Raw genomic sequence first — 144,179 nt, 5'->3', positions numbered from 1 at the left:
ATAAATAAATAAATATATCACTCACTCCTTTCAACAATGTCATGTATCAAAAATCGTCGATTTTCAGTTGTGCGTATGTTTTTAGAATGCCCAGAAAATGTACTATATCTCACCAAAAGTGGCATATTTTTAACTTAATATTTACCCGCTACAGGGCAGAAAATGTTGTTTTTGTATTTTGAAGAAAAGGTATTATTATTTATTTTATAAATATATTTAATATTTTTCAAATGGCGAAAAAACCTTCAGGTTTTACCTTAAAAGATCTGTTGCACAATAAAAAGTTCAATAAGTCGCTTGATATTTATTTTTAATAAATTGTGTTATATTTTTAAACTTTAAAAACGTTCTCCTGAAAAATCAGGTTTTTTGATTTATGACGTTCTTGAAAGGAGTGAGCAATGTATATAATATGTTTTTAAAATAAATACATAAATTATTTTGTGTGCATCCTGTAGATAAATATCTATGTATTTCATAAACCCACACTGGCAAGCTCGATACACATATACACACACACCATACGGTGTTTCATAGTCAATAACACGACTGGGTTTTATCTCATGTCATAGACTTATGTCACACTAAAAACAATGTATCTCCATTATATTTTATTTTAATTATTTTTTTAATAATAAGACAATTATTTGTATTTTTATATTATCAAAAATACTTCAATTTCATACTATTTCTGTGAGGGAGGAGGTTAGATGGACAGTTCGGCTGTCCAAATTTAAAACACAGTAAGGGACATTTTTTGTAGTAGGTTTTTTTTTTGCATTTGTGGGCTAATTAGAGTCTACTTAGTCTATAAATGCAAAAAAAACCCATTACAAAAAAGTCCCTTACTGTGTTTTAAATTTGGACAGCCGAGTTAGGATTCTAATGATAGATAGTAATGTCTCAGACGTTTCTTGAAAGTTATTAGAGAAGGTGCATTGGTTTACGCGGAGAGGTAATTCATTCTATGGACTCTATTAGACTATGGTCTGGCCGCTTGGACAGAGAAGGAATTACTGAAGAATGATGTGTTATGGCGAGGAATGGCAAGTGTTCTTTCTTAGGAAGAATCAAGTGATAGACCATGATCTGAGTATGACAGTCTGGGCCTGTAAATACAGGGCTTACAACCGTCATAGGCTTAGTTAAGTGAACACTTTACTTCCGTATAACAGTCACAAATTCCACCCATGATTGCCAACCACACTACTCAATTTTTTGGAACTCTTACAAATATCATAAATCCCATGACGCTTTTTATCTGTGAGTTAACTAGAGCCATCTATAGTTGGTTTAAGAGAGCATTTTTTTTTCAGCAGAGACCATTTTGTGGAGATGTATGCAAGATCCTAACCGACTTATTTCGCATAGTGGGAGACGCCTGAAACTAGTTGAAATTTTTTTTTCATCTTTTAATTTGACCAGATTATTTTATTCACAACATGAATGGATATGTCTCATCGAATTTGTGTTCTCGTTGGGAATCCAAGAAGTGTCTTCATTACACATTTTTGTGCAATTTCCAACATTTGAAATGATACCATACTCCATCGATGACTGAAACAAAGAAAAATATACCATTTTTAAGGTTATGTTACTAAGTATGTTTCTAAGGGCCTTGAAAACGCGTACAATTACTTTCATCCTTCTTTTGAGAACTCCATGCTCCACTTAATGATAATAATTTTAATCTTAGATAGACATACATAGACATAGACAACATTTTGAGTGTTTCCAAATACTTGTTCACAAAATCTGGATTATCTCCAATTACAGGAGTTATTTTCATATTATTTTTTAACATCTCATCAAAGATGAAGAAGAATATGGAAGTCTGGGCATTTACGGGGCTGACGACCGTCATCGGCTGGTTTAAGTGATCACTTTACACACGTGTAACATTCACCAATTCTACCCATTATTGACAACCACCCTACTCAAATTCTTGGAAGTTCTATATATATGAACCAATTTAGAAACCTTGTCCTTGAATCACTAGAACTTCACTAGAGACATCTATTGGTGGGATGTAAAGAAGCTTTTTACTAAGCAGAAACTCTTTTATTAGTATGTGAGGTCCGAATCCTGGATTATAATCTTAGATGATTTATATAGCGCCATTTCCGTAAAATTCTACCTCAAGGACGCTTATACAAATATGGATTATAATAGAAAAATGATATTGAAATAAAAAACAAATATTCAAAGAAAAACGTTGTCAATGGGTTGAGCTTGAAGGAGGGAAAATGACGTCATTGTATTTTTGTGCCTTCTTAGGCTGGAGCATGGCCAAGATGTTGGGCAGGATGCCTCCCTGAGCGATGTCAGCTTGTCACTTCCAACCACTTACATACATTAGGGCTAGAACCAGGACTCGTCGTGTGTTCCTGTCTTAAAATAATCTTTATTTTTATTTATTTCAAAACATATTACATACATAAATCATATATACATATAATATTCCCGATGAGTAATTTCTGTTTCTCATTTTGGGACATGGGATTAAGGTCAACAAGACTGGAACACAAATAATAAAGTATCAAAAAAGATTACTTTTTAACTAACCAAAACTAATACTAATACATGGCAAAATATAAAAACAATAAACAGGTATAATAAATAGGCACAAAAAGCATATTTAAAATAAACAAATGAGAAAATAAAAAAAAAGATAAAATATAACAAATGAGAAAATATAAAAAACATAAGGTAAAAACAAAATAAGAAAATATGACTAATCACTACATATATCGCTCACTCCTTTCAAGAACGTCATAAATAAAAAAACTTGATTTTTCAGGAGAACGTTTTTAAAGTTTAAAAATTTAATACAATGTATTAAAAATAAATATCAAGCTACTTACTGAACTTTTTACTTTGCAACAGATCTTTTTAAGTAAAACCTGGAGGTTATTTCTCCATTTGACAAATATTTAGCATATTCAAAAAAATAATTAAACAATACCTTTTCTTCAAAATGCAAAAACGTCACTTTCTGCCCTGTAGCGGGTAAATATCAAGTTGAAAATATGCCTCTTTTGCTGGAATATAGTACATTTTCTGGGCATTACGAAAACATGCATAACTGAAAACTGACAGTTTTTGATTTATGACGTTCTTGAAAGGAGTGAGCGATATATCTTTTCATAAAGTACCCTCTCAGATCATTTATTTTGGATTACCGAATGCGTTTTATTTTATATGTGTCAAGCAGCTGGTTAATTTGGGTATTATAATTTAAGGACCTTACTCCAAATTTAGAAGTGTTTATCGGCTCCACATGTATTTTGTTATGTCCTCGTGTATTCTTATTTATTTATTGATTTTATGCACCAAATAGTGCATAAAATCGATAAATAATATGATGGGGCACGAAGCGTTTTTCAAATCGTCAATTGCACAGAGGTAAAATAAAGGCAAGGAAAAGCGTCTAAAACGATAAAAAAAGAAGAAATAAAAAATGGAGTTAGATGCTTCTGACTGTAAGGCGACAGTAAAATAATATCCTAAAATGTAGTTCGTATTTGCACTGAGTAAAATATGGTGTACTCGTTGCAAATTCTAAATATACATATATAAATATGTTTTAGAAAATTTTATATATTAAAACAGAAATCTTTATAGGGGAATAAATCGTTAAATTTAAAATTATTCGACCAATAGTTTTTGAATAGAAAAAAATAAATGGAACACAGAGAAACCATTTAAATAAATTATACAGAGACATCTCTGGGTGAAAAATAATTAAAAACTGTTTCCTAGACGCAAACCAAATTGCTAAACCAAATGATTTCTGGTTATTTCGCTAGATGTCAGTCATATGCTTGATGGGTATTTTTTATTATATTTGGGGGTCAATTCCACGCACTTTTTGACGTTCATGAAGATTGATTTTAACGTGTAATAATAATACTTAGTATTATGTTGCCAGAATTTAGTAATTCTTCTTTTTCAAACAATTATCCACACCCCTATGGTGCATAGGGCACTGCGTCATATAAACGCAGTGTTATCTTGATCGTTAACACACGAAGGAAAGGTGATCAGCTCTCCACTTCAAGTACCAGTCCAGGGTAATATTGAATATATATTACAGTGAAAAACCACCTTTTATTCAGTTTAGTTTAGTTTAATGACTAAGCATAATATTAATCACATGCGTTATAAGTCAGAACGACAAACATGTACTGTCTTGTAAGGTAACTAGATAGCAATATATCTTTCCACTGTATTTTTTAACATGCGACTAACAAGAAATTCGTGTCAAAACTCTACGTAACCGGAAGACACGTATGACTAGACGTGTAGATGTGAAGAAAGTTAGCAGTGTGTGTCAGGGTAGACGAGTGTGGCGCTCTACCGTCTTGTAATGGTAGTAGGAGCAGTAGTCTTTTTTCTTCTTCCTGGCTACATCGAAACATATCATCTTTGCAGACTGTTGGGGTCAGCTCTCCTCGTTCACAGGCCTTCTATCATATACAACGTTACCTAGGCCACGCCTTGGAATCATGTTATCTTTCTGCAGCATCCATGAATTCTTTGGTCTTCTTCTACATCTAGAGGAAGATCCACGGAGCAGTAGTATACTAATAAAGAAAATAGGTGAGATTTTATCACATAAAAAAAAGTAATATGTACCTACTTTAGATATATATTTTTTTAATTTTGCAACATTTTATTTGCGTTGGCAAGTTTTATTGAAATGTCATTATCAGTGTCAATGTCACATAGTACAAATTCGTCGTAAAATTGATTAAATAATTTATATATTGAAAAATTTCCGGTATGTCTAATTTTTTAGTATTAATTTTGTAAAATTTTCAAAATAATTCTCAACCGATTTTCAAAGGTTTGTTGAATGATTTTTCAGATCATGGGTTATGAGTGCCGGTATTTTTTTAGTACATTGTTCTGAGTGCCAGTATTTTTTTAGTACATGGGTTCTGAGCGCTGTTTTTTTTAGTACACGGGTTCTGAGTGTCGTTATTTTTTTATTACATGGGTTCTGAGTGCCGGTATTTTTTAGTACATGGATCCTGAGTGCCGGTAATTTATTAGTGGCGAGTGTTTTCGCCTAGAATTATCACTCATGAATTACATGAAATTATAGTAACTTTAAACATAAAGAGTAAATCCACTCACAAGTAGGCATAGGCTATGAAACTTAAAAAGTTCAAGCCTGAGTAGGGTCATGATAAGCGGTGTTGCATAAGCCGTAGCTAGATTTCAGAGTCACTTGGACGTTAGATAATTCAAAATAAAAAATATTAAATTATTAGTATATGGGCTCTGAGCGCCGGTATTTTTTTAGTACATGGATTCTGAGAGCCTGTATTTTTTTTATACATGGGTTCTGAGCGCCGGTATTTTCTAAAAAGAACTATCCTCATCCTACCATAGATGTCTCTAGTCCACGAAGTGTAGTGAAGTCAAGCACTGTGTTTTGAGGTTGATCAATATATTAAACTAACCATCACGCCGCTTCCCCACAAGGGTAGGCAGAGAGAATAGAACGCCACACCACTTTGTCCTTGCAAACATTCTTCGCCTCTTCCACGTTCATGCATCTCCTCATACATACCCGCCGATTGTTTGATGGACAGTTAGGATCCTAATGATAGATAGTAATGTCTCAGACGCTTCTTGAAAGTTATTAGAGAAGGTGCATTTGTTTACGCGGAGAGGTAATTCATTCCATAGTCTGGCCGCTTGGACAGAGAAGGAATTACTGAAGAATGATGTGTTATGGCGAGGAATGTAAATTGAAAAGAACGCTACGATTCTGTTATCTCTTTATTACGGTAATTTAATTTCAGAATTGATAAATTGTCAATTGAAGATAACCTTAACCTTCCCCTCGCGGTGATATGTATTTACTACAGCTCGACTGTAATAATGAGAATATCAATATAAAATATAATAGATACGGGCTCACAATTCTTGTATTCCTCCGTAATATAATCATGTATTACATGAAAGGATTATAGTATAAAGATATTCATTTGCAGCGACGGAAATAAATAATTTATGAAAAAATCAGGGATAAAATCACCGATACACAAACGTTTCTCAGTGTGTGCGTGCGTGCCGCGCTTTGCGTATACGCGCATGTCGTAGCATGTATACTGCGCCAGTAGTGCGCAGATCGTCTTACGCGGCGGTCGTGTCGCTACGCCAGCTATTGCGGCTACTTGCGATGTATTTTTTTCTTGTTTTCAGATACTTACCAGAGCTAACATTACAAATTTTTTACATTTTAACTTCGACTATGGTCAGTAATTGACCGCCTCCGTAGTGTAATGGTCAGCACTCTCGGCTACCGTTCTGGAGGTCCCGGGTTCGATTCCCAGGGGGAGTCAAATAAATATAAGTGATTTTTTCATTCTAATATTTATTCAATATTACCCTGGACTGGTACCTGAAGCGGAGGGCTGATCACCTTTCCTTCGTGTGTTAACGGTCAAGATGACACTGTGTCTATATAACGCAGTGCCCTATGCACCATTGGGGTGCGGATAAGGGTTTGAATTGAATTGAATGGTCAGTAAAAGCAATAGTTAGGAATATTCATATTTTCCCATTTTTAAATCACATTTTCATATGGTGTACAAAATACATATCCCCGGTGCACGCGGAAGTTTTTGTCACCGTAAGGGAAGGGTTATAAAGACTTAGATAAACACATCTTACTAAGAAATCTAATCACTCATTTACACAAGCCTTTTGACAAATTGTGACGTGAATTGTCGTAAGTACACACTGTTTTTCATAATACTTTTTGACATGTCAACACAGATGAAGAAGAATATGGATGAAAGGAAATGTAAGGGGCTTACGGCCGCCATAGGCTGGTTTGTCCCTTGAGATCACTTTACACACATTCTCATTCACCAATTCTACCCATGATTGACAGCCACACTATTCAAATTCTTGGATGTTCTATATGTCGCTCACTCCTTTCAACAACGTCATATATAAAAAAACTTGATTTTTAAGAAAATCGTTTTTATAGTTGAAGAATATTATGAAATGTATTAAAAATAAATATAAAGCCACTTATTGACCTTTTTACTGTGCAACAGATCTTTTTAGGTAAAACCTGAAGGTTTTTTCTCCATTTGAAAAATATTTAGTATATTTAAAAAAATAATTAAATAACACCTTTTCTTCAAAATGTAAAAATAACACTTTCTGCCCTGTAGCGGGTAAATATTATGCTAAAAGTATGCCTCTTTTGCTGGGATATAGTACATTTTCTGGGCATTCCGAAAACACACACAACTGGAAATTGACGATTTTTGATATATGACGTTGTTGAAAGGAGTGAGCGATGTATGATCTAATTTCGAAACATTCTACTTGGATCACTTAGAATTTCACTAGAGACATCTATTGATGAGATGACACTGCTTTTATTACTGCAAGATGGCTGCCAAATTGAATGAAGAATGTGTGTTTTTTATTTTTTATTTCTGATAATTTTTTCCAGAATCCAAAATGGCGAAATCGACAACGGTGAAACTGAACAACGGTGTGGACATTCCAGTCTTTGGTTTGGGAACATATGCGGTAAGAAATGAGATGAAATTTAATATTTATTTGCATGGTTAAGGCAACATGTGTGTGTATATAGGTGTGTATATATATATATATATATATATATATAGGTGTGTATAAATGTGTGTAAAGGTATGTATGTGTGTATAGGTATGTATAAGTTTGTATAGGTGTGCATAGGTGTATATAGGTGTATATGTGTGTATAGGTATGTATAAATGTATATAGGTGTGTATAGGTTTTTTATAAATGTGTATAGGTGTGTATAGGTATGTAAAGGTGTATAGGTATATGTAAAGGTGTATAGGTGTATAGGTGTATAGGTTTGTATAGGTATATATAGGTGTGTATAGGTGTAAAGGTGTGTATAGATATATAAGTGTATATGTGTGTGTATAGGTGTGTATATGTATGTAGTGTGTGTTTGTATGTGTGTATGTGTGTGTGTGTATGTGTATATAAGTATTAATTATTATACAGCGCAGAATAATAAAATGTTCATTTTTTAAATGAATCATACTTGAAAGCGACCTTGCTGTTGGAAATAGAAGCAAAAGAAGACCGCGGAAAACTTGACATGATCGAGTGCATCGAATACTCGGGCGCGGTCAGGTCAGGAGTGACAATAATCGGCGGGTGTGTGTGTTCGAGGATATGCATGAATGCGAAAGAGGCGATGATTGTTTGCGGGGACCGATTGGTGCGGCGTTCTATTCTCTCTGCCTACCCCCGCGGAGAGCGGCGTGACGGTCAGTTGATTAGTTAGTTGATGTACAATAACCCTGTGTCGGAGTAGAACGCTAGTACTAATATATTAATATATATTTGGTGTGCAGCTAAATTTTGATCTCTCGGAGAGTGGCAGTGTTGCCCTCCCCACCCTGGCTCAGCAGAAGGTCAGTTTCGGTCGTCTATCGCATGCCTGTCTAACTGTCATACAGCTGTCTAACTGTATGTCTCTTGTCTGATCACATAGCGTAATACAGTTGTCTAGCCCTATGCTTGTCTAACTGTCATACACCTGTGTAACTAAATGCCTATCTGAGTCATACAGCTGTCTAACTGTATGCCTCTTGTCTAATAGCATGGCTGTCACACAGTTGTCTGGCCGTATGCCTGTTTATGTATCTGTATTCCTCTCTAACTGAGTTATACAGCTGTCTAACTGTACGCCTCTTGTCTGATCACATGGCTGTCATACAATTGTCTGGCCTTATGTCTGTTTAACTGTCATACACCTGTGTAACTAAATGCCTGTCAGTCATACAGCTGTCTAACTCTATGCCTCTTGTCTAATCGCATAGCTGTAATACAGTTGTCTGGCCTTATGCCTGTCTAACTGTCATACACCTGTGTAACTAAATGCCTGTCAGTCATACAGCTGTCTAACTGTATGCCTCTTGTCCGATCACATAGCTGTAATACAGTTGTCTGGCCTTATGTCTGTTTAACTGTCATACACCTGTGTAACTAAATGCCTGTCAGTCATACAGCTGTCTAACTGTATGCCTCTTGTCTGATCACATGTCTGTAATACAGTTATCTGGCCTTATGCCTGTCTAACTGTCATACACCTGTGTAACTAAATGCCTGTCAGTCATACAGCTGTCTAACTGTATGCCTCTTGTCTGATCACATGTCTGTAATACAGTTATCTGGCCTTATGCCTGTCTAACTGTCATACACCTGTGTAACTAAATGCCTGTCAGTCATACAGCTGTCTAACTGTATGCCTCTTGTCCGATCACATAGCTGTAATACAGTTGTCTGGCCTTATGCCTGTCTAACTGTCATACACCTGTGTAACTAAATGCCTGTCAGTCATACAGCTGTCTAACTGTATGCCTCTTGTCCGATCACATAGCTGTAATACAGTTGTCTGGCCTTATGCCTGTCTAACTGTCATACACCTGTGTAACTAAATGCCTGTCAGTCATACAGCTGTCTAACTGTATGCCTCTTGTCCGATCACATAGCTGTAATACAGTTGTCTGGCCTTATGTCTGTTTAACTGTCATACACCTGTGTAACTAAATGCCTGTCAGTCATACAGCTGTCTAACTGTATGCCTCTTGTCTGATCACATGTCTGTAATACAGTTATCTGGCCTTATGCCTGTCTAACTGTCATACACCTGTGTAACTAAATGCCTGTCAGTCATACAGCTGTCTAACTGTATGCCTCTTGTCTGATCACATGTCTGTAATACAGTTATCTGGCCTTATGCCTGTCTAACTGTCATACACCTGTGTAACTAAATGCCTGTCAGTCATACAGCTGTCTAACTGTATGCCTCTTGTCCGATCACATAGCTGTAATACAGTTGTCTGGCCTTATGCCTGTCTAACTGTCATACACCTGTGTAACTAAATGCCTGTCAGTCATACAGCTGTCTAACTGTATGCCTCTTGTCCGATCACATAGCTGTAATACAGTTGTCTGGCCTTATGTCTGTTTAACTGTCATACACCTGTGTAACTAAATGCCTGTCAGTCATACAGCTGTCTAACTGTATGCCTCTTGTCCGATCACATAGCTGTAATACAGTTGTCTGGCCTTATGTCTGTTTAACTGTCATACACCTGTGTAACTAAATGCCTGTCAGTCATACAGCTGTCTAACTGTATGCCTCTTGTCCGATCACATAGCTGTAATACAGTTGTCTGGCCTTATGTCTGTTTAACTGTCATACACCTGTGTAACTAAATGCCTGTCAGTCATACAGCTGTCTAACTGTATGCCTCTTGTACGATCACATAGCTGTAATACAGTTATCTGGCCTTATGCCTGTCTAACTGTCATACACCTGTGTAACTAAATGCCTGTCAGTCATACAGCTGTCTAACTGTATGCCTCTTGTCTGATCACATAGCTGTAATACAGTTGTCTGGCCTTATGCCTTTCTAACTGTCATATATTAGAACACACTTCTAAAATGCAATTTAATTCACTACTATGCACTTTTCAAATTTTGTTGAATTTATTAGAACAAACTTCTCAAATGCAATTTAGATTCACAAGAACACACTTCTCAAATGAACATACTTCTCGGACACAGTTTAATTCACTAGAACAGGGGTTCCCAATCTTTTTCAGCTCGCGGCGCACCAACAAGTACGGTATTCTGTTACGGCCCCCCTCTTTACTATTTGGAATATATAATATGTATATAGTGACTATATATATATATATATATATATATATATATATATATATATATATATATATATATATATATATATTAATATGTCTATAGTGTAGTGGTTAGCGCGCTAGGCTACCATGCTGGTGGTCCCGGGTTTGATTCCCAAGAGGGTCAAAATAAATATTAGTGATTTTTCAGTCTAATATTTATTTAATATGACCCTGGACTGTATATATATATATATATATATATATATATATATATATATATATATATATATATATATATATATATATATATATATATATATATACGTATGTGTAAGGTGTTTCAATAAGGACTTTCAAACTTTCACAGTTAATTTTAGCGGCCATTTTACGGTCGCCATAAGCGTCCTACCGAGAGGACTTTTAGCAGTTTGAAATGAAAATGAGTTTTATTCTACTTATAATAATCCAGAAGTGAAAAAGAGAACAGCAAAAAAGAGAATATTTGTGGTTTCGGATAATGATAGAGGATCGTCTCACGGCCCCCCAGGGCGCCGCGGCGCACACTTTGGGAACCCCTGCACTAGAACATTGTTCCGCCGCGTGTGTTTCGCGGCGCACTGGTGTACCGCGGTGATTAGTTGGTGTGCCGCGGAACAAACGTCTAGTTTTGCGAAAATAACACAATCGCTCCAAATACAGATTGCCTGCGCTCAGCTGAGTAGGCTCACATTTGGCATTGAACATAATATGTTAAATATGTTACCATAATATGGTAAATATGCACCTCTGCAATTTCTTAATTTGGTACCTTGAATAGAACATCGACTCCCGGGCAGACCACCAAAGAGATGGGTCGATAACTGGGAATCGACATCGCCACAACGCCTACAACAAGATGAAGAAGAAGAAGAATGGAGAAAGTTTGCGGAACACTGCTCTAGAACTCACTTCTCAAATGCAGTTTACTCACTACAACACACTTCTCAAATTTTGTTCAATTCACTAGAACACACTTCACAAATTCAGTCCGATTCTTTATAACAAACTTCTCAAATGCAATTGAATCCACTAGAACACACTTCTCAAATGCAGTTTATTCACTACAACACACTTCTCAAATTTTGTTCAATTCACTAGAACACACTTCACAAATTCAGTCCGATTCTTTATAACAAACTTCTCAAATGCAATTGAATCCACTAGAACACAATTCTCAAATGCAGTTTATTCACTAGAACATACTCCTCAGTTTAGGCACTAGATACCTCTTTAAAGCAGCTTCTGTCACGATTCCAGCGCGGCGGCAGCAAGAACAAGCAGTGCGAGCTCGCCGTGGAGGCCGCCATCGCTTGTGGATACCGGCACATTGACACGGCGGCCTTCTATGACAACGAGGAGGAGGTAGGGAGCGGGATCCGGAGCAAGATAGCCGACGGAACTGTCACAAGGGAAGACATATTCCTGACTACCAAGGTATGTACAACCAGCAAGGGGGGTGGAACGATCAATGTAGTTATTTTATTAATTGTTTCGGCATTAACTTTGTGGTGAGACATCGCTCACTCCTTTCAAGAACATCATAAATCAAAAATTGTCAATTTTCAGTTGTGCATATTTTCGAAATGCCCAGAAAATGTACTATATCCCAGCAAAAGCGGCATATTTTTAACTTAATATTTACCCGCTACAGGGCAGAAAGTGTTGGTTTTTGCATTTTGAAGAAAAGGTATTTTTTGAATATACTTAATATTTTTCAAATGGAGAAAAAACCTTCAGGTTTTACCTAAAAAGATCTGTTGCATAGTAAGCTGTTCAATAAGTGGCTTGATATTTATTTTTAATAAATTGTGTTATATTTTTAAACTTTAAAAACATTCTCCTGAAAAATCAAGTTTTTTCATTTATGTCGTTCTTGAAAGGAGTGAGCGACATGTTACAATGATTAAAGAAAACACTTGTTTTTTACCACTTGAGTTTTATTAAAGACTACTAGTTTCAGAAGCTTAACTTCCATCATTCAGGTCTGAATAAAAACTCAACTTTTATTCAGACCAGAATGATGGAAGTTTAGCTTCTGAAACTAGTAGTCTTTAATAAAACTCAGGTGGTATTAAAACAAGTGTTTTCTTCAATCATCAATGTAGTTGTCAAGTGCCATGTAGTTTATAACTAACTAACTAACCATCACGCCGCTTCCCCGCAGGGGTAGGCAGAGAGAATAGAGCGCCACACCACTCTGTCCTTGCAAACATTCTTCGCCTCTTCCACGTTCATGCATCTCCTCATACATACCCGCCGATTGTCACGACTCCTAACCTGACCACTTTCAAGTATTTGGCATACCTGATCGTGCCATGCTTTTCTCGGTCTTCCTCTGCTTCTTTTCCCGCTAACATTTGCCTCATAAATTATTTATTATTTTGTATACAACATTTTGAGTGTGTCCAAATACTTGTTCACAAAATCTGGATTATCTCCAATTACAGGAGTTATTTTCATAAGATTATAATCTGGGATTCGGATCTCACATACTAATATAAGAGTTTCTGCTTAGTAAAAAGGTTCTTTACATCTCACCAATAGATGTCTCTAGTGAAGTTTTAGTGATTCATGAACAAGGTTTCTAAATTGGTTCATAAATATAGAACTTCCAAGAATTTGAGTAGTGTGGTTGTCAATAATGGGTAGAATTGGTGAATGTTACACGTGTGTAAAGTGATCACTTAAACCAGCCTATGACGGTCGTAAGCCCCGTGAATGCCCAGACTCCCATATTCTTCTTCATCTTTGATGAGATGTCAAAAAATAATATTATTTTGTAGTTTATTTTGTATATTAAAAGCATTGATGACTTTGTGGTATGGTAAAAAACAAAGTGAACAATGAATGATAAGGATATTGTTTTTTTGATGCTATATACCTATATAATACCCATTTATTTATATATTTTGAATTTAATTTGTAGAACTCTATTTTATATTATTTTTTGACATCTCATCAAAGGTAGAGACATCTATTGGTGGGATGAAAAGAAGCCATTTATTTTCATCTCACCAATAGGTGTGTTCATCTTTGATGAGATGTCAAAAAATAATATGAAAATAACTCCTGTAATTGGAGATAATCCAGATTTTGTGAACAAGTATTTGGACACACTCAAAATGTTGTAAACTCTAATTTAATTTATATATCAAACGGCCGCCTCCGTAGTGTAATGGTCAGCATGCTCAGCTACCGTTCTGGGGGTCCCGGGCTCGATTACCAGGGGGGTTTAATAAATATAAGTGATTTTTTCACTCTAATATTTATGCAATATTACACTGGACTGGTACCTGAAGCGGAGGGCTGATCACCTTTCCTTCATGTGTAAACGATCGAGATAACACTGCGTTTATATGAAGCAGTGCCCTATCCACCATTGGGGTGCGGTAAGGGTTTTTAAAAAAAATATATATATCTATCAAACGGTGATTTTTAGAGATTTTTGTCCTCCTCCGTAGTGTAATGGTCAGCACGCTTGGCTACCGTTCTGGAGGTCCCGGGTTCGATTCCCAAATAAATGTAACTGATTTTTCACTCTGATATAAAGTCCTGAAGAGGAGAAGGTGGACGTGGTTGGGACATGTCCTTAGAATGCCACCTGAGAGCATCAATCCCTCGTGACTCTTCTTCCAACCCCGAGGGTTCCGGTGCCCATTCACCGACTATACTCAGCGGGACTTGGGGACGCCGGACTGACCTGGGAGGAAGCCAAGGAGATGGCGCGTGACAGAGTGACTTGGAGACGTCTTGTGCTGGCCATATGCTCCACCTAGGGAGCGAACATGGAAAGAAGAAGAAGAAGAATAATATTTATTCAATATCACCCTGGACTGGTACCTGAAGCGGAGGGCTGATCACCTTTCCTTTGATGTGTCAACGATCAAGATAACACTGCGTTTATTGATGCAGTGCCCTATGCACCATCGGATAAGGGTTTAAAAAAAATAAAAATACAGGAAACATGTAAAAACCTTGATGTAAATAGCTTCCAACTGTTGTCAAACTCTGTTTCAGCTGTGGAACGATGGTCACGAGAAGGAAAAAGTCGCCCAGTCCCTGCGGAGGTCTCTCGACCGCTTCAAGCTGGACCATGTGGACCTGTACCTCATCCATTGGCCGATAGCCACCAAGGTACGTCCACGACTCCTCGTCTTCATGGCTCGGGCAGGCCGGCCTTCCGTGTCCTCAGCCTTCAATTTCAATTTTCAAATATTTGGCAATCAAACATTTCAATAAACTCCCTAAAGAAATAAAAAAATAGATGGTATAAAAGTCCTTAAGAATAAAATTAAAGCTCCGTACATTTAAATCTTAAAAAAAAATATATATAAAAAAAATATTATATCTTTTATTTATTACATTAAACCACGAGTGTAAGTCCCTCTCCAAGCACAAGAGCACATATGTATAAATAATTCATTAAATGATTCATCTCCATATGTATAAATGATTCAAATGTATTATGTTATAAATAAAAATGTAAATATATTAAATGAATAAAAAAAAAAAAATACAGTGAAACCTCTATCTATTGTTTTAAAAGGGACCTATTGAAATAAACTATGAATGCGGGAAAACAATGAATGCGGGATAAAGAAGTCAATACACAAGGAGATACGATAGAGTAAAGATACCGTCCCCCCAATCTGCACAACCATTAGTATGTGGAAATTTCAAGAATACAAGTTTTAGATGAAGAACCCAAAGATGACAGAACCCAAAGATCTTCAGACCTCTTCTGCTGTATCCATCACACAAGCTTTCCATAGTCTGTATCCCACACGTTGAAGTATTGTCGTCGAATGTAACAAAATTCAGAAAATGAAAAAAAAAAAGTAAAAAAACAGACAAATTATATCAAATATGTCGCTCACTCCTTTCAAGAACGTCATAAATCAAAAATCGTCAATTTTCAGTTGAGCATATTTTCGGAATGCCCAGAAAATGTGCTATATCCCAGAAAAAGAGGCATATTTTTAACTTAATATTTACCCGCTACAGGGCAGAAAGTGTTGTTTTTGCATTTTGAAGAAATGGCATGTTTTGATATTTTTTAAAAATATACTAAACATTTTACAAACGGAGAAAAAACCTTCAGGATTTACCTAAAAAGATCAGTTGCACAGTAAAAAGTTCAATAAGTGGCTTGATATTCATTTTTAATACATTGTATTATATTTTTAAACTTTAAAACGATCTCCTGAAAAATCAAGTTCCTTGATTCATGACGTTCTTGAAAGGAGTGAGCGATTTGTAAGACATGTTTTGGATCTATCCGGATTTGTTTGGAACAGGAGGATGGGTCGTATTCAGACGTGGACTACTTGGAGACCTGGCAGGGCATGGAGGAGTGCCTGAAGCTCGGCCTCACGAGGACCATCGGAGTCTCCAATTTCTCCATCCCGCAGCTGCAGAGGCTGCTGGAGAACTGCACCGTTCCACCGGCCGTCAACCAAGTCGAGGTACTTACTTTACTTATTGAAACTGCAGACAGTTGGTAGAATTCCATATCGAATTGTTGGGTAATATATCCAGAATTAAACGAGGTTTATTGCTATTCTCAATTTAATTAATATTTTTGTCCGCCTCCGTAGTGTAATGGTCAGCACGCTTGGCTACCATTCTGGAGGTCCCGGGTTCGATTCCCAGGGGAGGTAAAATAAAAATGAGTGATATATTTACTGTTATATTTATTCAATATTACCCTGGACTGGTACCTGAAGCGGAGGGCTGATCACCTTTCCTTCATGTGTAAACGATCAAGATAACACTGCTTTTATATGACGCAGTGCCCTATGCACCATTGGGGTGCATAGGGCACTGCGAATAAGGGTTTGATTATTATTTATTATTAATATTTAAAGCATTTACATTGTGGTTAGTCATTTTTACTTATTTATTTTCTTACAAAGATGTTAATAATATTAGTATATAACCACTCACCGAGATTTTTATGTCTACCGGTTTCGAGACGTGCCCGTCTCTTCGTCAGGACAATCACTACCACAGCATGCAAACAATACCACCCTTCACCACCACAGCACCAATTACACACTTAAAACTACATAAAATGTTTAACGCATGCGATTTTCGGTCGACCCGAAGACCAACATGCACTTAAGGTTTTAGCACAGACATGCGTTACGAGCCGAGGTTAAACATGCACTTAGTGCATATATATACTATTATTATTAACATTTTTGTAAAAAATAATAAGTAAAAAGGTTTATTGGATTGAATTCTACATTTATTTATGTATATGTTAATACTTGACGGGTTTCCTCTTATTAAGACATTATCAAACACTCTAATTCAATCCATAAACCTTGTTTAATTTTGGATATATTACCTAACAGTACTTACTTTATTATTTTCTTTTTTAAATTATAAGAGATCTTCCTCGAAAGTTATCTTAAGGAAGACCAAGGAATTCATGGATGCTGCAGGAATATAACATGATCCCAAGGCATGGCCTAGGTGACGTTGTCCATGACAGAAAGACCTACAGCCTGAGGACGAGGAGAGCTGACCCCAGCAGTCTACAGGGGCAATAAGCTGGGATATGACAGGAAGAAGAATAAGGCCAAGGGATCGTGTATTTCTTATGTCACTGCGACCATATTAGGTCTATTATGACCTCCCTCTGTGTCATAGCTAATAGAACGCTCGCAAGCGTCTCCTGCTCTCTACCAACAGTATGGAAAAGGACCCTAATTATACTCTGGCAGTCTGCCGCCCGACCCTCAGTATACTAATCACAAGTAGCCGCAACACCCAATTCCCATCTGTACAATGTTTGCAGGCGTCTCTCGCGCTCTACCTAAAGTAAGCAAATAGAACGCTCGCAAGCGTCTCCCGCTCTCTACCGACAGTATGGAAAAGGACCCTAATTATACTCTGACAGTCTGCCGCCCGACCCTCAGTATACTAATCACAAGTAGCCGCAACACCCAATTCCCATCTGTACAATGTTTGCAGGCGTCTCTCGCGCTCTACCCAAAGTAAGCTAATAGAACTCTTGCAATCATCTCCCGCTCTCTACCAACAGTGTGGAAAAGACGCTTTTAGCTTTTCCCGCAAACAATGTGTTAATGATAATAAATTGTATAATTATTTCCCTGGCAGATGAATCCCAATTTGACCCAAAAGGCGATGCTGAAGTACTGCAAGGAGCAGGGCATTCTGGTCACCGCGTATAGTCCTTTCGGCTCCATGCCGGAGATGAAGGCCAACAAGGACTCTCCGGCTCCCGGGCTGGAGGATCCCTTGCTCACGAGCATCGGGGAGAAGTACGGCAAGTCCACCACGCAGGTGGTCCTGCGATACTTGGTAAGCTGTTCTGTTATGGCAAGCGCGACTGACGCAACTCTGTACTAACATGGGCAACGATGCTTGTATGGACACGGGAGCCGTGATCGTTTAAGCAAGTCTGGGAACGCGGTGGGACAGCTTTCAATGTGTGTTACGTAGAGCGTATGTAAATTAAGGCCTCCAAGGCCTGTGCGTTAATTGTGACGCACTTGCTCGCAAACGAGGTCACATCCTTGGAAGACCACTACTGGACTCTTAGAAGGTGAAGCTCCTACCACCAAGACAGGTCGTGAGTTACATGACTCACGCAGGTCTTGGGAGTGAGCTATGATACAGAGGGAAGTCACAATAGATTTAATATGGCGGCAGTGACATAAGGGATGCATGATCCCTTGACCTCATTTTAAAAATTAAAAAAAAATAAGGCACACGCGTCGCCATTTTTATGTGAGGTCTGAATCCTGGATTATAATCACACACATGAGAAACACCAGAAAATATCATTTTAATTTTTATTATTTTCGTCCGCCTTCGTAGTGTAATGGTCAGCACGCTCGGCTACCGTTCTGGAGGTCCCGGGATCGATTCCCAAGGGGGGTAAAATAAAATATAAGTGATTTTTTCACTGTAATATTTATTCAATATTACCATGGACTGGTACCTGAAGCGGAGGGCTGATCACCTTTCCTTCATGTGTAAACGATCAAGATAACACTGCGTTTATATGACACAGTGCCCTATGCACCATTGGGGTGCGGATAAGGGTTTTATTATTATTATTTTATTATTATTATTATTTAAGCTTATAATTTGACTAGATAATTTATTTACATTTTGAGTGTGTCCATATTTTTTTTTGAACTAAGTTGCTCTACGTAACAGTTACTTTATGATGGAGAAGCTAAGAGTTGTATTTTTTCAGCTGGACTGCGGAGCGGCCGTCATCCCCAAGTCGGTGAATCCTCAGCGCATCGCCACCAACTTCGATGTCTTCGACTTCCACCTGTCGGAAGAGGAGATTGCGAAGATTGACAAATTCAACCAGGACTTCAGGGTCGTAGCAGTCGTGGCTTGGAGAGACCATCCGCTCTACCCGTTTTAAATTAAATATATTGTAACTTTCTCCTTATCATTAATCGTTCACTTTATGACAGGCGCCGTGGCATAGTTGGGTAGACGCTGAACTGGGAAACTGGCTTTGCGGGTTCGATTCCAGCCAAGTGCAAAATAAATTCATGAAACTTATTGTAACTGCAGACAGTTGGTAGAATTCCATATTAAATTGTTGGGTAATATATCCAAAATTAAACAAGGTTTATTGGATTGAATTCTACATTTATTTATGTATATGTTAATACGTGACGCGTTTCCTCTTATTAAGACATTATCAAACACTCTGAGTGTTTGATAATGTCTTAATAAGACGAAACCCGTCATGTATAAACATATACATGTAGAAATATACATGTCTTTTTCTCCGTCTTATTCCTCCTTGCTGAGGGTTGTGACCCTTGCAGAAACAATGACTCTTCTCCAGTTATCCCTTGACTGCGCAGCACGTAGCGCTCCAACCAGCGAGGTTCCTGCTGCTGCCTTAATTTGATCGGTCCATCGTGTGGGGGATCTTCCTCTCCCTCTCTTTCCCTCCAGGCTACCGATCACAACTAGTCGTTCCAGGCTATCCTCGTTGCCGTGCGCAACATCTCCAAAGAACTGGAGAATCCGTCGGGTACAGACATTGGCCAGAGTCAAGCCATCCAAGCGTAGTTCCTGGCGAATGGACTCATTGGTGCGTCTAGCTGTCCATTGAATTCGGAGCATGCGCCTCCAACACCACATTACATTCAATCCAATAAACCTTGTTTAATTTTGGATATATTACCCAAAAATTCATGAAAGATTTATTTTAAATTGGTCTGGGTGTTTGTGATGTATTTTTCACATTACCTTCCCTATCCTTACTATCCTACCTGCAGACAAGCCTCTAATAAAGGCTTTGCGGGTTATTCTTTTAAATATTTTTATTTTTATTAATGTATTACCACTTTTATAAACACTTATTTGTGACTACCAGTTTCAGTTTCGGAATACTCATTACATTCAGTAGTCAGAATAAGTGTTGATGATGATGATGAAAGTTTTTAAGTGGTATTGCGAAGGATGAATGGTAAGGAGAGAGTTATATTACCACATCGCTCACTCCTTTCAACAACGTCATATATGACAAATTGTCAATTTTCAGTTGTGCATGTTTTCGGAATGCCCAGAAAATGTACTATATCCCAGCAAAAGAGGCATATTTTTAACTTAATATTTACCCGCTACAGGGCAGAAAGTGTTGTTTTTGCATTTTGAAGAAAAGGTATTGTGTAATTATTTTTTTAAATATACTAAATATTTTTCAAATGAAGAAAAAACATTCAGGTTTTACCTAAAAAGATCTGTTGCACAGTAAAAAGTTCAATAAGTGGCTTGATATTTATTTTTAATACATTGTATTATTTATTATAACTGCAGACAGTTGGTGGAATTCCATATTGAATTGTTGGGTAATATATCCAAAATAAAACAAGGTTTTTGTTGGATTGAATTCTACATTTATTTATGTATATCTTAATACGTTCCGCGTTTCGTCTTCTTAGGACATTATCAAACACTCAAGTGTTTGATATTGTGTTTGATTTTTGATACATTTTATTATATTCTTAAACTTTTAAAACTATCTCTTGAAAAATAAAGTTTTTTGATATATGACGTTGTTGAAAGGAGTGAGCAATATCGCAAAGTCAACAATGCTTTTAATATACAAAAAAAGAAATATATTATTTTATGTAACTGCGTTATGATATTATAAAGTATGATATTATCTGTGTTGGAGGTTCGCAAGTATTGTGGGAACAAAATTATAATATTTATAACTTACATATGTGAGTTTCATTTGTTTTTAGAGTATAAGTGAATCATAGATTTCCATCTGGTGTGTATATATATATATATATATATATATATATATATATATATATATATATATATATAGTAGTGTAATGGTCAGCACGCTCGGCTACCGTTCTGGAGGTCCCGGGTTCGATTCCCAAGGGGGGTAAAATAAATATAAGTGATTTTTTCACTGTCATATTTATTCAATATTACCCTGGACTGGTACCTAAAGCGGAGGGCTGATCACCTTTCCTTCATGTGTAAACGATCAAGAAAACACTTCGTTTATATGACGCAGTGCCCTATGCACCATTGGGGTGCGAATAAGGGTTCATTATTATATATATATATATATATATTCTTCTAACCCTTATCCGCACCCCAATGGTGCATAGGGCACTGCATTTTATAGAAGCAGTGTTATCTTGATCGTTAAATACACGAAGAAAAGGCGATCAGCCTTCCGCTTCAGGTACCAGTCCAGGGTAATATTAAATAAATATTAGACTGAAAATTCACTAATATTTATTTTGACCCTCATGGGAATCGAACCCGGGATCTCCAGCATGGTAGTCTAGCGCGCTAACCACTACACTATGGAGGAGGACATATTACCATATATGTGTATATATATATATATATATATATATATATATATATATATATATATATATATATATATATATATAACCTTCTAGATTTTATTTCACCCCCCCCCTGGGAATCGATCTCGGGACTTCCAGCACGGTAGCTGAACACGGTAACCATTACACCACGGAGGCGGACAATAAATAAATAATCATATAAAAATTCTTATAATTTTTTTATTAACCATATATACAATACAAACCATACCATATTTACACAATTAAAAGTCTATTACATGAAAAAAATATAAAGAATTTAAAATTAGATGTATTTCTACTGTGCATTGATTTTTTTAAAGACTAGAACTAATATCATTGCATTGCTTTGCGATTCAAAATTAACAGTTCTTCTTTATTTATTGACTTGGCGTTTAATTTGTAGAACTCCATTTTAATTTATGTATTAATTTTAAATCAAATACAGATTTTTTATCGCCATCGCCAAAAGTGCCATGTCTAAGCTAGACAAAATTTGGAAAGACCGGGGTGTGAGTAACAACACCAAGATGAAGCTTGTCAGGAGCTTGGTCCACTCCATTTTTCTCTATGCTGCTGAAACATGGACTATAAAAGCAGCAGAAAGGAGAAAAATTGATGCCTTCGCAATGTGGTGTTGGAGGCGCATGCTCCGAATTCCATGGACAGCTAGACGCACCAATGAGTCCATTCGCCAGGAACTACGCTTGGATGGCTTGTCTCTGGCCAATATCTGTACCCGACGGATTCTCCAGTTCTTTGGACACGTTGCGCGTGGCAACGAGGATAGCCTGGAACGCCTAGTTGTGATCGGTAGCCTGGAGGGAAAGAGAGGGAGAGGAAGATCCCCCACACGATGGACCGATCAAATTAAGGCAGCAGCAGGCACCTCAGTGGTTGGAGCGCTACGTGCAGTGCAGTCAAGGGATAACTGGAGAAGAGTCATTGCTTCTGCAAGGGTCACAACCCTCAGCAATGAGGATTAAGACGGAGAAGAGAACAGATTTTTTGAGTCTACTAAGTTGTATTTTATTAACAAAAAACACATAAAAAATTATATTGTGACAATTGTTTCGCCTTGTTAGGGCATTATCAAACATTCGTTTGATAATGCCCTAACAAGGCGAAACAATTGTCAAAATATAATTTTTTATGTGTTTTTGTTAGTAAAATACAACTTAGTAGACTCAAAAAATCTGTGTTTAATAGATTTATATTATCCACTGACACTTGGTGATGGAATTGCATTTTTAATATATTATTAGATTAAAACCAATATTTTTAGCTTTTCCACTTTTTCATTTGACCAGCGACCGGGTTTCGTCGTTACCGACATCATCAGACTGGTGAGAGGCTATACAAATTGTTACGTTATATATAAAAGAAGGCAGGAGTTGGTAACTATGATTTCATATAATTTTATTGAGAAAAGTATATCATATTTTATTGAGAAAAGTATATAGTCATAGTTATCAACTCCTGCCTTCTTTTACATATAACATAACAATTTGTATAGCCTCTCACCAGTCTGATGATGTCGGTAACGACGAAACCCGGTCGCTGGTCAAATAAAAAAGTGGAAAAGCTAAAAATATTGGTTTTAATCTAATGATAAATTAAATCTGTGTTTGATTTAAAATTAATACATAAGTTCTTCTTTAAATCATATCGCTTCCGCTCAAGGCAGCCATCACAGGTCTATATCTACGCGGTTTACCTGTGAAATAAGCACGTACAACACTGTGAGTGTGTCCAAATACTTGTTCACAAATCTGGACTATGTATAGGAGTTATTTTTTGACATCTCATCAAAGATTTTGGAAAAAGAATTTGGAATTCTGGGCATTTACTTTTTAAGTAAAAAACTTCTTTTCATCACACCAACAGATCGGCTGTCCAAACTCAAAACACAGTAAGGGACATTTTTTTTGTAGTACGTTTTTTTTTTGCATTTTTGGACTAAGTAGATTCTGCTTTTTGTCCGCCTCCGTAGTGTAATGGTCAGCACGCTCGGCTACCGTTCTGGAGGTCCCGGGTTCGATTCCCAAGGGGGGTAAAATAAATATAAGTGATTTTTTCACTGTAATATTTATACAATATCACCATGGACTGGTACCTGAAGCGGAGGGCTGATCACCTTTCCTTCATGTGTAAACGATCAAGATAACACTGCGTTAATATGACACAGTGCCCTATGCACCATTGGGGTGCGGATAAGGGTTTTATTATTTTATTATTAGATTCTACTAAGTCCAAAAATGCAAAAAAAAACATACTACAAAAAAATGTCCCTTACTGTGTTTTGAGTTTGGACAGCCGAGATGTCTCTAGTGATTCAAGAACAATGTTTCTAGATTGGTTCATACATATAGAACTTCCAAGAATTTGAGTAGTGTGGTTGTCAACGATGGGTAGAATCGGTGAATGTTACACGTGTGTAAAGCGATCACTTAAACCCGCCTATGACGGTTGTCAGTGGATTATCTCCATTTAGTTATTTATTACACTCTTGACATCTCAACACGGATAAGGAAGAATATGGAAGTCTGGGCATTTACAGGGCTTACGACCGTCGTGGGATTGAATTCAATCCAAGTTTCGGACCTAACATACTAATATAAAGGGTCTTTGCTTAACAAAAGCTTTCCCTATTCCACATAGATGGCGGTAGTGAACTCACATGAACTGTGTCACGAGTTGATTAATATATTTAAACGGGGTTTCAAAATTATGCACAGTTACCCCAACAGTCTGCAAAGGCGATAAGTTGGTATGGAGCCAGGAAGAAGACATATCGCTCACTCCTTTCAAGAACGTCATAAATCAAAAATCGTCCATTTTCAGTTGTTCATGTTTTCAGAATGTCCAAAAAATGTACTATATCCCAGAAAAAAGGCATATTTTTAACTTAATATTTACCCGCTACAGCGCGGAAAATGTTGCTTTTGCATTTTGAAGAAAAGGCGTGTTTTAATATTTTTTTAAAATATACTAAATATTTTTCAAAGGGAGAAAAAACCTTCAGGTTTTACCTAAAAAGATCTGTTGCACAGTAAAAAGTTCAATAAGTGGCTTGATATTCATTTTTAATACATTGTATTATATTTTTAAACTTTAAAAACGTCCTGAAAAATCTAGTTTTTTGATTTATGACGTTCTTGAAAGGAGTGAGCGATATGTATATATATATATATATATATATATATATATATATATATATCTATCTATATATAATTACTCTTATCGCCCCGGAGATTTTGACGCATGACGTACGTAATCAATCACGCGCTCTTCAATGGGTGTCACGCGAAATAGTACAAGGGCCATATATGCCAGTAGCTCATTTCCTTAGTGTGCCCGTCGTAACCTTGCTCGTTCGTGCGTTCCGACGACACGTTCCTCGCCCGCGACCGTTCAAAGCCCTCCGCTTCGCACTCGGCCTTCCGCGGCGTCACCTCTTGCGGACTTTCGGCTAGACTTTCACTGGCGGCGTTGTGACGGGCTTCCGCGTCCGTTTTGGGGGCTGCTTCTTCGTTGCGGTGTCCGTTCAAAAGCCGCAGAAAGTCTTCCGTGTCGTTGTCTGACTTGTCTGCGTCGATTTTGGACGTTTCGAGGTAGGATTTCAGCGATATACCCTGGAGGATTTACACATACTATTAGAAAAATGTTTCGGCATTCATTTTATAGTAAGACATGATTGAATTATAAATAAAACACTTGATATTCCTCTTCATCTATGTCTAGATCTTGGAAGAGAAGAAGAAGAGAAAATCGGGAGTGTACTGTAATGGATGTGTGATTATTGGCCAATAAATTAAAATGAAAAATCACAATCCATCGGTAGCATTCTCATTGACATCTGTAGGGAACTAAGGGAGATATGAAGGTTCAAACTTTACATATTTTAATAAAACCAAAAACGTGCGTTCCCATATGTCATTAAATTTCCTTCATCGTACTTTGTAAACATTGTGCTATCCTTCTTCTTCAAATCACCGATAGTGCATAGGGCACTGCATTTTATAAACCCAGTGTTATCTTGAACATAAACACATGAAGGGAAGGTGGTCAGCCCTCCGCTTCAGGCACCAGTCCAGGGTAATATTGAATAAATATAAGAGTTTTTTAATTACCTAATAATACACTGGTTCCGTAGTGTAATGGTCAGCACGCTCACCCACTGCACTGGAGGTCCCGGGTTCGATTCCCAGAGGGGGAGGGGTTAAATAAATAAAAGTGATTTATATTTCACTCTAATATTAATGGAAGTGTTTTTGCCTAGAATTGTTCACTCATGAATTACATGAAATTATAGTAACTTTAAACATAAAGAGTAAATCCACTCACGAGTAGGCATAGGCTGTAGAACTTAAAAAATAGAAGCCTGAGTAGGGTCATGATAAGCGGTGTTGCATAAACCGTAGCTAGATTTCAGAGGACGATAGGTAATTAAAAAAACTCTTATATTTATTCAATATTACCCTGGACTGGTACCTGAAGCGGAGGGCTGACCACCTTCATGTGTTTATGTTCAAGATATGGGTTTATAAAATGCAGTGCCCTATGCACTATCGGTGATTTGAAGAAGAAGGATGGCACAATGTTTACAAAGTACGATGAAGGAAATTTAATGACGTATGGGAACGCACGTTTTACGTTTTATTAAAATATGTAAAGTTTAAACGTTCATATCTCCCTTAGTTCCCTACAGATGTCAATAAGACCGTTACCGATAGTCTTGTGATTTTTTCATTTTAATTTACTGGCCAATAATCACACATCCATTACAGTACACTCCCGATTTTCTCTTCTTCTTCTCTTCCAAGATCTAGACATAGTTGAAGAGGAATACGGAAGCCTTTGCGGGATTGAGTGATGTGACCATAGATTACCTCGGAACTTGGGCTTTCTTCGGCTTCAAAATTGGCAGAAGTGTCCATCTTGGTCTTGGAGACGGCCAGCGCCGTCTCTGCCTCGGCTCGAGGCATCTGAAAAATACAGATAGAAATATATACAATTTCTCTAATGTTTTTCGCGGATACTTGGTGGCACATTTTATAAACATTATAAAATAAAACAACTTTGTTTTAACCACTTTTTATTGGTACACTTTTTCCAACCGGTTTCGACAAGAACCTTGTCATCCTCAGGGTTTATGTACTCAATTCTAAAACATTGAAATATAATAATAATAAATCCCTTACCGCACCCCAATGGTGCATAGGGCACTGCTTCATATAAACGCAGTGTTCTCTCGATTGATTACATATGAAGGAAAGGTGATCAGCCCTCCACTTCAGGTACCAGTCCAGTGTAATATTAGAGTGAAAAAATCACTTATATTTATTAAACCCCCCTGGGAATCGAACCCGGGACCTCCAGAACGGTAGCCGAGCATGCTGACCATTACACTACGGAGGCGGACATTGAATACTCATAGTTAAATAAAGATTTTTTTTTAAATAACCAAAACTAATACATGGCAAAATATAGAAACAATAAACAGGTATGTAGCGGCCAATAAACCGCTAATATTAGTAAATTCTCAGAATGCAATCACTGCAACTATGCAGGACAAAGGAGGCACTGACCGGGAACAATGGATTGCACACGTCCCATTGCAATTTGTTTTGACTCACATGTCAACGGACTTTGATCATCAACCAAGACAAAGGAACAAAGAGTTCCCAAACCATATAAAAGGGAAACAGCCTCTGCCTCCAGATCTCATTCCTCCGCCAGGAACGCGGCTACGACGATCGCCATCTCATTCCTCCGCCAGTAGCGCGACTACGACGATCGACCTCTCACTCCTACACTGGGAACGTAGCCAGTACCATCATACAGTCGACACCCATCTACCGACGTCGCCACGAGAACACCGCATCAAGACCTCGCTACGATCTCCAGTCCAGCACCCTAGTCAACATCACGAAGATACTCCGCAGATACGTCATCGATTTGACTTCGTCACTTCATACTACGTCATCGCTACACCGTACCGTTTCGTGTAGCCTTTGTTGACCAATAAATACATATTCAATACGACCGTCTTCTTCCTCTTCACCACATCTCCAAAGTGGTGACCTTCTTCAACCCCAAAGGTATAATAAATAGGCACAAGAAGCATATTTAAAATAAACAAATGAGAAAATATAAAAAACATAAGGTAAAAACAATATAAGAAAATATGACTAATCACTTAATATATCGCTCACTCCTTTCAAGAACGTCATAAATCAAAAAACTTGATTTTTCAGGAGAACGTTTTTAAAGTTTAAAAATATAATACAATATATTAAAAATAAATATCAAGCCACGTATTGAACTTTTTACTGTGCAACAGATCTTTTTAGGTAAAACCTGAAGGTTATTTGTCCATTTGAAAAATATTTAGTATATTAAAAAAAATAATTAAACAATACCTTTTCTTCAAAATGCAACACAACGCTTTCTGCCCTGTAGCGGGTATATATTAAGTTAAAAATATGAATCTTTTGCTGGGATATAGTACGTTTTTTGGGCATTCCGACAACATGCACAACTGAAAATTGACAATTTTTGATTTATGACGTTCTTGAAAGGAGTGAGCGATATATCTTTCCATAAAGTACCTTCTCAGATAATTTATTTTGGATCCCCGAATGGGTTTTATTTTATACACGTCAGGCAGCTGGTTAATTTGGGTATTGGTTAAAAAGCCATGCGAACTTACGTCATTATGTAATCCGGAGTCATCCGATTCCGGAGAATTGACGATATTTTTAGCTTGGACATCGCTCTCCATGCCAGCAGGGTTCCCCTGGAAATTTTATGAATATGAAATTGTATGTATGTTATATAATGTAAAAAACTAACTAACTAACCATCACGCCGCTTCCCCGCAGGGGTAGGCAGAGAGAATAGAACGCCACACCACTCTGTCTTTGCAAACATTCTTTGCCTCTTCCACGTTTGTGCATCTCCTCATACATACCCGCCGACTGTTTCGACTCTTAACCTGAACGCTTTCAAGTATTTGGCATACCCGATCGTGCCAAGTTTTTCTCGGTCTTCCTCTGCTCCTTTTTCCTATTGCATTTTCCTCATAAATTTGTTTTACCGTTCTTTCCTCACTCATTCGTTCCACATGTCCAAACCATCTCAACGCACCTTTCTTAATTTGATGGATAATGCTTGTCTCAGCTTTGCATTCCTTCCTTATTTCACTATTCGAACATCTATCATACATTGCATTTCGACTGCATTCAGTCTACTTTCATCCTTCTTTTGCCAACTCCATGTTTCACTGTAATTGGAGATAATCCAGATTTTGTGGACAAGTATTTGGACACACTCAAAATGTTGTAAATAAATAACCATTTAAAATTATTTTGCTGTGAATTTAACGTTGATTTTTGTATTTTTTTTTAAGTAAAAGTTTTTAATTTCTACCTACAAAATGTCAAATTCGTCAAGCGGTGATGATAAAAAGCAGTTAGCAATTTATGCAAAATATGTGAAAATAAACTCTGCACTATAAGGGTTAAAATGGTTTATTTTAGAAAAATAAAGACAATTGATTAGTATTTTTAAATTTTATAGTCTCAATGTATGGTATCTAATAAAACAATCGTCCAAATGCCTCGTAGGCTGCCCGGGACAAGAAACCACAGTCTGTTTTTTATAACATAAGCAAAACATGTAGTTTGCTATCCAGGCGGACCTTATGTGTTTTTGTTAGTAAAATACAACTTAGTTGACTCAAAAAATCTGTGTTTGGTTTAAAAATCAAATCGTAAATTGGTGTACTTTTTGGTTGGGACCGACCTGGGCTTCCCCGTACTGCGCGGCCGCCTTCCGCATCTTGTCCAGGAAGTCCGGGCACGCGTGGCCCGCCACCCAGGCCTGGAGGGCCGACGGGATGGACGTCCCCGGATCGTCAAAGTACGTCAGGCTGAACTCGATCCCCGGCTGCGGAGAGACGACACAAACGTTCAATGCGAGGAATGTCGGTACGTTGCTGACACAGAGGTGAAAACAACTTCCCGCAATTGTGCTAATGTGCAAAGGCAAATAGCCGCAAGTTAAAAACAGTAGTTTTGAGATAAATGAGTTTACAGTCAACTTAAAATGATGCTTTTTGCCAACACATGTCGCACACTCCTTTCAACAACGTCATACATCAAAAATCTTCGATTTTCAGTTGTGCATGTTTTCGGAATGCCCAGAAAATGTACTATATCCCAGCAAAAGAGGCATATTTTTAACTTAATATTTACCCGCTACAGGGCAGAAAGAGTTATTTTTGTATTTTGAAGAAAAGGTATCGTTTAATTATTTTTTTAAATATACTAAATATTTTTCAAATGGAGAAAAAAACCTTCAGATTTTACCTAAAAAGATCTGTTGCACAGTAAAAAGTTCAATAAGTGACTTGATATTTATTTTTAATACATTGTATTATATTCTTAAACTTTAAAAACGAGCTCCTGAAAAATCAAGTTTTTTGATATATGACGTTGAAAGGAGAAACCGATGTATCAAATTAATACAATTTTGCGGTTATTTGGATAATGAATATCTAGGTAAATGCCTCATCAAATACACATTCCTGCTAGTCTCTACATTATTGTAGCCGAGCATACCCTGGAAGAACTGGTAGCTCTTCCTACAGGCATAACCATCGGCAGGTTGCTCCTGTATATAGGAATGGGAAACTATCTATGCCCACGCTGTCCTTAGCTAACTATCGGGAACATACAGACCGATGCTCCGGATAGTTTCAGGATTATCCATCATACCGCGCAACAATGGATACAAATGCCTCATCAAATATACACGTAGCTCTAGACCTGTCTTAGTGGTAGGAGCTTAAAGGCATACATTATAAAGTAAGCAAGAAGACTCTTGTTAAAGATGTAGAAAAATCCCTTATGGGAATACCCCCTCAGGCACATGGAACAGATATTGTTCAGCATATCTTCCTACAGGCATAACCATGTCTTGGTAGTAGGAGCTTCATCTTCTCGGAGTCCGGAGATGTTAATAGTATGCAAGTTACCTCGTGGAAGTCCGTGAAGGGCTTGATGACCAGATTGCTCCAGTAGCGCTTGACCCGGAAGGCCCTCTTGGTCTCGGGGGCGTCGGGATGATCGCAGGACTGCGACGTCATGACGATGACCTTGTCTGCCTTCCCGGGGGCCCTCGCCTCCTTCCTGCCGCGCCCGCTAGCCAGGTTCCTTATCGTCTCGTGCGGGGTAGCGGCGATTTCGCCCGCCGCAGGTCCGGCTCTGCTGATTCGCTCCGACGAGGGCGCGGCCAGGGGCGGATCGGGTTTGCCGGCGCCCATGTACGCGTAGCGGCGGACGTACACGTAGTCGCGATTTGCGAAAAATTTCTGCGATATAATGTATTTGAAAAAATGTTAGACGTGTGATTTTTAGGAATCAGACACTGGTTTATTCACCCTACGGATGGTGTAAAAATATAATAAGGTATGGAAGTGAACCATGGAGTTGGCGGATGAGACCAGACTGAATGCAGTCGGAATGCCATCAATAAAGTATAGCGACACTACAGTATATTGATAATACAGTATATTGACAATATAGTATATTGAAAATATAGTATATTGACAATACAGTCAATATTGACAATACAGTCAATATTGACAAAACAGTCAATATTGACAATACTGATAATATTGATAATAAAGTGAATATTGATAATACAGTCAATATTGACAACAGTCAATATTGACATACAGTCAATATTGACAATACAGTCAATATTGACAAAACAGTCAATATTGACAAAACAGTCAATATTGACAATACTGATAAATTGATAATAAAGTGAATATTGATAATACAGTCAATATTGACAACAGTCAATATTGACAATACAGTTGATATTGACAATACAATCAATATTGACAATACTGATAATATTGATAATAAAGTGAATATTGATAATACAGTCAATATTGACAACAGTCAATATTGACATACAGTCAATATTGACAATACAGTCAATATTGACAAAACAGTCAATATTGACAAAACAGTCAATATTGACAATACTGATAAATTGATAATAAAGTGAATATTGATAATACAGTCAATATTGACAACAGTCAATATTGAAAATACAGTCAATATTGACAATACAGTCAATATTGACAAAACAGTCAATATTGACAATACTGATAATATTGATAATAAAGTGAATATTGATAATACAGTCAATATTGACAACAGTCAATATTGACAATACAGTTAATATTAACAATACAGTCAATATTGACAATACTGATAATATTGATAATAAAGTGAATATTGATAATACAGTCAATATTGACAATACAGTCAATATTGACACTAAAGTGAGTATTGCTAAAAAGATATATTGACAATATAGTGAATATTGATAATATAGTCAATATTGATAATATAGTCAATATTGAAAATATAGTCAATATTGAAAATACAGCCAATATTGACAATACAGTCAATATTGACAATACAGTCTATATTGACAATACAGTCAATATTAGCAACACCGTCAATATTGACAATACAGTCAGTGTTGATACTACAGTGAGTATTGCTAAAACAGTATATTGACAATACAGTAAATATTGACAATACAGTCAATATTGATAAAACAATATATTGACAGTGTAACATATTGGCAATAGTTGTGAGCTCACCGGCCACATGGTCTCCCAGTAGATGACGTCCTGCTGGGCGCTGTGCGGCGCCGGCTGCGGCAGCGTGCGCAGCTCGAGCGCGGTGGCGTCCCAGCTGCGCCAGTAGCCCAGGTCCGTGTGCATGGCCAGGAAGTCCGAGGCGCGCACCTCCGGGTAGCGCCCATACACTGCGCACAAGCGTTAGTCATTACCTCACATGAAGAATAATGAAATGAATACTAGAGTGAAAAAACATTGTATTTAATACTTGTATTTTTTGTTTTCAGAACTTGTATTTTTTGTATTTAATACTTGTATTTTTTGTATGTAATGTATTTTTCTATAATGTTTGTACGTAATAATTGTATTTTTGTATGTATTACTTGTATTTTTTGTACATAGTACTTGTATTATTTGTATATAGTACTTGTATTTTTTGTATTTAGTACTTGTATTACCTTTAATACAAATATATTACAAATAGTGCGACAACAACTATATAAGAAATAATATGTAGACAAATTACAATAAATCAAATAAACTAATTAACCATTGCGCCGCTCTTCCGCAGGAGTAGGCAGAGAGAACAGAACATCACACCAATCTGTCTTTGCAAACAATCTTCGCCTCTTCCACATTCAAACATCTCATACATTCCCGCCGATCCCTGACTGAACCGTATTCAAGTATTTGAAATCATGCAAGTTTTTCTCGTTTTTGCTGCTTTTTTTGTATCTCAGTCTTTTATTTTTATTTTTTTAATATGAGGGCAAGGGATCTTGCATCCCTTATGTCACTGCGACCATATTAGGTCTATTGTGACCTCCCTCTGTATCACAGCTCACTCTCGAGACCTGCGTGAGTCATGTAACTCACGACCTGTCTTGGTGGTAGGAGCTTCACCTTCTCGGAGTCCAGTAGAGGTCCCCCAAGGATGTGACTTGGTTTGCGAGCGAGTGCGTTACAATTATAGAGAATGTGTATTGGCGTTTCGTTATCCTCCATGCAAAATCTGCATACTGGGGAGTCATGTAGTCCAGTTTTTGTCATGTGTTTCTTCAGTCTGCAGTGCCCTGTCAAGGTCCTGGTTAGGATTCTTATTTCGATCACTCCTCTTAATGTCATATATAAAAAAACTAGATTTTTCAGATTGTTTTTAAAGTTTAAAAATATAATAAAATGTATTAAAAATAAATATCAAGCCACTTTTTGAACTTTTTACTGTGCAACAGATCTTTTTTAGTAAAACCTGAATGTTTTTTTCTCCATTTCAAAAATATTTAGTATATTTAGAAAAATAATCGAACAATACCTTTTCTTCAAAATGCAAAAACAACACTTTCTGCCCTGTAGCGGGTAAATATTAAGTTAAAAACATGCCTCTTTTGCTGAGATTTAGTACATTTTCTGGGCATTCCGAAAACATGCACGACTGAAAATTGTCGATTTTTGATACATGACGTTGTTGAGAGGAGCGAGCGATTTGTTTCTTGCTAAGCTTTTCAGTACTTGTATTTTTGTGTGTAAAACTTGTATTTTTGTGTGTAAAACTTGTATTTTTTGTACGTAATACTTGTATTTTTGGTACATAGTACTCGTGTTTTTTGCAAGCGGTACTTGTATTATTTGTATACAGTACTTGTATTTTTGTATCTAGCACTTGTATTTTTTGTATATGGTACTTGTATTTTTTGTATTTAGTACTTGTATTACCTTAAATGCAAATATATTACAAATAGCGCGATAGCCAATATATTAGTAATAATATGTAGACAAATTACAATAAATCAAATAAACTAATTAACCATCGCGCTGCTTCTTCGCAGGAGTAGGCAGAGAGAACAGAACATCACACCAATCTGTCTTTGCAAACAATCTTCGCCTCTTCCACACTCATACATCTCATACATTCCCGCCGACTCCTGACTGAACCATATTCAAGTATTCGAAATCATGCAAAAAGTTTTTCTCGGTTTTGCTGCTTTTTTTTGCTTTTTTCGTATCTCAGTTTTTTATTATTAGCTTCTGTGGTGAATTTCCGCGAGTACCCCGAGATCAGTTCCTTTGTGTGTTTCATCCCTTATCTCAGCCTTAGATGTGCATTTATGCGTAAGGGAAAGTGCGTACCCTTGTAGGCGTACAGTCCGTTCCCGGGCGTCTCCTCCCGTCTCCAAATGATGATGTCCTCGGTTTCCAAGAACGGCTTCCAGTGGCTCTCCTCGTCTTCCACGGCCTTATTGTCCTCGCACCTGGTGACCAACGTTCAATATCAAACTTGACAATTTATAATATTCTAAATATTATTAATATTTAAAGCATTTAGTTTGTAGTTAGTCATTATTACTTTTTTATTTTTTTATTGTTAATCTTCTTGTTCATCTTGTTGTGGCCTTGTGGCCTGTTTTTAACCGGATCCACGCGGCTTGCATAACCGTATGTGTTTTCACTTAACATGCCCCATACGCGGCTGACATAAGCGTATGTGTTTTTACTTTGCTCCAAGTTTCGAACCTCAGTTCAACTTGGAGGGATTTTTTCATGGTGTGGAACTTTGGATAAAATGATACGTCAATCCTTGGCCTTATGACATCTGTTGAAATATCTGACTAATAATTTGTAACATCACAAGGATAAATAAAAGAACAGATCCCTGATTTTTCTTGCGGTCGGTAATTAGTCCGCGCCATAATCATGCCCTATATCTGCCTCACTATCGACGCTACGCATCGCCAGTGGGTAAGAGTGACACACGATGCGTGCTTTGATTTAGTTATGTTACGATCTAATTTGTTTGTATTACGATATATTTCAAGAATAATGTGACACAAGTGTATTATAGAGTACCAAAAAGGCACAATGAATCCCATTGAATGTTTTTGTTTAGGAAAATAAATCGTTTCTTAACTAAATACATGATAAAAGTAATCATTTAAAAAACGGCAAAATACCGCCGCGCACGGGCGTCTCTCAGGAACAAAGCTAACGCGGTTAAGAGGTTAAGAGTTAATTAGCCTCCTGCGATGTCCATTCCCAGCTATCGACCCATCTCTTTGGTGGTAGATGTCAAAACATAATCATGGTAATATTCAGTTATTTTTTGTAAACATTCTGTAGGCTACCAATAAAAAAATGAAAAAAATATGGCAAGCAAGGAGGAAACAAGGAGGCGCTGGCTACATATAGGAGGCGCTGGCTACACTAGGGGCGTCCGCAATACTCACTGGCAGTATTGCTTGGTCGGTATGGCCTTGTCTATGAGCAGCCTCTTGCGGCAGGCCTTGCAGACCAGCGTGGCGGCCTTCAGGGCCTCCAGCTCCGCCATTTCCTTCGCCAGCTCCTGCAAAGGGAACAGGATCAGCAAATGCGAGCTGATATAACTATACACAGTAGAACTCCTATTATCCGAATTATGAGTGCGAATTCGTGAAACCCCTCCCAACGAGCATAATTCGTTCCAGAATCTTACTTGTTAAGCAAAACATTTTTTGGTCGCGGAAGTCTCGGCTCACAAGTGAATGTCGTGAAAAAGAGACTTGCCCCTTCTCTGTAACATATTATGCGAAATTTCACTCATTATGCGAAATTTCACTCGCTATCCGAAATTTCACTCATTATGCGAAATTTCACTCGCTATGCGAAATTTTACTCGTTATATGAAATTTTACTGGTTATGCGAAATTTCACTCGCTATGCGAAATTTCACTCATTATGCGTTATGAGAGGTGCTCGTTAAAAGAGCTTCCACTGTAATAAAATGAATCGGCAAGAAGCTGTAATCACCGTGAGCTGCTTGTCCTGTATGTTGCAGTCGCTGAGGCCGCTGGCGTTGTAGACGGCCGTTAGGGAGAAGAGCAGCGTGCGAGGCACGTAGCGCTCCGGCGAGGAGGGCGGCAGGCGCGGGGGCGCGCGCGGCGGGCGGCGGCGCGGGAACGCGCGCCGCGCCTGGAACCAGCGCTGCCGGCCCAGCGCCTCCCACAGGATCCTGCGCAGACATAAGAAAACTAGGCATTTCTATCCATTGTTGCGCGGTATGATGGATAATCCTGAAACTATCCGGAGCATCGGTCTGTATGTTCCCGATAGTTAGCTAAGGACAGCGTGGGCATAGATAGTTTCCCATTCCTATATACAGGAGCAACCTGCCGATGGTTATGCCTGTAGGAAGATATGCTGAACAATACCTGTTCCATGTGCCTGAGGGGGTATTCCCATAACGGATTCTTCTACATCTTTAACAAGAGCGTTCTTGCTTACTTTTGAATTTATTTTTTTAATGTATACGCTTTAAATGTTAGTTTGTAATGTGTATTTTAATTACAACATTTTGAGTGTGTCCAAATACTTGTTCACAAAATCTGGATTATCTCCAATTACAAGAGTTATTTTCATATTATTTTTTGACATCTCATCAAAGATGATGAAGAATATGGATTCGGATCTCACATACTAATATAAGAGTTTCTGCTTAGTAAAAAGCTTCTTTACATCTCACCAATAGATGTCTCTAGTGAAGTTCTAGTGATTCAAGAACAAGGTTTCTAAATTGGTTCATATATATTGAACTTCTGAGAATTTGAGTAGTGTGGTTGTCAATAATGGGTGGAATTGGTGAATATTACACATGTGTAAAGTGATCACTTAAAAACCAGCCTATGACGGTCGTCAGCCCCGTAAATGCCCAGACTTCCATATTCTTCTTCATCTTTGATGAGATGTCAAAAAATAATAAATTTGAATTATTATTGAATAAATTTAAATTGAAAACAAAATACATGTGGAGCCGATAAACACAACTGAGTTTGGAGTAAGGTCCTTGCAATATATTGCCTATACCCAAATTAACCAGCTGCCTGACGTATATAAAATAGAACCCAGTCAGGTATCCAAAATGTATTGCATAGTTTCACGAGTAACCTGCTCCGCGCGTATTCACTGTATTGTAGTATTTAACGTTAGAAAAAGGTCCCTATTTTAGAGTAAAATTGGAGGACTTTAAATGATTATAATTCTGTTTCTACAATAGTTATAAGACATAGGAACACAGATAATATTGTACTCTAATTTATTGCATAGTTTCACGAGTAACCTGCTCCGCGCGTATTCACTGTATTGTAGTATTTAACGTTAGAAAAAAGTCCCTATTTTAGAGTGAAATTGGAGGACTTTAAATGATTATAATTCTGTTTCTACAATAGTTATAAGACATAGGAACACAGATAATATTGTACTCTAATTTATTGCATAGTTTCACGAGTAACCTGCTCCGCGCGTATTCACTGTATTGTAGTATTTAACATTAAAAAGGTCCATATTTTAGAGTGAAATGGGAGGATTTTCAATGATTATAATTCTGTTGCACACAGATAATATTGTACTCTAATTTATGCATAGTTTCACGACTAACCGGCGCGTATTCATAATTTTTCGCTACATATATTACATTTTGCTAAAAATAACCCAAGTAAAAAGAAATACGCGCAATTTCAAATATAAAAATTCATTTATTAAGCTGTCATTTAAATTCGAGCGAAAGTTACGAATTTATGGGTAGATATTTCAAATATTTTTGGTTTATCATTTGCTAAATTTTGAGTGAATATATAGGTTATGTTTAAAAGGGTGTAAATTGTATTTTTTTCATGGTTTTCGTTTGTTTTAAGTTATAAACACATCGGTTTGATATTGTACTAGACTTGGCATGACATATAAAGAACTAGGTCTTGTTGTGTAATAACTCACCTGAAATTCATTTTTAAGGCACTCTTAACGCTATAAACTATTTATATAATAATATTCGTCCTTTTCAGCCGGTTTTTTCAAACTATTTTATCAAGAAATTGAATTTAGGAAAATTTCCTAACCTGACGTGACCTCTCACATTTTACTTTGGTGAAAACTGATTGTTGCCAGATCTGCTGAATGAATTATTAATATTAATTTCAGTAAAAAAAATCACGTGACTTTTCCATCTATTATTGTACCTATTTTGTTTGGAGTGTTTTGTTGTATGGGTGTGAAACCTGGACCATCCAAAAGTACGAAAAAGACCGGCTTGAAGCATTTGAGATGTGGGTTTGGAGGAAGATGACCAAGACATCATGGGTCGTAAGGAAGTCCAACGAAAAGGTGTTGCAGGACGTAAAAGAAAGAAGAGAGCTTTTAAATCATATTTTGAAGAGGAAGGCCAAGCTAATAGGGCACTCAATTAGACATAGCACCTTTCTTAGCAACATCTTCGAAGGAAGAATCTTGGGAAAACGAACAAGAGGCCGCCCAAGAACTTCATACTTCCAGGATTTGAAGCGGCTCATGGACGTCTCCTCCTATTCGCAGCTCAAGAGGATGGCGACTGACAGAGACAAGTGGCTGACACTACAAGGCGCTGCCTTTAGAAGATGATGATGATGAATTTATATCGTCCAACTCTATATATGTATGAAAAAAAAAAAAAAAACTCAATTATGGACGATAAGCGAATCTGACCGTACGAGCGTAAGTATGCAATCCCGAATGCCGTTGTCATTGCTTTTATGCTTCTTTTCTTACCTAATATTTTCCATTCTCTTCATTTCTCATTTTCTTTAAACTATGCTCCTTATTTAACATAATCTATATCCTTTTAGTTCTATTTCGGAGAATTTAAAGTGCATGACTGAAAGCCCTGCCGTCATATAATTGAGTTGACGTTGTGTCGATTTGATGGTCGAATAGGGAGCCCTATGTAACAGGGGGAAAAATAGATATCACTCCAACATGAAATGTGAAATATTTTTTTTATGAATAAAGAAAAAAATAAATATTAATGTTGACCCTACCGGAATTCGAATCCAGAATTCATGGTGTGTAGCCAATATTTTACTTACCGCTACGCTCCAATGATAAATGTGAGGTACTTACTTACAAAAATATCACGCTTTAAAAGGACGACCTGGCAATCTAAACTTTCCATCTGGAACGATCGTACCAACATAACGGTAAACGTCAATTCGAATTCCTTAAAATGTTACCAGTATAAAATTTAATTCCATACTAATAAGGAATTTAAGAAACACGTATAAAAAAATTAATTCAGTTTCAGATAAAAAATTACACTAACAAAATATGTTTTACAGTACAATTTATTTTGAAGGTTTATTTAAGTAAATTTACTGGGAACAATTTAGAGTCTTTAGCTATTTACAGGGCTTACGACCCGCCATAGGTTGCCTTTATACGCTTGTGTAACATTCACTATGCTTTTTATATAAACGGCCATACTTTTAATTTATAAAATATTTAGGGGCACATTTGTTTTCGAGTTTGAGGGACATCTAGCGAGATTCTAGCAAAGTAAATATCTATCCTATTATTTACGAAATATTAAAACATATTATCTTATCACTCAATCATGCCGATGACACGTCTTTAGCCCTGTAAATATTAAGCCATTTGTGCGAGTGCTGGATACAGGGAGTAATCATCGGTGTTATTTTTCTTGTATGGACACTTATGGATGTTACAAAGTAAAATTTTATAGTTTTTTGTGTGAATTCGAGTACGTAAAACTCGTTAAGAAAACAAGCGAACGTACGCGATAGAATTTTCATGACTATATTTCTGGGATAAGTTAGATCCTATTTCATATATGTGGGTGGAAATATGTTCATCTACTATTTTTGCTACCTTTAACGATTCTTCTGTTTACATTCCTAATTACAGAATAGTGTTCTGGCGATGGAATTAGAATATTTCAATCATAAGAAATCTAACTTATAGAAAAAATCTGACTTGTTAAAGAAGTGTAGTGAGAAAAACTATCACCCCTCTGTACTTTCTCTCGTGAGCTTATTGTTCTGTGTATATAAATACGAGTGGACATCGACCAAATTATAAGAGCAAGATATTCATTTTGTTTTTTTCAATATAAAATTCAGCACTTGGCCAATTCAAAATAATTCAAGACATTAGGATCGGTCAAGAGTTGAAGTCGGTTTGGATTCAATCAAGCTTTGAGTGTTCCAGGATTCTGTATGAACTTTTCCAGAAAAGCTTCCGTTGTAAGGAAATTAATAATTAGTCATATATAGCAACACTAGACCGATCAATTTCCAATTTCCTTTTTCCGAGGGCGGCTTCGAAGTTGGCTGTATTCTAAAAACCGCGTATAAAAGTTGCAGGGCGAATATTTTGAGCTTTGTGGGCCGAAATCGCGCGAGAGTGAAATTTGGCAATCGATTTTGAGACCTTTTTAAAGCGTACCGCTTTTAGAGGTTCGAAGTTACCTTCTTTGAGGAAAATTCTTTCCGTATGATCCACATGATCAGCGGGCTGATTCGCTGCGCTAAAATAAAGATTTGTCGCGTAAGAAAAAAATCGACACCCTTAAAGGTTCGAATGCGGATAAAAGATTAAACAGAAATAAATCCGGTCGATCGTCATTGGAATTCAATTATATATATTTTTAACATATTGCGTCCTTTTTTAACTCCAAAAATCAATGTTTTAATTCGTGATTTTTATTTAAAATTTCACCCCGAAAATATCTGGGGGAATCGCGTGAATAGGGGGTGAAGTTATCGAGGAGTTTGTAAAGTCCTTAGCGACCGATGTGTGTAACCGCGACCTTGGAAAACACCGACTGATGTCACAAGAAAATTGCATCCAGACAGCTGAAATACCGAAAGTTTAAATTGGAATATCTCATTTATTAGTCAACGAAAAAAAAACAAGAGAGGCACAGAAAAGAAGATTAATTTTTAGTTAATTTAATTTAGTAATAATTTATTTTATATAGAAATAAGATAAATTGCACTTTGCGTTATTTTCCGCGCGGTCGGCAGTTGGCAGCAGTGTCCGCAGTGAAGGCAGTCGCGTTTCGTGGCCGCTCGTCCATTTTGACTCGCGGATCGGGTTTTTTCTGGTTTTTTCGGATTTTTTGAAACGATTTCCGACTAAAAACCGACAATGTCCAACGAGGAGACCTCCGCCGACCGGAATGTCGAGATCTGGAAGATCAAAAAGCTCATCAAGAGTCTGGAAATGGCCAGGGGGTGAGTAGCCTACATCGATGACTGTCCCACATTCTATCTTTACAACATCCAAATTCACAATTAAACGCACACCCCCGATACCCTCATCGCTTAGATAGAAAATAACGTGTCACGGTGAATCTTATTTCGATATTGAATCCAATTTCTCCCCGATCCCGTGATGGAATTTCGACGAAAAAATTATAACCTTAACCGATTTCCGATCATATGTCTGACCACGCGGCGTATTTAAACGCATATAAATTACACACATATGTTTATTTTCACCTTGAAAATGATTTCGCAGTCACTAAATGATAACGTCACAATAATATTTTATTATTATAGTCAATTTCTTTGTCGGAAAATGAAATGCATCTGTGCATATGACAACTTGCATATGCGTTGTGCTCAGTATGGCCATCGAAATTTACTATCTGTAACCATTCAGGGGACAATGCTTTCATTGTCTTTAAACTTTGTACCCAAAGCTATATTTATTTAATATTAATTTTTATTGCTTACTTAAGCTAGTCAAAACATTTTGAGTGTGTCCAAATACTTGTTCACAAATCTGGATTATTTCTAATTATAGGAGTTATTTTTCATATTATTTTTTGACATCTCATCAAAGATGAAGAAGGATATGGAAGTCTGGGCATTTACGGGGCTGACGACCGACATAGGTTGGTTTAAGTGATCACTTTACACACGTTTAACATTCACCAATTCCGCCCATTATTGACAATCACACTACTCAAATTCTTGGTTCTATATATGAACCAATCTTGAAACATTGTTCTTGAATCACTGGAACATCACTAGAGACATCTATTGTCAGCCCCGTAAATGCCCAGACTTCCATAGTCTTCTTCATCTTTGTTGAGATGTCAAAAAGTAATATGAAAGCTAGTCAATATCACTATGACTTGTATAATTTTTATTTTCTTACTTATTTTTTCACTCTAATATTTATTCAATATTACCCTGGGCTGGTAACTGAAGCGGAATTCTTTTTCGTCTATGTTTAGCTACCATGCTGAAGGTCCCGGGTTCGATTCCCAGGGGGGACAAATAAATATAAGTATTTTTTATGCTGATATTTATTCAATATAACCCTGGACTGGCACCTGAAGCGGAGGGCTGATCGCCTTTCCTTTGTGTGTTAACGATCAAGATGACACTGCGTTTATATAATGCAGTGCCCTATGCACCATTGGGGTGCGGATAAGGGTTTGATATGATTGTATATCAAAAGCATTGTTGACTTTGTGGTATGGTAATATAACACTCCTTTTCATTCATTGTGTGGGGTTGATGTACTGCACGGATTATGGTCTGCTCTCAGCCTCCACTTGTTTCTCCTCAGAAGATGCGTTTATAAAGAGATTGCATTTGAATTAAATGATTACCATGTGTATAAAATACAATTTATTCTACAATATTTAACTCTCCCATATATACTGCTCTAACCATTCTCTCCACATGCCCACACCATCTAATACACCCTCGATCTTCCCAACTATACCTGCCTCAGCTGCACATATATACCTTCTGATTCCTCCACTCCTGACCCTGGCATACAGTCCTAGCTTCTAGCCATACATGCTATGTAGACTCTCGGGCCTACTGCTCTACCCATTCTCTATACATGATCACACCATCTAATACACCCTCGATCTTCCCAACTATACCTGCCTCAGCTGCACATATATACCTTCTGATTCCTCCACTCCTGACCCTGGCATACAGTCCTAGCTTCTAGCCATACATGCTATGTAGACTCTCGGGCCTACTGCTCTACCCATTCTCTATACATGATCACACCATCTAATACACCCTCGATCTTCCCAACTATACCTGCCTCAGCTGCACATATATACCTTCTGATTCCTCCACTCCTGACCCTGGCATACAACCCTAGCTTCTAGCCACACATGCTATGTAGACTCTCGGGCCTACTCTCCCATATATACTGCTCTAACCATTCTCTATACATGATCACACCATCTAATACACGCTCGATCTTCCCAACTATACCTGCCTCAGCTGCACATATATACCTTCCGATTCCTCCACTCCTGACCCTGGCATACAGTCCTAGCTTCTAGCCATACATGCTATGTAGACTCTCGGGCCTACTCTCCCATATATACTGCTCTAACCATTCTCTATACATGATCACACCATCTAATACACGCTCGATCTTCCCAACTATACCTGCCTCAGCTGCACATATATACCTTCCGATTCCTCCACTCCTGACCCTGGCATACAGTCCTAGCTTCTAGCCGTACATGCTGTGTAGACTCTCAAGCCTACTCTCCCATATATAATGCTCCAACCACGCTCTTCACATGTGCAAATCATCTTGGAGACCTTTTCTATATGCAGCACCTCGATGGGTCCGCTGGCCTACATGCCGGACGGACCTTTGCAGTGCCTGCTAGAGCATACAGCGCCGGGCCAGCGAGTCTCTGAACCAATATTTCAGACACTTTTATGAACCTGGCGGACATTTTTAATCATAAAATCACCTTTTAAATTTTGAGGGCATATAGATGGATATTAACCCTCCCTTCTTGGTGTTGTGTACATTGTACACGTTGCTTCTAACAACCGTAACATCTCTATAAATATATAAGTCTGCGTAATCGGAGGGCATGTATGACTAGATGCATGAATGTGAAGGAGGCGAGGAGTGTATGTCAGGACAGAAGAGTGTGGCGTTCCATCCTCTCTGCCTACCTCTGCAGGGAAACGGCGTGATGGTAGTACTAGTAGTAGCAGTAGTAATAGTGAAAAAAAAGGCTGGCTATTTTTGAGCCACTTTTTTCCAAGAGTTTGACCGCAGAAGTGGTGTTAATATGTATCTTGTCCCCCCCCCAGCAACGGCACCTCCATGATCTCGCTCATCATCCCGCCCAAGGACCAGATCTCGCGGGTGTCCAAGATGCTGGCGGACGAGTTTGGCACGGCCTCCAACATCAAGTCGCGCGTGAACCGGCTCTCCGTGCTCGGGGCCATCACGTCGGTACAGCACCGGCTCAAGCTGTACACCAAAGGTCAGTGGACTGTACGACTCGCCGACTAGTCAAAATACAAGTGCTCAACGAGTACTTGTGTTTTCTGTATTGAGTACTAGTATTTTTGTTTTTGAGTACTTCTATATTTCGTATTTAGTACTTGTATTTTATGTATTTAGTACTTGTATTTTATGTATTTAGTACTTGTATTTTATATATTTAGTACTTGTATTTTATGTATTTAGTACTTGTATTTTATGTATTTAGTACTTGTATTTTATGTATTTAGTTCTTGTATTTTATGTATTAAGTACTTGTATTTTCTGTATTTAGTACTTGTATTTTCTGTACTAAAGTACAGTATACTTCCCTATACTATGAGATAGGAACCGCATTATCGGATGGAACTTTATATAGAGTTAATTAATGATTTTACATAGTATTCTACTTTTAAATGACTCACGTCAGTCTTTTCCACTGGTTAAAATGTATAAATTCAATTTACGAAATTAACCCCATATATAGTTCTCTCCGATAACGCGGTATTTTTTGTATTTAGTACTTGTATTTTCTGTATTAAGTACTTATATTTTTTGTATTAACTATTTACATTATATATATTTAGTGCTTGTTTTTTGTTGTTGGAGTATTTGTAATTGTATTTAGTAATTATATTTTCTGTATTTAGTACTTGTTTTTTGTTGTAGTATGTAGTACTTGTATTTTCTGTATTTAGAACTTGTATTTTTTGTATCAAGCACTTGTGTTTTCTGTATCCAGTCCCGCCCAACGGCCTGGTCATCTACTGCGGCACCATCGTCACCGAGGAGGGCAAGGAGAAGAAGGTGAACATCGACTTTGAGCCGTTCAAGCCCATCAACACGTCGCTGTACCTGTGCGACAACAAGTTCCACACGGAGGCGCTCACGGCGCTGCTCGCCGACGACAACAAGTTCGGCTTCATCGTCATGGACGGCAACGGCGCGCTCTTCGGCACGCTGCAGGGCAACACCAGAGAGGTGACGTGACAATCTTTTTCTTCTTTTTCTGCTTGTTGTATTCGTGATCGATTCCCAGGGGGGGGGATGAAAATAAATTTTAGTAATTTTACACTTTTTTTTTATTATTTTTATTTTTTATTTTTTATATACATTTATTTCAATCACAATTTATTCATATTTAGAGCATGTTTTTTTTTTGCAGAGACCCACCAAGCCACCTTGTGTGTCACTATATATATTTAACTTGTCCGCCTCCGTAGTTTAATGGTAAGGCAAGGGGGGTAAAATAAATATAAGTGATTCTTTCACTGTAATATTTATTCGATACTACCCTGGACTGGTGCCTGAAGCGGAGGGCTGATCACCTTTCCTTCATGTGTAAACGATCGAGATAACACTGCGTTCATATGACACAGTGCCCTATGCACCATTGGGGTACGGATAAGGGTTTTATTATTACCTTGTGTGTCTTGTCGGTGGAGTTCTTGTTTTTAACGATTTTAACCTAATATACACACAAAAAAGAGAGAAAAATTAAGAATATTAACATTTTACAATTTTCATACAATTAACTCTTGATCATTTCCCCATTCCTTTATTTTGCCTTTGTTCCATATTTTATTTTGACCTCTAACCTCCCTCGGCAACAAATTAAAAATGTTTGTAAGGATATATTGCAGTGTTGGACTCCCATATTTACTGGTAATTCTTGGGACTATCAAACCTTCGTTGTGGGTAAATCGTGTATCATGGCTGTGTACTAGAAGATTTCGATATGCTAGTGATTTTACACTATATTTATTTCATATTATCCTGGACTGGTCCCAGAAGCGCAGGAGAGATCACCATGCCTTCAATAGTAACAATCTGCATCAATACGATGCAGTGCCCTATGCACCATCGGGTGCGGATAAAAGTTAGAAAAAGAGGATAAGGGTTTATATATCTTCTTCTTCTTTTTCATTTTGGTGTAGTAGGCCTTGTGGTCTGTTTTTAAGAGGGATTAGCTTCCTGCGATGTCTACCTTGGGGCTGGCCGTTCAGTGCAATGTGGGGGAGTCTGGATGGTTCCATTCTCTTCACTCACGTATACCGTTGTCTCCTTCGTTGCCTTCCCCATCTAGCGACATCTTCCATCTCGCATATTTCCCTTATCCTGGCGTTCCGTAGACCCTTGCCAGATATGCTCCTTGATGGTCAAGATCACGCCGTGTCGATACAATGCAGTGCCTTATGCACCCTTGGGTGTGCATAAGGGGTTGTGAGTTATGCAGCATCGATCGATCCGTTGGCCTAAATGCTGAAAGGATCTTTGCAGTGCCTGCTAGAGCGTACAGCGCCGGGCCAGCGAGTCTCTGAACCAATATTTCAGACACTTTTTTGAACCCAGCGGACATTGATTCACCATTTTACTACTGTACGTTTGCATAAAACTATCTAGAAGCGCGATTGCGCTCTTCGGCCTACCGGAAGTCCTGATTTATATGTCGGGTGGTTTTGTTCGTCATTCATTTAAACCCTCATTCGCACCCGATGGTGCATAGAGCACTGCATCATATAAATGCAGTCTTATCTTGACTGTTTCTTACATGAAGGCAAGGTAATCACACCTGCGCTTCGGGGACCAGTCCAGGGTAATATTAAATAAATATTGGAGTGTAAAATCACTATTATTTATTTTCATCACACCCTCCTGGGAATCGAACCCGGGCCTCCAGAATGGTCATCTCCTCATACATACCCGCCGATTATACCCACTCCTAACCCGACCACGCCCGAGTATTCGAAATACTCAATTATGCCAAGTTTTCCTCAGACTTCCTCTGCTCCCATTTACCAACCGCATCCGCCTCATAAATTTATCATTCTTTCTTCGCTCATTCGCTCCACACGCTCAAACCATCCCAAGCCGCCTTCCTTAGTTTGCTGGATAGTGCTCATCTCAGCCTTGCACCCTTTCCTTATATCACCATTGGAACATCTACCATACATGGTCTTGCCGCACTGAGAGATGGCATCCCGACTGCATCCAGTCTACTCTCATCCTTCCCAAACCATCCCAAGCCGCCTTCCTTAGTTTGCTGGATAGTGCTCATCTCAGCCTTGCACCCTTTCCTTATATCACCATTGGAACATCTACCATACATGGTCTTGCCGCACTGAGAGATGGCATCCCGACTGCATCCAGTCTACTCTCATCCTTCCCAAACCATCCCAAGCCGCCTTCCTTAGTTTGCTGGATAGTGCTCATCTCAGCCTTGCACCCTTTCCTTATATCACCATTGGAACATCTACCATACATGGTCTTGCCGCACTGAGAGATGGCATCCCGACTGCATCCAGTCTACTCTCATCCTTCCCAAACCATCCCAAGCCGCCTTCCTTAGTTTGCTGGATAGTGCTCATCTCAGCCTTGCACCCTTTCCTTATATCACCATTGGAACATCTACCATACATGGTCTTGCCGCACTGAGAGATGGCATCCCGACTGCATCCAGTCTACTCTCATCCTTCCCAAACCATCCCAAGCCGCCTTCCTTAGTTTGCTGGATAGTGCTCATCTCAGCCTTGCACCCTTTCCTTATATCACCATTGGAACATCTACCATACATGGTCTTGCCGCACTGAGAGATGGCATCCCGACTGCATCCAGTCTACTCTCATCCTTCCCAAACCATCCCAAGCCGCCTTCCTTAGTTTGCTGGATAGTGCTCATCTCAGCCTTGCACCCTTTCCTTATATCACCATTGGAACATCTACCATACACGGTCTTGCCGCACTGAGAGATTGCATACTTGGTCTCTAACCACGCGTTCTTCCGCAGGTGCTGCACAAGTTCACGGTGGACCTGCCCAAGAAGCACGGGCGCGGAGGGCAGTCGGCGCTGAGATTCGCGCGCCTGCGCATGGAGAAGCGGCACAACTACGTGCGCAAGGTGGCCGAGGTGGCCGCGCAGCTCTTCATCGTGCAGGACCGCCCCAACGTGTGCGGCCTCATCCTCGCCGGCTCCGCCGACTTCAAGACGGAGCTGTCCCAGTCGGACATGTTCGATTCCGTACGTCCCCACTCCTTACACGACCGTAGGTGTATAGTAGAAGGAATGCACTCCCAAGAGGAGAGCAGTTATCCCTCACTTCACATGTGTGGCTAGTACGCGCTGCTCGTAATTGCTTGGATCTCTGCTAGATAAAGGCTTTCCCAACCCAAGAAGGGGATGATTCCTTACGTCCTCACTCGCTACATCTGGGTGACTGTTGATGACGTGTGGAATGAGTGAGTGAGGAGGCGATTCTGTACGTCTTGGATTGCTATATGACTGTTGTTGATGAGTGGAACGAATGAGTAAGGAGACGATTCCATACGTCCCCACTCGCTACATCTGGGTGACTGTTAATGACGTGTGGAATGAATGAGTGAGGAGACGATTCCGTACGTCCTCACTCGCCACATGACTGTTGGTGATGTGTGGAATGAATGAGTGGGTAGACGATTCCGTACGTCCCCACTCGCTGTATGTCTCTTGGTGACGTGTGGAACGAATGAGTGAGGAGATGATTCCGTATCTCACTCACTGCATGACTGTTGGCGACACATAGATTTTATGAGTCAGGGGAGAGCGGCTATCCCTCTTCTTCCTTTGATGTGTGACTATAGCTGACGCTTTCTCCTAAAGAATAAAACTTTGCCTAGACATCTGTGGTCGAACTAGGCAAGCTGCTTCTCGTTGGGGGAATATAGCGATTGAAATGTGTCTGTCTCTGGTCTTGTAGCGGTTGCAGACCAAAATCATCAAGCTGGTGGACGTCTCCTACGGCGGGGAGAACGGCTTCAACCAGGCCATCGAGCTGGCGGCGGAGTCGCTGCAGAACGTCAAGTTCATCCAGGAGAAGAAGCTCATCGGGAGGTACTTCGACGAGATCTCCCAGGTCGGTGTGTTCTCCTTCAAACCGCAACGCCCCATTCCCATCCGTACAATATACAACCATTCGTTGGGTAAAAGGGTGATTTTTTAACCGCGTTAATTTTGTTCCTAAGAGACGCCCGTGCACGGCGGTATTTTGCCATTTTTTAAATGATTACTTTTATCATGTATTTAGTTAAGAAACGATTTATTTTCCCAAACAAAAACGTTCAATGGGATTCATTGTGCCTTTTTGGTACTCTATAATACACGTGTGCCACATTATTCTTGAAATATATCGTAATATAAACAAATTAGATCGTAACATAAATAAATCAAAGCACGCATCGTGTGTCACTCTTACCCACTGGCGATGCGTAGCGTCGAGAGTGAGACAGATATAAGAAAAATCAGGGATCTGTTCTTTTATTTATCCTTGTGATGTTACAAATTATTAGTCAGATATTTCAACAGATGTCATAAGGCCGAGGATTGACGTATTATTTTATCCAAAGTTCCACACCATGAAAAAATCCCTCCAAGTTGAACTGAGGTTGGAAACTTGGAGCAATGTAAAAACACAAACGCTTATGTCAGCCGCGTATGGGGCATGTTTTGTTAAAACATATACGGCTATGCGAGCCGCGTGGATCCGGTTAAGCATTCCTTAACGATCAAGATAACGCTGTGTCTACACGACCCAGCGCCTTCTCTACCGTGGGGTGCGAATAAGAGTTTAGTAGCGGTTGTGAGTTATGCAGCATCGATCGATCCGTTGGCCTAAATGCCGAAAGGGTCTTTGCAGTGCCTGCTAGAGCGTACAGCGCCGGGCCAGCGAGTCTCTGAACCAATATTTCAGACACTTTTTTGAACCCAGCGGACATTGATTCAACATTTTACTACTGTACGTTTGCATAAAACTATCTAGAAGCGTGATCGCGATCAGATGGTTTTCCAAACCCTCTGATTTGTATGAAAAATAGCTATTTTTAATTTGAGTTTTGCTTGGTAAATACCACTATTTCTTTAAATCTATTGTGACATGTGTTTCGATGCGTTCCGCATCATTTTCAAACACCTTATGTTAAGCTTAAACCCATTGAACCTGGGACCTCCAGCACGGTACCTAAACACGCTAACCATTACACTATGGAGGCAGACAAAGAACTAAATATAGTATCTAGTTACTAGTATAGTATCTGGTCAGCATGCTTGGCTACCGTTCTGGAGGTCCCGGGTTCGATTCTAGAGAGGGGTCAAAAAAATATAAGTGATTTTCTCACTCTAATATTTATTTAACCCTACCCTGGACTGGTACCTGAAGCGGAGGGCTGATCACCTTTCCTTCATGTGTTTAACGCCTTTTTGTAACAATCAAGATTAAACTGCGTTTATATGATGCAGTGCCCTATGCACCATCGGTTGCAGATGAGGGTTTGAAGATGAAGATATTCATTTCTAATAAAATTGTGTAGTGTGGGTAGAACGGTGAATGTTTCAATGAAATTGATCACTTAAACCGGCTGATGTCTCATGCTGCTCCTCCTTTCAGGATACGGGGAAGTACTGCTTTGGAGTTGAAGACACACTCCGGGCGCTGGAGCTGGGATCCGTGGAGACCCTCATTTGCTGGGAGAACCTGGACATACAACGGTAACTATTCACTTCCCCGATGGTATTTATTTAACCGACTCCTATGTGGAGTGTGGCTCCACACAATATTTGCTACCCGACTCCTATGTGGATTATGGCTTTGCATGGTATTTAGTATGCTGACTCCTATGCGGAGTGTGGCTTCATGTGGTACTTGTTATCCCGTCTCCTATGTTGAGTGTAGCTCCACACGGTATTTACTACCCTGACTATGTAGAGTGTGGCTTCACATTACCCCAACTCCTATGCAAAGTGTGGCTTCACATAGTATTTATTACCTCGACTCCTATATTGAGTATGGCTCCACGCGGTAATTACTTCCCTGACTATGCAGAGTGTGGCTTCACATTACCCCAACTCCTATGCCAAGTGTGGCTTCACATAGTATTTATTACCCCGACTCCTATGTAGAGTGTGGCTTCACATTACCCCGACTCCTATGTTGAGTGTGGCTCCACACGGTATTTACTACCCTGACTCCTATGTAGAGTGTGGCTTCACATCACCCCGACTCCTATGTTGAGTGTGGCTTCACATGGTATTTATTACCTCAATCCTATCAATACTGGTATTTATTACCAATGCCATCTCGGCTGTCCAAACTCAAAACACAGTAAGGGAAATTTTTTTTCTAGTACGTTTTTTTGTGCATTTTTGGACTAAGTAGATTCTACTCAGTCCAAAAATGCAAAAAAACCTACAAAAAAAAAAATGTCCCTTACTGTGTTTTGAGTTTGGACAGCCGATCTGCCACACTGTGAAGGCGGACAGTTCAAAAATGGTCAGATATAACAAAAAATATTTTCAACATTTTGAGTGTGTCCAAATACTTGTTCACAAAATCTGGATTATCTCCAATTACAGGAGTTATTTTCATATTATTTTTTGACATCTCATCAAAGATGAAGAAGAATATGTAAGTCTGGGCATTTACGGGGCTGACGACTGTCATAGGCTGGTTTAAGAACAAGGTTTCTAAATTGGTTCATATATATATGGAAATTCCAAGAATTTGAGTAGTGTGGTTGTCAATAATGGGTAGAATTGGTGAATGTTATGTGTGTAAAGTGATCACTTAAACCAGCCTATGACGGTCTTCAGCCCCGTAAATGCCCAGACTTCCATATTCTTTTTCATCTTTGATGAGATGTCAAAAATAATATGATATACATCTATATGCCCTCAAAATTTAAAAGTCTATTTTACAATTAAAATGTCGGAAAAAGCGGAGGACTGTTCACTTTTTTTCATGTTTTAACCATCAAGATAACAATGCAGTGCCCTATGCACCATTGGGGTGCGGAAAAGGGTTTGAAGATGAGATGCACAAATGTGAAAGGGGCGAAGATTGTTCGCAAACTTCTTCTCCGTCTTAATCCTCATTGCTGAGGGTTGTGACCCTTGCAGAAGCAATGGTTCTTCTCCAGTTATCCCTTGACTGCGCTGCACGTAGCGCTCCAACCACCGAGGTGCCTGCTGCTGCCTTAATTTGATCGGTCCATCGTGTGGGGATCTTCCTCTCCCTCTCTTTCCCTCCAGGCTACCGCTACCCTGTTCGCAAACACAGATTGATTATTCAAATAAATATTAAATTAATTTTTTTTTAATTTGCAGATACGTATTGAAATCTCACTCCACAAGCATAGAGACTGTGCTGCACCTCACCCCCGAGCAGGAGAAGGACAAATCCCACTTCACAGACAAGGAGGTTTGTGCGACTCTGAATACGCCCTACTCCCATTCATCCCCCCCCCCCCAAGTGTCGCTTCCTCGTTCCGTTCAGTAAATAAATGAATGATCAAGGTAATATTCTCAAATTACATATTAATATTTAAAGAATTTACTTTGCGGTTGGTCATTTTTACTTACTTATTTTTTTTACAAAAATGCTAATATTACTTATACTTATAAACCCTTATCCGCACCCAATGGTGCATAGGGCACTGCGTCATATAAACGCAGTGTTATCTTGACCGTTTACACATGAAGGAAAGGTGATCAGCCTTCCGCTTCAGGTACCAGTCCAGAGTAATATTGAATAAATATTACAGTGAAAAAATCACTTATATTTATTTTACCCCCCTTGGGAATCGAACCCGGGACCTCCAGAACGGTAGCCGAGCGTGGTGACCATTACACTACGGAGGCGGACAATTACTTATACTTACTTACTTATAACCCTATCCGCATATATAAAACCCTTATCCTCTTCTTTTAACTTTGCTGAGATAAGCATTATGGATAAAATTAAGAAAGGTGTGTTGAGATGGTTTGGACATGTAGAACGAACGAGTGAGGAAAGAACGGTAAAACAAATTTTAGAGGGGAATGTTAGCGGGAAAAATAGCAGAGGAAGACCGAGAAAAACATGGCACGATCAGGTGTGCCAAATACTTGAAAGTGGTCAGGTTAGGAGTCGTAACAATGGGCGGGTATGTATGAGGAGATGCATGAACGTGGAAGAGGCGAAGAATGTTTGCAAGGACAGAGTGGTGTGGCGCTCTATTCTCTCTGCCTACCCCTGCGGGGAGAGGCGTGATGGCTAGTTAGTTAGTTAGTCAATAGTGCATAGGGCACTGCATCGTATTGATACAGATTGTTACTTTTGAAGGCATGGTGATTTCTCCTGCGCTTCAGGGACCAGTCCAGGATAATATTAAATATATAATAAAATAATAATAAAACCCTTATCCGCATCCAATGGTGCATAGGGCACTGAATCGAATTGACGCAGTGTTATCTTGATCAATACTTACATGAAGGCAAGGTGGTCACTCTTGCGCTTCAGTCCAGGGTAATATTTAATAAATATTACAGTGTAAAATCGCTAATATTTATTTTCACCCCCCCTGGGAATCGAACCCGGGACCCTAATATTAGGGGATGTTAATATTAGTGACTATATACTAATATATCCACTCACTCGGCGAGTGGTTATATCGTAGTCGTACAGGAGAATGCGACCAACTACCTAAACGTAAAATGTTCAGGAGGGCCATTTAAGTCACTTTTGCTTGGCAACAAAATAAACATCAATGCAGTTAGTCATTTTTAACAAGTCAATATATTATGCTTCCAAGTTTAAAAATCTTTTGGGATTTTTTCAAGGCAATATTAAGCTAGTAAGATATCAAATGCATTGTTCCTGTTCTCTTATACGGCTGTGAAACATGCCACCTTACAAGGGCCCAGAGCAGCCGTGTACTGAGCGCCGAGAATAGGTGTCTGCGGAGAATTTTTGCGTGCGGTGGTTTGACTTTGTGAGGAATGAAGAGATAAGGCGTAGGACGCAGCGAATCTCGGTCACAACTGTCGTCAAGAAGAGGCGATTCAGTTGGCTTGGCCATGCACTCCGCATGCCTCCCGAGAGCCGCCATCAAGCTCGCCTCCTTTACAAGGCATCAGGTTCCCGACCACTGCTGACAATCCGTCGGCAGTTCTCGTCAGAACTTCGGGACGCGGATCTGACTTGGGAGGATGCGAGGGAGCTGGCAGCCGACAGAAAAGCCTGGAGACAGTTTGTGGACTCCATATGGTCCACCTAGGGAGCGGATATGGTTTTAATTAAAAAATTTGTCCGCTTCCGTAGTGTAATGGTCAGCACGCTCGGCTACCGTTCTGGAGGTCCCGGGTTCGATTCCCAGGGGGGGTCAAATAAATTTAAGTGATTTTTTCACTCTAATATTTATTTCATATCACCCTGGACTGGTACCTGAAGCGGAGGCCTGATCACATTTCCTTCATGTGTCAATGATCAAGATAACACTCCGTTTATACGATGCAGTGCCCTATGCACCATTGGGGTGTGGATAAGGGTTTGAATGAATAATAATAGTATATAACCAGAGATTTTTATGTCTACCGGTTTCGAGACGTACCCGTCTCTTCGTCAGGACAATCACTACTACAGCATGCAAACAATACCACCCGTCACCACCATAGCACCATTTACACACTTAAAACTACAAGTTTACCATGTAGTTTTGAGTGTGAAAATGGTGCCATGATGAAGTGTGGTATTCTTTGCATGCAGTAGTAGTGATTGTCCTGACGAAGAGACGATTACGTCTCGAAACCGGTTGACATACATATCTCGGTGAGTGGTTATATACTAATATTATTATTTACAACATTTTGAGTGTGTCCAAATACTTGTCCACAAAATCTGGATTATCTCCAATTACAGGAGTTATTTTCATATTATTTTTTGATATCTCATCAAAGATGAAGAAGAATATGGAAGTCTGGGCATTTACGGGGCTTACGACCGTCATAGGCTGGTTTAAGTGATCACTTTACACACGTGTAACATTCACCAATTCTACCCATTATTGACAACCACACTACTCAATATCTCACCAATAGATGTCTCTAGTGAAGTTCTAGTGATTCATGAACAAGGTTTCTAAATTGGTTCATATATATAGAACTTCCAAGAATTTGAGTAGTGTGGTTGTCAATAATGGGTAGAATTGGTGAATGTTACACGTGTGTAAAGTGATCACTTAAACCAGCCTATGACGGTCGTAAGCCCCGTAAATGCCCAGACTTCCATATTCTTCTTCATCTTTGATGAGATATCAAAAAATAATATTATTATTCATTCAAACCCTTATCCACACCCCAATGGTGCATAGGGCACTGCATCATATAAACGGAGTGTTATCTTGAACATTTTTGTAAAAAAATAAATAAGTAAAAATGTCTAACCACAAAGTCAATGCTTTAAATATTAATAATATAGAGAATAAGATAACCCTGTGTCGATACGATGCAGTGCCTTCTGTACTAGTCGTTGCTGTGAGTTATGCAGCACCTCGATGGGTCCGCTGGCCTACATGCCGGACGGACCTTTGCAGTGCCTGCTAGAGCATACAGCGCCGGGCCAGCGAGTCTCTGAACCAATATTTCAGACACTTTTATGAACCCAGCGGACATTTTTAACCTAACCTATTTTTAATCTTGGCGGCTATGAATATTTTTTTCACTCGCATATCAGCCGCAGTTTAAGCCACGCCCCCATCCGTGGTAGTTCATATTATAAAGATACTTTAATGTGATATCTACTAATCAGTAATGAAAGCTTTTTGTAATGCATTATTTCCTATAATTTTTATACTCCTTTCAAGAACGTCATAAATCAAAAATCGTCATTTTTCAGTTATGCATGTTTTTGGAATGCCCAAAAAATGTACTATATCCCAGCAAAAGCGGCATATTTTTAACTTAATATTTACCCGCTACAGGGCAGAAAGTGTTGTTTTTGCATTTTGAAGAAATGGCATGGTTTAATTATTAAATCTATCAGAGGAAGCTAAACTGGCAGTACACAATGGAGTTCTGGTTCCAACCCTTATGTATGGAAGCGAAGCATGGAGTTGGCAAAAGAAGGATGAAAGCAGACTGAATGCAGTCGAAATGCGATCGCTCAGACGAATGTGTGGCAAAACGATGTTTGATAGATGTTTGAATGATGAAATAAGGAAAGAATGTAAGGCTGAGATAAGCATTATCGATAAAATTAAGAAAGGTGTGTTGAGATGGTTTGGACATGTGGAGCGTATGAGTGAAGAAAGAACGGTTAAACAAATTTATGAGGCGAATGTAGTTGGTAAAAGAAGCAGAGGACGACCGAGGAAAACTTGGCACAATCAGGTATGTCAAATACTTGAAAGCGGCCGGGTCAGGAGTCGTAATAATCGTCGGGTATGTATGAGGAGATGCATGAATGTAGAAGAGGCAAAGGATGTTTGCAAAGACCGAGTGGTGTGGCGTTCGATTCTCTCTGCCTACCCCTGCGGGGAAGCGGCGTGATGGTTAGTCAGTTAGTTAGTTAGCATGGTTTAATTATTTTTTTAAATATACTAAATATTTTCAAATGGAGAAAAAAAACTTCAGGTTTTACCTAAAAAGACCTGTTGCACAGTAAAAAGTTCAAACAGTGGCTTGATATTTATTTTTAATACATTGTGTTATATTTTTAAACTTTAACCGGATCCACGCGGCTCGCATAACCGTTTGTGTTTTTACAAGACATGCCCCATACGCGGCTGACATAAGCGTTTGTGTTTTCACTTTGCTCCAAGTTTCGAACCTCAGTTCAACTTGGAGGGATTTTTTCATGGTGTGGAACTTTGGATAAAATAATACGTCAATCTTCGGCCTTATGACATCTGTTGAAATATCTGACTAATAATTTGTAACATCACAAGGATAAATAAAACAACAGATCCCTGATTTTTCTTGCGGTCGGTAATTAGTCCGCGCCATAATCATGCCCTATATCTGTCTCACTCTCGACGCTACGCATCGCCAGTGGGTAAGAGTGACACACGATGCGTGCTTTGATTTATTTATGTTACGATCTAATTTGTTTATATTACGATATATTTCAAGAATAATGTGACACACGTGTATTATAGAGTACCAAAAAGGCACAATGAATCCCATTGAACGTTTTTGTTCAGGAAAATAAATCGTTTCATAGCTAAATACATGATAAAAGTAATAATTTAAAAAACGGCGAAATACAGCCGCGCACGAGCGTCTCTTAGGAACAAAGTTAACGCGTTTAAAAGGTTAAAAACGTTCTCTTGAAAAATCACGTTTTTTGATTTATGACGTTCTTGAAAGGAGTGAGCGATATGTTTAAATGTTTAGAAATTGTATTACATATGTTGTACTTGAAAATGTAACTATATTGAATAAATAATAGGAATAAAATAAAATAAAATGTACATGTGCTGTGTGCGATTGTGTCAACCCCGTGTCGGTGCTTGCAGAGCGGCGTGGAGCTGGAGCTGGTGGAGAGCCAGCCGCTGCTGGAGTGGCTCGCCAACAACTACAAGGCCTTCGGCACCACCCTCGAGATCATCTCCGACAAGAGCCAGGAGGGCAGCCAGTTCGTGCGGGGCTTCGGCGGCATCGGAGGTAACGCTTTCCCGCGCGCCGTCGCGCCCCGACCGAGCGCCGGTCTTGTGCACTTGCCCAAATCTGACATCGATCCTCTCACCCCCTAAGACGCAAACCATATGGGTGAAGAAAATTTATAACATTCACATTTTGAGTGTGTCCAAATACTTGTTCACAAAATCTGGATTATCTCCAATTACGGGAGTTATTTTCCATTATATTATTTTTTGACATCTCATCAAAGATGAAGAAGAATATCGAAGTCTGCGCTTTTACGGGGCTGACCACTGTCATAGGCTGGTTTAAGTGGTCACTTTACGCACGTGTAACACGTTCGCCAATTCTACCCATTATTGACAACCACACTACTCAAATTCTTGGAAGTTCTATATATATATATATATATATATATATATATATATATATATATATATATATATATATATATATATATATATACATATTTATATGAACCAATTTTGAATTGTTGTTCTTGAATCACTAGAACTTCACTAGAGACATCTATTGGCGAGATGAAAACCTTTCCCGTCCTATGGGCGTTTGTCCACATCACGGAACTACACGGAACGTTACCGTCCGGCACGTCAGTTAGCGTTTTAAAACGACGATTGGCTTGGATTGGCACGTGCAATTGTCCATCTTTCTTCGGATCGGTGCGTGAACTCGTTGCACGTACATTCCATCACGCTTAACTAGTCGCTTTTATTTTTCAAAACCGGACTGCCGGACGGTCAAATTCGGGGAGTGGACAATCGCCCTAAGTGTGTTTTTCTCGCTCAGTTAGTGCCTCACACTGTGTTCTCCACTGTAGCGCAGTGGTTATCGCGTTTTACTTTCGTGCCAGATGTCCTGGGTTGATTCCCTTCTTCGCCACCACTCCTGTCTGCGGATAGGTCCCTTAATTTAAGCCTATCCGGATGTTCCTTCTTTTCTAAACGTGCACAAGATTTTGCGCTCACGGTGTCGGTTTTACGTGATGGTATTTTCCATAACTTGAAGATTCAAGTAATTTTTTAACCTTTGTTCGGTCGCCAGCCGTCTACACTTGGTTGCTTTGAATGAGCAAATGAATCGTATGGGCATTATCCATGGTCCGGCCGATCGAACGAGGGTTAAAAATAATTGTATTTGTATGTTTGTCTATTTTTATATTACTAACAATTTTGTATCTTTTATTTTGTGCCGCTCTTGGACGACGTCTGGACTATGGGAATAAAAAAAATCGTATTTATGGAAAACCATATATTTAATAATTTATTATCATATTTCTGTGTTTTTTTTAAATATTTTTTAAACATTTTTCTTCCACAAACGCTTTAAAAATCCTATTTATTCAAAATGATATATTTATTCATTTATTTCATATTTCAATGTGTTGACATTTTATTTTTTTATTTTTCCATTTTGACAATTATTCATTATCACACAATTCTATCATGGATAATTTAAAAAAAAAAAATATATATATATATTTATTTAACACATTTTATTTTCAATTCAATTCCATGACTGTTTTGAAAAAAAAATGTTTTTTTTCTACAAATTTTATTTTAACATTGCTATAATTATTTTGATATTTAAAAAAATATATATTTAAATACATATATCACTAAAATTGTTTTCATAATTATTAAAATTTTTATTTTATTTCATCGTTTCTACAATTGTTTTGACGAAAATTCTTTTCTTTAATTTTTTAAAAAAAATTTTTGATAAAATTTTTAATTTATAATATTTTTTGGTTTCATCATTACGACAATTGTTTGAATGAAAATTCTAAATTAAAAAAAAAACCACTTAAATTTTTATGATGCATATTGGTTTTTTACAAATTTTTTTTATTTCATACCACAATTGTTTTGACGAAAATGTGTTTTCATCCAATCATCGTGACAATTGTCTGTCGGATAAAAATTGGTTTTTCTTAAATTTTTATTTCGTTACCACAATTGTTTTGACGAAAATGACTTTTCATCGTATCGTCGTGACAATTGTCCGGCGGGCGAAATCAGGCATTCTCCGCTACAAAGTGGACTTCCAGTCGTTCCAACTGGACGAGCCGCTGGACGACGTCGATCTGGACGACTATTAAACTGAGCAACATCGCCGTGCGTCATCCGCAACGTTTGCAACTAATGAATTGGCCTTTTTTACGCTTAGATCTATAAGGAACTACGAATAAGGATATCTAGTCTTAGGACGCGTTGTACCGTTTACTCAAGAAATAGTATAATGATTGCGTTTGGTCTTCTAGTATCACATACACATGCATATATATATATATATATATATATAAAAATAAAACCCTCATCCGCACCCAATGGTGCATAGGGCACTGCGTCATATAAACGTAGTGTTATCTTGATCGTTTACACACGAAGGAAAGGTGATCAGCCCTCCGCTTCAGATACCAGTCCAGGGTAATATTAAATCAATATTACAGTGAAAAAATCACTTATATTTATTTTACCCCCCTTGGGAATCGAACCCGGGACCTCCAGAACGGCAGCCGAGCGCGCTGACCATTACACTACGGAGGCGGACAAAAATAATTAATTACTTAATTTAATACTTAATTAATAATAACTTAGTTTTAATTTGTACCAGAAGATGAAAACATCTGTCGTTTTCAAAACTGGTCGTAAATAAAATAAAACTCATTAAAGTGGTTTATTCAAGTGTTTAATTTTAATAAAATAATCATGTCGTTCCACAAAGTTAATCAAAATCAATAAATAATATTTCCATTTTATAATTAAAATGTAACTTTGTTTCAAGATCACTGCAAATATTTTATTATAACTTAATTATAATGTCTACCGGTTAGCTTGGAATCCGGTAGACATTATAATTAAGTTATAATAAAATATATATAGTGATTTTAAAACAATGATGAAACAAGGATGAAAGCAGAGTGAACGCTGTTGAAATGCGCTCCCTCAGACGAATGTGTGGAAAATCATTGTATGACAGAATTAAAAACGACGATATAAGAAAGGAATGTAAGGCTGAACGAGGAATAATTGAAAAGATTAGGAAGAGCTCTTTGCGGTGGTATGGACATGTGGAGCGAATGGATAGCGAGAGAATGACTAAGAAAATATATGTGGCGAATGTGAGAGGGAAAACAGAACGTGGACGACCGAAAAAGACTCGGCACGATCAGATCAATCAGAACCTAAAATCTGGCGGTGTCAAAAGTCTGCGTAATCGGAGGGCATGTATGACTAGATGTATGGATGTGAAGGAGGCGAGGAGTGTATGTCAGGACAGAAGAGTGTGGCGTTCCATCCTCTCTGCCTACCCCTGCGGGGAAACGGCGTGATGGTAGCAGTAGTAGTAGTAGTTAAAACAAAGTTGCATTTTAATTATAAGATGGAAAATCACAAAGCTAGTGCTTCAAATATAAATTATTGTAAAGAACAACATTTTGAGTGTGTCCAAATACTTGTTCACTAAATCTTGATTATTTTAAAAGAAAGTCACATTTTAATTATAATTAATACATAAATTAAAATGGAGTTCTACAAATTAAACGCCAAATCAATAAATACATCTATGTAGTACTGTTTAGAGCCGGAAATACACTCACGAATCCGGTAATTGGTTTATAAATGCGTCGCTTTGATTCCGGTCGGGTTACACGGGATTTTTTCGAACCGTTGGCCGTCTCCTCTGCCATATATTGGTGGGGGTGTGAGGTCTATGACTGGTCACCTCTGTGTAGTGGTTTTAAACAAAGTAATCTCGATTTTAGTGATGGGAATTTTGCAGACGATGGCTCTCGGTGTTTCTCAACATTCGCATATGAACAGTGCGGGAACCGCGACACTGTATCGCATATTTGCACTGCGCAAGCGTGAGGAGCTCAAAGCTCAATGTTCTCTGGCTAGTGGCTAGCGGACTAGTGTTAATCGGCAGTCGCTTTTGAGCTTTCGACAAGAGCGGACCTATGCTTGTTCCGTGAGCGTTGCCAGATGTTTTTTTTTAAAATATTTTCAGCAAATAAATCTAAATTATTATAATTTTTGACGTCATTTATAATTGTGTAGCCTACTTTCAAAATCCGCCAGATCCATGTGTAAGTCAATTTTACAAAAAATGCAAAATTCTCCGGGTAACTTTTATGTTTAAAAGATTTGTCTATCTTTTGATAAAATATTATGAAATATAGAATTTTCCAATTTTTCAATTTTTTTTCAGTGTTTAAAAAAATACGAGACACAAACCGATAATGATTCATCTTGTTTATTGACCTATCCCCGCTCTCTGATTGGCCGATATGAGTCAGAAGGCAAGTTCCATGAATATAGCAGAATTTGAAATACAACGCTGTTTTTAAGTATTTTTTAGCAGGGTTTTCGTCCGCCTCCGTAGTGTAATGGTCAGCACGCTCGACTGCCATACTGGAGGTTCCGGGTTCGATTCCCAGGGGGGGTCAAATAAATATAAGTGATTTTTTTCACTGTAATATTTATTTAATTTTTTACCCTGGACTGGTACCTGAAGCGGAGGGCTGATCACCTTTCCTTCATGTGTTAATGATCAAGATAACACTGCGTTTATATGATGCAGTGCCCTATGCACCATGGTGTAATGGTCTGCGTGTTTAGCTACCGTGCCGGAGGTCTCGGGTTCGAATCCCAGGGGGGGGGTGAAAATAAATATTAATGATTTTACACTAATATTTATTTAATATTACCCTGGACTGGTTCCTGAAGCGCAAGAGTGATCACCTTGCCTTTGTGTAAGTAATGATCAAGAAAACACTGTGTCGATTCGATGCACTGCCCTATGCAGGTGCGGATAAGGTTAAAAAAAAAAAAAAAATGCCCCATAGGGTGCGGACAAGGGTTTGAATGAAAAATTGAATGAAATATTTTAAGCTATAAACCCACAATTGGCATTCCGATAGAGTATTTATTTTTAAATCTTATAAAATTGGATCTGGCGGATTTTGAAAGCAGGCGACACAATTGATTGAGGGGATTAGCTATGAATGTCCGTATTTTTCCGATTTAAAATTGGTAATTTTTTATTGTGGAGTGACTACACAACGCCGGGACGCGCGTTTTATTTTAGCACCGGAGGGGAAATGTCAATTAAAATTTTGATAGAATACAGTAGACAGAACAGATTTGCATTTACAATGATTAAAGAAAACACTTTGTTTTTTACCACTTGAGTTTTATTATAGACTACATGTTTCAGAAGTTAAACTTCCATCATTCAGGTCTGTATAATAACTAAAATATAAAACTGTTCTATAAATTCTATATTTTATATTTTAGTTATTAGGAAGGATGAAAGCAGAGTGAACGCTGTTGAAACGCGCTCCCTCAGACGAATGTGTGGAAAATCATTGTATGACAGAATTAAAAACGACGATATAAGAAAGGAATGTAAGGCTGAACGAGGAATAATTGAAAAGATTAGGAAGAGTTCTTTGCGGCGGTATGGACTTGTGGAGCGAATGGATAGCGAGAGAATGACTAAGAAAATATATGTGGCGAATGTGAGAGGGAAAACAGAACGTGGACGACCGAAAAAGACTTGGCACGATCAGATCAATCAGAACCTAAAATCTGGCGGTGTAAAAAGTCTGCGTAATCGGAGGGCATGTATGTCTAGATGTATGGATGTGAAGGAGGCGAGGAGTGTATGTCAGGACAGAAGAGTGTGGCGTTCCGTCCTCTCTGCCTACCCCTGCGGAGAAATGGCGTGATGGTAGTAGTAGTAGTAGTAGTTACTATACAGACCTGAATGATGGAAGTTTAACTTCTGAAACATGTAGTCTATAATATAACTCAAGTGGTAAAAAACGAAGTGTTTTCTTTAATCATTGTAACATGTCTTACCACAAAGTTAATGCCGAAACAATAAATAAGATTGGCATTTCATGGATTTTACATTTGTACAAAAAGTACATTTTTTGTACAATTGTCCATCTGAAATTTTGAATCCATTCAATTACATATTCATCTCATTATTCCCATCATTAAATGACATAGTATAATTTAAAATAAGACTGTTTTTTTAACATATCGCTCGATCCTTTCAAGAACGTCATAAATCAAAAAACTTGATTTTCCAGGAGAACGTTTTTAACTAACTAACTAACTAACCATCACGCCGCTTCCCCGCAGGGGCAGGCAGAGAGAATCGAACGCCACACCACTCTGTCTTTGCAAACATTCTTTGCCTCTTCTACATTCATGCATCTCCTCATACATACCTGACGATTATTACGACTCCTGACCCGGCCGCTTTCAAGTATTTGACATACCTGATTGTGCCAAGTTTTCCTCGGTCGTCCTCTGCTTCTTTTTCTAAGTACATTCGCCCCATAAATTTGTTTAACCGTTCTTTCTTCACTCATACGCTCCACATGTCCAAACCATCTCAACACACCTTTCTTAATTTTATCGATAATGCTTATCTCAGCCTTGCATTCTTTCCTTATTTCATCATTCGAACATCTATCAACATCGTTTTGCCACACACATTCGTCTGAGGGATCGCATTTTGACTGCATTCAGTCTGCTTTCATCCTTCTTTTGCCAACTCCATGCTTTGCTTCCATACATAAGGGTTGGAACCAGAACTCCATTGTGTACTGCCAGTTTAGCTTCCGCTGATAGATTTTTATTATATAATACAATGTGTTAAAAATAAATATCAAGCCACTTATTGAACTTTTCACTGTGCAACAGATCTTTTTAGGTAAAACCTGAAGGTTTTTTCTCCATTCGAAAAATATTTAGTATATTTAAAAAAATAATTAAACAATACCTTTTCTTCAAAATGCAAAAACAACACTTTCTGCCCTGTAGCGGGTAAATATTGAGTTAAAAATATGCCGCTTTTGCTGGGATATAGTACATTTTCTGGGCATTCCGAAAACATGCACAGCTGAAAATTGTCGATTTTTGATTTATGACGTTGTTGAAAGGAGTGAGCGACATGTGATTTGAGCACTGCGCTGTGTACGATATGTTGAAATAATACTAGAATACCAAACGCAATTGATTTTTTTTTCTCTTTTAATATTTGAAGATTGAAAGTCATAAAAAAAGTACCTAGGACTTTATTGAAGTACTAAATATAGTTTTGAAGGCTTGTCTATGCCCGGCGAAACTATTACGATGCTAATATGTAATAAACGCAGACGTTAAAAAAGTTTTTGTTGTCGTTCTTCTTCTTCTTTTTGTAGATCCTAGGGATCTGTTTGTGCCCCCGCATGTCGCTCTTGGGATGTTGACTCCCAGCTGTCTTTCCATCTTTTCGGAGGTCTGCCTGGGGGACTGCGTCCTTCAGGGTTGCCTCGGAGGGCGATACGTGGAAGTCTGTCTTCTGACATTCTGTTTACATGACCATTCCAGATAATTTATTTGGTCAAATTATAAGCTTAATAATAAAAATGAAAATGGTATTTTCTGGCGTTTCTCATGTGTGTGATTATAATCCAGGATTCGGACCTCACATACTAATATAAGAGTTTCTGCTTAATAAAAAGCTTCTTTACATCTCACCAATAGATGTCTCTAGTGAAGTTCTAGTGATTCATGAACAAGGTTTCTAAATTGGTTCATATATATAGAACTTCCAAGAATTTGAGTAGTGTGGTTGTCAATAATGGGTAGAATTGGTGAATGTTACACGTGTGTAAAGTGATCACTTAAACCAGCCTATGACGGTCGTAAGCCCCGTAAATGCCCAGACTTCCATATTCTTCTTCATCTTTGATGAGATGTCAAAAATAATATGATCATTCCAGTATCGCCTTCGTTGTCGTCCCCGCCTCACGATATCCTCCGTCTTACACATGCTCCGGATGTCGGTATTCCTTACTCGGTCTCGCAATGTGTTTCCGGTTACGGATCGGAGAGTCTTCATCTCGGAAGTTCCAAGTCCAGATTTTCTTCTACAAGTATCTGCTCTTGCCTCATTGTCGTTGTTTTGTTTTATTTATTGAATCATTGAAATAATCCAATTCTGGTCGCAAAAAAAACACAAATCTTAAGCGATATTTGTCTAACAGATGTCTGAATTGTTTGTTTGAGTTTTTTACAAAGTCGAATGGCAAGGCAATATTTTGAATGTGTTCAAATCATTGTTCACAATCTGGATCACGGAAAATTCACTAATTTATGTTTGTTTTTAATTTTATTAAAATCTTCTTATCCTCGATCAACTCGACACTGCGTCGATTCAATGCAGTGCCCCGCGCACCATAGGCCGATGATAAGGACTGGATAATACGATGGCGTGTTACTCAAACATTTAAAAGGAGATTTTTTCACGAAAACAATTTATTTATTTATCTACCCATATTCGTTACCTGTGTGGAGCATATGGAGTCTGCAGACTGCCTCCGGGCTCTTCTGTCGGCCATCAGCTCCTTCGCGTCCCCTCAAGTTAGGGCCTGATGCCTTGTGAAAGGGGCAAGCTTGATGAGTTAGGCGTGCGGTTACGTGACCTAGCCGATTGAATAGCCTCTTTTCGACAGTTGCTGTGAATTGGCCGTCGTTTTTATTGTATTTTTGCGACGGTTTGTACCGTTTGCACGCTTCATCGTTACATTTTAATATGGTCTAATCGTAAACTTGAAGCGTTTTCCGACTTGTGATTTGTTAACCTGCGACGTAAGGCGTTCCTGGGTCGTATGGCAGACGTCATGCTGCGATATTAACCTGTCTGGGAGTGAGTTTCTGCGGACAAAACTGTATCAGTCAGTTTTTTTTGGTATTTCTTTTTTTACTTTTTATAATTTTCGATTCATAGTAGTTGTTGCTATAATCAACATATTTTTTGTATGGGTAACATGAAATATGAAAAAAAAGAGACAAATGTCTGGCGGATACTAGTGTGAAGAGGACGGCGCGATGTTCGGTACGTCGTATACCTGAAAACATATCCGGCGCCGTGATTGGTCCTCTGGAACGATGAGAAGCATCGGGAGAATAATAGCATAAGTGGGAAAACGCGTCGAGTTTGGTATTGAATATTTTTCCAAATGTCTTTTTTTCGAGTTATACATATATGCCTGTACACACTGCCACCAAACAATACTGTCTGAAATGATGAAATTTTCAATTTGAATAAAACACATTGAATTTTGTACGTGTCTGTTTTTTCTTGTACATCCTGTAGGCCTATTGTAGTATATATTGTAGTATATATTGTAGTATATATGGTATATTATAACCTTAATGTATGGTTCTAACCCTAATGTATGGAAGTGAAGCATGGAGTTGGCAAAAGGAGGATGAGAGTAGACTGGATGCAGTCGGGATGCCATCTCTCAGTGCGGCAAGACCATGTATGGTAGATGTTCCAATGGTGATATAAGGAAAGGGTGCAAGGCTGAGATGAGCACTATCCAGCAAACTAAGGAAGGCGGCTTGGGATGGTTTGGGAAGGATGAGAGTAGACTGGATGCAGTCGGGATGCCATCTCTCAGTGCGGCAAGACCATGTATGGTAGATGTTCCAATGGTGATATAAGGAAAGGGTGCAAGGCTGAGATGAGCACTATCCAGCAAACTAAGGAAGGCGGCTTGGGATGGTTTGGGAAGGATGAGAGTAGACTGGATGCAGTCGGGATGCCATCTCTCAGTGCGGCAAGACCATGTATGGTAGATGTTCCAATGGTGATATAAGGAAAGGGTGCAAGGCTGAGATGAGCGCTATCCAGCAAACTAAGGAAGGCGGCTTGGGATGGTTTGGGAAGGATGAGAGTAGACTGGATGCAGTCGGGATGCCATCTCTCAGTGCGGCAAGACCATGTATGGTAGATGTTCCAATGGTGATATAAGGAAAGGGTGCAAGGCTGAGATGAGCACTATCCAGCAAACTAAGCAAGGTGTGTCGGGATGGTTTTGGGCATGTGGAGCGAATGAGCAAAGAAAGAACGGTAAAACAAATTTATGAGGCGAATGCGGTTGGAAATTGGAGCAGAGGAAGCCCAAGGAAAACTTGGCATAATTGAGTATTTCGATTACTTGGGCGTGGTCGGGTCAGGAGTGGGTTTAATCGGCAGGTACATATGAGGAGATGCGTGAATGTGGAAGAGGCGAAGATTGTTTGCTGAGACAGAGCGGTATGGCGCTCTGTTCTCTCTGCCTACCGCTGCAGGGTGTGGCGTGACGGTTACTTGGTTGGTTTATAATACTGCGTCGATTTGACAAGTGCCCACCGCACCATCGGGTGAAGATATCGGTAAGTAACAGCAGAGAGAGAGAAACTGGTCACTGATTTATTTAAACCCTGTATGATATATCGCTCACTCCTTTCAACAACGTCATATATCAAAAATCGTAAATTTTCATTTGTGCGTGTTTTCGGAATGCCCAGAAACTGTACTATATCCCAGCAAAAGCGCCATATTTTTAACTTAATATTTACCCGCTACAGGGCAGAAAGTGTTGTTTTTGCATTTTGAAGAAAAGGTATTGTTTAATTATTCTTTTGAATATACTTAATATTTTTCAAGTGGAGAAAAAATCTTCAGGTTTTATTAAAAAAGATCTGTTGCACAGTAAAAAGTTCAATAAGTAGCTTGATATTTATTTTTAATACATTGTATTATATTTTTAAACTTTAAAAACGTTCTCCTGAAAAATCAAATTTTTTATTTATGACGTTTTTGAAAGGAGTGAGCGATATGTATTATGCTAAAGGCACTATCCGTTCAATAAATATGTAAAATAGGTTTGTGCATTAATTTTAAATCAAACACAGATTTTTTGAGTCTACTAAGTTGTAAGTCCGCCTCCATAGTGTAATGGTCAGCACGCTCGGCTAACGTTCTGGAGGTCCCGGGTTCGATTCCCAGGGTAAGAAAAATAAATATAAGTGATTTTTTCACTATAACATTTATTCAATATATCACCCTGGACTGGTACCTGAAGCGGAGGGCTGATCACCTTTCCTTCATGTTTTAACGATCGAGATAACACTGCGTTTATATGCAGTGCCCTATGCACCATTAGGGTGCGGATAAGGGTTTGATGAAGACTAGGTTGTATTTTACTAACAAAAACACATAAAAAAATTATATATTGTGACAATTGTTTCGCCTTGTTGGGGCATTATCAAACGAATGTGTTTTTGTTAATAAAATACAACTTATAATAATAATAATAATAATAAAACCCTTATCCGCACCCCAATGGTGCATAGGGCACTGTGTCATATAAACGCAGTGTTATCTTGATCGTTTACACATGAAGGAAAGGTGATCAGCCCTCCGCTTCAGGCACCAGTCCATGGTAATATTGAATAAACATTACAGTGAAAGAATCACTTATATTTATTTTACCCCCCTTGGGAATCGAACCTGGGACCTCCAGAACGGTAGCCGAGCGTTATGACCACTACAGAGGTAGACAAAAAATCTCGGACTCAAAAAATCTGCGTTTGATTTAAAATTAAAATGTAAATCAAAATGGAGTTCTACAAATTAAACGCCATATCAATAAATAAATAAGTAAAATAGGGGTTTTACTTTGTATTACGGTTGTTTTTGGTGAGTTGGATGCGTTGTGAGGCGTCCGCCTCCATAGTGTAATGGTCAACACGCTCGGCTACCGTTATGGAGGTCCCGGGTTCGATTCCCAAGGGGGGTAAAATAAATATAAGTGATTTTTTCACTGTAATATTTATTTAATATTACCCTGGACTGGTACCTGAAGCGGAGGGCTGATCACCTTTCCTTCATGTGTAAAACGATCGAGATAACACTGCGTTTATATGACGCAGTGCCCTATGCACTATTGGGGTGCGGATAAGGGTTTTATTATATTATTATATTGTGACGCGTTGGCGTTGTGGCCGCGAATCCGGAATCCGGCTAATTCATTGTCTCCGCTTCCAGGGCTGCTCCGGTACAAGGTGGACTTCCAGTCGATGCAGCTGGACGAGGAGGACATCTACGACATCTACGACATTGACGACTACTGAGGCGGCCTCATTCCGATGCAACATTGATCGTCAAAACTAAACTATTAAAAAAAAAAAGCAACAAAAGTGCCTAGAACTCTTTAACTAAAGTATAAATCAGACTATACGCCGTCAACCCTCGCCGAGTCGCGCCGGGATTGGCGCCGGATTGAGATTGGCGCCGGATTCGAGTCGGGTCGAGATTGGTGCCGGATTGAGATTGTCGCCGGATTCGAGTCGGGTCGAGATTGGCGAGCTTTGAGACTGATTTAACCGTCCCTTTACCGCGCTTAAAAGTTAATACACTTGTAAAAATGAATGATTAAAACTAACCTTCACAGATAATTGCCTAAATTTATAATATTTGTAGTCAAAGGTGATGTTTTGAGAAGGATCTTTCACACATTTAAAGAGAAGGCAAAGACGTATCAGCGCGGCATTCTATTCTCTCTTCCTACCCCTGCATAGAAGCCGCGTGATGGTACTTTTAACATTTTGAGTGTGTCCAAATACTTGTTCACGAATCTGGATCATTTCCATTTGGGAGTTATTTTTACATTTTTGGCATCTTCATACAGATGATGGAGAATATGGAAGTCTGGGCATTTGCAGGGCTTACGACCGTTTCAATTTTTGAAACTCTTAGATATATTGATCAAACTCGTGACTCATAGTACATGCATCTATGTTGGAACAGAGAAAGCTTTTACTAAGCAAGATTCGGACCTTGCATATAAATAGAATAGAAGAAGAGAGTCTTTGGTTAGTAAAAGATTTCCCTATTCCAACATCGATGGCTGTTGTGAACTCACACGCGCTGTGCCACGAGTTTGATCAATGTATATGGGAGTACCAAAAAATCAGTAGTGTGGTTGTCAATCATGGGTAGAATTGGTGAATGTTACACGTGTGTAAAGTGACCGCTTGACCAGCCTATGAAGCCCCGTAATTGCCCAGACTTCCATATTATTCTTCTTCGTCTATGTTGAGATGTCAAACAATGTGTAATAGTTACATTTAGTGTTGGGAAGGGAAGGGTTAAGCCGAAACGGCATCACACGACGCTCGCGACTCATCGAGGGTTGACTGAAGTTAGGTAAATTAATCTTTGTTTTAAATTGTTGACACGTTGTTTGCGGTCGAGGGTTAAACGGTGCGATGCAAAGGGTACGTTGGAAGCTCAGAGCTCTGATCTTAGCTTCTAATTTTCCTTACGGTGCTAGGAAAATTCTACAGGCACCGGTGATATGTATTTTGTACATCATATGAAAATGCGGTTTAAAAATGGGAAAAATGTGAATTTTCCTCAATGTTGCTTTTATCGACCATAGTCGAAGTTTAATGTGACAATATTATAATGTTAGCTCTGGTAAGTATCTGAAAACGAGACAAAAATACATCGCAAGTAGTCGCAATAGCTGGCGTAGCGACACGACCGCCGCGCAAGACGATCTGCGCACTACTGGCGCAGTAAACGCGCTACGACATGCGCGTATACGCAAAGCGCGGCACGCACGCACACACTGAGAAACGTTTGTGTATTTGTGATTTTATCCCCGATTTTATTCACAAATTATTTATTTCCGTCGCTGCAAATGAATAACGTTATATTATAATCCTTTCATGTAATACATGATTATATTACGGAGGAATACAAAAATTGTGAGCCCGTATCTATTATATTTTATATTGATATTCTCATTTAAAAAGTGGAGTTGTAGTAAATACATATCACCGGGAGGGGAAGGTTAATGTACCGCGAAATACAGGTATGAATTGTGCGCAAGTTTAGCTTTGCAGAGTGTCCGAATAGACCCGCCGCCAGCGCTGATCTCTATGAAAACGTCTACGGTCCCCGCAAACAATGTGTTAATTTGTATAATTTGTTTTGCACCAGCTGAAATAATCAAAGTTCTTTGTTTATATTATGTATAACGTCAAGTTAGTTAATTTAATACGTTTAATTCCATAAGTTATTGATTAATATTCTATATACATATATATAACCAGTTGAAGCTGTGAAATTTCCTTGTTTTGCGACAGTTTACAACATTTAATTTGCGTTATCTGTTTTAATGATCAAAATTCTCCGTTTGATTCAAGTTAATTGAAAATCTTTGTTTGATACCACCAGTTAATTTTAAATCTTTGTTTGATACCGCAAGTTAATTTTAAATCTTTGTTTAACTCTTTGTACTGGAGTTGTTTTGGTATGTGCGTACCGCCGACTCAAAACGAGTTCTGTTAACTTATTACTGTTTAGTTGTACTAGTATGATTCTGTATAAATTATAATAAAAAATAAAACAATATATTTAAAATATTGAGAAATTAGACTTTATTTTCTTGCCGACGCTGGAGTAATACGGCAGACCATATGCACTCTAGTGCTAAGGGTTAAATTAATCTGAAATCTTTGTTTCATACCACAAGTTAATGTAAAATCTTTGTGTTATACCGCATGTTATTTTTAAATCTTTGCTAAACCATTTTAGTGCTGAACAATTTCACACATAAAAGCGTTTTTTCTTTGTTGACAAAAATGTGTTTTATTTGTAATTTTGTTACTACAATTGTGACACAACTTTCAAGGTCAACCGCTAAAAATACACTTAACGCCAGAGCTGAAATTTCGACCTTCTGCAATTCTGTAGTAGGATTATAAAGTCGAAAATTCGACTCTCAGCACTGTAATGGTTAATACCGCAGATTGATTTGAAATCTTTGTTTTATACCGCAAATTAATTTAAAATCTTTATTTTACACCACAAATTAATTTGTTTAAAAATTAAATAACATGGTTAAAAACATTTAACTTGTGTTACATGATAAAAATTCTCTGATACTGCAGGTTGATTTAAAATCTTTGTTTAATACCGAAAATTAATTTAAAATCTTATTTTCACACCACAAATTAATTGTTTAAAAATTAAATAACACGGTTAAAAACATTTAACTTGTGTTACATGATAAAAATTCTCTGATACTGCAGGTTGATTTAAAATCTTTGTTTTATACCGAAAATTAATTTAAAATCTTTATTTTACACCACAAATTAACTTGTTTAAAAATTAAATAACACGGTTAAAAACATTAAACTTGTGTTACATGATAAAAATTCTCTGATACTGCAGGTTGATTTAAAATCTTTGTTTTATACCGAAAATTAATTTAAAATCTTTATTTTACACCACAAATTAACTTGTTTAAAAATTAAATAACACGGTTAAAAACATTTAACTTGTGTTACATGATAAAAATTCTCTGATACTGCAGGTTGATTTAAAATCTTTGTTTTATACCGAAAATTAATTTAAAATCTTTATTTTACACCACAAATTAATTGTTTAAAAATTAAATAACACAGTTAAAAACATTTAATTTGTGTTACATGATAAAAATTCTCTGAAACTGCAGGTTGATTTAAAATCTTTGTTTTATACCGCAAATTAATTTAAAATCTTATTTTCACACCACAAATTAATTGTTTAAAAATTAAATAACACGGTTAAAAACATTTAACTTGTGTTACATGATAAAAATTCTCTGGTACTGCAGGTTGATTTAAAATCTTTGTTTTATACCGCATGTTCATTTTAAATCTTATTTTCACACCACAAATTAATTGTTTAAAAATTAAATAACACGGTTAAAAACATTTAACTTGTGTTACATGATAAAAATTCTCTGGTACTGCAGGTTGATTTAAAATCTTTGTTTTATACCGAAAATTAATTTAAAATCTTATTTTCACACCACAAATTAATTTGTTTAAAAATTAAATAACACGGTTAAAAACATTAAACTTGTGTTACATTATAAAAATTCTCTGATACTGCAGGTTGATTTAAAATCTTTGTTTTATACCGCAAATTAATTTAAAATCTTATTTTCACACCACAAATTAATTGTTTAAAAATTAAATAACACGGTTAAAAACATTTAACTTGTGTTACATGATAAAAATTCTCTGGTACTGCAGGTTGATTTGAAATCTTTGTTTTATACCGCATGTTCATTTTAAACCTTTGTTTTACACCGCAAATTAATTTAAAATCTTTGTTTCACACCGGTTAGTTAGTAAACGAATCTTGGTTTTGTATAATCTTACCTTTCAGGATAAATTGTTATTAGTACTATTATTATTATTTAAAAGAAAAATCAAGAATAGGGCTAGTTATAATTTTTCTTTAAGACGTTTGACCATGTGCTCGATTTCGGGGTTTTATATACAGGCGGATGTAAAAACGAAAAATGTAGTGATATTTTTTCATTGTTGGCTAATATATCCAAAATTAAACACGGTTATTGGATTGAATTCTACTTTAATTTACATATATCGCTCACTCCTTTCAAGAACGTCATGTATCAAAAAACTTGATTTTTCAGGAGAACGTTTTTAAAGTTTAAAAATATAATACAATGTATTAAAAATAAATATCAAGCCACTTATTGAACTTTTTACTGTGCAACAGATCTTTTTAGGTAGAAGCTGAATGCTTTTTCTCCATTTGAAAAATATTTAGTGTATTTAAATAACTTTGTCCGCCTCCGTAGTGTAATGGTCAGCATGCTCGCCTACCGTTCTGGAGGTCCCGGGTTCGATTCCCAGGGGGGTTTAATAAATATAAGTGATTTTTTCACTCTAATATTTATTCAATATTACCCTGGACTGGTACCTGAAGCGGAGGGCTGATCACCTTTCCTTCATGTGTAATCGATCGAGATAACACTGCGTTTATATGAAGCAGTGCCCTATGCACCATTGGGGTGCGGATAAGGGTTTTATTTATTATTATTATTATTTAAAAAAATAATTAATCAATACCTTTTCTCATAAAATGCAAAAACGACACTTTCTGCCCTGTAGCGGGTAAATATTAAGTTAAAAATATGCCTCTTTTGCTGGGATATAGTACATTTTCTGGGCATTCCGAAAACATGCTCAACTGAAAATTGACGATTTTTGATTTATGACGTTCTAGAAAGGAGTGGGCGATATATCATGATATGTGACGCGTTTTCTCTTATTAAGACATTATCAAATACTCGGAATGAAATGTGTTTATTGTTTCCGTTTTTGCTTTTAAATCCGCCTGCTTTTGGGGTGGTTTTTCGGCACAGAGAATCGACCATTGAATCCGTGCCGGATTGTGACCGGAAGATGGACGCTATCCCTTTTTGCGCTAGCGTCGCAAATGAGATAGGAATTTTTAAAAGTGCGTAAAAGTGATGCGAAAAAAGTATTTTTTTTAAAATTAGATATGAACGTGTTTTGATGGATAGCCTATATAAATAATATAACCCTTATCCGCACCCCAATGGTGCATAGGGCACTGTGTCTTATAAACGCAGTGTTATCATGATCGTTTTACACATGAAGGAAAGGTGATCAGCCCTCCGCTTCAGGTACCAGTCCAGGGTAATATTGAATAAATATTGCAGTGAAAAAATTACTTATATTTATTTTTACCCCTCCATGGGAATCGAACCCGGGACCTCCAGAACGGTAGCCGAGCGTGCTGACCATTGCACTACGGAGGCGGACAATACAGTGTCTATAAGTGGTCGGTATATAACATATGTGGTGCGTTTTGGACTGTTTTTTTAATTTTTAAAACAAATTTAAGCGCTATATACGTCGGTGCATCAACTTTTAATTTTATTTCCTTAACCGGATCCACGCCCCATACGCGGCTGACATAAGCGTTTGTGTTTTCACTTTACTCCAAGTTTCGAACCTCAGTTTAACTTGGAGGGATTTTTTCATGGTGTGGAACTTTGGATAAAATAATACGTCAATCCTTGGCCTTATGACATCTGTTGAAATATCTGACTAATAATTTGTAACATCACAAGGATAAATAAAAGAACGGATCCCCGATTTTTCTCGCGGTCGGTAATTAGTCCGCGCCATAATCATGCCCTATATCTGTCTCACTCTCGACGCTACGCATCGCCAGTGGGTAAGAGTGACACACGATGCGTGCTTTGATTTATTTATGTTACGATCTAATTTGTTTATATTACGATATATTTCAAGAATAATGTGACACACGTGTATTATAGAGTACCAAAAAGGCACAATGAATCCCATTGAACGTTTTTGTTTAGGAAAATAAATCGTTTCTTAACTAAATACATGATAAAAGTAATCATTTAAAAAACGGCGAAATACAGCCGCGCACGGGCGTCTCTTAGGAACAAAGTTAACGCGTTTAAAAGGTTAAGGAAGGAATGACTGACTGAATGAATGAATGAATGTCTTATAAGGTAGACGGATGAAAAAAGGTGTTCATTCCGTGGAGGGCCTGTTTTTAAGGGGGATTAGCTTCCTGCAATGTCGATCCATCTCTCTGGTGGTCTGCCCGGGAGTCGCCTACCTTGGGTTGGCCGTAAAGCGCAATGTGGGGGAGTCTGGATGGTTCCATCCTCCTCACACGCGCATACCATTGCCTCCTTCGTTGCCTTCCCCACCTAACCACATCTTCCATCTCGCATATTTCCCTGATCCTGGCGTTTCTCATTTTGTCTCGAAGACTCCTGCCTGATATGCTCCTTAGTCTTCATTTCTGACACTCTTATATATATATATATATATATATATATATATATATATATATATATATATATATATATATGTATATATATATATATATATATATATATATATATATATATATATATAAATATTTTGATTTTTCTGCTGATCTTCATGTCAGGGTTTTTCCATATAAAATTTTTCAGACATCCTGAGATGAGTTTTAAAATTGACAAATTTTAGTATCAGCATTTAGCATGTTGACCAAAACATGTCAAAATACCTAATTTCTGTTTCGCCAACTGCACTTATAAAAGTTGTATATATATATATATATATATATATATATATATATATATATATATATATATATTCATATTCATTCATTCAAACCCTTGTCTGCACCCCGATGGTGCATAGGGCACTGCACCATATAAACGCAGTGTTATCTTGATCGTTAACACATGAAGGAAAGGTGATCAGCACTCCGCTTCAGGTACCAGTCCAGGGTAATATTGAATAAATATAATAATAACCATATCCGCTCCCTAGGTGGAGCATATGGAGTCCACAAACTGTCTCCAGGCTTTTCTGTCGAATAAATATAAGAGTGAAAAAATCACTTTATTTATTTGATCCCCCCCCCCCGGGAATCATCGAACCCGGGACCTCCAGTACGGTAGCCGAGCGTGCTGACCATTAATACATATATATATATATATATATATATATATATTTATAATTTGCTGGGAATAAATTAAAATGTGAAACGCGTAGCAAAAAATACGAGGAAAAAGGTGCGTTTTTCAATGTATGAAATAAAACGCACAGGGTATGTTGATTTTTTTATTTTATCATGTATATTATGGAGAGAAGGTTTCTGTATTAAAAAATATACAAAGGAAAAAATTAAATAAATTATATATAAAATGTACATCATGTCTTTTATTTTTTGATATTTTATGACCTGATATTTTATGACAGTGTTCCGCAAACTTCTTCTGTTCAAGGTACAGCTACCAAATTAATAAATTTCACAGGTGCATATTTACTTAATTATGGTAACACATCGCTCACTCCTTTCAAGAACGTCATAAATCGTCAATTTTCAGTTGTGCGTGTTTTCTAGGGATGGAAAGATTGATAAAGACATAGAAAGGAGAGTGAATGCTGGGAACAGAGTGAATGGTGCACTGAAATCAGTTTTAGCAAATAAAAATCCATCAGCGGAAGCTAAACTGGCAGTACATAATGGAGTTCTGGTTCCAACCCTTATGTATGGAAGCGAAGCATGGAGTTGGCAAAAGAAGGATGAAAGCAGACTGAATGCAGTCGAAATGCGATCCCTCAGACGAATGTGTGGCAAAACGATGGTTGATAGATGTTCGAATGATGAAATAAGGAAAGAATGTAAGGCTGAGATAAGCATTATCAATAAAATTAAGAAAGGTGCGTTGAGATGGTTTGGACATGTGGAGCGTATGAGTGAAGAAAGAACGGTTAACCAAATTTATGAGGCGAATGTAGTTGGAAAAAGAAGCAGAAGACGACCGAGGAAAACTTGACACAATCAGGTATGTCAAATACTTGAAAGCGGCCGGGTCAGGAGTCGTAATAATCGTCGGGTATGTATGAGGAGATGCATGAATGTAGAAGAGGCAAAGAATGTTTGCAAAGACAGAGTGGTGTGGCGTTCGATTCTCTCTGCCTACCCCTGCGGGAAGCGGCGTGATGGTTAGTTAGTTAGCGTGTTTTCATAATGCCCAGAAAATGTACTATATCCCAGCAAAAGCGGCATATTTTTAACTTAATATTAACCCGCTGCAGGGCAGAAAGTGTTGTTTTAGCATTTTGAACAAAAGGTATTATTTGATTATTTTTTTAAATAGACTTAATATTTTTCAAATGGAGAAAAAAACATTCAGGTTTTACCTAAAAAGATCTGTTGCACAGTAAAAAGTTCAATAAGTGGCTTGATATTTATTTTTAACACATTGTATTATATTTTTAAACTTTAAAAACGTAAAAATCAAGTTTTTTGATTTATGACGTTCTTGAAAGGAGTGAGCGATATGTAACATATTGTGTTTAATGCCAAATGTGATCCTTCTCAACTGAGCGCAGGCAATCTGTATTTGGAGCGATTGTGTTATTTTCACAAAACTAGACTTTTTTCCGCGGCCACCAACTAATCACCGCGGTACGCCAGTGTGCCGCGGCACACACTCGGCGGGACAATGTCCTAAGAAAATGAAAGGGTGGGTGTCTGCTTAACAAAGAGCTTACTCAAATCAACCACAGATACTGCTGCAAATTCACACATGAATTGGAAAGTTACAACATTTTTAGTGTGTCCTAATAGTTGTTTACTAATCTGGATTATCTCAGGAGGCTTATGACCGTCAAGCCAATTATCCGTTTATCATGCTAACTGAAGTGCCGGATGGTAAAATTCTGTGTAGTGCACAAACGCCCTTAGTATCATGGGTAATATTATTCATATTATTTTTGACATCTCATCAAAGATGAAGAAGAATATGGAAGTCTGGGCATTTACAGGGCCGACGACCGTCATCGGCTGGTTTAAGTGATCACTTTACACACGTGTAACATTCACCAATTCTACCCATTATTGACAACCACACTACTCAAATTCTTGAAAATTTTATATATATGAACCAATTTAGAAACCTTGTTCTTGAATCACTAGAACTTCACTAGAGACATCTATTGGTGAGATGTAAAGAAGCTTTTTACTAAGCAGAAACTCTTATGTTAGTATGTGAGTAACTTTACATCTCACCAATAGATGTCTCTAGTGAAGTTCTAGTGATTCAAGAACAAGGTTTCTAAATTGGTTCATATATACAGAACTTCCAAGAATTTGAGTAGTGCGGTTGTCAATAATGGGTAGAATTGGTGAATGTTACACGTGTGTAAAGTGATCACTTAAACCAGCCTATGTCGGCTATGACACCGTCATGCTCTGGTTTATAATGATCAATTTCAAACAGTTTGAAATTATTAGAATTTCACTGGAACATCTATGAGGCGAGTGGACGCAGAGCGGTCACTCCTCCTCCCAGACCCACTGCACGACGACCGTGCTGCCCTCGGGCGTGTCCACCTTCTGCGTGAGTCCGCCGAGCCCGCCGTGCCCGGCGAGCGCGGGCTGCTCGGCGTCGGCGTGCTGGCGCAGGCGGTGCTTGAGCAGCTGGCGCGGCTCGAGGCAGGAGTAGTCGCAGCGCTCGCAGGCCAGCCGCGGGCCGGCGTGCGTGCGCTCGTGGCGGCGCAGCGCCTCCGCCGTCTTGCACGGACGGAACCCGCACGCGCCGCACACGTGCGGCTTGGCGTCCGAGTGCGTGACCGCGTGCCGCCGCAGCGTGTCGCGCTTCTTGAAGCGCATCGGGCACGCCGGGCACGGGAACGGCCGCAGGTCCGAGTGCTTGCGGAAGTGGATGCGCAGGTCGGCCGCGCGCACGCTGGCGAAGGAGCACAGGTGGCAGGCGAACGGCTTCTCCGCCGAGTGGATGAGCTTGTGCTTGTACACGTCCGTCTTGCGCTTGAAGGTCAGGCTGCAGAGATCGCAGCTATAGGGGCGTTCCTTCGAATGGGAGACTTTGTGCTTGGCGAGGTACCATTCGCTGCCAAAGGTGGCGCCGCACTCTTCGCAGGGGAAGCCTCCGGGGACGAGCAGGCGGCTTCGCTTGATGAGCGCGTCATGAGCGGTGACGCGATGGCGCGTGAGATCGCAGCGCTTGTCGAACACCTGGGAACAATACTTGCAAGTGAGTGTGCGGTCGTGATTGCGCAGATGCCTCTCCAAGGTAGCGGGGCTCTTGGTCTTGAAGTCGCAGCGCGGGCAGCGGTGCCTGTCGGGCCTGGCGTGCGTGGTCTGGTGCCCCCGCAGCCGTACGGAGCTGCGGAACCTCTTCCCGCAGACCTCGCAAGTGTACGGACGCGAATCGGAGTGCACCCTCTTGTGTAGGGCCAGGTCGCCCGCGAAGCGCGACGCGTACGGGCACTGGTCGCAGACGTACGGCTTGGCGGCGGAGTGCACGAGCTGGTGCAGGCGCAGCTGGTAGGACTTGCGGCTGGCGAAGCCGCACTCCTCGCACAGGAAGGGCTTGCCCTGGTCGTGCGTGGCCAGGTGGTGACGCAGGCAGCTGCGCTTGTACGTGGAGTAGTCGCAGTGGTCGCACATGTAGATGCCCTCCTCGCAGCGGTACTTCTTGCGGCTCCCGGACGCGACTCGGCCGTCTGAAAGCTCCGATATGTCGTCTTCCACCTCTGGCGGATCCTGAAATACAAGGGGTCATTAGACAACTGCAAGATGTTGGCAATCCTAGCTACAGGGCTTTTTGTTCCGTGCCACTTCATGATTATTATTTCATACCATACCCTTACCCTTTTGCTCCCACCCTCTCACACACCTACACACGCACACACACTCACACACACACATATGCTCACACGCGCCCACCCTCTCTTCTCTTCTTTTCTCTCTTAATGTCCAACAGTATTTACAACATTTTGAGTATGTCCAAATATGTCATTTCATTTTTTTCATTCGAGCCCTTATCCGCACCCCAATGGTGCATAGGGCACTGCATCATGTAAACGCAGTGTTATCTTGACCGTTAAAACACGAAGGGAAGGTGATCAGCCCTCCGCTTCAGGTAATATTGAATAAATATTATTATGAAAAAATCATTTAAATTTATTAGACCCCCTCTGGGAATCGAGCCCGGGACCTCCAGAACGGTAGTTGAGCGCGCTGACCATTACACTACGGAGGCGGACAAAAAATGCACTTGTTCACAAATCAGGATTATCTCCAACTAACCCGTAAGCTGCGGATCGTATCTATTGTCGTTTTTTATAAAAATACCGTTGACTGCGGATCGCATGCATAGCCATTTTTCAACTTTACGTACTTATATCAACACCTATGGATAATTTTTTGCACTTAAATTTGATTCGAGGCATGGATGAATTAGTTCCCTTTGATCTATAATAAAACCCTTATCCGCACCCAAATGGTGCATAGGGCACCGCGTCATATAAACGCAGTGTTATCTTGATCGTTAACACACGAAGGAAAGGTGATCAGCCCTCCGCTTCAGGTACCAGTCCATGGTAATATTGAATAAATATTACAGTGAAAAAATCACTTATATTTACTTTACCCCCCTTGGGAATCGAACCCGGGACCTCCAGAACGGTAGCCGAGCGTGCTGACCATTACACTACGGAGGCAGACCGTAAATACACTATAAAAAAATAATAAGTAAAGTGAATTGTGTACTGTGAACATCTATGATGGATTTCCGAAAGTTTCACTACAAAAAATAGGCAAAAATATGTTTTTGTCAAAAATATTGTAATGCAAAACAATCCAGCACGGGACGGAATGTTCGACACTCGAAATCGAGCAGCTTAGAGGTTCAAGGAGCTAGTTTACATATTCATAATCTCATCAAAGCTGAAGATAGGTCACCTCGGCGGCGTTGTCGGCCGCCTGCACGACGAGGATGATATCTCCGTCCTCGCAGATCAGCTCCGCCTCCTGCTTGATGCTCCGCACCAGGCTCTGCTCCTCGCTGCCGCTCCTGCAGGTCGAAATCCAGTATTAGTATGCGGGGTCCAAATCAAGATGACCAATTTCTCGAGGACATTGAAGCTTTTCAAACATTTTCACAACGCCACCTGAATTCTCATTTACAGACCGTCGGAGAGAGCGGGTTGAGATTACGATCATTGAAGGTTAAATAAGCGTCACACGTATATATTTTGTTTATTATTTTTTGACATTTCATCACAGATGAAGAAGAATATCTTTCGACTTTGTACCCAAAGCTATATATATATATATATATATATATATATATATATATATATATATATATATATATATATATTTATATTTATATATATATAACGTGGTAATATTTTTCTTTGTAAATTGGGTGTAAATAATATGTAAAGTGGGTGTATGATAATAAAATAAACAATGTGTTGCTTTGTAATTAAAGTTTATTCTTAATTAATCTTTACAATATTTTTCTATCTATCTATCTGATTCTGACAGTTCACAATATTATATTTTTTCTATCTGATGTCTTTTGTTTTATTCAGTGCGACGCATGCGACATCTGGTGGTAGATCTGTTTTACTATTGGTAGGTACTATTTGTAAGTACTTAATAAAATGTATAGGTAGGTACCTAGGTATTTTATTACATACATATATATATTTTTTATTCCTTACTAAAGCTAGTTAAAATATTTTGAGTGTGTCTGAAATGCTCTGCTCCTCGCTACCGCTCCTGCAGGTCAAAATCCAATAAAGCTAGCTGAATCTTTTATTAGTATGTGAGGTCCGAATCCTGGATTATAATCACACACATGGGAAACGCCAGAAAATATCAATTTTCATTTATATTATTTTAGCGTATTATTTGACCAGATAATTTATTTACAACATTTTGAGTGCATCCAAATACTTTTTGACCGATTGACTGACGATTTTTGATTTATGACGTTCTTGAAAGGAGTGAGCGATATGTGTCTTCTTTCTGGCTCCATACCAACTTATCCTCTTTGCAGACTGTTGGGGTAACTGTGCATAATTTTGAAACCCCGTTAAAATATATTAATCAACTCGTGACACAGTTCATGTGAGTTCACTACCACCATCTATGTTGGAATAGGAAAAGCTTTTATTAAGCAAATACCGTTCATATTTGTATGTAAGATCCAAAAGTTGGATTAAATTCAATCCTACGACGGTCGTAAGCCCTGTAAATGCCCAGACTTCCATATTCTTCCTTATCCGTGTTGAGATGTCAAGAATGTGATAAATAACTAAATGGAGATAATCCACTGACAACCGTCATAGGCGGGTTTAAGTGATCGCTTTACACACGTGTAACATTCACCGATTCTACCCATTGTTGGCAACCACACTACTCAAATCCTTGGAAGTTTTGTATATATGAACCAATTTAGAAACCTTGTTCTTGAATCACTAGAACTTCACTGGAGACATCTATTGGTGAGATGTAAAGAAGCTTTTTATTAAGCAGAAACTCTTATAGTATGTGAGGTCCAAATACTGGATTATAATCACACACATGAGAAACGCCAGAAAATAATAATAAATAGTTAATTCTTGGAAGTTCCATGAACCAATCTAGAAACATTGTTCTTGAATCACTAGAGACATCTGTTGGTGAGATGAAAAGAAGCTTTTTACTAAAAAATTAAAAGCCCAGAATTCCAAATTCTTTTTCATCTTTGATGAGATGTCAAAAAATATTATAAAAATAACTCCTATGATTGGAGATAATTCAGGTTTGTGAACAAGTATTTGGACACACTCAAAATGTTGTAGGTCATATTAGTCGTTGATTTGGGACCAACATTTTGTGGAACAACGATGATGGATTTAAATATCGCTCACTCCTTTCAAGAACGTCATAAATCAAAAAACTTGATTTTTCAGGAAAACGTTTTTAAAGTTTAAAAATATAATACAATGTATTAAAAATAAATATCAAGCCACTTTTTACTGTGCAACAGATCTTTTTAGGTAAAACCTGTATATTCAACCTTACTGGTATATTCAGGTGTTTAATTTCAATAAAATAATCATGTCGTTCCGCAAAGTTAATGCCGAATCAATAAATAATATGAAACCTGAAGGTTTTTTCTCCATTTGAAAAATATTTAGTATATTTAAAAAATTAATTTAACAATACCATTTCTTCAAAATGCAAAAACAACACTTTCCGCCCTGTAGCGGGTAAATATTAATTAAAAAAATACGCCGCTTTTGCTGGGATATAGTACATTTTTTGGGCATTCCGAAAACATGCACAACAGAAAATTGACGATTTTTGATTTATGACGTTCTTGAAAGGAGTGAGCGATATATAAAATAAAACACTTATTTTTTAACCACTTAAGTATTATATTTTGTAACGATTAGTTACAGAAACTACGGACGCTTTATCTATAGCAAGGGTAGCCAACCCGCGGCCCGCCGGGTGTCTACTTGCGGCCCGAGGAGCAAATCACACATTTTTTCCTTCAGTGTACACAAAACCACCAAAAGAACATTCCATCATGCTTAGTTCGTATCATATCCCATATATGGGAGTATTTCACTTTCCTGGCAATTTCAAGACCCATAATGGCGTCAAGTAGTAAAGACGTTGGCCTGAAGAAGAGAAGAGTAACAGGAGAACTGACAAGCTTTTAACCGAATCCACGCAGCTCGCATAACCGTATGTGTTTTAACAAAACATGCCCCATACGCGGCTGACATAAGCGTTTGTGTTTTTACATTGCTCCAAGTTTCCAACCTCATTTCAACTTGGAGGGATTTTTTCATGGTGCGGAACTTTGGATGAAATAATTTGTCAATCCTTGGCCTTATGACATCTGTTGAAATATCTGACTAATAATTTGTAACATCACAAGGATAAATAAAAGAACAGATCCCTGATTTTTCTTGCGGTCGGTAATTAGTCCGTGCCATAATCATGCCCTATATCTGTCTCACTCTCGACGCTACGCATCTCCAGTGGGTAAGAGTGACACACGATGCGCGCTTTGATTTATTTATGTTACGATCTAATTTGTTTATATTACGACATATTTCAAGAATAATGTGACACACGTGTATTATAGAGTACCAAAAAGGTACAATGAATCCCATTGAACGTTTTTGTTTAGGAAAATAAATCGTTTCTTAACTAAATACATGATAAAAGTAATCATTTAAAAAACGGTGAAATACCGCCGCGCACGGGCGTCTCTCAGGAACAAAGTTAACGCGGTTAAAAGGTTAAGACAGATGGACTATGAACTATTTTTTCATGGAATTTTAAACAAAGCCAACATGCCTGATATGCAATGATTCCGTTTCTATCTTGAGAGAGTAAACATCAAACGGCATTACGGGGCTAAACATGCAAATAAAATAAAATGAAATATAAATCTTGTTTGCTTTGAATAATAAAATCAATTTTGTTCTACGCCCCGGTAGGATATCTCATCTAAAATCTGTCCCGGCTACAGAAAATGTTGGCCACCCATGATCTGTAGGTTTTAATATAAATTAAAATATTGATAAGAATCGATACATAGTGACATTTTCAAAACTGCAAAATTCAAATTCAAGCAAAGTGACTGCCGAACCAATCCACAATTATTTGGCATATGAAAATTGAAGTCATCTTCTCGATCGGTCAGTGGCCGGAGTTCATCACTTCAACATCGGAAGTCTCCGAGTATTTCTGCAACGCCTCTCTGTACGAGTAATACAGCGGATGGTTGGACGCGTCGTCTTTCACACACATGCCGACTTTGTTGTTCATGACGAGGCACACGGGCTTCTTGCCCTCGAAGTACTGGGACCTCTCGTAGGCGACCTTCCTCTTCCGCAGCACAGCCAGGACCTGCTCCAGGCACGCGCAGACCCACGGGTTCTTGTGCAGGCGGAGCACCTTCAGCTGCCGCGGGATCTTCATAGCGATGCCCGTTCCCAGGTTCGTCAGTCGATTCCCGGAGATGTCCAGGTACCTCAGCGCCGGGAGGCTCAGCACGGGGAGGAAGGCGATCTTGTTGTTGGACACGTCCAGCGTCGCCAGCTCGCGCAGGCTCGAGGCCGGAGTCAAGTCTGTCAACACGTTCCAGGACATGTTTAGATACGCGAGTCTGGACTGCGCCGCGAACGTGTCTTCCAGCAGTTGCGAAATCATGTTTTTCGACACGTCCAACGTCCGCAGCTGCGTCAGATCATTGAGATGTTTATCGGGAATCGCCGTCAGGCCGTTGCCGCGCAGATGCAGCTCCGTCAGCGCTTTGTTCGCGTTGAATATCCCGGAAGGCATGTCGTTGAATTTCGACGACGAGAGGTCGATCGCGCTTATTTGCAGCGTCAGGTCGAAAATCCCCAGAGCCAGCGAGCTCATGTCGTTCCCGGACAGGTCGATCTCGTGGAGACTCCGCGCTTTATCGAAAATACCGAGCGGCAAGCCTCGAAGCGCGTTGTTCTCCAAGTAGAGCGACCGCAGATACACGACGGGATCGAAAATTCCCAGCAGCAGCTCGGGAATCTTGTTGTTGGACAGGTCCAGGTCGGTCAGAGACTGCATTTGATCAAATATCCCGAGCGGGAGCTCGTTGATGAAGTTGTGGGACAAGTTGAAGGTCTTGACGCTGTTCAGGTTCCCGAGGACACCGAGCGGCACGGCCTCCAAGCTGTTGAAGGACATGTCCAGCGTCTGCAGGTTGGGCAGGCCTTCGAAGGCCTGCTCTTGGATTTCGGATATCTTGCAGTTAGCGAGCGATATGTACTCGAGTTCCGCGTCATCGGACACGATCCCTCGCTGCAGGACGTTGGCGTCATTGCCCGAAGTGCATCCGAGGTAAGAAAGCGCCTTATCGCACGTTATTTGCGCCTCACACAAACCAACAACCAGTAACAACGCTAAAACTATCATTTTTAATGAAATATTTCAAAACCAACTCCTGAAAATTGGTTTATTTCAGCTATTTTCACCAGACACTGTATCCGCCTTATTAGTCTTTGACGGATTGTGAATTCTGATATTATATAACGTTTGTTTTTTTTTTAATCAGTGAGTTTATTTTAAAAGAAAAAGTATTTTTAATTGCGTGTTTTTAAAGATAACAGTCAGTCCGGCGTCTCCAAGTTACGCTGAGTATAATGATATATTAAATATTGACAAATCTAAGTGATTTTTCACTGTAATATTTATTCAATATTACCCTGGACTGGTACCTGAAGCGGTGGGCTGATCACCTTGCCTTCTTGTAAGTAACGATCAAGATAACATTGCATTAATACGATGCAGTGCCCTATGCACCATTAGGTACAGATAAGGGTTATATACATATATATATATATATATATATATATATATATATATATATATATATATAAAAACTAACTAACTAACTAACCATCACGCCGCTTTCCGCAGGGGTAGGCAGAGAGAATCGATTGCCACACCACTCTGTTTTTGCAATCATTCTTCGCCTCTTCCACGTTCGTGCATCTCCTCATACATACCCGCCGATTGTTTCGACTCCTAACCTGACTACTTTAAAGTATTTGGCATACCTGATTGTACCAAGTTTTTCTCGGTCTTCCTCTGTTTCTTTTCCCAACTACATTCGCCTCATAAATTGTCTTTACCAGTAAAATAAATACAAGTGATTTTTTCACTGTAATATTTATTCAATATTACCCTGGACTGGTACCTGAAGCGGAGGGCTGATCACCTTTCCTTCATGTGTAAAACGATCGAGATAACACTGCGTTTATATGACGCAGTTCCCTATGCACCATTGGGGTGCGGATAAGGGTTTTAATATTATTATTATATATATATATATATATATATATATATATATATATATATATATATATATATATATATATATATATATATATAATTATATTTTTTTTATAAAAAAGACTTAAAAAGGGGAATCCTAAAAAATAATAAATAAAAACACTGTTGTTTTGATTACAATTGGTTAGGTCACTATCGACCTTCTATCAAGAACATATTTCAATGACCCTTGACATCAGTTTCCCCAGAGCCTCTCAACATTTCACAGTTTCAGCGCCTTCGAAACTGTCGAGGCGCTATTTCAATTTCAATTTATTTGTTTCAAAATGTGTGTCCAAATACTTGTTCACAAAATCTGGATTATCTCCATGGTAATGGTATTTTCTGGCGTTTCTCATGTGTGCGATTATAATCCAGGATTCGGACCTCACATACTAATATAAGAGTTTCTGCTTAGTTAAAAGCTTCTTTACGTCTCACCAATAGATGTCTCTAGCGAAGTTCTAGTGATTCAAGAACAAGGTTTCTAAATTGGTTCATATATATATATAGAACTTCCGAGAATTTGAGTAGTATGGTTGTCAATAATGGGTAGAATTGGTGAATGTTACACATGTGTAAAGACGGTCGTCAGCCCCGTAAATACCCAGACTTCCATACTCTTCTTCATCTTTGATGAGATGTCAAAAAATAATATTTATTTTCAATTAACATATACATTACAAACTAAAAAATTTGAAGCGTATACATTGAAATCCAACATATCGTAGTCATACAGGAGAAAGTGACCATGTGTATTTACATACAATTACAAAAGTGTGATCATTGACCATTTGATATCTTACTAGCTTAATATTGCCCTGAAAAACATCCCAAGGGATTTTAAACTCGGAAGTATAATATATTGACTTGGTAAAAATGACTAACTGCATTGATGTTTATTTTGTTGCCAAGCAAAAGTGACTTAAATGGCCCCCCCGAACATTTTACCTTTTGTTAGTTGGTCACTTTCTCCTGTACTACTACGATATGCAAGAATTCTTGCTAAAGGTGTAGAAGAATCCCGCTTCGGAAAACTCCTTAAGACACATGGAACAGATCAATGTCCAATGAGATATTGTACAACATAGCGGTAGCTCTTCTAGTTATGCACCATTGGGGTGCGGATAAGGGTTTGATGAAGGAAGAAGATGAGATAAAAATAAGATTGGATCTTCCTCGAAAGGCATCTGGAGGTAGACCAAAGAATTCACGGATGCTGCAGAGGGATGACATGATCCCAAGGCATGGCCTAGGTGACGCTGTATATGACAGAAGGACCTACAGCCTGAGGACGAGGAGATCTGACCCCACATGATACATGATTCCAATTCTCCTCTATGGCTCCGAATGCTGGACGATGTACAACACCTACTCTAGGCAACTAGAAACTGCTGAAATGCGAATGCTTACATGGTCAGCTGAAGTGTCCCTTGGAGACCAGATAAACAGTTGACGCATTCGTGGAAGCCTGGCTGTAACAGGCATCAATAGTAAGGTAGGGGAAAGGCAATTGGAGGTGGTATGGGCACATAGGGCGCAGAGAACCTGATCATATTGTGAACCAGGCAATCGCCATAGAAAGGCATCTAAAGGAAGACCAAAGAATTCATGGATGCTGCAGAGAGATGACATGATCCCAAGGCATGGCCTAGGTGACGCTGTATATGACAGAAGGACCTACAGCCTGAGGACGAGGAGAGCTGACCCCAACAGTCTACAAGGACGATAAGCTGGGATGGAGCCAGGAAGAAGAAGATGAACATCTAGGCATTTACAGGTCTTATGTTTTTTTTTTTTACGACGTGAAAGTTTGACAATCTGTGGTTTGCTGAGATTAGTTTGAGGGTTAAGTGGACGTCATCGGTATATCCCAACTGGTTCTCAACCTGTGCAGACATCACAATATTTTAAAATTATTTTTGAACATCTCAACATAGATGAAGAAGAATACGGAAGTCTGGGCACTTACGGGTTTGGACATGTGGAACGAATGAGTGAGGAAAGAATGGGAAAACCAATTTGTGGGGTGAATGTGGTTGGCAATAGATGCAGAGGAAGACCGAGAAAAACTAGGCACGATCAGGTATATAAAATATTTGAAAGTGGTCAGGTTAGAAGTCGAAATAATCGGCGGGTATGTATGAGGAGATTCATGAACGTGGAAGAGGCGAAGAATGTTTGCAAGGACAGAGTGGTGTGGCGCTTTATTCTCTCTGCCTACCCCTGCGGATTAAACACTATTCAAACTATTTAACTTTGTAATTTTCCATTTTATAATTAAAATGTAACTTTGTTTTAAAATTACTATAAGTATATTATATTTCTAATTAAAATTTTACTTAGTAAATACCACTATTTCTTAAAATCTACCATGACACGTGATTCGATGCATTCCGCATACAGTGTTTGAAAATGATGCGGAATGCATGGAAACACGTGTAACAGTAGATTTTAAGAAATTATAATATTTACTATGTAAAATTTTAATTAAAAATGGATAGGTTTCACCACAAAGTGACTGCCGAATCAATTAATGAAAATATATTGTACTATTATTATTTAATATAATAAAATAATAAAACCCTTATCCGCACCCCAATGGTGCATAGGGCACTGTGCCATATTAACGCAGTGTTATCTCGATCGTTTACACATGAAGGAAAGGTGATCAGCTCTCCGCTTCAGGTACCAGACCATGGTAATATTGAATAAATATGACAGTGGAAAAATCACTCATATTTATTTTACCCCCCTTGGGAATCGAACCCGGGACGTCCAGAACGGTATCCGAGCGTGCTGACCATTACACTACGGAGGCGGACAAAATTATTATTTAAATCTTTAATTTAGTTAGTCAGTTAGACCCCGCTAAGTGGCATTTCAGGTGACGTCGTGAAAAAGTTTGAGAAACTCTGAAAATCGAGTGATCGAGAAACTGGTTATCTTTAAAAACTACAGAAACAGGTTTCGATGAGTGGTCTGCTTAACAGCCATACATTATTTTATTAAGCTTAATAAAGTTACGAAAAAAAACGCGAGTTACATACGGAACTATGGTCAGTACAATCCGTCAGTTTAAAGAATAATACGGGAGTCTGGGAAAAACAGGTGAAATAAACTAAATTTCAAGAGCTGGTTTTGAAATACGGTATTCAAAATGATAGTGTTAGCGTTGTTGCTGGTTTTCGGTTTGTGTGAGGCGCAAATAACGTGCGATAAGGCGCTTTCTTACCTCGGATGCACTTCGGGCAATGACGCCAACGTCCTGCAGCGAGGGATCGTGTCCGATGACGCGGAAATCGAGTACATATCGCTCGCGAACTGCAAGATATCCGAAATACAAGAGCAGGCCTTCGAAGGCCTGCCCAACCTACAGACGCTGGACATGTCCTTCAACAGCTTGGAGGCCGTACCGCTCGGAGTCCTCGAGAACCTGAACAGCGTCAAGACCTTCAATCTGTCCTATAACTCCATCAACGAGCTCCCGCTTGGGATATTTGATCAAATGCAGTCTCTGACCGACCTGGACCTGTCCAACAACAAGATTCCCGAGCTGCTGCTGGGAATTTTCGATCCGGTCGTGTATCTGCGGTCGCTCTACTTGGAGAACAACGCGCTTCAAGGCTTGCCGCTCGGGATTTTCGATAAAGCGCGGAGCCTCTACGAGATCGACCTGTCCGGGAACGACATGAGCTCGCTGGCTCTGGGGATTTTCGACTCGACGCCGCAAATAAGCGTTATAGACCTCTCGTCGACGAAATTCAACGACATGCCTTCCGGGATATTCGACGCGAACAAAGCGCTGACGGAGCTGCATCTGCACGGCAACGACCTGACGGCGATTCCAGATAAACATCTCAATGATCTGACGCAGCTGCGGACGTTGGACGTGTCGAAGAACATGATTTCGCAACTGCTGGAAGACACGTTCGCGGCGCAGTCCAGACTGACGTATCTAAACATGTCCTGGAACGTGTTGATAGACTTGACTCCGGCCTCGAGGCTGCGCGAGCTGGCGACGCTGGACGTGTCCAACAACAAGATCACCTTCCTCCCCGTACTGAGCCTCCCGGCGCTGAGGTATCTGGACATCTCCGGGAATCGTCTGACGAACTTCGGGACCAGCATCGGGATGAACATCCCGCGGCAGCTGAAGGTGCTCCGCCTGCACAAGAACCCGTGGGTCTGCGCGTGCCTGGAGCAGGTCCTGACGGTGCTGCGGAAGAGGAAGGTCGCCTACGAGACGTCGGTGTACTTCGAGGGCAAGAAGCCCGTGTGCCTCATCGCCAAAAACAAGATAGCCAGATGCGTGAAGGACGGCACGGTAGACCAGCAGCTGTACGCCACGTACAAGGAGGCTTTGAAAAAATACCCGGGTCCTTGAAATATTCACTTCCGACCGTTTCGCAAAACCGATTGCAAATTTCACCAAAAGACGACTTTCGTAAAAACTTACATACAAATAGAATTTTAATACTGCAAATGTCACATTTTTAATTAAAATTTTGCATATGAAAATATCACTTTTTTTTGTATATATCGCTCACTCCTTTCAAGAACGTCATAAATCAAAAAACTTGATTCTTCAGGAGAACGTTTTTAAAGTTTAAAAATATAATACAATGTTTTAAAAATAAATATCAAGCCACTTATTGAACTTTTTACTGTGCAACAGATTTTTTAGGAAAACCTGAATGTTTTTTCTCCATTTGAAAAATATTCAGTATATTTAAAAAAATAATTAAACAATACCTTTTCTTCAAAATGCAAAAACAACACTTTCTGGCCTGTAGGGGGTAAATATTAAGTTAAAAATATGCCGCTTTTGCTGGGATATAGCACGTTTTCTGGGCATTCCGAAAACATGCACAACTGAAAATTGAAGTTTTTTGATTTATGACGTTCTTGAAAGGAGTGAGCGATATATAATATATATATATATATATATATATATATATATATATATATATATATATATATATATATATATATATATATATATATATATATATATATATATATATATATATATATATATATATATATATATATATATATATATATATATATATATATATATATATATATATATATATATATATATATATATATATATATATATATATATATATATATATATATACAAATTTATATTTACACAAATATTCTAATTTTTATACTATTTCTGTGAGCCTAAGCAGCTCATTATTAGAAATAGGTATCAAATTGTGGTAGAGTGGGTTCCAACCGAGAAACTCTGGATTAAGAGTCCGCGACACTAACCACAGGACCACATATTACAAGCATTGTTAGCTTTGCAGTGTGGTAATATTAATTTCAATTCCTTTATTTACTCAATGATAATTAATATATACATCACAAACTAACATTTAAGGCGTATACATTAAAAACATAAATTAGAAGGATGAAAGTAGACTGAATGCAGTCGAAATGCGATCTCTCAGAAGAATGTGCGACAAAACCATGTATGATAGATGTGCAAATAGTGAAATAAGGAAGGAATGCAAAGCTGTGACAAACATTATCCATAAAATTAAGAAAGGTGTGTTGAGATGGTTTGGACATGTAGAACGAATGTGCGAGGAAAGAACGGTAAAACAAATTTATGAGGCGAATGTTAGCGGGAAAAGAAGCAGAGGAAGACCGAGAAAAACGTGGCACGATCAGGTATGCCAAATACTTGAAAGTGGTCAGGTTAGGAGTCGTAACAATCGGCGGGTATGTATGAGGAGATGCATGAACGTGGAAGAGGCGAAGAATGTTTGCAAGGACAGAGTGGTGTGGCGCTCTATTCTCTCTGCCTATCCCTGCGGAGAAGCGGCGTGATGGTTAGTTAGTTAGTTAGTTAACTTAAATTAAAAAGTAAGAAGACTCTTGTTAGAGACGTAGAAGAATCCCTTATGGGAATACCCCCTCAGGCACATGGAACAGGTATTGTTCAGCACATCTTCCTACAGGCATAACCATCGGCAGGTTGGTCCTGTGTATAGGAATGGGAAACTATCTATGCCCACGCTGTCCTTAGCTAACTATCGGGAACATACAGACCGATGCTCCGGATAGTTTCAGGATTATCCATCATACCGCGCAACAATGGATAGAAACGCCTCATCAAATACACATTCCTTCTACATAATATAGCACTCTCCTTATCATTCATCCTTGACTTTGTGTAATACCGTAATATGAAATCATACCTTTCAAGTGGTATTACACAACGTATCGGCTGTCCAAACTCAAAACACAGTAAGGGACATTTTTTTGTAGTACATTTTTTTTGCATTTTTGGACTAAGTACATTCTACTTATTATTTTTTAACATCTCATCAAAGATGAAGAAGAATATGGAAGTCTGGGCATTTACGGGGCTGACGACCATCATAGGCTGATTTAAGTGATCACTTTACACATGTGCAACATTCACCAATTCCACCCATTATTAAATTACCCAACCACACTACTTAAATTCTCAAAAGTTCTATATATATGAACCAATTTAGAAACCTTGTTCTTGAATCACTAGAACTTCACTAGAGACATCTATTGGTGAGATGTAAAGAAGCTTTTTACTAAGCAGAAACTCTTATATTAGTATGTGAAGTCCGAATCCTGGATTATAATCACACACATGAGAAACGCCAGAAAATACCATTTTCATTTTTATTATTAAGCTTATAATAAACCAGCCTATGACGGTCGTCAGCCCTGTAAATGCCCAGACTTCCATATTCTTCTTCATCTTTGATGAGATGTTAAAAAATGAGAAGCGGCGTCATGGTTAGTTAGTTAGTTAGTTAGTCTGCAGTTACTATAAATAAGTTAGTACTACTACTACAACTACTACTGCCATCACGCTGCTTTTCCCGCAGGTGTAGGCAGAAAGGATGGAATGCCACGCTCTTCTGTCCTGACATACACTCCTCGCCTCCTTCACATCCACACACTATTTATTCATTTATTGAACGGTTAAAGCCTATTTAGTACTGACTTGTTAGCGGCGAAGTCCGGGCCGTCGAAGTCCGGAAGGGGGTAGATGCTGGAGTCGTGGATCCGCATGTGCCGGATCAGGTCTTCCACGGAGAGGAAGCTCTCGTAGCAGAGGTCGCAGCGGGTCAGGATCTGCCTCACCTCCTCTGCGTCAGACCTGGAACCCAATTGCCAAATGTCTTCAATTCATATTTGAAGCGCTAACTTTGTGATTTTACATTTTATAATTAAAATGTAACTTTGTTTTAAAATCACTATAAATATTTTATTATAATAAATATTTAGAAGTGATTGTAAAACAAAGTTATATTTTAATTATGGATATATGGCACCGAGAACATTGAGTTTTGAGCTCCTCACACTGGCACAGTGATGTGAATATAGTGTCGCGGTTCCCGCACACTCTTTACGCGCATATAGCCAGAGAACATTGAGCTTTGAGCTCCTCACGCTGGCACAGTGCGAGTATGCAAGAGTGAGATGTGAATATAGTGTCGCGGTTCCCGCACACTCTTTACGCGCATATAGCCAGAGAACATTGAGCTTTGTGCTCCTCACGCTGGCACAGTGCGAGTATGCAAGAGTGATATGTGAATATACTGTCGCGGTTCCCGCACACTCTTTACGCGCATATAGCCAGAGAACATTGAGCTTTGTGCTCCTCACGCTGGCACAGTGCGAGTATGCAAGAGTGATATGTGAATATACTGTCGCGGTTCCCGCACACTCTTTACGCGCATATAGCCAGAGAACATTGAGCTTTGAGCTCCTCACGCTGGCACAGTGCGAGTATGCAAGAGTGAGATGTGAATATAGTGTCGCGGTTCCCGCACACTCTTTACGCGCATATAGCCAGAGAACATTGAGCTTTGTGCTCCTCACGCTGGCACAGTGCGAGTATGCAAGAGTGATATGTGAATATACTGTCGCGGTTCCCGCACACTCTTTACGCGCATATAGCCAGAGAACATTGAGCTTTGTGCTCCTCACGCTGGCACAGTGCGAGTATGCAAGAGTGATATGTGAATATACTGTCGCGGTTCCCGCACACTCTTTACGCGCATATAGCCAGAGAACATTGAGCTTTGAGCTCCTCACGCTGGCACAGTGCGAGTATGCAAGAGTGAGATGTGAATATAGTGTCGCGGTTCCCGCACACTCTTCACGCGCTGTTCATATATAAAATACCTCCGATGTACCCGATAAATTGTGATCATTATTAATATTATTTGTTTAAATGAATGCGTAAATATGTTATGGAGGAATACCTAAAATCTTAGCCTTGTATTTACTGTATTTATAGAGATATTATAGTTATTAGAAGCAATGTGTACAAGGTACACAACACCGCGAAGGGAGGGTTAAAAGTGCTAATATAAACTGCAAATCAAACAAAAAATCAAAAAGATGATAAAAAAAAAGTTAGCAAATATGTACTATATGGGTTATAACCTTTTAACCGCGTCAACTTTGTTCCTGAGAGACACCCGTGCGCGGCGGTATTTTGCCGTTTTTTAAATGATTACTTTTATCATGTATTTAATTAAGAAACGATTTATTTTCCTAAACAAAAACGTTCAATGGGATTCATTGTGCCTTTTCGGTACTCTATAATACACGTGTGTCACATTATTCTTGAAATATATCGTAATATAAACAAATTAGATCGTAACATAAATAAATCAAAGCGCGCATCGTGTGTCACTCTTACCCACTGGCGATGCGTAGCGTCGAGAGTGAGACAGATATAGGGCATGATTATGGCGCGGACTAATTACCGACCGCGAGAAAAATCAGGGATCTGTTCTTTTATTTATCCTTGTGATGTTACAAATTATTAGTCAGATATTTCAACAGATGTCATAAGGCCAAGGATTGACATATTATTTTATCCAAAGTTCCACACCATGAAAAAATTCCTCTAAGTTGAACTGAGGTTGGAAACTTGGAGCAATGTAAAAACACAAACGCTTATGTCAGCCGCGTATGGAGCATGTTTTGTTAAAACACATACGGTTATGCGAGCCGCGTGGATCCGGTTAAAAGAAGAAGGTACTTAGATCTGTTTTTTTCAAAAAATAATTTAAGCAAAATGGAAACAAACTTAGGTAATTAATGTCTGACATATAGTCGTTCTTCATAAAATCCTAATAATAATAAAATATACTCACTGATGTTCCCGTTTGTGTAATTTTGATGGTGACACTTTATTCGCATCCAATGCTGACTCTTTTCTGTAAAAAAATTATATATATATAAATATATATATATAAATATATATATATATATATATATACATATATATATATATATATATATATATATATATATATATATATATATATATATATATATATATATATATATAAATATATATATATATATATATATATATATATATATATATATATATATATATATATATATATATATATATATATATATATATATATGTATATATACTATGACTACGATATGTTTGATTTTAATGTATACGATTTTAATGTATATGTTAATTGAAAATAAATATTATTTTTTGACATCTCATCAAAGATGAAGAAGAATATGGAAGTCTTGGCATTTACGGGGCTGACGACCGTCATAGGCTGGTTTAAGTGATCACTTTACACACGTGTAACATTCACCAATTCTACCCATTGTTGGCAACCACACTACTCAAATTCTTGGAAGTTCTATATATATATGAACCAATTTAGAAGTAGTGTGGTTGTCAATAATGGGTAGAATTGGTGAATGTTACACGTGTGTAAAGTGATCACTTGAACCAGCCTATGACGGTCGCAAGCCCCGTAAATGCCCAGACTTCCATATTCTTCTTCATCTTTGATGATATGTCAAAAAATAATGTGAAAATAACTCCTGTAATTGGAGATAATCCAGATTTTGTGAACAAGTATTTGGACACACTCAAAATGTTGTAAACTTATTATTTATTACATTTATCGAGACATTCAAGTTATAACAGGCAATGTGTAATAGTTACACATCACAGCAAAGGAAGGGTTAATTAAGATTTGTGGCTTTGCTGGGAGGTGCTTTTTTATGATATCGCTAACTCCTTTCAACAACGTCATACGTCAAAAATTGACGATTTACAGTCGACACGGATTCAATGGTAGATTCTAACTAACTAACTAACCATCACGCCGCTTCCCCGCAGGGGTAGGCAGAGAGAATCGAACGCCACACCACTCTGTCCTTGCAAACATTCTTTGCCTCTTCTACATTCATGCATCTCCTCATACATACCCGACGATTATTACGACTCCTGAACCGGCCGCTTTCAAGTATTTGACATACCTGATTGTGCCAAGTTTTCCTCGGTCGTCCTCTGCTTCTTTTTCCAACTACATTCGCCTCATAAATTTGTTTAACCGTTCTTTCTTCACTCATACGCTCCACATGTCCAAACCATCTCAACACACCTTTCTTAATTTTATCGATAATGCTTATCTCAGCCTTACATTCTTTCCTTATTTCATCTTTCGAACATCTATCAAACATCGTTTTGCCACACATTCGTCTGAGGGATCGCATTTCGACTGCATTCAGTCTGCTTTCATCCTTCTTTTGCCAACTCCATGCTTCGTTTCCATACATAAGGGTTGGAACCAGAACTCCATTGTGTACTGGCAGTTTAGCTTCCGCTGATAGATTTTTATTAGATTCTCTGTGCCGAAAAACCATCCCAAAGGCGTATATAAAAGCAGAAACGGAAACAATAAATACATTTCATTCTGAGTGTTTGATAATGTCTTAATAAGAGAAAACGCGTCACATATTATGATATATCGCTCACTCCTTTCTAGAACGTCATAAATCAAAAATCGAAAATTTTCAGTTGTGCATGTTTTCGGAATGCCCAGAAAATGTACTATATCCCAGCAAAAGCAGCATATTTTTAACTTAATATTTACCCGCTACAGGGCAGAAAGTGTTGCTTTTGCATTTTGTAGAAAAGGTATTGTTTAATTATTTTTTAAATATACTAAATATTTTTCAAATGGAGAAAAAACATTCAGGTTTTACCTTAAAAGATCTGTTGCACAGTATAAAGTTCAATAAGTATCTTGATATTTATTTTTGATACATTTTATTATATTTTTAAACTTTAAAAACGATCTCCTGAAAAATCAAGTTTTTTTTATTATGACGTCGTTGAAAGGAGTGAGCGACATATCGCCGGGAGGGCAAGGTTAAGTGTGATTTGTGTGCTTTGCTGGAAGGTGCTTTCTTGTGTTATGTGAGAGTAATTCTCAAATGCACAAAGGTTGGCGTACTTGATTTTGACTCTTGGTCGCCGTGACTCTTCATCAGCCATCTCCTCGTGCTCCGCAGCCACTGGATCATTCTCCGAGTCAACGTCAGACAGGACATTCTGTTTTTCGGCTGCGGGATCGTAGATCAAAGAGAAGGAATCTATAACGGAATTTATAGTTACGTAACATCCTAAATACAAAGGAATTACAGTGGAACCTCTATCTATCGTTTTTAAAGGGGCCTATTCAAATAAGCTATGAATGCGGGATTAGGGAGTCAATACACAAGGAGATACCGTCCTCCCAGTCTGCATAACAGTTGCTAGGTTCAAATTCTAAAGGTGGGGACTGACCGGAGCATTTTGTCGTAACATAACGTCGTAACATCACTCTCTTTCTCTGTAACTCGTGCGAAATTTTGCTTGTTAAAGAAGCAACTTTTTCATTTTTTCCCTTGTTGTGCGAATAACAAACACGTTTTTTGTGCTCTACCTAAAGTAAGCAAATAGAATGCTTGCAAGCGTCTCCCGCTCTCTACTAACAGTATTGAAAAGACAGTTTTAAGCGTTTCCCGCAAACGATGTGTTGATACAATTTTCAATTCATGAATGAGATAATTCTGAACTTACGATAGAGTTGTTTGTATTTATTCTGTGTTATTTGAATTTGTTTACGAAACTCCGCGGCGCTCCGCAATTTAGTGATACATTTATCGCAGATATAGTAGACTTTTTCCTTGTCATTTCCTTTTGGGGCAAGCTGAAAATCAAAACAAAACAGTCAAAATCCAATGTACAAAGGCAAAAAGCCGCAAGTTAAAAACAGTAGTTTTGAGATAAAGGAGTTTATAGTTAACTTAAAATTATGCTTTTCACCCTTCTTCCTTTGCCTTCCTTATTATCATCAATTTGTAATTTATGTTTTTCTAAATGTTCAAGTACTATCTACCCTCTGATTGCAAACAGCTAAATATGGTATCAAACGTGTTAACCAATATCACTAGTCTGTTTTTGGTTGGTAGGAAGATATTGCTTTTTAGCAATAAGCCTGTCAATGTACTTATTTCTTTTCTGTATATAAAGTTTAAATAAATAAACATTACCTCACTAATGTGCAAAGGCAAATAGCCGCAAGTTAAAAACAGTAGTTTTGAGAGAAACGAGTTTATAGTTAACTTCAAATTATGCTTTTTGCCAACACATGTATCAAATTAATACAATTTTGCGGCTATTTGGATAATGAATATCTCGGTAAAGTAAAGAGATTGAGCAAAGTCTGTGATTGTATATGATAGAGGCCAGTTGTAAGAATGCTTTGAGCCGTGTTACGCCAAACAGCCGCTACTTAAGCTACTATGGCTAGAAGCCTTGTTTTCATATCACGAATCACGCAAAAAAAGTTCCTCCTATTACTACTACTACCACATTGCGACATTGGGTATTATCCTCGGCTCTACCCGACCGAGTTTCTCCAGGGTATGCTCGGCTACAACAGCCTAGAGACTAGAAGGAATGTGTATTTATTTGATGAGGCATTTCTATCCATTGCTGCGCGGTATGATGGATAATCCTGAAACTATCCGGAGCATCGGTCTGTATGTTCCCGATAGTTAGCTAAGGACAGCGTGGGCATAGATAGTTTCCCATTCCTATATACAGGAGCAACCTGCCGATGGTTATGCCTGTAGGAAGATATGCTGAACAATACCTGTTCCATGTGCCTGAGGGGGTATTCCCATAAGGGGTTCTTCTACATCTTTAACAAGAGTCTTCTTGCTTACTATTTAATTTAAATCTTTAATATATACTCTTTAAATGTTAGTAGCTTCAAGGGTTAAGTAAAATATTAACCGGATCCATGCGGCTCGCATAACCGTATGTGTTTTCACAAAACATTCCCCGTACGTGGCTGACATAACCGTATGTGTTTTTACTTTGCTCCAAGTTTCCAACCTCAGTTCAACTTGAAGGGATTTTTTCATGGTGTGGAACTTTGGATAAAATAATACGTCAATCCTTGGCCTTATGACATCTGTTGAAATATCTGACTAATAATTTGTAACATCACAAGGATAAATAAAAGAACAGATCCCTGATTTTTCTTGCGGTCGGTAATTAGTCCGCGCCATAATCATGCCCTATATCTGTCTCATTCTCGACGCTACGCATCGCCAGTGGGTAAGAGTGACACACGATGCGTGCTTTGATTTATTTATGTTACGATCTAATTTGTTTATATTACGATATATTTCAAGAATAATGTGACACACGTGTATTATAGGGTACCAAAAAGGCACAATGAATCCCATTGAACGTTTTTGTTTAGGAAAATAAATCGTTTCTTAACTAAATACATGATAAAAGTAATCATTTAAAAAACGGTGAAATACCGCCGCGCACGGGCGTCTCTCAGGAACAAAGTGAACGCGGTTAAAAGGTTAAATTAGCTTCCCTCATCTGAATTTTAACCAAACGGAGGGTAGATGCTTGAATCTTCTCAGTTTTAAGACCAATAAATGGACTGACTAATCACTCACTCCTTTCAACAACGTCACAAATCAAAACACTCGATTTTTCAGGCGATCGTTTTTAAAGTTTAAAAATATAATACAATATATTAAAAATAAATATCAAGCCACTTATTGAATTTTTTACTGTGCAACAGATCTTTTTAGGTAAAACCTGAAGGTTTTTTCTCCATTTGAAAAATATTTAGTATATTTAAAAATCCGCACGCCTCCGTAGTGTAATGGTCAGCACGCTCGGCTACCGTTCTGGAGGTCCCGGGTTCGATTCCCAAGGGGGGTAAAATAAATATAAGTGATTTTTTCGCTGTCATAATTATTCAATATTACCTTGGACTGGTACCTGAAGCGGAGGGCTGATCACCTTTCCTTCATGTGTAAACGATCAAGATAACACTGCGTTTATATGACGCAGTGCCCTATGCACCATTGGGGTGCGGATAAAGGTTTTATTATTATTTATTTTGTATTTAAAAAAATAATCAAACAATACCTTTTCTTCAAAATGCAAAAACAACACTTTCTGCCCTGTAGCGGGTTTAATATTAAGTTTAAAATATGCCGCTTTTGCTGGGATATAGTACATTTTCTGGGCATTCCGAAAACATGCATAACTGAAAATTTACGATTTTTGATTTATGACGTTCTTGAAAGGAGAAACACCATGACAGCAGTTAACCAAATTTCGGAGGGAAAATCTAAATTAACCTTTAAAATCATTCAAACTTACCTGTAAAGAGAAACAATATGATAACATCTCAGAATATATTTCTTGTTTCCCATAGTGGTGGTGGGTTTCGCTCAAATCCTTGAATTTTCCTTTTTTCAAGCAAGTAACACAAACACTGTATTTTTTTTTCAACTCCATATTTTGCCACGACTTTTTCTCGCATGCTTTCTGTGGCGGCATAATAAGAGTTATAAAGACTTTAAAAATATATTTAGTAAAAATATTAGTCCATTCGCGTTTTATTTCAAAAGTCAGGTGTCAAAATTTTATGTTCAAAAATATTATGTGTCAAACGTATGAAACCTAAAACTTTTACCAGCAAAATCAAACTATAAGTAAAAAGAGTAAAATCAAATCCACCACCACATTAAATTTTATTTCAATTTGTTGATTAAGTGCCATTAAACTAGGTACAAGACGTTGATTTGAAGAGATCTAAAAGCACGCCAGGTCATATATTTTTTTCAAGCCAATATAACATCTTACACAATGTAGTTAAGAGCTATTTTAGTATGGACTAAATAAACTCACACTTAAAAATTTCACAAAATGGCCGCTACGTTATACTTTTATTTTATTTGATTTATGGCTACGAGTGAGATGTTATTTAGATAGGAGTATTCATGAGTAGGTACTTCTATAAATCAAGTGTGTTTTTTTTAAAAATAAATTCCCTAACGTCCAAGTGACTGAAATCTAGTTACGGCTTATACAACCTTATTTGAACCTCACGAAGAGAAAAAAAATTTGGAAAAATGAAAAAAAAAATAGGGGTAAAATTCAGTTAAGTTATATTCTGCAACATTGTGTTACATTCATTTTAATTGACTTTTAAAACTTTACCTACCCTGGAACAGTTTCAACAGTTTTTTACTGGAACAGTTTATACCCTGGAATAGTTTCAGCCGTTACGTGAATGTTCTGTTTATGTGCACAGTAAAAAACAAATAAATGAATAAATGTAAAAACCATTTTTTATGTTTAGTTCTTGAAAAATACAGACTTCCACTACATTATCACATCACCAACACACTTGGACCTGCCACCCCCCCCCCGAGCTCGCCCATTCCAGCCGCCCGCACACAGACTCTACTTAATCGTAAGTTAGATAAGTGTATTATTAAGCTAAGCGTGTTGCCTTCCTAGGCGCACTGTAAGTATTTTAAAGAAATGTAAGTATGTACATAGATATAAGAATAAACAAGTAAATTCACTACCTGAGTAAAATCAAGAACTAAAATCATACACCTAAGTAACTTCACTGCCAACTTAGAATCAATGAAATGTACAAACTCATGCCTCTAGCGAGATAGCGAGTGTTTTTGCCTAGAATTTTCACTCCTGAATTACATGAAATTATAGCAACTTTAAACATAAAGAGTGAATCCACTCACGAGTAGGCATAGGCTATGAAACTTATAAAGTTGAAGCCTGAGTAGGGACATGATAAACGGTGTTGCATAAGCCGTAGCTAGATTTCAGAGTCACTTGGACATTAGGTAATTCAAAAAAAAAAAAAATCTTGAAAAATTTGAATCCCATCACTGCATATACATAACGCTGCGCCATTATGATCCAGTGCCCAATGCACCCTTGGATGAGGATAAGGGTTAGAAGAAGACTTCTCACTTTCATCAACTTTAGTATGGTCGCAGTGATGTGAGGGATGCAAAATCCCTTGACCTCATAAAAAAAATATATATTACAACTAAATGTATAATATAAATCATTTAATTCTAAATATCTATAATTTTTAATTTTTATTTTACATCTCACCAATAGATGTCTCTAGTGAAGTTCTAGTGATTCAAGAACAAGGTTTCTAAATTGGTTCATATATATATAGAACTTCCAAGAATTTGAGTAGCGTGGTTGTCAATAGTGGGTAGAATTGGTGAATGTTACACGTGTGTAAAGTGATCACTTAAACCAGTCTATGACGGTCGTCAGCCCCGTAAATGCCCAGACTTCCATATTCTTCTTCATCTTTGATGAGATGTCAAAAAATAACAATAAAACTCAATTAATTTTTATTCATATATATATATTTTTTTGTGTTATAATACAATAGCTATCCCTGAACAATTTTGTACACCACAATTTAAAAGAAAACTATACAAAACTACGTACAGTCTTTATGACTTTCTAGAAAAACTACATACATATATGTTCATATCACATTAAAAATTGGATACTAAATTTTAAGGTCGGGGTGTCAAATTCTAACCTAACTCTTTTTTTGACAGGTAGATTTTGACTAAAGTATGCTAGAAATACAAAAAAAACTATTGAAATATGTGCAGAGAAAAAATCATACAAATTACACCACTTTTCATGAAATTTGAATGGTTTAATGAAGCGTAGAAAAAGCGGCTTCAAAATTACAACAGCATTATTAACCGGATCCACGCGGCTCGCATAACCGTATGTGTTTTAATAAAACATGCCCCATACGCGGCTGACATAACCGTATGTGTTTTTACTTTGCTCCAAGTTTCCAACCTCAGTTCAACTTGGTGGGATTTTTTCATGGTGTGGAACTTTGGATAAAATAATACGTCAATCCTTGGCCTTATGACATCTGTTGAAATATCTGACTAATAATTTGTAACATCACAAGGATAAATAAAAGAACAGATCCCTGATTTTTCTTGCGGTCCGGTAATTAGTCCACGCCATAATCATGCCCTATATCTATCTCACTCTCGACGCTACGCATCGCCAGTGGGTAAGAGTGACACACGATGCGTGCTCTGATTTATTTATGTTACGATCTTATTTGTTTATATTACGATATATTTCAAGAATAATGTGACACAATTGTATTATGGAGTACCAAAAAGGCACAATGAATCCCATTGAACGTTTTTGTTTAGGAAAATAAATCGTTTCTTAACTAAATACATGATAAAAGTAATCATTTTAAAAACGGCAAAATACCGCCGCGTACGGGCTTCTCTCAGGAACAAAGTTGACGCGGTTAAAAGGTTAAAAACAGTAAAAAATGTTTTCATACATTATAAAGAAGAAAATAATATGTTCCTCTACCTCTTAAAATTTATTTGAATCTGAGGTTAGGTTTAAAAATTCAAGTGTTCACAATATAAAAACAAATACAATAATAACACCAGAGCAAGTAAATACGTTATAAAATTTGTATCAATTTATTAAAATATTAAATGTAAAATAAAAAAGTACTTAATACACAGTAAGATATTTGAGGCAAAGAGTGGAAAAGAGAGCAACACTGAATCCATTTGAACTGATGGAGTATATGGACTGATTTCAATTCCATTATGTAAATGGCCCCTAATAAAATGTAGAATACAGTAAAACCTCTATGAGCGGTCACTCCTGAACGGTGGCCATTTTGCTTTATAAAAAAACACACATTTAACTCTTAGCGAGTGTTTTTGCCAAGAATTTTCACTCGTGAATCACATGAAATTATAGTAACTTAAAAGAGTAAATTCCACTCACGAGTAGGCACGGGCATCTAGTAGTACTTCTAGCTCATAACTCCATTATAATCTACCACTATGGCCGTTATTATGGTGAAATCGGAAGTATAGAGTGATTGGGTTTGAGGAATCCCACCAAGCAAGGGCAAATCCGCAAAGGGCCATTTTTCGTATCCGTGTGTAGTAAAGAAGTTTAACTGTATATCATAATTGGGTGGAGAGGTGACGCTAGTCTTAAACACGGATGTTAAGTTGATAAGTGTTGAGTGATTGGGTGCGAGAAATCCCCGCAAAGCCGCCTGAAGTGTGTTTGAGTGGGTTGCTCTGTTCTCCGGCCGGGTGGAGTGATCCCGGCTCTTAGATTTCTCCGTTGAGCAGCTGCTTGTCAAACATGAACTCGCCGAGCTTCTTGTACGAGGTCATCAGCTTGCCCAGAGTGGACACGCGTCCGGCGATCTCCCGCTGCCCCTTGTACTGCTCCTCCAGGAACTCTCCCGTCAGATAATCCGAGAGCTGTAAAAAAAAGTCAATAAGCTTGATGTACATACAGTCTGTTCCCAGTTATTTTACCTCTAGTTTTTTTTTAATTTTTATTATTTATTTGGCAGTATAAATGATTTTGTCCGCCTCCGGGTAGTGGTCAGCACGCTCGGCTACCATTCTGGAGGTCCCGGGTTCGATTCCCAGTGGGGTCACATAAATATAAGTGATTTTTTCACTCTAATATTTATTCAATATTATCCTGGACTGGTACCTGAAGCAAAGGGCTGATCACCTTTCCTTCGTGTGTTAACAATCAAGATAACACTGCGTTTATATGACGCAGTGCCCTATGCACCATTGGGGTGCGGATAAGGGTTTTATTATTATATATACAAAAATAAATGAAGAATTCAATCCAACAAACCTTGTTTTATTTTGGATATATTACCCAACGATTCAAAATGGAATTCTACCAACTGTCTGCAGTTACAATGAAATAATGTGCAAGTTCATTCAATATGGAATTCTACTAACTGTCTGCAGTTACAATGAATTAATGTGCAAGTTAGAGTAGAGGTAGGACTTGCATGATAGTCGTTGAACTCCTTGCAATCGTCCTTGCACTCTCCGCTGACATCGTTGCACTTCCTGGTGCAGTGCTTGGTCTCCTCGCAGGCCCTGATGACTCCTCGGATGCTGTTGGTGACGTCGGCCTCCAGCACCAGGGCGTCGTTCAGCGCCGCCAGCCCCGTCCAGTGGGTCTGCTTCGGGGTCTAGGGACAGATCAACGATTTTACAATAGAAAAAAAATACTTATGACTGAATTGTAAATAAAATTTATTAAGTGCAGTAGTAGACTCACAATTAATCCTATGGCATATCAAAGCTATTAATAATAAAATAATAAGTCTTCAAATTCAAAGAATAATGAGAAAAAAAAATGCGACTTATAAATTAACTAACTAACCATCACGCCGCTTCCCCCCTCACTTAAACCAGCCTATGACGGTCGTCAGCCCCGTAAATGCCCAGACTTCCATATTCTTCTTCATCTTTGATGAGATGTCAAAAAATGATATGAAAATAACAGTAAACTAATTAGATTATTCTAGTGATAGATAAATTTTTGTTCGCCTCCTAAGTGTAATGGTCAACACGCTCGGTGACCGCACTGGCGTCCCGGGTTCGATTCCCAGGGAGGGTCAAATAAATATAAGTGATTTTTTCACCCTAATATTAATTCAATTTTACCCTGGACTGGTAACTGAAGCGAAGGGCTGATCACCTTTCCTTCATGTGTTAACGATCAAGATAACACTGCGTTTAAATTATGCAGTGCCCTATGCACCATCAGTTGCGGATATGGATTAGAAGAAGTAAGAAGGAGAATATCAAATAATATAATAACATTTTCATGTGGTAACGATCAAGATAACACTGCGTTTATATGATGCAGTGCCCTATGCACCATCGGGTGCGGATAAGGGTTTGAAGAAGAAAATTCTATCCATCGTAAAATTTACGATGATGACCTTGGGAAAACAAAAGAGGTGTAGGAAGACCCCAAAAGAGATGGTCGCTGTGGGGCTGAAATGTGTGATATGCTCAGTGGGTCACAAGAAGACACCCGGTGGGCCGCATGCGGCCCGCGGGCCGCAGGTTGGCCACCCTTGCGCTAGACAATATAATCAAGTTATAATAAAATATTTATCGTGATTTTAAAACAAAGTTACATTTCAATTATAAAATATTATAACTATCCGGAATGTTTGGCACTCACCGGAACGGAGATGAGGGAGGTCAGGTTGGAGGTGAGCCCCCCGCGCATGCTCAGGTATTCTATCAGCTTGATGGCGTGCTCCCGCTCCTCGGAGGCGGACTGGAAGAACAGCTTCGCGAATCCGGGCCGGTTGATCTGGATACAAAATTACAACAAAAAAATACATATTATTGTCTATATACATCTATATCGCTATATATATATATATATATATATATATATATATATATATATATATATATATATATATATATATATACATCTACATCTAATCTGCCTCTGTAGTGTAATGGTCGGCACACTCGGCTACCGTTCTGGAGGTCCCTGGTTCGAATCCCAAGCGGGGTAAAATAAATATATGATTTTTTCACTGTAATATTTATTCAATATTACCCTGGACTGGTACCTGAAGCGGAGGGTCTGATCACCTTTCCTTCATGTGTAAAAAGATCAAAATAACACTGTGTTTATATAGCGCAGTGCCCTATGCACCATTGGGGTGGAGATAAGGGTTTAAATAAAAATATTAAAAAAAAAATCTATATGCCATCAAAATTTAAAAGGCGATTTAACAATGTCCGCTGGGTTCATAAAAGTGTCTGAAATATTAGTTCAGAGACTCGCTGGCCCGGCGCTGTACGCTCTAGCAGGCACTGCAAAGGTCCCTCCGGCATGTAGGCCAGCGGACCTATCGAGGTGCTGCATAAAGGAAAGGTCTCCAAGATGATTAGCCAATGTGAAGAGCGTGGTTGGAGCAGTATATATGGGAGAGTAGGCCCGAGAGTCTGCATAGCACGTATGGCTAGAAGCTAGGACTGTATGCCAGGGTCAGGAGTGGAGGAATCAGAAGGTATATATGTGCAGCTGAGGCGGTATAGTTGGGAAGATCAAGGGTGTATTAGATGGTGTGATCATGTATAGAGAATGGTTGGAGCAGTATATATGGGAGAGTAGGCCCGAGAGTCTACATAGCATGTATGGCTAGAAGCTAGGACTGTATGCCAGGGTCAGGAGTGGAGGAATCAGAAGGTATATATGTGCAGCTGAGGCAGGTATAGTTGGGAAGATCGAGGGTGTATTAGATGGTGTGATCATGTATAGAGAATGGTTAGAGCAGTATATATGGGAGAGTAGGCCCGAGAGTCTACATAGCATGTATGGCTAGAAGCTAGGACTGTATGCCAGGGTCAGGAGTGGAGGAATCAGAAGGTATATATGTGCAGCTGAGGCAGGTATAGTTGGGAAGATCGAGGGTGTATTAGATGGTGTGATCATGTATACAGAATGGTCAGAGCAGTATATATGGGAGAGTAGGCCCGAGAGTCTACATAGCATGTATGGCTAGAAGCTAGGACTGTATGCCAGGGTCAGGAGTGGAGGAATCAGAAGGTATATATGTGCAGCTGAGGCAGGTATAGTTGGGAAGATCGAGGGTGTATTAGATGGTGTGATCATGTATAGAGAATGGTTAGAGCAGTATATATGGGAGAGTAGGCCCGAGAGTCTACATAGCATGTATGGCTAGAAGCTAGGACTGTATGCCAGGGTCAGGAGTGGAGGAATCAGAAGGTATATATGTGCAGCTGAGGCAAGTATAGTTGGGAAGATCAAGGGTCTATTAGATGGTGGCTAGAAGCTAGGACTCCCGCTCTATACCAACAGTACAGAAAAGACAATATGTTCAGACAAGCTAGCATTTGGACTCACCGTGTCCTTGGAGAAGTGTGCGGCCATGGCGAGGTACTGGAGAGAGGCGTGCAGCTCCTTCTGGACCTGGTGCCGCATTTCCCATACGCAGGGGTTCTCCATGGTGATCCACTTCTTGGACATGCTCACCGGCGGCTGCTCACCTGAAATAGGAAGCAATGAGCAATGATGGAATTGATTTTTTCTCGACCCTTTCAACTCTGACCATTTTTCTCATAACTGGTCAGCTATTCTGATCGAAAAAATGCGACGTTTTCCTACCATTAAAATAAATATTTTGGGACACTCTGTCTGGCGATTCGTATGACCGTTTTAATTAAGATTAACTGTATTTTTCTGAAATATTTGTTGGTAGAATATACTCGGGTGATAGATGATCTCAAATCCTTGGAAGTTCTATATATATGAACCAATTTTGAAACATTGTTCTTGAATCACTAGAACTTCACTAGAGACATCTATCGGTGAGATGTAAAGAAGATGTGTGATTGTCAATAATGGGTAGAATTGGTGAACGTTACACGTGTGTAAAGTGATCACTTAAACCAGCCTATGACGGTCGTCAGCCCCGTAAATGCCCAGACTTCCATATTCTTCTTCACTTTTGATGAGATGTCAAAATGTAGTATGAAGGTAACTCCTGTGATTGGAGATAATCCAGATTTTGTGAACAAGTATTTGGACACACTCAAAATGTTGTAAGTAAAACTTTGATTAAAAATGGACAGATTTTACCACAAAGTGACTGCCGAATCAATTGATGAAATTACATCTTATACTGTTAATATCATCAAATATAGTCAGCCCCGTGAATGCCCAGACTTCCATATCCTTCTTCATCTTTGATGAGATGTCAAAAAAATAATAAAAAATGAATTATTGATATTATCCAATACTTTATTTATTGTTTGGGCATTAACTTTGTGGTAAGACATGTTACAATGATTAAAAAAAACAATTCGTTTTTTACCACTTGAGTTTTATTATAGACTACATGTTTCAGAAGTTGAACTAAAAGAATTAAAGAACATCATAGCGGTCTTGTTAGTAATTATTTTTCGGAATTTGCAAATCACATAATAGATACTAATCACTCATTTCACTCTCATAAATTAAAATTATTACACCTTGTTCCATATAAAGGCCAAATTATGAATTATCTTGAAAATTTAGAAATCCAAAATAAACTGAATTCTAATAATAATTTATTAAATAATATATTGTTTCAAAATTCTTCACCATTGCTTTCCATTTTTCCTTTGTTTTCAAACTCCGTCCCTTGACTAACCACTTCCCCTTACTTTCCCCTCTCCTTATCTATAGAACAATTTTATATTTTATATTTTATTTATTATACAGACCTGAATGATGGAAGTTTAACTTCTGAAACATGTAGTCTATAATAAAACTCAAGTGGTAAAAAACGAAGTGTTTTCTTTAATCATTATCAAATACTGTTGTCACTAGGCAGTACCCGACCTACAAAATAAATCAATATTCCGACATATCAAAACAGCTTATCTAAATCCATTATGAACGAACAACCCGACTATCTGAAGATGCAGAGCACTTCATATCTGATACGGCCCTAATTGATCTACAATACGTGACACGAGTATCGCCTTAGGCTATCTGGGGTCTGTCGGATAAGGACAATGTCGGCACGGCGGATTAATCGGTCATCGCGCAAACGTGTCGATCTGGAACAGAGATTACGGATACGCTTCGAGTGGCACAATTCCGTGTTTACCCAAGTGATAAGGATAGCTTTAAAGATAGACTTTTGTATCGCTAGTTTGTCTACCTTTCTTGAACGCCCTATTAACGCGATATTTTTTTTCTTCTTCTTCTCCGTCTTAATCCTCATTGCTGAGGGTTGTGACCCTTGCAGAAGCAATGACTCTTCTCCAGTTATCCCTTGACTGCGCTGCACGTAGCGCTCCAACCACCGAGGTGCCTGCTGCTGCCTTAATTTGATCGGTCCATCGTGTGGGGGATCTTCCTCTCCCTCTCTTTCCCTCCAGGCTACCGATCACAACTAGTCGTTCCAGGCTATCCTCGTTGCCACGCGCAACGTGTCCAAAGAACTGGAGAATCCGTCGGGTACAGATATTGGCCAGAGCCATTTTTTCAAATTTTGTTTACATATAAAAAAAAAAAATCATATATACATATAATATTCCCGATGAGTAATTTCTATTTCTCATTTTGGGACATGGGATTAAGGTTAACAAGACTGGAACACAAATAATAAAGTAACTAACCATCACGCCGCTTCCCCGCCGGGGTAGGCAGAGAGAATAGAGCGCTACACCACTCTGTCCTTGCAAAAATTCTTCGCCTGTTCCACGTTCATGCATCTCCTCATACATACCCGCCGATTGTTACGACTCCTAACCTAACCACTTTCAAGTATTTGGCATACCTGATCGTGCCATGTTTTTTCTTGGTCTTCCTCTGCTTCTTTTCCCGCTAACATTCGCCTCATAATTTTTTTTTACCGTTCTTTCCTCACTCATTCGTTCTACATGTCCAAACCATCTCAACACACCTTTCTTAATTTTATCGATAATGCTTATCTCAGCTTTGCATTCCTTCCTTATTTAACTATTCGCACATCTATCATACATCGTTTTGTCGCACATTCTTCTGAGAGATCGCATGCATGCCCTATTGACGTCATATATATCGCTCACTCCTTTCAACAATGACATATATCAAAAATCAAAAATTTTCAGTTGTGCATGTTCTCGGAATGCCCAGAAAATGTACTATATCCCAGCAAAAGCGTCATATTTTTAACTTAATATTTACCCGCTACAGGGCAGAAAGTGTTGTTTTTGCATTTTGAAGAATAGGTTTTTTAATTACTTTTTTAAAATAAACTTAATATTTTTCAAATGGAGAAAAAACATGCAGGTTTTGATTAAAAAGATCTGTTGCACAGTAAAAAGTTCAATAAGTGGCTTGATATTTATTTTTAATACATTTTATTATATTTTTAAACTTTAAAAACAATCTCCTGATAAATTAAGTTTTTTGATACATGATGTTGTTGAAAGGAGTGAGCGAATTGACAGACACGCACTCCCCTATGGCTCCGAATGCTGGACGATGTACAACACCTACTCTAGGCAACTAGAAACTGCTGAAATGCGAATGATTGGATGGTCAGCTGAAGTGTCCCTCGGAGACCAGATAAAGAGGTGACGCATTCGTGGAAGCCTGGCTGTAACAGGCATCAATAGTAAGGTAGGGGAAAGGCAATTGGAGGTGGTATGGGCACATAGGGCGCAGAGAACCTGATCATATCGTGAACCAGGCAATAGAGGGTAATGGTCAGCACAATCGGCTACCGTACTGGAGGTCCCGGGTTCGATTCCCGGGAAGGGGAGGTCAAATAAATATAATTGTTTTTTCACTCTAATATTTATTCAATATTCCCCTGGACTGGTACCTGAAGTGCAGGGCTGATCACCTTTCTTTTAATTTATTATTAGATTAAAACCAATATTTTTAGCTTTTCCACTTTTTTATTTGACCAGCGACCGGGTTTCGACATTACCGACATCATCAGACTGGTACATCAGACGTTCGGTAACGACGGCGGTAGGACATCAGACGTTCGGTAACGACGAAACCCGGTCGCTGGTCAAATAAAAAAGTGGAAAAGCTAAAAATATTGGTTTTAATCTAATAATAAATTAAAAATGCAATTCCATCACCAAGTGTCAGTGGATAATATAAACCTTTCTTTTATGTTGTGGTTTCTAGTTGAATACAACTTTAATTTATCAGAAGGGAAGCAAGATGAAAGCGGATTACTTTTAACACAAATTTATTCAGTTCTATAAAATAACAATCAAGAAAATACTTAAGAATAATCGCGTGATTCTAATATGAGAACAGTTGAAATACGTGTCGATCTGAGGACGGGCGGCGGCGAAGTGTAACGGGCTCGTTTCCGTTCGTTGCGGGCTTCGTGTAGGGTGTTCGTTATTTCACTCGATTTGGGTTGCCATGGTAGAGTGGGTTGCCACAATGTGTTAACGATCAAGCTAACACTGCATTATTATATGATGCAGTGCCCTATGCACCATTGGGTGCGGATAAAGATTTGAATTAGAAAAATGATATAACAATCTATTTTATTTATTTAATTTATTTCATAGATTGAATTGATTTTTCAGGAGAACGTTTTTAAAGTTTAAAAATATAACACAATGTTTCAAAAATAAATATCAAGCCACTTACTGAACTTTTTACTGTGCAACAGATCATTTTAGGTAAAACCTTAAGGTTTTTTCTCTATTTGAAAAATATTTAGTATATTTAAAAAAATAATTAAACAATACTTTTTCCTCAAAATGCAAAAACAACACTTTCTGCCCTGTAGCGGGTAAATATTTAGTTAAAAATATGCCTCTTTTGCTGGGATATAGTACATTTCCTGGGCATTCCAAAAATAGGCAAAACTGAAAATTGACAATTTTTGATTTATGACGTTCTTGAAAGGAGTGAGCAATATAACGCAAATAAAATCAGTTGAAATTAGTGAAAGCTAAATTGGCAGTACGCAATGGAGTCCAAAGCCTATGAGTTGGCAAAAGCAGTATGAAAGTAGACTGAATGCAGTCGGAATGCCATCTCTCAGTGCGGCAAGACCATGTATGGTAGATGTTCCAATGGTGATATAAGGAAAGGGTGCAAGGCTGAGATGAGCACTATCCAGCAAACTAAGGAAGGCGGCTTGGGATGGTTTGGGAAGGATGAGAGTAGACTGGATGCAGTCGGGATGCCATCTCTCAGTGCGGCAAGACCATGTATGGTAGATGTTCCAATGGTGATATAAGGAAAGGATGCAAGGCTGAGATGAGCACTATCCAGCAAACTAAGGAAGGCGGCTCGGGATGGTTTGGGAAGGATGAGAGTAGACTGGATGCAGTCGGGATGCCATCTCTCGGTGCGGCAAGACCATGTATGGTAGATGTTCCAATGGTGATATAAGGAAAGGGTGCAAGGCTGAGATGAGCACTATCCAGCAAACTAAGGAAGGCGGCTCGGGATGGTTTGGGAAGGATGAGAGTAGACTGGATGCAGTCGGGATGCCATCTCTCGGTGCGGCAAGACCATGTATGGTAGATGTTCCAATGGTGATATAAGGAAAGGGTGCAAGGCTGAGATGAGCACTATCCAGCAAACTAAGGAAGGCGGCTTGGGATGGTTTGGGAAGGATGAGAGTAGACTGGATGCAGTCGGGATGCCATCTCTCAGTGCGGCAAGACCATGCATGGTAGATGTTCCAATGGTGATATAAGGAAAGGGTGCAAGGCTGAGATGAGCACTATCCAGCAAACTAAGGAAGGCGGCTTGGGATGGTTTGGGAAGGATGAGAGTAGACTGGATGCAGTCGGGATGCCATCTCTCAGTGCGGCAAGACCATGCATGGTAGATGTTCCAATGGTGGTTCCAGTCTACTTTCATACATCAGGGTAATACAATATTACATTTACCCCACATCATATCATGTTTATTAATATTTTTCTTTGTTCAGTGACTATTACTCATACAGTATGTGATGTTGCAACGTTGCCAACTCATATTTCTTTGTCTGGCTTTTCTGATGACGATCTGTTTTTGTTTATATAAATTATAATCAATTACTAACATTTGACATTAAAATATCTGCATTTCCGCAAAATAAGCAGTCATTGATGTTTATGCAAATTATTTACATCATTTTGAGTGTGTCCAAATACTTGTTCACAGATCTGGATTATCTCCAATTACAGGAGTTATTTTTCATATTATTTTTTTAATAATATGAAAAAATAACTCTTATAAGATAATCCAGATTTGTGAACAATTATTTGGACACACTCAAAATGTTATAAATAAAAAAACTAGTCAAATTATAAGCAAAAATAATGAAAATGAAAATGGTATTTTCTGGCGTTTCTCATGTGTGTGATTATAATCCAGGATTCGGACCTCACATACTAATATAAGAGTTTCTGCTCAATAAAAAGCTTCTTTTCATCTCACCAATAGACATCTCAACATAGATGAAGAAGAATACGGAATAATTTAAATGTAACTTTGTTTTAAAATCACCATAAATATTTTATTATAACTTAATTATAATGTCTACCGGTTTCCAAGCTAATAATTATAGTAATAAAACCCTTATCCGCACCCCAATGGTGCATAGGGCACTGTGTCATATTAACGCAGTGTTATCTTGATCGTTTACACATGAAGGAAAGGTGATCAGCCCTCCGCTTCAGGCACCAGTCCAGGGTAATATTGAATAAATATTACAGTGAAAAAATCACTTATATTCCTTCCAAGCTAACCGCTTCTTTATCAAGACTTGATAAAAAAGTGGTTAGTTTGGAATCCGGTAGACGTTATAATTAAGTTATAATAAAATATTTATAAAGTGATTTTAAAACAAGGTTACATTTTAATTAAAAAATGGAAAATCACATTTTTTTTTGTTTTGGACACACTCAAAATGTTGAAAATCACATAGTTAGTGCTTCAAATATAAATGAAAAGAATATGGAAGTCTGGGCAATTACATGGCTTACGACTGTCATAGGCTGATTTAAGTGATAACTTTACACACATGTAACATTCACCAATTCTACCCATGATTGACAACCACACTACTCAAATTCTTGGAAGTTCTATATATATATATATATATATATATATATATATTGTTAAGTTGTTATTTATTGTTCACAATTCACAGCTGGCGACAGGTCGCAAGCTGTGTAAATGTATACACTTCCGCATTCTCACGTCATAAAAAAGTTACTACGTCTGTTGAGATCGTCAAATTATTAATGTTTTTTATATAGCTGTTTATTTGTCCCATCCAACGACGCAAAAGCCTGATTTTCAATAGAAACGAAGAAAAAAATATGAATTTGTTGTTTTATACGCTTCCGAGAACAACTCGTCATTTGTCAAAACAAAAAATAACACGAGTCACGCTCGTCGTAAGCGCGGAAAGGTCGACAAAGAACATTGAAAAATAATTAAAATGAAACTTACATGTCTCGCACGAGGCGACGGCCACCAGGGCAGCAAAACACAGCAAGAACTTCATCTTTATTGCAGTTTGGCGGATTTAGGATACGAATAGCTCGAGATATAGACGTAGAATGTTTTCCCTTGACTTTCGTCGGCCTTTACACGCACTGATGTAGAAGGCGACTCGCGACAACGATGCTGCTGGATGAATTTAGATAACGCGCCGCTAAGGCGAGATCGATGCTAAATTGCACACTAACACTCAAACCGACAGTGATAATGACGAATAATGATAAATAATAAACCAATCGACTTTCGACTCGGCCAGTATTGTTGTCATCTAGAACGGTAATCTGAAACAACGAAGTTGCGCGCACGCCGCAAAAAATAGAGGTGGCGTCCGGAAAAAAATACCAAAATAAACTTAAAACCTCATCAAATTCACAAAATAATCAATCAATATTACAAAAAAATATCATAAAATATTTATAAAGGCAGAATTGAGTGTGTAGTTTTGATGTTCGGTTGTTATTTTTCGGTTTTTTAAAAACGTGCGCAATACGACACCTCTGAAAAGCAGCTGATCAAAGTCTATTGCGTTTCGCGCATGCGCGAATGGAATTTTCTCGTATGATGACAGCTACGGTTAGGGATGTAGAAAAAAGTCGATATTTTAAATGTCGATATTTCAATGAAGAAGCATTGAAGAAGAATGTTGATGGCCGTTTTTTTCTTTTAGATGTATCCCAACCTGCTCTAGACCAGGATCGAATTTACACAATGTTAGCTCGGTTATGCTTATACGTAGGCGGGTGATGTTGAATAATTTCCAGATTCATACTTTGTTAGAAAGGTAGAAACGTTATACTTTAAAATTTTTGTATATTTACCAACTATTTTGTAATTTTAAATATGTATTTTTAAAAAATACGCTTGGAGTGGAACATGATGAAAATGGAAGAACTCAGTGTGAAGGACATTAGTGTTGGATGTTTTATGGAAAAGAAAATGGAAGAGTAATATTACTATATACGAGGAAACAAAGAACATCAGCAATTTCTAGGGCACTCTACATACTGGAAGTCGTACTAGCTTATGTAAATTTTTAGATTGATAGCAGGATTCTCTTCCTCCTTAACCTCTTACTTGATTCAATTTCTGATCGGTCTTGTGTTCTGCTTTTTCTTAGAATTTATTTTTTATATTTTTAGATATAAAACACAGGATTATATTCATATGCATAAGCGAATAATTTAAGGTTAATATTTTTAAAAAAATTATCTAATGTCCAAGTGACTCTGAAATCTAGCTACGGCTTATGCAACACCGGTTATCATAACCCTACTCCAGCTTCAACTTTTTAAGTTTTATGGCCTATGCTTACTCGTGAGTGGATTTACTGCTTATGTTTAAAGGTACTACAATTTCATGTAATTCATGAGTGAAAATTCTAGTCAAAAACAGCTATATTTATCCTTCTCATCCCAAAAAACGCATTAAATGTATTTTTAATATTCAAGTCTGTTATACATATGTACAAGTGAACAGTGTTGGGTTGTGGTCCCGTGGTTAGTGTCGCGGACTCTTGAGTTTCTCGGTTGGAACCCACTCTACCACAATTTGATACCTATTTCTAATAATGAGCCGCTTGGGCTCACAGAAATAGTATGAAATTGAAATATTTATGGAAATAATAAAATCAATTTTTTTTTAAAAATAAAAATATTTTAATAATAATAATAATGAAAAGGAGGCGGATTTCGTGACGTCAAATCGACATTTCGTAAATATCGAAGTGTCATCGATTACGCACATCTCTAATAGCTGCCATATCCGAAGGCCTCTTGTCATTTATTTGTCATATCTATACAAAGGCTGCCCCGAACCATAGTTTCGACTGATTAACTCCACATTATCGCGTCGATCCATTTCGGGTCTTGAATTGAAGATATTAATCGTTTGAAAGTTATCTCCACGCTGTGAAGTATTGCCTTCTACGCCAGTGTGTGTAAAGGTTGGTTCGACGGCGCTCAACACCGATCCTCCGCTCTCAGTTCCCGATCGCATTTCGGCGACCAGATCAACCTGATTCTAGAGAAAAAAAGCACACAATAAGGTAACAATAATACCATCCAATAAATTCAGTTGAAATATATCGAAAAATATCTTCAAATCATCGCATATTATGGCTACAAAAGTCGCTTTGTTTTCTTGCGTTTTGATTACATTTTTTTGACGACTTTTACACAAAAACGATATTAAATATTCTAGATACAGCACGTAAATTATGATGACATATTAATAATTCAACAAATTTTATTATACTCGCAAAAAATATTTGAAATATCTCGTATTTTTATTACGTGTCTCGATATTTTTAATTCGGTTTTTTTCTTTGTTTTTATTGACGTATTGGATCATTTTTCAACAACAAAGGACAAAAAACCTACGTTAAATAAAATAAGAGTTCAAATATTTAACAAATCCGTGTAAAATGAATTGAAAAATAACTTAAAAACAACGTGTGTTTACGTTCTAAAAATATCGTATCTTTTGTCTCGATTCATATTTCTTATTGCGACTCATTTGACATTTTCGTGTCGTGTTCAAAATAGAATTTAAATTCTTATATTATAAATGCGCATATGCAATTAGTAACGTATTTTAATAACTAAAACGTAATTGTTTTTTTTTTTTTTTACTTTATGGTACCTATTTATATCATATATAATTTTTACATACATTTGACGCGCTGGGACTTTTTTTTTTTTCTATGGACTAATACAGTGGTGGCGGTTTGGTTTTTGATCCTCGTGAAAATAATTGCTTTAAAACTAACATACTTTTATTTAACAAATGTAAAATCAGTTTTGTAGGTGAATTAGTGTTTCTATTATTATTAATATAACATTTCTTAGATTAGTTTGTTTATTTCCCGTGTTTCCTCTACCCACAGTCAAGGTAACAATAATCTTTTCATACTTTATAATATTTTTTATTTAATTATTTTTAAATTTCAAACGTTTGGTTTCTTTCTCGCACTACTCACTTATAAAAAATGAGTGACAAAGAAAAACCTCCGGACCCTCCGGATGGAGAATCAGATTCGTCACAAGCAACGATGGAGTCTGTCCCGGATGCGGCAGATTTCATCACAATTCAATGCCAAAACAAACCTAAAAAACAAAGAATGACCAAACGTAGTGAGAGGAAATCGAGTTCCGACTCGGATCGTCTCGTTCATAAATGTCCAAGTCCACGTAATGTTGTTTCTAATATTGTTTCTGATTTACCTATTCAGCCAATTTCTAACCCAATACCGAACTTACCTACAAATACGCTCACAAATACACAAACAAAAGTCCCATTATCCCGCTTATACAATGGAATGGACCGTGCTCCATACATTGTACATGTATCAAAAATCCAGGCTGACAGCGAAACCGCAACCAACCTTTATGATATTGATTTCGGTCGCTTCCTTCACAGAAATAATATTCGGACGGCCTGGAACGGAATCAAGTCCGTCGGCCGCAACCGTCTTTCAGTGGAGTTTAAGACGGCGAACGAAGCCAATACATTTTTAAATTTAGATTTACTAAAAACGGCAAAATATAATGCATTTATTCCGTCTTACCAAATAACAAAACTAGGAGTTACCAAAGGCATCCCTTCACATTGGTCTGAACAGGACATTGTGGAGAATGCTGAGGTTCCTCGAGGATTCGGTAAGGTCCTTAAGGCTCGACGATTGAATTATCGATCGAGAACGGGGGAAACTGTCGAATGGAAACCTTCCAATACTGTCGTCTTGACTTTCGACTCCAAGTCACTGCCTTCGAATATTTCGATTTTCAACGTACTCCTTCCCGTGGAGCTTTATGTGTTTCCAACGATACAGTGCTACAAGTGCTGTAGATTTGGACACACAAAAACTCTATGTAGATCCCTCGCACGCTGCTATAAGTGCGGGTCCTCACACAATGGGGATACTTGCAATGTAGCAGCTGAAGTATACAAATGCCTCAACTGTTCAGGAATGCACTCTGCCATTAGCAAGTCATGCCCGGAACTTAGCAGGCAACAAAATATTAAACATACGATGGCGGACAAGAGCATTTCTTATATAGAAGCATCAAAAATGTTCAATAAATCCACAGTCTCTTATGCAGAAATGGCATCAAAAAATCCTACTTTTACATCCAAACCAAAAACGACCATACACCCCACTCCCTCTACATCCTTCAAAAAGACAGTGGAAAAGAAGTCAAAGTCAAGAGGCGTGCCTCCTAATCCTCAAACACATATCGACCCCTCACTTCTTTATTTCCCAAATGGACAGTCTCCATCGGGATCTAACGGAGGTGCTTTCCCCAACACAGTCCCCCCAAAACCAGACACAAACTCTACACTCATCACTACAGTCCTACACCTCATATTATCACTCTTACAAAAAAACACCAAAATACCGTCCAACGTTGCCCATCAACTAGTTCAATCGTTAAATTCCCTTTTAACAAAAAATGGCTCCTCCGATGAGGATTCTTCAGTGGAACTGCCATAGCCTTAGAAATAAGAAAGAAGACCTTCTTAATTCACTCCACGAAGAATCTATATCTGTTGCGGCCGTCTCGGAGACATGGATGATACCGGGATCCAATATTGGATTTCGGGGCTACCACTGTCTCCGAGACGATCGCGAAGATGGAAAGGGCGGTTCCGCCCTTCTCATCAAAAACTCCTTACCATTCTTCCCCATCAATGTTAGGCCTGAAGGTTGCCCTTTCCAAGTGACAGCCGTTAGGGTCTGCGAATTGACCATCCTATCTATATATATATCTCCATCCAACAAACCCTCAAAATCAATTCTTTTTTCTATTTTTCGGCAATTAGTCCCTCCTTTCCTAGTCCTCGGGGATTTTAATGCCCACCACAGTCTGTGGGGTGCTCCGACATGCGATAGATTAGGAAGAGATATTATTGATCTCTCGGATGAACTGAATATGTGCATCCTTAATGATGGTTCACCGACACGCCTCCAAATTCCAAACCAACGACCCAGTGCTGTAGACTTAACAATCTCCAGCGCTGAAATTGCACCAACGCTCCACTGGAAAATATTGAAAGACCCTCTCGGCAGTGATCACTATCCCATCATTATTGATTTCATGTCCAGTCACAAAAATTGTAATCTGAACCGCTCTCCTGGGGGCTTGCACCGACCGAGATATATCACTGCAAGCGCCAATTGGAAGGACTTCTCGAGATCAGTAGAAAATAAGGTAAAGGAAATGCCAACTCCAACAAGAGAAAGTGCGGTGGAATGTTACGAGACCCTAGCATCGCACATTATCTCTTCTGCTAACACATGTATTCCTTTAAAAACAAAAAGCAACCGAGCAAAACCTCCCCCAGCCCCATGGTGGGATAGAGAATGTACAGAGGCCATCCTGAAAAGAAAAAAACAGGCTGAAATTTACTCAAAAAACATGAGCCTCGAAAATTTCCTAATTTTCAAACAAGTGGAGGGAAAAACAAAACATCTCTTGAGATGTAAGAAGAGACAGGGATGGAAAAAGTTTTGTTGCTCTTTATCCCGAGATACACCTCTTTCGGAGGTTTGGAGCATGATCCGCCGATTTAGATGCTCTTTCAGTCCGCCAATCAGCCGACCTGAGACATCGGTTTGGGTGGAAGAGTTCGCCAACAAACTAGCCCCGTCAACCGCGAATAATTGGAATGAAACCTCTTACACATACAATTTTAGAGAGAGAAGCTGGTTGGACCAAAAATTCAGTCTAGAAGAAATGAAGTCTGTCCTCAGCCGCCTGAGTGACTCATCCCCAGGTATAGACGGTATACTATACAGTTTCATCAAACATAACAGTGACCCTTCCCTCTCCTATATCCTATCTATTATCAATCTTTTCTTTGAATCTGGTAATATCCCCATCTCCTGGAAAACCCAATCAATTATCCCAATCCTAAAACCCAACAAAAACCCCAATTCCGGATCATCCTACCGCCCTATAGCCCTCTCCTCCACACTGTTAAAAGTAGCTGAACATATGGTGAAATATCGTCTGGATTGGTTTGTGGAGAGCTCCAAAACTCTTCCCGAATCTCAATTTGGCTTCAGGAAAAGGAAGAGCACTATTGAAAGCGTTTCTGTCCTGACTTCCGATATAAGGGTGGCATTCTCAAAAAATGAGTTTTTAATAGGAGTGTGTCTAGATATTAGTGGAGCGTATGACAATGTCATAATACACATTCTGGAAAGTAAAATGTTACGTCTAGGCATTCCGCGTAAATTAACTTCATTTGTAGCAAACCTGATTCTTTCCAGGCAAGTGGAGATTCAGGTACGTGGTCAGGCAACGGTAGGAAGAGAGTTGAGCAGGGGCCTCCCTCAGGGGTCCGTCCTGAGCCCAATTCTCTTCAATATCTATACGCATGATATAAGCAATGTAATCCTTAGACCCTCAGCTTTATTGCAATACGCGGATGACTTCTTCCTTTATGTGTCTGGTCGAGACGTTAAGACTTTGGAAACTGTTTTAAATACTAGTATGAGAAACATAAGGAATTGGTTAGTGGAACACGGCCTTGAACTATCAGCGAACAAAAGTAATGCTATAGTTTTTTGCAGACAGCGAAAAATCCCAGCCTTAAAAATTCAGCACGGAGATGATGCAGTCCCAACTGTCACACAAATTAAGTTCTTAGGTGTAATAATGGACTCTCATCTTACATGGAACTCATACACAAATCACATAGTAAACAAGTGCCAAGCCGGATTGAACACGTTGAGAGCAGTCTCAAGGGTGTGGTGGGGAAGCCATCCGTTCACTCAGAGACTGTTCTACACTGCGTATATCCGCAGCCATCTCGACTATGCGTCAGTCATTCTGGAACCCTGTTCGAAAAAAAATCTTCAGAGACTTGACCGGATACAGTCACAGAGCCTGAGATTGATTGTCGGAGCGATGAAGTCCTCTCCAATTAACGCCTTGCAAGTGGAGGCCTCTGATCCCCCCCTCGGAATGAGAAGACAGTACTTGGCAGATAAATTTCTCTTAAAATGTTCAATTAAAAAAGATAATCTCCTTTTTAAAAAAATAGAAAATCTCTCCCAATATGTGAATTTCTCCTCTTTTTGGAGAAACAAAAACCCCCCATCATTAGTTAACAGTTTTAAAATCTACACTACCTTTAAAAATAATATAAACACTCAAGACCTTTTTCCCCTTTATCGCTATCCTTTCAGTGCCCATATATTTTCCCCAAGTGTTTTACTCTCGTTCGGAGTTCAGAGCCACCTCCAACCCAATAGAAATTTCCACCAAATCCGGGCTTCCAAGTGGACAGGTTGGAAAATCATCTTCACTGATGGATCTCGGTCGGACTCGTCGGCCCACACGGGAGCGGCCTTTTATTGCGAATACAATAAATTTCAAAAATTGTTTAAGCTTCACCGGGAAGCATCGATATTTACTGCAGAAAATATCGCTATTAGAGAGGCTGTAAAATATGCATTAAATTCTCAAGAGAACAAGTTCCTAATTCTGTCGGATTCTCTGAGTGTCCTACAGAAATTGAAGTCTCCTCCTTTCCTATACCCCGAAGATGAATGCTGCATCGAGACTCGATTCCTCTTACTACGGGCGGCCTCGTTAAATAAAAAAATTAGTATTGCCTGGATTCCCAGCCACTGTGGCATAGAGGGAAATGAGAAGGTGGATACCCTGGCAAAGGAGGCCGTCCTTAGCGGGGGCCCAGAATATGTGAATGAGCTTAGCATCGATGACCTCCTCGTTATTGTAAAGAAAAGACTTTTTCACTCATGGCAGGAACATTGGGATACCTCTGCCCAAATAAAGGGTAAAAATTTGTATAATATATGTCCTTTGGTAACGGAGAAACCCTGGTTCTCCCGGATAACTCTAAACAAGTTCGAGACAACATCCTTATGCAGAATGCGAATAAGCCACTGCTGTTGCAGTGCTCACTTGTTTAGAATACATGTCCGGGATACTGCCATGTGTGAATGCCGTCTTGAAGAGGAGGATCTAGATCACATGTTCTTTGGGTGCCCGTTGAATGACGGCTACCCGAGCTTCCTTTCAGACCTCTCCAGCATAAACGTCCCATTTCCTACCAACATCTCAACCTTACTAACCTCCCCTAACAAACTTGTTTATAAAATAATTTGTAAATATCTTAAAATTAATTGTATAAATTTGTAAAGGTGTATGATAACTTACTAAAATAACTCACTAAACAAACTAACATAACTAATAAAACTAACCCTACTAACAGGAATACTAACACTTATAAGTCAAATGTAAAAAGTGTAAATAAAGAATAACTCGACACTGGCTATAACACCCAAGAAGGGTGAAAAGCCATCAAAAAAAGAAGAAGAAGAAGACGCGCTGGGACGAGCGTGTCTCGCGCTATTACGAGCGGTTCGCGTAGGTACTCAACTGGTAGGTACTTTAAAAAAATGTCTTTCGGAGATCAAACGGTGGTGCATAGGGCACTGAGCTAGATTTAAACATTACATTTAGATAGTAATTGCAGAAAAATTACTGGTGTATGCTCATCAAAAGATTTAGGGTAGCAAAAATGTGTGATGTAATAAATGTAATTTTAACTTATATATCGCTCACTCCTTTCAACAGCGTCATATATCAAAAAACTTGATTTTTCAGGAGACCGTTTTTAGAGTTTAAGAATATAATGAAATGTATTAAAAATAAATATCAAGCCACTTATTGAACTTTTTACTGTGCAACAGATCTTTTTAGAAAACCTGAAGGTTTTTTCTCCATTTGAAAAATATTTAGTATATTTAAAAAAAAAACCTTTTCTTCAAAATGTAAAAACAACACTTTCTGCCCTGTAGCGGGTAAATATTAAGTTAAAAATATGCCGCTTTTGCTGGGATATAGTACAACATTTTGAGTGTGTCCAAATACTTGTTCACATCTCACCAATAGATGTCTCTAGTGATAGTGATTCAAGAACAAGGTTTCTAAATTGGTTCATATATATAGAACTTCCAAGATTTTGAGTAGTGTGGTTGTCAATAATGGGTAGAATTGGTGAATGTTACACGTGTGTAAAGTGACCACTTAAACCAGCCTATGACGGTCGTCAGCCCCGTAAATGCCCAGACTTCCGTATTCTTTTTCATCTTTGATGAGATGTTGAAAAATAATGGGATATAGTACATTTTCTGGGCATTCCGAAAACATGCACAGCTGAAAATTGACGATTTTTGATATGTGACGTTGTTGAAAGGAGTGAGCGATATTTGATGGGGCGTATTTCACTCCGAAATATAGAAGACATCTGTTTGTGTAAATTTAAATGGAGCTGATTATAATTTTCGGATTGAGTATTCATCTGGGAATATGTAATATGCAAGAAATGTGATAGTCGCTATCAGGAATATTGTTTTGATTTCAATTGTAATCACTGTTTGGATGTTTGCGTTGACGGAGAAACATGGCAACATTGTAAAAGTGACACTGCGATGACATCATCCCTCTGTGCCGCGTCAGCAAGTCTCGCGATGACACGTTACTCATCGTACTTGTATTTGAAATATAACTTGTAATATAACTAACTACATGTATAAGTGCCCTTGAGGTAGTTTTTTACGAAAATGGCGCTATATAAATCATCCAAAATTATTATTATTATTATAAATAACCATCACGCCGTAGGCAGAGAGAATAGAACGCCACACCACTCTGTCCTTGCAAACATTCTTCGCCTCTTCCACGTTCATGCATCTCCTCATACATACCCGCCGATTGTTACGACTCCTAACCTGACCACTTTCAAGTATTTGGCATACTTAATCGTGCCAAGTTTTTCTCGGTCTTCCTCTGCTTTTTTTTCCAATTACTTATTTTTCCAAAATTCTTCGCCTCTTCCACGTTCATGCATTTCCTCATACATACCTGCCGACTGTTTCAACTCCTAACCTGACCACTTTCAAGTATTTGGCATACTTAATCGTGCCAAGTTTTTCTACGGTCTTCCTCTGCTCCTTTTTCCAATTACATTCGCCTCATAATTTTGTTTTACCGTTCTTTCCTCACTCATTCGTTCCACATGTCTAAACCATTTTACAGTATCTACTCAATGAATTAGGGCCACCCATTATTTTTTTGAATACTCTGAAATCTTTTGGATTATTATATTTATTTTACATAAATACTTTAAGTTTTCTATTGACATCTAATATCATGTATATTACCTTCAATAATATGTAAAATATACCTGGATTATTTAAGCCTTTACAAAATTTCAAACCCTTTTTCTGAGAAAGGTCCCTAATTAGCACAGGTAGACAGATAGTTGAAAGTTCAAAAAATAGTCCTATCTCATTTATTAGTGAAGTTTCTTGAGTTCTGGTTGTTGTTTTGTTCAGAGAGGTTATATAGTTATCGTGTCTTGTGAAAAAAACTTAATTTTTAATTTTAGTTCATAAAGTATAATTTTTTTTTGTAAACACAAGTGTTTTTTTTTGAAAAGGACAAAATGGGAAAAAGTAAAGACATTTCTGAGGAAAAAAAGTCTAGTGTTATAGTGCTACTGAAATTAGGAATACTATCTAATAGAGAAATTTCAAAAAAAGAAAACGTTTCTCGTCAAACAGTGGACAGAATTTCAAAATCAGTCACCCGCCACCAGCAATCGGTGAAAGAACTGTCGTAGGATTAGAAAAACAACACCGAGGACTGATCGAAAAATCATTCAAAGTGCCTTAGAAAACCGTAGTGCATCAGCAAAAACATTAAAAATAAAATTGGAAGAAGAGGGTATAAATATATCGGTATCAACACTGAGGCGACGTCTTTACGAAGTAAATCTGAAATGCAGGCGCCCTGTAAAAGTACCAAAATTGACACCACAAATGAAAGCGGATCGATTAAAATGGGCCAGGCTACATCGAAATTACTCGGTAGATGATTGGAAAAAGGTATTCATTTAAATTGAATTTTCAACATATCATTTTAGTAAATAAACTTATATATTTTAATTAAACTTAAATTTTCATTATTTTTCAGGTCATCTTTAGTGATGAGTGCCGGTTAGAAGTCGTGACAGAGAGCCGTCAATTCGTCAGGAGAACACCAATGGAACGTTACAATGAGGCCTGTGTGGTAAAAGTTATCAAACACCCCCCTGCAACAATGATATGGTCATGTATTATTAACAATTTACCTGGGCCGTTGTTTTTCGTGGAAGGAACAATGAACCAAAATTCCTATAAGCAGGTCCTCGAACGAATTTTATTGCCCTTCTACCATACACTCGACCCAACAGAAGGTCCATACACCTTCATGCAGGATGGGGCACCTTGCCACCGGGCTAAATCAATAATAAAATTTTTGTCTAACAAAAATCTGCCTTTGCTCCCCTGGCCTGGAAATTCTCCGGACCTTAATCCTATAGAAAACGTATGGAGCTTGTTAAAAAATAAGGTATACTCATTTCCAAATCCGACAGTAGACTGTCTAAAAAAAATATTCAAAAAATTTGGTCAGAAGACGAAGAAATAAAAAACATGATAAAACAGTGCATTTTAAGTATGCCAAAAAGAATTGAGGCAGTTATTTCTGCCAAAGGTGGAAATACTAAATACTAACTATATTTATATGAAAATATATGCATAATTTAAGCGTAATAAAGTGTTCATGTGTAAATAAAATTCAATGTTGTTTTATTCAAGGTATTCTCTGAGTTATTCCTGTTTGAATTGAGAAATTGCGCGAAATTCTGCGTGGCCCTAATTCATTGAGTAGATACTGTAATACACCTTTCTTAATTTGATGGATAATGCTTGTCTCAGCTTTGCATTCCTTCCTTATTTCACTATTCGAACATCTATCATACATCGTTTTGTCGCACATTCTTCTGAGAGATGGCATTTCGACTGCATTTAGTCTACTTTCATCCTTCTTTTGCCAACTCCATGATCCACTTCCATACATTAGGGTAGGAACCAGGACTCCGTTGTGTACTGGCAGTTTAGCTTTCGCTGATAGGTTTTTATTTGCTATAACTAATAATATTTGCTATAACTTGTAATATGACTTACGAAAAAACTTTGTCTTGTAATATGACTTACGAAATAACTTTGTCTTGTAATATGACTTACTGAGCTTTGTCCTCAAGGCTGATGATAAGGAGCACATTAAAAGGCCAGATTATCAGAAAATACAGATGTGCATTAAAATAAACAATATCTTAACAAAAAAATTACTCTCTTTTGTTCTCTATCTAAGAAAAATTACAATAGCTACTACTACTACTACTACCATCACGCCGTTTCTCCGCAGGGGTAGGCATAGAGGATGGAACGCCACACTCTTCTCTCCTGACATACACTCCTCGCCTCCTTCACATCCATACATCTAGTCATACATGCCCTCCGATTACGCAGACTTTTGACACCGCCAGATTTTAGGTTCTGATTGATCGTATCGTGCCGAGTCTTTTTCGGTCGTCCTCGTTCTGTTTTCCCTCTCACATTCGCCACATGTATTTTCTTAGTCGTTCTCTCGCTATCCATTCGCTCCACATGTCCATACCGCCGTAAAGAACTCTTCCTAATCTTTTCGATTATTCCTCGTTCAGCCTTACATTCCTTTCTTATATCTTCGTTTTTAATTCCGTCATACAATGATTTTCCACATAATTGTCTGAGGGAGCGTATTTCAACAGCGTTCACTCTGCTTTCATCCTTCCTTTGCCAGTTTCATGTTTCGCTTCCATACATTAGTGTCGGTACCTGCACGCCGTTGTGAACCGCTAGCTTGGCTTCCATGAGAGATGATAATAGATTATCAATTTTAGTCAATTCTTTTTGAGATTACTTTAAAAGTATTTAAAAGCATTTTAGAGTGCGATAAGATACTTCAATATGTATCAAGATAACAGCGATCGTCGGATCCTGATAACGTTATCCTAAAATCTAGACAAGTGTCGTAAAAAGGATGTCTAAAGTTATCGTATTTAATCAGCGTGTCCATCAGATCCATATTTTCTTTTAATCGAAATACAATATATACAAATAATACATGCCCAATCCATATCAACACATCTTTCTTGACTTTGTTGTCGGGCGGTTTTATTCATCGACCCCGCCCCTAATTATACTCTGGCAGTCTGCCGCCCGACCCTCAGTATACTGATCACAAGTAGCCGCAACACCCAATTCCCATCTGTACAATGTTTGCAGGCGTCTCTCGCGCTCTACCTAAAGTAAGCAAATAGAACGCTCGCAAGCGTCTCCCGCTCTCTACCGACAGTATGGAAAAGGACCCTAATTATACTCTGGCAGTCTGCCGCCCGACCCTCAGTATACTAATCACAAGTAGCCGCAACACCCAATTCCCATCTGTACAATGTTTGCAGGCGTCTCTCGCGCTCTACCTAAAGTAAGCAAATAGAACGCTCGCAAGCGTCTCCCGCTCTCTACTGACAGTATGGAAAAGGACCCTAATCATACTCTGGCAGTCTGTCGCCCGACCCTCAGTATACTATCTTCCAACAGTATGAGAAAGGCGCTTTTAAGCATTTCCCGTAATTTTTTTTATTGGTAATGCTTATCTCAGCCTTGCAACCTTTCCTTATATCATCATTCCAATATCTATCATACATAGTTTTGCCGCACATATCGCTCACTCCTTTCAAGAACGTCATAAATCAAAAAAGTGATTTTTCAGGAGAACGTTTTTAATGTTTAAAAATATAATACAGTGTATTAAAAATTAATATCAAGCCACTTATTGAACTTTTTACTGTGCAACAGATCTTTTTAGGTAAAACCTGAAGGTTTTTTCTCCATTTGAAAAATATTTAGTATATTTAAAAAAATAATTAAACACACCTTTTTCTTAAAAATGCAAAAACAACACTTTCTGCCCTGTAGCGGGTAAATATTTAGTTAAAAATATGCTTCATTTGCTGGGATATAGTACATTTTCTGGGCACTCCGAAAACATGCACAACTGAAAATTGACAAATTTTGATTTATGACGTTCTTGAAAGGAGTGAGCGAAATGTATCTGAGAGATTGACTAAACCCACAATTCAATCTACTAATATTCATAATTCAGTTTTAATATCAGGAATTATTCATATAAAGAATTGTTGCCAGTAGAACGATTGCCAAATAATATGTTATATTTACAACCACCTGGTGGAGAAGGATGGATTGCACGGATTATGGCGCGCCGCAAACCTAGTAATACAGTACTATCTACATTTGTTCGCCTCCGTAGTGTAATGGTCAGCACGCTTGGCTACCGTTCTGGAGGTCCCGGGTTCCATTCCCAAGGGGGGTAAAATAAATATAAGTGATTTTTACACTGTAATATTTATTCAATATTACCCTGGACTGGTACCTGAAGCGGAGGGCTGATCACCTTTCCTTCATGTGTAAACGATTGAGATAACACTGCGTTTATATGAAGCAGTGCCCTATGCACCATTGGGGTGCGGATAAGGGTTTTTTACTATGTACATACTGTATTACTAATTCCCGAAACAAGCCACAGCCACGCTTAGTTCGGACTTCTGAACTTCACTATAGCTTGATTTGTACTTGGTACATGTTTATTTTTAATACATTGTATTATATTTTTAAACTTTAAAAACGATCTTCTGAAAAATTGAGTTTTTTGATTTATGACGTTGTTGAAAGGAGTGAGTGATTAGTCAGACCATTTATTGGTAGTAAAACTGAGAAGATTCAAGCATCTACCCTCCGTTTGGTTAAAATTCAGATGAGGGAAGCTAATTTAATTTATTACTCTAGAAGCTATTTTTCAATTTTATTTCAATTTATTCAACAAAAAAAAAAAATATATACATAACAAACAATATTCAAGGCGTATATATTAAAAGTAAGCAAGAAGACTTAAAGGTCTAGAAGAATCCCGCTTCAGAAAACTCCTTCAGACACACGGAACAGGTCAATATCCAGTGAGATATTGGTCAACATAGCGGTAGCTCTTCCCACAGGCATAACCATCGGCAGGTTGCTCCTGTATATAGGAATGGGAAACTATCTATGCCCACGCTGTCCTTAGCTAACTATCGGGAACATACAGACCGATGCTCCGGATAGTTTCAGGATTATCCATCATACCGCGCAACAATGGATAGAAATGCCTCATCAAATACACATTCCTTCTAGTCTGTAGACTGTTGTAGGCGAGCATACCCTGGAGGAACTGGGTCGGGTAGAGCCGAGGATAATAGCCGCACTCTCTCATGTAGAGATACCTCAGAAACTTCTTTTGGACTTTCTCTACCATAAGAGAGTACTTGATTATGACTATTTTTCTTTTACAGAATGAAGGTCTTCGTTGTTTTGGCGGCCGTTCTGGCGATGGTCAGCGCCGAGCACTGCTATAAGTCCGTCAACGACGCGTGTACCAGCACTGACACGAGTATGTATAAAAAACCCATTTCAAACGACCCCAAAAACTTTACTAAATCCACGATTTTTACTGACATTTTTTGGTGGAACTGCATTTTTATAGTAAAAAAAAACCAACAAAGCCTGAAGACAGTTTGTGGACTCCATCTGCTCCACCTAGGGAGCGGATATGGTTTAATAGTAAAAATAATTATTTTTATTGTATTCTAACCATTATCCGCACCCAATGGTGCATAGGGCACTGCATTGTATTGACACGAGTGTTATTTGAATGTTACTTGCATGAAGGCAAGGTGATCACTCCTGCGCTTCAGGGACCAGTCCAGGGTAATATTGAATAGATATTAGAGTGAAAAAATTACTTATATATATTTGACCCTCCCTGGGAATCCAATCCGGGACCTCCAGCACGGTAGCTAAACACGCTAACCATTACACCGCGGAAGAAGACTTTGACTTATACTTATTCTAAATATAAGTTACTAGTTTGTCTTGGAAGTTCTATATATCGCTCACTCCTTTCAAGAACGTCATAAATCAAAAATCGACAATTTTCAGTCGTGCATGTTTTCGGAATGCCCAGAAAATGTACTATATCCCAGCAAAAGTGGCATATTTTTAACTTAATATTTACCCGCTACAGGGCGAAAAATGTTGTTTTTGCATTTTGAAAAAAAGGTATTGTTTAATTATTTTTTTAAAGATACTAAATATTTTTTAAATGAAAAAAAACCTTCAGGTTTTACCTAAAAATAACTGTTGCACAGTAAAAAGTTCAATAGGTGGCTTGATATTTATTTTTAATACCTTGTGTTATATTTTTAAACTTTAAAAACGTTCTCCTGAAAAATCATGTTTTTTGATTTATGACGTTCTTGAAAGGAGTGAGCGATATATGAACCAGACTTCTACATCTTCTTACCATATTCTTCTTCATCTTTGATGAGATGTCAAAAAATAATATGAAAATAACTCCTGTAATTGGAGATAATCCAGATTTTGTGAACAAGTATTTGGACACACTCAAAATGTTGTAAGAAATAGCATGTTACATCCAGTGTTGCCGATGCCAATTTTCAGAACTCCCCGAAATTCAATGTCAATTTCCCCGAATCGGGGAAAAAAACAAAGTCCCGATTCCCCACAAATTCCCCACGTAATTCTGACAGTTGTAACTACCATTTTTTTCTTTCGCATCTTGCAGTCAAATATAACCGCTTGATTACGCATATCGTAGTCGTACAGGAGAAAGTGACCAACTGACAAAAGGTAAAATGTTCAGGAGGGCCATTTAAGTCACTTTTGCTCGGCAACAAAATAAACATCAATGCAGAGTTAGTCATTTTCAACATTCATTCAAACCCTTTTCCGCACCCCAATGGTGCATAGGGCACTGCATTATAAACACAGTGTTATATTGATCGTTAACTCACGAAGGAAAGGTGATCACCCTTCCGCTTCAGGTACCAGTCCAGGGTAATATTGAATAAATATTAGAGTGAAAAAATCACTTATATTTATTTGTACTTGTATTTATATACACACTTACGGGATGTTGTCACCAACATTTAAAAAAAATAATTAAATTACCTAACGTCCAAGTGACTGTGAAATCTAGCTACGGCTTATGCAACACCGTTTATCATGTCCCTACTCGGGCTTCAACTTTATAAGTTTCATAGCCTATGCCTACTTGTGAGTGGATTTACTCTTTATGTTTAAAGTTACCATAATTTCATGTATGTACGCCTCCGTAGTGTAATGGACAGCACGCTCGGCTACCGTTCTGGAGGTTCCGGGTTCGATTCCCAAGGGGAGTAAAATAAATATTAGTGATTTTTTCACTGTAATATTTATTCAAAATACCCTGGACTGGTACCTGAAGCGGAAGGCTGATCACCTTTCCTTCGTGTATAAACGATCAAGATAACACTGCTTTTATATGACAGTGCCCTATGCACCATTTGGGTGCGGATAAGGGTTTTATATAATATCATGTAATTCATGAGTGAAAATTCTAGGCAAAAACACTCGCTTGTTACCAACATACCCCATTCCTTACTCCTTGAGTACGCCCCGCACCTTCACCTACATCGGTGTAACCTTCGCATTGCTTCCCCCGCAGACACGCCGATAGTCCAGTGCTCCTCCAAGTACTCGGGCTTCCCGAACGTCAACACGCACCTGGAGAAGTACACCAACGACCACATCGCGCGCTCCTACCAGTACCTGCTCATGTCCACGCACTTCGGCAACTACGTCAAGAACCGGGAGGGCTTCGCCAAGCTCTTCCGCAAGCTCAGCGACGACACCTGGTCCAAGGCGCAGGAGCTCATCCAGTACATCACCAAGAGAGGTAGGGCAATCCTCGGATTATGCTCCAACCTCTCCTCCCCCCAACTCCGCTCTTTTAAAACTGTACACGACGCTTTTCATTGAGCAGAAACTCTATAGCTAGTTGCTATTTTTGAGTTTTTGGGCATATCGCTCACTCCTTTCAAGAACGTCATAAATCAAAAAATTTGATTTTTCAGGAGAACGTTTTTAAAGTTTAAAAATATAATACAATGTATTAAAAATAAATATCAAGCCACTTATTGAACTTTTTACTATGCAACAGATCTTTTTAGGTAAAACCTGAAGGTTTTTTCTCCATTTGAAAAATATTTAGTATATTTAAAAAAAATTATTAAACAATACCTTTTCTTCAAAATGCAAAAACAACACTTTCTGCCCTGTAGCGGGTAAATATTAAGTTAAAAATATGCCTCTTTTGCTGGGATATAGTACATTTTCTGAGCATTCCGAAAACATGCACAATTGAAAATTGACGATTTTCGATTTGTGACGTTCTTGAAAGGAGTGAGCGATATGTTGCCGTGTTTAGTGATCACGTGAAGAGATCACGTTTTTTAGTATAATAGGGAATGCCAGAATAAAATGTAATGAATGTTTTTACTCGCAGTTAGTTGTTTTATTTGTATAAGTGAAACATATATAATATATTTATTTATATAACTGAAATCAGAATAATCACAAAATACTTAATACTATATATTTATGAATTAAAGAAGCAAAATGAAAATCTGAATTAAAAAAGTCCGATGATATCAACGCTGTAGGTGGCTCCCCGCGTTTGAGCGCTCGCCCTTCCAGCGTTGGTTCCGCTCGGCAATCTCCGTTCTCCTTCGTCGTTACTCGTCCTCTCAGCGCTGTCCACTCGACGGTGTAGCTAGATCGCCTACAACTCTATCATTTGTATGCGAGTTCCGAATCCTGGATTATAATCACATACATCGCTCACTCACATCGGCATAGTAACCCCAAAAGCCCCGGTACCCAAAGGACTGGCAACCTTCACCGTCCCGATGTTTTGAATTTCCCGGAATCAATTAAAACATTGGGAAAGTTATACGGAATGGTAAAGTTGACGGACATATCGCTCACTCCTTTCAACAACGTCATAAATCAAAAAAATGTATTTTTCACGAGAACGTTTTTAAAGTTTAAAAATATAATACAATGTATTAAAAATAAATATCAAGCCACTTATTGAACTTTTTACTGTGCAACAGATCTTTTTAGGTAAAACCTGAAGGTTTTGTCTGTATATGAAAAATATTTAGTATATTTAAAAAAAAATTAAACAATACCTTTTATTCGAAATGCAAAAACGACACTTTCTGCCCTGTAGCGGGTAAATATTAAGTTAAAAATATGCCTCTTTTGCTGGGATATAGTACATTTTCTGGGCGTTCCGAAAACATGCACAACTGAAAATTGACGATTTTTGATTTATGACGTTAGCGTTCTAGCGAGAAACACTTTATTATTTTATTTTATCCTTTTCATTTTATTATTTTGGCTTATAATTTGACCAGTTCTAATGTGCAAAGGCAAATAGCCGCAAGTTAAAAACAGTAGTTTTGAGATAAACGAGTTTATAGTTAACTTAAAATGATGCTTTTCGCCAACACATGTATCAAATTAATACAATTTTGCGGCTATTTGGATAATGAATATCTCGGTAGAGGAAAAAGATAGAGCAGAATCTGTGATTGTATATGATAGAGGCCGGGTATAAGAATGCTTTGAGCCGTGTTACGCCAAACAGCCGCGACTTGAGTTACGGCTAGTTGCCTTTACGCATTACAGATAATTTATAGATGTCTCTAAAATACGCTTCCCGTGCTTAGGCATCAATCCACCCAACGGGTAGAAATACCTTTCCTGTCCCAAGTGCATTAAAGTAGGATGAAAGTAGACTGAATGCAGTCAAAATGCCATCCCTCAGAAGGACAAAACAATGTCTGATAGATGTGCGAATAGTGAAATAAGGAAGGAATGCAAAGCTGAGACAAGCATTATCCATCAAATTAAGAAAGGTGTGTTGAGATGGTTTGGACATGCAGAACGAACGAGCGAGGAAAGAACGGTAAAACAAATTTATGAGGCGAATGTAATTGGAAAAAGGAGTAGAGGAAGACCGAGAAAAACTTGGCACAAACAGGTATGCCAAATACTTGAAAGCGGTCAGGTTAAGAGTCGAAACAATCGGCGGGTATGTATGAGGAGATGCATGAACGTGGAAGAGGCGAGGAATGTTTGCAAAGACAGAGTGGTGTGGCGTTCTATTCTCTCTGCCTACCCCTGTGGAGAAGCGGCGTGATGGTTAGTTAGTTAATTAGAATATAATCAAATGTATACAATCTAGTGTGGGCCAATCGGGAACTTGTCAGCATTTGCTCATTGCTGGGAGGAAACCACGTAGAACTGCTCAGGAGAAGCCGCTCAGAGTCTGCTGACTGTCCTCAGCAGGCCTCCCGTTCCACTAGAAGAGGGTTGGGCATGTTGTGTCCTGCCAGAAATGTCCTTCACTGTTATGCATTATATGACGCCGCGAGTGGCGTGTCGTTGCAGGCGGCTCCATGGACTTTGCGATGAAGGGCGCCAACTCGGAGCTGGCCTCGAGCGAGACCTACGAGCTGTCCGAGTGGGCGGCCATGGCCAAGGCGCTGGACATCCACAAGTCGCTGGCGGACGAGGCGCACGTCATCCACAAGCAGGTCACCCGCATCGGGGAGAACTACCACGACCCCGAGGTAGGTCACTCTTGATACGAATAACTGACTGATGCCATTACCACATTTCACTTGGGTATTTTTTACGCCTGTGGACCGCTAGCGACAAGATTCATATTTATGTACGTATAGTCAAGACCTTAACTGAGAGATTCTTCTTCTCTTCATACCCTTATCCACACCCGATGGTGCATAGGGCACTGCATCGTATAAACGCAGTGTTACCTTGATCATTACTTACATGAAGGCAAGGTGATCACTCTTGCGCTTCAGGAACCAGTCCAGGGTAATATTAAATAAATATTACAGTGTAAAATCACTAATATTTGTTTTTACCTCCCCCCCCTGGGAATCGAACCCGGGACCTCCAGCCGGTACCTAAATACGCTGACAATTACACCACGGAGGCGGACAACACTTTTCAAATGGGTATTTTGTACGCCTGTGGACCGCTAGAGACCAGATTTGATATTATGTACATATAGTCAAGACCTTAACCGAGAGATTCTCCTTCTCTTCACACCCGATGGTGCATAGGGCACTGCATCGTATAAACGCAGTGTTACCTTGATCGTTAACACACGAAACAAAGGTGATCAGCCCTCCGCTTCAGGTACAAGTCCAGGGTAATATTGAATAAATATTACAGTGAAAAAATCACTTTTGTTCACCTGATGGTGCATAGGGCACCTAATTGACGCAATGTTATCTTGATCATTACTTACATGAAGGCAAGGTGATCACCTTTACGCTTCAGGAACCAGTCCAGTGTAAAATCACTAATATTTGTTTTCACCCCCCCCTGGGAATCGAACCCCGGATCTCCAAAACGGTAGCCGGGCGCGCTGACCATTACACTACGGAGGCGGAGGCGGCTGATAAGAGCTGCTTCATATTTTATTTTAATCTTAGCACATTTGGGACGGGTGTTATTAGTTTTGTCCGCTAGCGACCTATTATTTATTTTGTTCTAATAAATGTGGTATTACCGCGAGGAGAGAGCGACACAATCAGACTATTCTGCCTTCGTTTGATTGGTCAGATTCGTTGGAAGTGATTTTTTTTCACTGTAATATTTATTCAATATTATTACCCTGGACTGGTACCTGAAGCGGAGGCCTGATCGCCTTTCCATTGTGTGTTATCGATCAAGATTACTGAGTACTGTGTACTGAGCTTCGAGAATAGGTGTCTGCGGAGAATTTTAGGCGTGCGGTGGTTTGACTTTGTGAGGAATGAAGAGATAAGGCGTAGGACGCAGCAAATCTTGGTCACAACTGTCGGCAAGAAAAGGCGATTCAGTCGGCTTGGCCATGCACTCCGCATGCCTCCTGAGAGCCGCCATCAAGCTTGCCTCTTTTACAAGGCATCAGGTTCCCGACCACTGCTGACAATTCGTCGGCAGTTCTCGTCAGAACTTCGGGACGCGGATCTGACTTGGGAGGATGCGAGGCAGCTGGCAGCCGACAGAAAAGCCTGGAGACAGTTTGTGGACTCCATACGCTCCACCTAGGGAGCGGATATGGTTTAATTAATTATATAATGCAGTGCCCTATGCACCATTGGGGTGCGGATAAGGGTTTGAAATGAAAATGTGGTATTTACCACAAGGAGAGAGCGAGACATTTAGACTATTTTCCGCCTTTGTTTGATCTGATTTCCAGCCTCGCGCTCAGTCGACGCACGGCTGCGCGTTACAAAGGAAATGGAATCTGCGACTCGGCGCTACTACGATTAGTTGGTTTACTATTTTTTGTTTTTATTTTAAGGTCGGCTCGTACCTCGAGGAGGAGTTCATGCACGGGCATGCAGAGACCATCCGCAAGCTGGCCGGGTACACCAACGACCTCCAGAGCTTCATCCAGAAAGAGCCGGACAGCTCCCTGGCCATGTTTGTGTTCGACGAATATCTCTCTAAATCCATCTAAGAAACTTCTATAGTATTTCATTCCAAAGTATGCTTGAGCTCCCCTGATAATAACCCTCAGTAAAAATAATAATAAATTTGGATATTTTAATTTATCTAGCGCCATTTTTGTATCTAAAGGTGTAGACCAGAGATTCCCAAACTCTTTTATCTCGTAGACCCCTTGCCTTACCTGATATTGATTTTTATCAAATTCATTAACCTTTTAACCGCGTTAACTTTGTTCCTGAGAGACGCCCGTGCGCGGCGGTATTTTGCCGTTTTTTAAATGATTACTTTTATCATGTATTTAGCTAAGAAACTATTTATTTTCCTAAACAAAAATGTTCCATGGGATTCATTGTGCCTTTTTGGTACTCTATAATACACGTGTGTCACATTATTCTTGAAATATATATCGTAATATAAACAAATTAGATCGTAACATAAATAAATCAAAGCGCGCATCGTGTGTCACTCTTACCCACTGGCGATGCGTAGCATCGAGAGTGAGACAGATATAGGGCATGATTATGGCGCGGACTAATTACCGACCGCAAGAAAAATTAGGGATCTGTTCTTTTATTTATCCTTGTGATGTTACAAATTATTAGTCAGATATTTCAACAGATGTCATAAGGCCAAGGATTGACATATTATTTTATCCAAAGTTCCACACCATGAAAAAATCCCTCTAAGTTGAACTGAGGTTGGAAACTTGGAGCAATGTAAAAACACAAACGCTTATGTCAGCCGCGTATGGGGCATGTTTTGTTAAAACACATATGGTTATGCGAGCCGCGTGGATCCGGTTAACTTCAAATGTATTTTTAGTGAAGTGTAGTGAAAATTAAAAACCACACATGTTAGGTTTTATACATTTATATTTTAAATTCAAATTGAAACATAGACCCCTTGCAAGTTGTCATAGACCCCTGGGGGTCCATATAGACCACTTTGGGAATCACTGGTGTAGACTGACCTCCACATCTGGTCGCAATGTGTTATGTTAGGATGCGAGCATTCAGGCAGTCGGTACAGCGAGCTGAGCACTCCATCCATAGTTTCGGATGCTCGCCGCGAGCGATGTTACCACGTTATGTTACGACGAAATGCTCCGGTCAGTCTCCGCCTTTAGGTTTTTTTTTTCTTTAATAAGATCACATTCAAATCTCGGATTTGACTACTTTTGAAACTGTATACATTTCTTAATAAGATCACATTCAAATCTCGGATTTGGCTACTTTTGAAACTGTATACATTTCTTAATAAGATCACATTCAAATCTCGGATTTGGCTACTTTCGAAACTGTATACATTTCTTAATAAGATCACATTCAAATCTCGGATTTGGCTACTTTTGAAACTGTATACATTTCTTAATAAGATCACATTCAAATCTCGGATTTGGCTACTTTTGAAACTGTATACATTTCTTAATAAGATCACATTCAAATCTCGGATTTGGCTACTTTTGAAACTGTATACATTTCTTAATAAGATCACATTCAAATCTCGGATTTGGCTACTTTTGATGATTATAACACGTCACAATGTGTCCATTTTTTATTATCAGTATGTAATATTCTATTGTATAAATTTTCAATAAACTATTTTTTTGTCATATATAAAATATTTTTTGAACTTGAATATATAGATGGCACTGCACTAGGCATTCCTTTAAAATTAGAGTAGGTTCTCTTTCGATTTTATATGTTTAACTGTGAAATATATATTATTAGTGTTTTTTTTTAAATAAACCATATATAAATATTACTGTTTTTTATTATTTTTGAAGCCAAGATGTTTTATTTTCAGTAATTGCTTTGGATGTCACGTTATGGTAATATTTATCTAATTAACTAACCATCAAAACGGTAACTGACGTGCCAGACGGTGAAATTCCATATAATTTTACCATCCGGAACTTCAGTTAGCGTGATAAAACGATGATTGGCTTGTGGTTTTGTCCCTCTTTCATCGGATCGGAGCTCTAGATCGGTGCCTGAACACGTTGCGAGTAAATTCCATCACGCTAAACTGTCTTAGTCGCTTTTATGTTTCAAAACTGGGCTGCCGGACGGTCAAATTCTGTGCAGTGCACAAGCTCACTAAGGACGATTGTCCACTACCCGGAATCTGACCGTCCGTCAGTCTGGTTTTGAAAAATGAAAGCAACAAGACAGTTAAGCGTGATGGAATTAACGCGCAACGTGTTCACACACTGATCAAGAGTTCCGATCCGAAGAAAGATGGACAAAAGCACAAGCCAATCCGAGCTATTCGTCGTTTTAAAACGCTAACTGATGTGCTGTTTGTAAAATTCCGTGTAGTGCCCTTAGGGTTCAAAGAATAAATATTAACCTTTTAACCGCATTAACTTTGTTCCTAAGAGACGCCCGTGCGCGGCGGTATTTTGCCATTTTTTAAATGATTACTTTTATCATGTATTTAGTTAAGAAACGATTTATTTTCCTAAAACAAAAACGTTCAATGGGATTCATTGTGCCTTTTTGGTACTCTATAATACACTTGTGTCACATTATTCTTGAAATATATCGTAATATAAACAAATTAGATCGTAACATAAATAAATCAAAGCACGCATCGTGTGTCACTCTTACCCACTGGCGATGTGTAGCGTCGAGAGTGAGACAGATATAGGGCATGATTATGGCGCGGACTAATTACCGACCGCAAGAAAAATCAGGGATCTGTTCTTTTATTTATCCTTGTGATGTTACAAATTAGTCAGATATTTCAACAGATGTCATAAGGCCGAGGATTGACGTATTATTTTATCCAAAGTTCCACACCATGAAAAAATCCCTCCAAGTTGAACTGAGGTTGGAAACTTGGAGCAATGTAAAAACACATACGCTTATGTCAGCCGCGTATGGGGCATGTTTTCTTAAAACACATACGGTTATGTGAGCCGCGTGGATCTGGTTAATGTTTCAGCCACTTTAAGGTCTTGATCACCAATTTCATGAAATAAAAGACATTGTTTTGTCAATGATATATATTTTTTTAATTACCAACATTTATTACTAGTACTATTTCTTACGGCGACACTGTAAAATGTTAAAATGAGTACAAGAATAATCAAAATATTTCCTCATTTAAAAAATAAACTTTGTTATCGTGAAAAAATGCACAGGGGATATCTTCATTGAAGATGATGACTTACATATTGTCTAGCATTTGCCATTCTACACACGGTTGACAACCACACTACTCAAATTTTTAGAACTAGATTCGCATCATAAAAAATCGTAATACAATACTTTAAACGATGAATGCGGTGAACTTGTGATAGAGAAATGATTACTGTGATTCTATATTTGTATGTCCGCCTCCGTAGTGTAATGGTCAGCACGCTCGCCTACCGTTCTGGAGGTCCCGGGTTCGATTCCCAGGGGGGTTTAATAAATATAAGTGATTTTTACACTGTAATATTTATTCAATATTACCCTGGACTGGTACCTGAAGCGGAGGGCTGATCACCATTCCTTCATGTGTAATCGATTGAGATAACACTGCGTTTATATGAAGCAGTGCCCTATGCACCATTGGGGTGCGGATAAGGGTTTTATTATTATTATTATATATTTGTATGAAATGAATTTGGGGTAGAAGAATCAAACGATACATCCGGGAAACCGATTATTCGAGGAACGAGAGATAGAGGTTTCACTGTACTAATGTGCAAAGGCAAACAGCCGCAAGTTAAAAACAGTAGTTTTGAGATAAATGAGTTTCAAGTCAATAAAATGATGCTTTTCGCCAACACATGTATCAAATTAATACAATTTTGCGGCTATTTGGATAATGAATATCTCGGTAGAGGAAAGAGATGGAGCAGAATCTGTGATTGTATATGATAGAGGCCGGGTATAAGAATGCTTTGAGCCGTGTTACGCCAAACAGCCGCGACTTGAGTTACGGCTAGTTGCACATTAATAATAATATAATAATAAAACCCTTATCCGCACCCCAATGGTGCATAGGGCACTGCGTCATATAAACGCAGTGTTATCTTGATGGTTTACACATGAAGGAAAGGTGATCAGCCCTCTACTTCAGGTACCAGTCCATGGTAATATTGAATAAATATTACAGTGAAAAAATCACTTATATTTATTTTACCCCCCTTGGGAATCGAACCCGGGACCTCCAGAACGGTAGCCGAGCGTGCTGACCATTACACTACGGAGGCAGACAAAAGTTGCACATTAGTACAGTAATACCGTATAAAGAAAATGAATCAGCGCTGAGCATAGTCTTTTCTTCCTAGCTCCATCCCAACTTATCGTCTTTGTAGACTGCTGGGGTCAGCTCTCCTCGTCTTCAGGCTGTAGGTCCTTCTGTCATATACAACGTCACCTAGGCCATGCCTTGGGATCATGTTATCTTCCTGCAGCACCGATGAATTCTCTGGTCTTCCTCTAGATGCCTTTCTATGGCGACTGCCTGGTTCACAATATGATCAGGTTCTCTGCGCCCTATGTGCCCATACCACCTCCAATTGCCTTTCCCCTACCTTACTATTGATGCCTGTTACAGCCAGGCTGCCACGAATGCGTCAACTCTTTATCTGGTCTGATTTTGTCTGAGATGCATGAATGTGGAAGAGGCAAATCTGCAAAGACAGATAGTTATAGCGTTCTATTATCTCTGCTTATCCGTGCGGAAAAGCGGCGTGTTGGTTAGTTAGTTACTTTTTATTATAATATTAATTTTATATGATAGCGAAACGATCAGTTTCCCACACGCAATGAACTATCAATACAACGACGCATCAGTACGATGAAGTGCCCTATGCACCACTTGATTCCGATGAGGGTTAGACCAAGAAGAAGACATCTATAGTTGTCAATCGTGCGTAGAATGGTGAATGTTACAGTGTATGGAGTGATCACTTAATCCAGTCAAGTAAGTCCAGACTTCCCTCTTCACCTTTTGATTTAAAATAAAATTGTATTAAAA

The 144,179-nt window shown here is 38.5% G+C and overlaps 8 protein-coding genes across 9 annotated transcripts; 4 read left to right on the top strand and 4 right to left on the bottom strand.

Annotated features, from left to right (window-relative positions):
• The first annotated feature begins 4,696 nt into the window (after positions 1-4,696).
• Positions 4,697-20,967, top strand: LOC148311704 (aldo-keto reductase AKR2E4-like). 2 transcript variants are annotated; one of them, XM_088256240.1, is made up of 7 exons: positions 4,697-4,783; positions 7,490-7,569; positions 11,989-12,165; positions 14,749-14,865; positions 16,029-16,196; positions 17,860-18,063; positions 18,968-20,967. In XM_088256240.1, exons 2-7 carry the CDS (start codon positions 7,498-7,500, stop codon positions 19,145-19,147), a joined length of 918 nt encoding a protein of 305 aa, XP_088112366.1. In that variant the 5' UTR covers positions 4,697-4,783; positions 7,490-7,497; the 3' UTR covers positions 19,148-20,967. The 2 variants fall into 2 exon arrangements, with proteins under 2 accessions (XP_088112366.1, XP_088112367.1); XM_088256241.1 differs by lacking the exon at positions 4,697-4,783 and adding an exon at positions 6,693-6,748.
• Positions 20,968-24,773: 3,806 nt separating this feature from the next.
• LOC148311703 (uncharacterized) lies at positions 24,774-38,175 on the bottom strand. The gene is made up of 10 exons (XM_088256228.1): positions 38,017-38,175; positions 36,058-36,259; positions 35,499-35,614; positions 34,405-34,526; positions 32,299-32,465; positions 30,649-30,984; positions 29,415-29,558; positions 28,321-28,407; positions 26,498-26,593; positions 24,774-25,240 (listed from the first exon to the last, which is right to left on the bottom strand). Exons 1-10 carry the CDS (start codon positions 38,025-38,027, stop codon positions 24,908-24,910), a joined length of 1,614 nt encoding a protein of 537 aa, XP_088112354.1. The 5' UTR covers positions 38,028-38,175; the 3' UTR covers positions 24,774-24,907.
• A 2,919-nt stretch (positions 38,176-41,094) lies between these two features.
• On the top strand, positions 41,095-69,857 carry eRF1 (eukaryotic release factor 1). Its single transcript, XM_088256234.1, has 9 exons — positions 41,095-41,306; positions 44,175-44,350; positions 45,092-45,330; positions 48,136-48,366; positions 49,082-49,237; positions 50,765-50,865; positions 52,480-52,573; positions 57,648-57,795; positions 69,676-69,857. The coding sequence occupies exons 1-9, from the start codon at positions 41,221-41,223 to the stop codon at positions 69,759-69,761; spliced, it is 1,317 nt and encodes a 438-aa protein (XP_088112360.1). The 5' UTR covers positions 41,095-41,220; the 3' UTR covers positions 69,762-69,857.
• Positions 69,858-79,216: 9,359 nt separating this feature from the next.
• LOC148311699 (uncharacterized) lies at positions 79,217-102,537 on the bottom strand. Its single transcript, XM_088256218.1, has 7 exons — positions 102,257-102,537; positions 99,632-99,761; positions 99,024-99,162; positions 96,894-96,956; positions 94,724-94,879; positions 81,781-81,892; positions 79,217-80,580 (listed from the first exon to the last, which is right to left on the bottom strand). Exons 1-7 carry the CDS (start codon positions 102,434-102,436, stop codon positions 79,351-79,353), a joined length of 2,010 nt encoding a protein of 669 aa, XP_088112344.1. The 5' UTR covers positions 102,437-102,537; the 3' UTR covers positions 79,217-79,350.
• LOC148311701 (uncharacterized) lies at positions 85,394-86,885 on the bottom strand. The gene has a single exon (XM_088256235.1). The coding sequence runs from the start codon at positions 86,791-86,793 to the stop codon at positions 85,537-85,539; it is 1,257 nt and encodes a 418-aa protein (XP_088112361.1). The 5' UTR covers positions 86,794-86,885; the 3' UTR covers positions 85,394-85,536.
• LOC148311700 (uncharacterized) lies at positions 90,627-92,237 on the top strand. Its single transcript, XM_088256237.1, has one exon. It carries the CDS (start codon positions 90,872-90,874, stop codon positions 92,096-92,098), a length of 1,227 nt encoding a protein of 408 aa, XP_088112363.1. The 5' UTR covers positions 90,627-90,871; the 3' UTR covers positions 92,099-92,237.
• Positions 102,538-104,283: 1,746 nt separating the features above from the next.
• LOC148311698 (ferritin heavy chain-like) lies at positions 104,284-116,988 on the bottom strand. Its single transcript, XM_088256243.1, has 5 exons — positions 116,753-116,988; positions 109,688-109,830; positions 107,981-108,115; positions 106,788-106,973; positions 104,284-106,230 (listed from the first exon to the last, which is right to left on the bottom strand). The coding sequence occupies exons 1-5, from the start codon at positions 116,805-116,807 to the stop codon at positions 106,075-106,077; spliced, it is 675 nt and encodes a 224-aa protein (XP_088112369.1). The 5' UTR covers positions 116,808-116,988; the 3' UTR covers positions 104,284-106,074.
• Positions 116,989-118,588: 1,600 nt separating this feature from the next.
• Positions 118,589-140,963, top strand: LOC148311697 (ferritin light chain-like). Its single transcript, XM_088256246.1, has 5 exons — positions 118,589-118,847; positions 132,116-132,213; positions 134,329-134,559; positions 137,124-137,305; positions 139,054-140,963. The coding sequence occupies exons 2-5, from the start codon at positions 132,117-132,119 to the stop codon at positions 139,210-139,212; spliced, it is 669 nt and encodes a 222-aa protein (XP_088112372.1). The 5' UTR covers positions 118,589-118,847; position 132,116; the 3' UTR covers positions 139,213-140,963.
• Positions 140,964-144,179: the final 3,216 nt, after the last annotated feature.

Source organism: Brachycentrus maculatus, unplaced genomic scaffold, assembly GCF_059751285.1.
Source record: "Brachycentrus maculatus isolate JH-2025_06_01 unplaced genomic scaffold, ASM5975128v1 h1tg000059l, whole genome shotgun sequence".
In the NCBI taxonomy this organism is placed as follows: domain Eukaryota; kingdom Metazoa; phylum Arthropoda; class Insecta; order Trichoptera; family Brachycentridae; genus Brachycentrus; species Brachycentrus maculatus.
Note: the sequence above shows the minus strand (reverse complement) of the source record. Positions and strands in the feature narration are given on the sequence as shown.

Coding starts and splice junctions, on each gene's coding strand:
- LOC148311697 (XM_088256246.1), top strand. CDS start 132,117: ATGAAGGTCTTCGTTGTTTTGGCGGCCGTTCTGGCGATGGTCAGCGCC. Junction 132,214..134,328: donor GTGTACCAGCACTGACACGA/GTATGTATAAAA, acceptor CTTCCCCCGCAG/ACACGCCGATAGTCCAGTGC. Junction 137,306..139,053: donor AGAACTACCACGACCCCGAG/GTAGGTCACTCT, acceptor TTTTATTTTAAG/GTCGGCTCGTACCTCGAGGA.
- LOC148311700 (XM_088256237.1), top strand. CDS start 90,872: ATGATAGTGTTAGCGTTGTTGCTGGTTTTCGGTTTGTGTGAGGCGCAA.
- LOC148311703 (XM_088256228.1), bottom strand. Junction 35,615..36,057: donor TACAGGACAAGCAGCTCACG/GTGATTACAGCT, acceptor TTCCCTTTGCAG/GAGCTGGCGAAGGAAATGGC. Junction 28,408..29,414: donor CGCAGTACGGGGAAGCCCAG/GTCGGTCCCAAC, acceptor TAAAATTTCCAG/GGGAACCCTGCTGGCATGGA.
- LOC148311701 (XM_088256235.1), bottom strand. CDS start 86,793: ATGATAGTTTTAGCGTTGTTACTGGTTGTTGGTTTGTGTGAGGCGCAA.
- LOC148311704 (XM_088256240.1), top strand. CDS start 7,498: ATGGCGAAATCGACAACGGTGAAACTGAACAACGGTGTGGACATTCCA. Junction 7,570..11,988: donor TTGGTTTGGGAACATATGCG/GTAAGAAATGAG, acceptor TCACGATTCCAG/CGCGGCGGCAGCAAGAACAA. Junction 18,064..18,967: donor AGGTGGTCCTGCGATACTTG/GTAAGCTGTTCT, acceptor GTATTTTTTCAG/CTGGACTGCGGAGCGGCCGT.
- eRF1 (XM_088256234.1), top strand. CDS start 41,221: ATGTCCAACGAGGAGACCTCCGCCGACCGGAATGTCGAGATCTGGAAG. Junction 44,351..45,091: donor GCTCAAGCTGTACACCAAAG/GTCAGTGGACTG, acceptor TTCTGTATCCAG/TCCCGCCCAACGGCCTGGTC. Junction 49,238..50,764: donor ACTTCGACGAGATCTCCCAG/GTCGGTGTGTTC, acceptor TCCTCCTTTCAG/GATACGGGGAAGTACTGCTT.
- LOC148311699 (XM_088256218.1), bottom strand. CDS start 102,436: ATGCCGCCACAGAAAGCATGCGAGAAAAAGTCGTGGCAAAATATGGAG. Junction 99,163..99,631: donor TAAATACAAACAACTCTATC/GTAAGTTCAGAA, acceptor ATTCCGTTATAG/ATTCCTTCTCTTTGATCTAC. Junction 94,880..96,893: donor TTACACAAACGGGAACATCA/GTGAGTATATTT, acceptor ATTGGGTTCCAG/GTCTGACGCAGAGGAGGTGA.
- LOC148311698 (XM_088256243.1), bottom strand. CDS start 116,807: ATGAAGTTCTTGCTGTGTTTTGCTGCCCTGGTGGCCGTCGCCTCGTGC. Junction 109,831..116,752: donor CGTCGCCTCGTGCGAGACAT/GTAAGTTTCATT, acceptor TTCCTATTTCAG/GTGAGCAGCCGCCGGTGAGC. Junction 106,231..106,787: donor AGGAGTTCAACGACTATCAT/GCAAGTCCTACC, acceptor TTTTTTTTACAG/CTCTCGGATTATCTGACGGG.